At 50.5% G+C, this 144,179-nt stretch overlaps 1 protein-coding gene across 1 annotated transcript; it reads left to right on the plus strand.

The window, feature by feature from the left end:
* The first annotated feature begins 17,985 nt into the window (after positions 1–17,985).
* LOC122377949 (lachesin-like) lies at positions 17,986–102,054 on the plus strand. Its single transcript, XM_043358591.1, has 6 exons — positions 17,986–18,000; positions 18,220–18,337; positions 67,675–68,031; positions 86,171–86,298; positions 95,329–95,497; positions 100,870–102,054. The coding sequence occupies exons 1-6, from the start codon at positions 17,986–17,988 to the stop codon at positions 101,034–101,036; spliced, it is 954 nt and encodes a 317-aa protein (XP_043214526.1). The 3' UTR covers positions 101,037–102,054.
* The last annotated feature ends 42,125 nt before the right edge of the window (positions 102,055–144,179 follow it).

The raw sequence follows: 144,179 nt of genomic DNA on the forward strand, positions 1-144,179 counted from the left end.
CCCAAGGCAGTAGCAGATAAGTGATGCCAGTTTAGAAAATTTACGTCTAATATCCGTCTAATGTCCGGCATTTTTGTTGATTTTCCGTCCAAAAATGTTAAAGTCAACTATTTGTCCAAATATGTCCGAAAATTATGCAGCTATCAACACTCAAAACCGTCATTTATATTGCTTATCATGTAATTTTACCACTCCAGCCGAAAAGTGTTCATTATATTGAGAGCTTAACAAGCTGTCCTTTCGCCATTCAATGCTATGCACGATTACTTTATAAAAAGCGCTGAAGTGTAGCAAGCCATCGTCCAATGTTGTCCAGTCTGCTACCTTTGTCCAACCAATTCCGAATTGGACATTGGACAAAATCAGAACTCCAAATGTCCAGGTTTCCATTGGCACCACTTTAACAGATGCAGTACGGTTGGGAGAGTTTTTATCGAACAAAAATGATAGACGTTCTGTTAATTGAAGAGGGGCGAATTCTGTCAACTGACCGGTGTGCAGCGTGCAGATATTGATACTCTGCAACTGTCATTTTTGCTGTTGTGTTGATTTTTCAAGTGAATGTATGTTTAGAATTGTTCTGCCTATTTGTTTATGGGTCAAACAACATCGGTGCTGGCGAGACTATCGTTTTTATGACAGGTAAAGGCAGTATGTTCAAATTACCCCACGGTGGGGCAATTTGAACACACCGTGACTTGGTGGAGAAGTGAGGCTATGCTATTCAAGGTATGCTCGGCTCGTCCAAAAATGAGGCTTGCATGGTGAAAGCAAGTGACGCGCTACTGAAGCAGTTTTTCTTCATCCAGGGTTGAACTGGAATTTGGTACAACGGAGAAGACGTAAAAATATGTTCAAATTACCCCACACTACCCTATGATCTAGTACTATCTCCCAGAGGCCTCACAACTTGTATGTAGCTATCTCGTATTTTTCTTAAGAGTCACCTGAAGTCAGGTCGGTCACGTAGCCTCACGATTATTAATCAATTGGGAAATATGAAAACTGTTATTTTGGCGCCGGGAGCCATCTAAAGCTGTCTCAAGCGCATGAATTCGCGATTTTATACAATATTTGCAAGCCCCAGCATTTACTTTTCCATTCTTAAAGTTAGGCGACTTCATTTATGACGTCACTAAGATCACAGGAGATTTCACCAAAAAGTCCCGATCAAATTGAGCTAGCGAGTCGGGAAGCCACCAGTGGACTTGTAAGGACCTACTGAATCGAGGAAGCGATATGACTTCCTTGAGCCAGCCTCGTGGCCTGAGTGACTCTGCCCTGACATGACCTGAGGTAAACACCTTAAATTGACCTCAACAAAAACAAAGCGTATAGACGCGCTTTAGCATGCAAAACTCGATGGTACCATTGTCTTGGCTCTGTAACCACTTATGGTGAAGTTGTTTACCAAAAACCGATCCCGGACTTGGAGCACTTATACTGACCTCAGAGTTTATCGGTGGACCTGAGACATTCAACTCGGTTACCAGTTGCCATGGGCGTAGGAACGGCTGGAACATTGTGGGTGCATGGGTGCAGAAATCCAGCCATGGCCGCCGGCCGGTGAAGCAGGGGTCGGGGGGGATAGGGAGCGACACCCGAGCGAAGGCTCGTTACGAGCTTTGAGGGTGTACCATGTCGAAAAGGTACCGACCGATAAGTGCATTTGGATTTTGGAAACATTGACCCTCGCATGTGTAGGGGGGTCGGATGACCCCCCCCCCATGGTTGTTCGCAAATAACTCGCGCAAAAAGCGGCCGATCGCGACGAAACTTTTAGTACCCTCGAGTTCATCAGTTTTATACCTACTCTGAAAATTTCATGACCCTGACCCAAAAGACCTTTGACCTGTGACCGGATTCTCGAGACCATGTTCGGCCGGAATCGCGATTTGGCGTATGTCAGCTCACATTATCCGCGCGTTTCCAGTCTTTTTGTGATTGTAGACGTCCAAACATGTGAAATGATGTTCTTCCCATGCATCACGGTGGGGAAGGTGACCTTCACACCCACCGGTCAGGTCAGGTCATTGACCTTTGATGACCTCGGTTCACTTTTTCGAGTTTTACATGTTTCTAGGGTAGTTTATCGGGCTGATTTCGAATTTAGCATCCATTTGAACGTTTACGAAGTAGTTTTAGTGCCTTCGTAACATGCTACGACGCCGTCAGTGGTAGTTGACACCTACTATGGATAGCCGGTAGGACGCCTAATGGTTGACCTGACCTGACCTGACCCGATCTTGCCTAAATGCATGAAGAAATCATCTGTGACCAAAACTAACATCAGATATTCGTGATCAGCACCCCGAAAACCCGATAACAGCTTCACTTTACGCAGATCTAGCAGGTCCCGATTTTCCCGACTTTTGGAATATTGACCTGACCTGGAAGGTCAACCAATGACCTAGGACCTTAAAATTGGGTATCATCGGCTTCCTCTCGTCACGGGCAACACCCTCGTTTTTTCCACAAAGCTCTAGCTCGATCAGCGACCTACACATTAGAAGCTGGAAAACGCTGCACACATGCTAGGGCCAATATTGTCAATATTTACTACCGCAAAAAGTAAAAGCGGCCAACGTTGCCATTAGAAGATATCGGGCTAAAAATTTTGACAAGGGGTCGTCGGTTCGGTTCGGTATGTGTTCAATCACATGCTCCATTTCCCTTTTTTCAGCACAAATTTAAGTTTTGAAGACCATCACAGTAGCAAATGCTTCAAAAGATGGACAGTAGGCAACATATCCTGAATTTGCCGTGCTGCATGGGAAGTAGTGTTGATGAAAAAAGGGTTTTTGGTTCAGATTATTGTGGGTGCAGAATACGTTGTCTGCACCCACTGGAGAAATATTGTGGGTGCAGCTGCACCCTTGCACCCATGGTTCCTACGCTTATGCCAGTTGCTGCATCTCATACATACGACGCACGCGCTCAGTTTTATCCGCGAGGCGCTAGCTCAATTAGGGGCAAAAAGACGGAGAGGGGTCGTAATCGCCCCCCCCCCCTCGGCCGGGGTATATGCAGAAAACCCAAAATTTCGTTGAGGGTTAAGCACTGAAGTGATATATTATGATGCGAGAAGATATAGGTCAAAGCAAGTAAGCACTCGAGCGGATGTGAATAAAACTGTGTTTGAGGTATGCCTTTTTTATTATACATTCGATTTGCTTTAGTTATTGGTAAGAAAAGATACAATTAAGTAGAGCGCCCCTGAAGAAAAGGTGGCGCACTTGACGGGTGCGATTTTAAGGTCTAAGGTCCGTCGGGGACCTCTAAGTTCGGATCAAGCGCTGCATGTTAGGGTTAAGGTTAAAAAATGGGGGGGGGGGGCAAAAATGCATCTCGATTTTGGCAGCATCGTCATGCTTTGTCACGGCACTCATCCACTCCCTCGGCCGAAATATTAGCTCCTTTTTGTATGAGTTCTGGCATAATCCCGCACATTATGCTGCATGTTGTTTGCCATGAAAAAAGCATGTTCAGCTACGTTCTACGCAGTACGCACTAACCTAACCACCATCCCATCATCCACCACTAGCCACCATCCCGTTCTGTGATCCCTTCCACCCCACACGAATCAGCCGAGATACTAGTCAGTCGGGCTAGCGCTATCCTCCCCTCCCTTCCTGACTGCACAGCGCTAAAACCCAGAGCCGAGACTTCCCGAGCGCGACCTCTGACCCCACGCGGTCCGAAGGGTCGGCCGATGCCTAAGGGCGCGCCGCGCGCCGGCCACCCGGATAGCCTCTGCCGAGTCTCCTTTCCATACACCGTTTACTACGCGCTCGATTCATTCATGATTCTGTGTTTCCGCGTCCCTCTCGCTAGGTGACACCACGGATGTCATAGGCGATCCCAGGAGGCAGGAAGACTGCGGCCAGAATGCCCCAAACGGCAGAAAATGAGGTTTTTGCTAAATATCTCAGAAAGTATTTGTCTTACGACGATGCAATTTCACAGTGTCGTGGCAAATGTGCATACGCACAAATCGGGTTAATACTTATGCATTTGAACATTATATAGGACCAGATATGTCCGAAAAAGCAAAACCAACAAGACTTTTACTGGAGAACCGTACATGTCCCGGTCTCCCGCGCTCAGGTACGCCCGCCGCCGGACAATTAGCTCCTTCGTGGTTTCGGTGATTGGTGGCGCGGTGGGGTTACGCATTTTTATGCGTCTGATCGGGGCTAGGTGGTCCAAGATTGGCAGTGCCTTGCTCACAAAGTATCTCCACTGCGCCTCGGGGTCCGCGCTGTCAAACACGGGCGCCCAGTCCACACCACCCATACACCGGTTCACTTCGACGGCGTCAAGCTTACGCCAGCACCTGTCAGTGCGGCTACACTGAGCGAGACGGTGCCCAGGCACACTGACCAGGGCACGCAGCCATCTGTGCGGGCTGAAGTGACAGGGCAGTGTGCCGGCACGGGCGGAGTCAGTGGTGGAGCAGAGAACGTCTATCGATGATCCCGACGGCTGGAAGGTGGGGCCCCGGACGTGCTGCCGCAGCTCGTAGGTGGTGAGGAGCTCCCGCATCCGTCTGGCCGCCGTACTGTCGACGCTGGCTAAGTTGATGTTGACGTCGCCGGCCAGAACAACCGGCCCGTCGTGTCCGGCGAGCACGTGCTGTAGTTGACGCTCCAGCTCGTCCAGGTCAGCGGTGACACGAGCTACCGTTTGCACCGGGGGCCGGTATAGCGAGCACACGACGACTCGACGCGGACCACCGCTGATCCGGACCCAGAGCGACTCGAGTTTGGCGCCCTCCACCGAATCGCCTGGGATCCCGGTAACAGTCACATCCAGGCCATCCCGCACCAACACCGCGACACCGCCGTAACCCCGCCCTTCGGCCCGGTCACGTCTGTGCAGCTGGTATCCCGGCACGGGGATTAGTCTATTCGGGTTGGTTGGTTTGAGCCATGTTTCGACGAGAGCGACGATATCGTAATCGTGTTCGCCGATGTCGTGTCTCAGCTCCATCAGGTGCGGCTTCAGAGACTGCACGTTTATCGCAGCCACATAGAGTTGGTCCGGCCTCCTCCCCCTCCACACCCGACCGCCGGCTGAGCCGCGCCGCCGCGGCCGGCCCCGCTTCCCCCGCCTAGTGCGGTTGGACGCTCCCCCGTCACCGCATCCCGCAGCGGCCTGCTGGGTCAAGGTCACCGGTCCCACCGGCGCATGCCGCTCGACCGAGCCTGCCCTGAGGCGGGGAGGGCGTGCGACCACCGGCCGGCCAGTCAGCTGACCGTTAGCCGCCAGTGCGCCAAGGCGGGTACCGGCGCGCGAGAACGGTGCCGGGGACGGGATAGTCGCGAGTGACAGCAGCCGCACTGCGGCAAGCACCACAAGGCACCACTGCAGATCGGGGTGCATCCTGAGCAGAGCACCAGGCACGACTCGGTGAGTTTCTTCTCCTCTCCTCTCTCTCTCTCCTCGTCTCCTTCGGTGTCCAAGGTCTCTCTCACTCCGTCTCCTGGCCCACTCCGGTATAACCCGACCTGACCTAACCCGGTCGATCACGACGTAACTTTTAGTACCCTCGCGTTGATCAATTTTACACCTACCCTGAAAATTTCATGACCCTTACGCAAATAACCTTTGACATGTGACCTACTTTTCGAGACCATGTTTGGCCGGATTCGCGATTCAGCGTATGTCGGCTCGCATTAGCAGCGCGTTTGCAGTCTTTTCGTGGTTTCAAGCGTTCAAACATGTGATATGATGTTGCCCCCATGCATTAGGGTGGGTGTCAAGGTCACCTGAAGGTCAGGTCATTGACCTTTGGTGACCTCGGTTCACTTTTTCGAGTTTGACATGTTTCTAGGCCAGTTTTTCGAGCTGAATTCGAATTAAGCAACCACATGAACGTTTACAAAGTAGTTTTGGTGCCTTCGTAACATGTTACGAGGCTGTCAGAGGCGGTTGACACCTAGGTACTACAAATACCCGGCAGGACCTCTACTGGTTGACCTGACCTGACCTAACCCGACCTGGCCTAAATGAATGAAGACATCATCTGTGATCAAAACTAGCATGATATTCGTGATCAGCACCCCGAAAAACCCCATAGCAGCCACACTACGACGTTCTAACAGGTCCCAACTTACCCGCCTTTTGGGTCATTGACCTGACCTGAAAGGTCAACCGATGACCTAGGACCTTAAAATTGGATATCATCGGCTTCCTCTCGTCACTGGCAACACGCTCGTTTTTTCCGCGAGCTCTAGCTTGATCAGGAGCGAAACGGCAAACGGCGAAACCTTATGCGTTCGTGGCTGGAAAAACACCAATACGGGCGAGGGTCAAGTTGAAAGTATTAATTTGGTTCAAAACAATGATATAGATAAGTTAGTTATTTAAATCTAAATATCCTATGACGAGAGCGATGGACATTTTTCGTATGCAGTGTTATCCATTGAAAACAGGTTAAAGCTATTGAGCTTTTAATTTAGTGGTCGCCGCTTACTAATCATGCGGCATACACGCCGCACATAACCGCCAATGCCGCAACGCAGCTTAGATTTCGAAGTAAGCATTTAGTCTCACCCAAAAAATTAAGAAACTAATCTTCTTTGGATTCGTCGTCAAAGATAATGAAGCAGTCGTCTACATACCTTCGGAAATACTACTAGCTAGTATTTTCTTCATTATCTTTTATCCAGATGTGGTCCATATCACTTATTGAGTGTGCCTATTGAATTATATGAGTAAAATGCCCCATAAAACATGTGTGGCACATGCCCTTTTCTATAATTCGTTTTAGGTGACCTGACCTGACTTTGACCTTGACCTTTGCATGATATTGTATGCAACGAATATTGTTTTGATAGCCTAAGAACACGTTTTGGGCAATCAGCCTCAGCCCATTTTTCGGCAGCTACGGAGCAAGGCCGATTATACAGGGTGTCCCAAAAATAATGTCACACCTTTCCAGCCACAGTGTTTTCAGCGACAATTGCATGAAAATAACAAACAGAGGTGCACTTTTCTTACATATGTATCCCACCTTCTCACTGATCGAGCAAGCATACGGTCCAGGACATCAGACATCAACATGTCCAGCTTCTGTGGACTGGTCTTGGACCAGACATATCGAACGTTCCTGGTCAGCGTGCGTTCAGATAATCCTGGTGCCATTTTGTTCACCTCTTACAGGACGATCGCCCTAAGATTTTCTCTCGCCGACAGGTCAGGACTATTTCCCGGCCATTTGTCCAGGACGATGAGGAGGAGCAGGTGCTCTCTCCTGTAATTGGGAAATATATGCCCGTTGGAGAGAGGTCCGAACAAAACAGCGTGTGCACCGTTACGAGACGCAGGGATTGATACCCGATTTTAACCCGGCAGGCGGTGGGCCTACCAGCCACCTTCCACGCGGTGGGGGGGGGGCACTTTTTTGCCCCCCCCCCGTATCTCCGAAACTACTGGACGGATCCGAAAAATTCAAACGGCGTTCGATAGCCCTGTCAAATTTGTCGAGGGAAACCAAATTTCATTGACCTCGGGGTCACCGATGACGTCACAGGTCAGGTCAAAGATAAAATGTTTCACCGTTCACAGGGCTTCTAGGGAAAGCGCTATAACACCGAGTAAAACGCATTTTGTCGAAAATCAGCGATAAGGCGTCAGTTGTCTAGTACATATGTTGCTATTAGAGGTCACTGGTCATACCAGGTCAGGTCACAGGTCAGGTCACCAAAGGTCACCAAGGGTCACCACATGAGCCCAACTTTACTAAGGTTATGTGATGCATGTTTTATGGCCAGTTTTTCATTTCCAACTCAATGGTGTTGTTTATAAGAGCATCAGGTACGGTTTAGGTCACTTTCTGGTGGAGGTCAGGTCAAGGTCAGGTCAAAAAAGGTCAAATTTCAAAGTTGATATTTTTGCACAAAATGGGTATCGATTCGATGCAGCTCGTCACGGGGAGTCTAATGGTGGTCTTTGTTTTGCGCTACGAGGTCTAGAATTGCTAAAAATTGAGTTTGAAAATTTGACGTCATCAATTTTGAACAGTTTTTTCGCTATAACTTGGCCAAAAAACGAGGTATCGATCTCAAATTTGGTATGTAGATAGAAGGCGGTAGGGACTATCACATATATTCCGGTTTTTTCGAAATTCAAAAAACTTTTTGGATTTTTTGGCTATTATATTCAAAAAATCTATTTTTTGATTTTTGGGGGTCAAAATCCAAAAAATTTGAAAAACCGAAATAGCAGTTTTGTAGCCCTTTTGATTCCACACCTTTTATGTCTAAAACATTTTTCTGTATCTCTAAAGCTGTAGGCCTGACAGCTCTTCCCGCGAAACCTTTTTTTGGGTCGAAAATGGCAAAAATGACGTCACTCTTACGTCATTAGCGGCCAACCTATCATAGCCTTTGGAAAAATTTTTGGTCACCATGTGCGCTAGCTGCTCCCGGGAGGGTACTGAAAGTTTGGTGACGATCGGCGCAGCGGTTCTCGAGATATATCGAAAAAAGTAAAGGGGGGGCAAAAAATTGCCCCCCCCCCCCACCGCCTGGAAGGTTAAGGTCCTAGCTCAACCGGTGACCTCTGAGGTCAGGTCAAGTGCCCCGAGGTACGGTTCGGTTTTTGGTGAATAACTTCGCAAAAAAGGCCGCAGAGCCGCGATTTTGGCAGCATCGTGTTTGCCTCGCTCAGGCACGTCGAATGATATACTTTTTGCTTGGGTGAGGTCAACTTAGGTTGTTGACCTCGGGTCACGGTCAGGTCAGCGCCCCCAGGTCATGAACTTGGTCGAAGGAGGTCCTGTCGGATATCATTTGATTTGGCAGGCCTTCCTGAGTCCATTGGTGGCTTTCCCGACGCGCTACGTCATTTTGATCGGGAGTTATTGACAAAAAACTAATATGACCCTAATTTAACGTCATAAATGACGTCACGCAAGGTCAACATTGCAAAAGTGAGCATCGAACCTTGCAAGGAGTGCATGAAATCACGATTATGTGTGCCTGAGATAGTTGGAGTCTGGAGATGGTTCCCGGCGCCAGAATAGCAGTTTTCAATTTCCCCATTGACTTATACCTAATGGTGAGGTCACGAAAATGACCTAACCTCATATGACCTTAAAGGGATTATCAGGGTTTAAAAATTGAAAGGAATCGGCATAAATTTCCAATCAATGAACTCCCCAGACTCTGCCGATTCTAAAGATATGCATAAAATGTAAATCGGTACCAAAATTTGCGAGATATAGCCGTTTCAAAATTGACAAAATTGTACTTACTCACGCAAAACAAGTACTTGGGCGGCCAAGTTGGCCCATCGCTAAAATGTAAACAAAGAGCAGCCTTGGGAAATTTCGCCAAGGCCGCCGCACCGCACTGGCGATTTCCACAAGACTGTTTTGTTTTTGTCTGTTGTTTTTAGGGCCTTGCAACAAGATTTCAGTGCTTGGCATTGGATTTGGATATGAACAAATTGAAGATTTGCTTTTCAATAAGACAGCAAGAGTTATCAACATTGCCAAAATTATTATATGGGTGTGATTTGAATAGCTTGTTTGCTGATCATCAAAATCTTGATGTTAATATCATTTAAATGTCAACAATTTTCAAGGGTAAATTTGAGTGTTTTATTTCAATAAATTGAAATGTAAGTGCATCAGGCACAAAAGCTAAGTTTCAATCTGATTATTTTGTCAAGAGTGGTGAATCTAATGTAACGTCTTGCGAGAAAGCTTACCTAAGTGACTGAAGAAAGCGCTACAGTTTTTCAAAATCAATGTTGATCTGTTTTTTTCGAACAACAGGTTGTACAACATGATGTGACATGACCTCTGTGCCCTGTACGTCACCCCTGCTGCTGCAGCAGAGCCCCGGCTTCAACTATAGTTTGTTATGGGTGGGCTCTCCGTGAACGTCTTGGTGCGTTTCTACATATTGTTGCTGTGCAAGGACTGTACATGAAAAAAATATGTAACTTGTATGTTTTTTATTGCCCTGGTACCTACTTAATGTATATTTTTGTTGTTTATGAGTGATAAATGAATATATTTTGAGGAAAATTGAGTCATTTCAGTTTTAGTTTGTGGAACAGAACAGAAGAAGCTGCTGAGTGTGGATCATGCTTCAATTGAGAGAATCATCCTCAGTTATCTACATATAAGCATGCTTTGTAAGCTCCTTGCATTTTGCCAGCTTCTACTTGCTAGTCAAAGTTGTAAGAAGGGTTAGGGAGAACAATTGGTACACATGCCACCATGTGCAATCACCAAACGAATGAATGTGAGGGCCAAGTCCTTCACACAGCATGGATACTTATAGGTACTGCACTAATGTATAATGTTCATTATGTTCATATTAGCAACTCACCCAGGCAGCCTGCCTTGTGGTATTTCTGAGTTTAAGATTTTGCAAGACTCACACTAATCAATAAGGTAAATTATATTGATATGTATGGAAGAACAATGTGCAAAGGGGTCGCACGTGCCTGCTCAGTGCTCAGCCATGGATGCACGTGCCTTCCGTTACGGTCCAAGGCGGACATGAGGACAGGTGGCGCCGCCGCCACTCGCATAGCGGCGGGAATGTGAACTAACCTGTTTACCAAAAGGCCGCTGTGCTAACGGCCGCTGCGGGCGCCGTTTCGGGCTAGTTTTGACTTTGTACCGCAATTAATGGTTTATTTATAATAAAAAATGGACTAGCGAGAGTCGTGCCGGAATCAGAATTCAATGTTCTACAAAACTAAGCCATTTTCATTGTGATCACGTCATCGACTTCACCGCCCAACCCAATAAAGCAGAAATATGTCGTGTCACCGGTGATTACACGCAAAAATTCTTTGGCATATAGCATAAAAACCAGAACACCTTTGACTGCAGCGACTATGCGGTACTACAGAAAATTGTATGGCCTACCTAATGGTGCCCATTACTTAAAAATTAAGCTGAGTATTTCGTCGCCTAACTCTTGTAAAACCGTATGTCCGCTTGTCTATGGAGTTTGGACCGTAACGCTCAACAATGGTCGTGCTTGCAGACATCTCCATGGACGAACAATGTGCAAAGGGAGGGGGGGGCGGGGGGGGGGGGGCGGGCCTCCGCGGCCGCCTGTTGGCTCAGCCGCTGCTGCTGCTTGGCGCCGCTGCTGAGCGCTGCCGGAGACGCCGCTCGCTGCCGGAGCTGCCGGAACAGTCACCGTAGCTGCCGCCCGCTGCCGGAGCTGCGGGAGCCGGGCCCGCCGCCCATCTGTCAGGACCGCCGACGGCAGCACGCCCGTCTGTCAGGGTCTGTCAGTGCCGGCAGTGGACGCGCGCGGGTGCGGGCCGGGTACGGACGCGCGCGGGTGCGCGCCAGGTACGGGTGCGCGCCGGCTATGGACGCGCGCGCGCTTGCGTGCCGACGATGGGCGCGCGCGCGTGTATGCCGACCATGGCTGCCGCCCGCTGCCGGAGCTGCGGGAGCCGGGCCCGCCGCCCATCTGTCAGGACCGCCGACGGCAGCACGCCCGTCGGTCAGGGTCTGTCAGTGCCGGCTGTGGACGCGCGCGGGTGCGCGCCGGGTACGGACGCGGCGTTCTCGCCGGGTAAGGACGCGGCGCGCGCGCCGGCTATGGACGCGCGCGCGCTTGCGTGCCGACGATGGGCGCGCGCGCGTGCATGCCGGCCATGGCCGCGCGCGTGCGCCCTAGCCATGCACGCGCGCTAATGCGCGCCGGCGATGGGCACGCACGTGCCTGCTCGGCAATGGATGAGCGACGAGCGTGCCTTCTCGGAAATGAGTATAAATGCAGACATCTTCATGGATGGACGCTTTCAATATGTTCAATGTGTTGAGACGGATCTGAGTAAATTGGAGAGAAACTAGGATAGTTTTAGTCCTGCTCAACTGGTTCTGCCAATAAGTACAAACACCACCTTGCTGCCAACTGCTTACCAAATACCGCATCTGTTGTACCCTTGCATGATGCATATGTACATACAGAAACAATTACAGTCTGTTGAAATCTGAAAACATGCACTGCTGAGCACTGTGGATGAATCTGTATGAACCGTGTGGCCCAGCGAAACCTTCTGGACCAGGTTATAATTGACAGTGAATTAGTAATCAATCCTTGCGAAGAGAAAATAGATGATTGTGCCTTAGATGAGCATAATGAAGAAGCGTTCCTAAAGTTGAGTTAGTGGCTTTCCATCATCCATGCCAGATGGCCAAAACACACCATTTCAATACTGTCCCAAAAATATATTTCAAAACACTTATTGCATGGCTATACACACCAGCTTACTCGGTCACCACACTCAAACCAAGGCCATATAAGGGTAGTAGTATAGCAGGCGTCACACTTGTTTTTTTTTTTGCAACCATGAACGAACGAAGAGAGGCGCTGTAGGTTAGGTTGTAGGTAAGGTTAGGTTTGGTTGGGTAAGGTTGGATGACAAAGCAACTCTGGGTATAGCGCTTCTCCTTGGTTGCAAAAAGAAGTGTGACGCCTGCTTTATGACTACCCATATAAGTAGACTCAAACACAGTCTACTGATACAAACGTCACTGGTCTCAAGTCTGTGCTCAATGCACCAGCTGTACACTACTCACAATACGTAAGGACTCAACGTCAGCCACCAATTTTCTACATCAAATTCACATCAGGTTTTCAAAGTAACAATGTATGTGCCACTTCTGTACTTTGTGCTACAACCACAGAATAAATGATATCAGTCAGCAATGCATTGCTCATTGTCAGCCAGTCTGCAAAGTCAGTCCGCAGGCTTTGCAAGTAAGTGCAAAGTCTGCGGAGATCAGTTGCTTTACACCACACCACCAATATCATGCTGCAATGTGCTCAAAATATGCCCATACACCAACAACAAAGCACAACCATGAAGCACCACTGATAACACTTAACCTCAAAGCACACAACATGATAATTTATTTATTTTGAGTACCTACAGAAACAGAATGTCTCAAGGCCACTCGTGCTCACTCCGAAATCTGCCAGTCGCTCAGCCTTGAACATTGACATTATTTCATCTGAAATCTATTTTCTTCACTTGATCAAAGTTGATCTGCGTCATACATCTTACAACGGATGTCTCGAATTATTGGTAACGTTCAGCACTTAGCATTAACATTACAAATTATAGGTAACTTTGATTCAACGTTCCATCCAAGCTTCTTCATTGCTGGAGCTATATCACTTTCAAGTTACATTGCTTGAACTAAGACATTCTTGAATTACACTCGGGATGAGCTTAGTTTGAAAGCACACAACATAATTTTTTAATTATTTTGATAACCCACAGGATATCTAGAAGCTACACGCACTGGCTACAAAGCCCACAAGTCTTGAACATTCAAATATGAATAGGAACAGCTTTGTTTCGCACAGATTTCGCACATGGCGGGATGGCGCCATTCCGTCCAACTCATACAGCCTCAGAAATTACAACAACACACTCAACTTACGGAATATCCGTCAAACAAATCTTATTTACGACGACACGAGCCAATGCTAACAACGCTTGCCAGTTGCGCTAGAGATATTGGAGTGGAGACGTCAGAGAAAAAAAGTCTTTAGATTTCTCCCATTTCCCCACGTAACGTTGAACGGCCGTTGCGGCCTTATCTGGTATGCGACGGCCTTATCTGGCATAAAAAAATATCTCTAGAAGTCTCTAGCTAGTGTTAAGCCTATGGACTTATAGGGAAATGTATCCGAGTACTTGGTACTGCCTCCTCCAGGTACTGGCTGGCAGACGGATCAACTTTGGAGGCCCACCATTTGGAAATTAGGCAATTTTGAGACGAATGACTTCGGATTGGGGCCTCAGCCACCTTCTTCTACACGTTTCACTGAGTAACTCCGAAATTTCGGAAAAAACCCTGATAATACCTTTAAGGAAAAATCCGAGGTATACAAGTTATGAGACTTCTAATGGATACTAGGTCCTGCAAGTTTCATTTCCTTGTTAAAGCTCCTCTGGCAGTGAGGGCGTTGCGAAGTTGTGACACCTGTTTAGACCGTGCAGAGGTTCACTTATGACATCATAGGTCAGTTACCTGACCTGGCCCGAAAATGCGGTTGCTGTAAAAAAATCCGGCTTGAATCAAAAGTCAAGTATGCCAAGTTTCAGCTCTCTATCGCCGGCGTGTTCGGAGCTATCGCGAAAAAAAAACCTATGGGGGCGGCACCCGCCCCCTCCCCCCTCGGCCGGCGAGGGTTAACCCTATTAGTGGCAGGCTCCTGGCTAACCCGCGCCGCGTAGGGGGAAGGGCCGAAATGCCCCCCCCCCCATCCTCTTCCGTGGATATCTCCTAAACGACTGCATATATCGCCACCAAACTTTCAGGACCCCTGCGGGCATCCATTTCACACATATTGTGACAAAAACGTTTCCAAATGCTATAAGTTGGCCACAAATGACGTCAGAATGACGGCATGTTCTGCCATTTTCGACGCAACAAAAGGTTTCGCAGGAAGAGCTGGCACGCTTGCAGCTTTGGAGATACAGAAAAATGTACTCTAAATAAAAGGTGTAGAATCACCAGGGCCATACAACTCTTATCGCGGATTTGTAAAATTTTTGGATCTGGACTCCCCGAGATCAACATTTGTTTTTGTTGATATGATAGCCAAAAATCCCAGAAATTGGTCTGTGCTGCTGTCCCTTGGTCCTTGTTATTGTCTCTTGGTCCCTGTTATTGTTGTCCCACTGGTCTGGTCCGTGGCTTTGTTCCAGTCATTTTCATTGTCCCGCTGGTTCATTTCATTGCCCTGATCGTCTTATGGTATTATCCCACTGGTCCGTATTGCTATCCCAGTCGTCTTTTATTGTCTCATGGTTTATAATAACACGGAACAAAAATGATAGACGAACGCGTTTCGGCTAAATCACCGTCATCAGCGTCTAAAAAGGAGAGCAAGAGGCACACATCGAGCAAATATCACAGTTCAATCGTTTTGATTTTTACATACACTTTTAAACAAGCATGTGACAATGTGGTTACATTTCCTTTGATAAAGAGAAAATATCCTAAAAGAATCCTAAGAGAATAGCCACATTGTACAGTTTACACAGGTGTTGCACAATTCATATGTGGATGTTTAAAATGCCAAACAACGCCGCTGCTTTTGCCCACTTCATGAAACCCAAGATACCTAAAAGAAACAGGTAGGTCGGGTGTTTTGAGTAAAGCCCTGGTGACGTCACGGACATTTCTTATATGGAGAATTTCGCCTTTAAGGAAAATATTCTACAAACGAAAATTTGTATTTTATAAGCAAAAAATACAGTCTTTCAATTTCAATATGAAACTTACATAACTTAATTACAAAACTTGAAATCCTTTTGAGTGTTTGTCCCAACCCCCTGCTATACCCTTGGTCGCGTGACTGAAATGATAAACTTTGCGTTTTACAATGTTATGACTTAAACAGAAGTAATAAATATTCAAAATGTACTATTTATGATGTTTTAGGCAGAAATCGTGTAAATATATCCTTAAATTATATATAATCTGTTGAAAAGAAGTCACGTGATGTTACCAGATTGTGCTCGGACAGCATCTTCTTGAACTTCGATTTCGAGTACTTTGTACCTCCATAGAGGCCTAATAACGGACGTTTTCAGTTATAAAATGAAGCGCTGAATCTAATAAGGGCAAAATGTAATCATTTGTTGCCCTTCAGGCTTGGCTATCCAGGCATGAACTTTGGCCAGTTTGTGTGCAAAGCCTATGGTGAAGGGAAAACTTCACGCCCAGCTGACGTCACAGACCTCGGCTACCAAATCGTGTCCGGTGGGGGTCGATGAAACCAACCCTGACATTAATGGTATCACTCGTAGCTATAAACGCCGCTTCAGTAGCTTTTCTGTTGTCGCGATTACTGCATGACGTGAGTACCCTTGCCCCGTCCCAGTATGGGAGATGGTTTGAGTTCTGAGCATGTAGAACAAACGCACTGTGTTGCATGTTATTTCGTAGGTCACGTCTGTGTTCTTTTAATCTCGTTCCAATGCCCCTTCCCGTCTCCCCGATGTATTTCTTATTGCAAGACCCGCATGGAACCTGATATACAACGCTGTTGCCATTATCCTTTTTGTTACTTTCTCTATTTCTTGATAGCATGTCACCCACCTTTTTACCCGAAGTAAAGGACACTTAAAAACCTATAGTCTCGAGTTCTTTCGCAATCGTTGTGGCCGTGGTCGAGTTCGGCATCGTGATGTATCGTTCGTCTTTTTTCTTGGTTTTTGTTGTTGAGGATCGTTTTCGTATGTTAAGGGCCTTTCGCTTAAGATCCAATAAATATCCTTTCGGATATTTCAGCTTCATGAAGGAAAGCATGATATGCTCGATCTCGTCATCCACATATTCTTTACTACAAATTCGGAAAGCGCGTAGAAAAAATCCCAAGACAACACCACTCTTAACCCTATCACTATGTCCAGAATAGAAATGCACATATGACTCTTTGTTGGTTGGTTTTCGGTAAACTTTGAATTTCGCTCTATCATTACGTATAATCATCGTATCGAGGAACGCAATGGAACCCTGTTTTTCCTTCTCAAGAGTGAACTGAATCTTTTCATTCACCGAATTGAGTTCATGCAGCTTGACCTCCAGGTCGAGACTTTTTGGTGTCACCACGAGGACATCGTCGACGTAGCGAGTCCAAATCACTCCCTCTCCCATGATCCTTTGATAATGATTTTTCTCCAGCCACTCCATAAATAAACATGCTGCCACGGGGCTCAGCGGGGATCCCATCGCTAGTCCACTATGCTGTAAGTATTCGTCAGAGTTAAATTTGAACCCCCCGAAGTTCAAGCAAATATTAACTAGTTTAAAATAATGGCCTCCAAAGCAGCTTCTACAGATACATTTGTAAATAAAGATTTTACATCGAATGTAAAATCGATAAGTGTCTGGCCAGCTTCGATGTAAAATCTTTATTTACAAATGTATCTGTAAAGTCAAAATAAAATAGGTGTAGGACTAGGTGCTAGGTAGGTGGGTTGTATGCTTCGGAGCTTGTCGGTTGGCAGCAAGGCTAGTTCGCAGGTTTAAGGTAGGGAAGTTGTAACTTGTAGGTACAGGTAGGTAGAAGGTAGATAGGCTGTAGGCTGGTAGGTAATAGGTGGTAGGGTAGAAAGTAAGATTAGGTAAGGTAGGTAATGATAATGTTTTTCTTTCATTCAGACTTCTTAAACACTTTACGCAAGAGTAAGAGTAGAAGTCGGAATGAAGGAAAAACAATTAAGCCTGAACCAAACATTTTTTTCAGAGTCCTTGAACTGGTATACTTTTACCAGCTAATGAAAATTGAAATTCCTGCTCTTCTAGGGCTCAACAAATTAAAATCAAAATGAAAGTTGTGTCAATATTAACAGTAAAAACATCTATTCATTGACAACTTTGGCAAGTGTTTCAAAATCAGGCAACAAATCCACACAGCCTTGCTTTTGATGCCCACCGGGCTAGCGTTGTTATATCCAACTTACAAGTACCTAAACCAGCAAAATTAGACAACCCAAGATTCCTTACTTCCAGTGTTATGTCCTGACTCCTGCCTTGCTTAAAACAGAAAAAATCATAACCACAATACAGCAACTCAGCTTTCATCACGGCGCCAGTCCCTTTCTTGAAAGCATTCAAACTTGTTTGAAAATTGGACAAGCGCTAAGCGCTACTCGCGAGAGTCCACTCCTGTTTTGCTACGTGTTCATGATCACGGTGATACCTCTCATAGACGTGCGCCGAAAAGGCCCGCTCAAAATCTTTGATGCGTTGGCTCCTGGGGCCTACAAAATCCACAGTGAATGCTCCCTGGCGGCTGGGGCGTCAGCTCAGCGTTGTCCCCTCGTGTCACCAGCATCCGATTGGTTCGCTCAGGGTTATTCTCGCCGCGGATTGGCTGGTTAGTCTGTTCGCTAGCAGTGTGCGAAAACGCCGTCAACAAATGCGATGCAGTGCGTTCACCATTTTCGTGACTTTGTCACCAAATGTCTCTGGTGCCTGTCAGCTTCTGTCGCCTACAATGTAAGCGAGTAGGAAGTTTTTTTGACCTCTGGGCTCAGGTCCAGGTCAGCTTTTTGTCGCTCAGGTTACGAGCCTGGTCCAGGGAGGTATACGCGTAGCATATCAAAGACCGTGGCAGAATGACAGGCCGGCCGCCGGCCGGCCGGAGACTGAGCACCGTGGTCCCGTATCAGCATCCCCGCTGGTCGTGCCGGCAGGTGGTGCAGCGGCGCCGCGGCCGAGCGCTGACGGCGCTGCCACTGCTACTGTCGCTGCCGCTGCTGCTGCTGTCGCTGCTGCTGGCGGCCGGACGCGCCACCGGCTTCTCACCGTCAGGTGAGTGCACTGGGCTGGACTCGCACAGAGGTGAATCGCTGCCCGCAGCATCAGCACCTGAACTGGCGCCGCTGCCGATCTTGGGCGGCACTGGGTCGTCAGTCGCTGGAGGACGGCGGCCGGACAGTACCTATAGCACACACGTGTTTTCACCATGGGCCCCGACACCTGTCCACCGTCCACTGTCCGCCGTCCACCGTCCACCTATCCACCTGTCCACCGACGCCGTCCACCTTCCACTATCCGCCGTCCACTATCCGCCGTCCACTGCACTGTCCGCCCGCCGCAGCCTCTGTCGGCCTTCATATATATCCTGCAGCGACGATGATGGTGACACCCATTGATCCGCGGCCTATTCAGCGGCGCCGCTCATAGCGGGCGTTTACGGGTGACGGTGGTGATCATTACCCGGCGCGGCACTGTCGGCGGCACCGTGCCGCGCGGCGCACCAACTCAGTACGGCGCGGCACTGTCGGCGGCACCGTGCCGCGCGGCGCACCAACTCAGTACGGCGCGGCACTGTCGGCGGCACCGTGCCGCGCGGCCGGTCGGCACCAGCGGGGCACCAACTCCGTACGGCGCGGCGGGCCGCTTCTCAGCGGTACTGCAGACCTGACACGGCGCCCGGCCCGGTCAGCGTCCAGACGCCGTTGCACACTGGGCCGGGGGTCCGGAAAAGTGCTAGAAATTATTTGTGATTGAGTTGTTGATCTCAGTGACAAGTAAACATGCTAAAAACGAAGTGGGGCTGCTTAACCCTCGCCGGACCTATTGTCGGACCCCCCACCCCCTCGGCCGGCCGAGGGGGGAGGGTTGGTACGACCCCTTTTTGCCGTTTCGCCCCTAATAGAGCTAGAGCCTCGCGGAAAAAACAAGCGTGTGCGCCGTTTCAAGGCGGAACGATTGATACCCGATTTTAAGGTTCCAGGTCAACCGGTAACCTCTGAGGTGAAGTCAAAAAGCCCAAGGTAGGGTTTGGTTTTTGGCAAATAATTTCGCAAAAAATGGCCGCAGAGCAGCGATTTTGGCACCATCGTGTTCGCCTGGCTCAGGCGCGTCGAATGGTATACTTTTTGTTCGGGTGAGGTCAACTTAAGGTATTGACCTCGAGTCAAGGTCAGTTCAGAGCCCATCAGGCCACGAACTTAATCGAAGGAGGTCGTATCGCATATCATTCGATTCGGGAGGTCTTCCCGAGTCCATTGGTGGCTTTCCCGAGTCGCTGGCTCAATTTGATCATGAGTTATTGACGAGAAACTCCTATGACTGGTGTGACGTCATAAATGACGTCACGGAAGGTCAAAAAATGCAAAAGTAAAGCATCGGATCTTGCAAGGAGTGCACGAAATCACGATTCCGTGTGCTTGAGATAGTTTGAAATCATTCCATGCGCAAAAACAACAGATTCCTTATTTCCCCATTCACTTTTAATGGTGAGGTCACGTGACCTCAAAGAGTAGCAGGCATTAGCAAAAATTGCGAGTAGGGCATGACAGAAAGATGATTGGTGGTTTGTATGGCATGGCCATTTTTAACGGCTCGAAGTAACATTTCTCAAAAAGTCTAACTAAAGAGCAAGTTGTTGTTGATTATCACTGACTTGTGTTTAGGGGTTAATAATGACTGAATTTTTGAGTTTGGCCCAGAAATGTTGACAGCATTGTGTGCGTTGATCAATTGTGAGCTCAGGGACATATATTTCATTTAGATTATAAGCGTTTGTTTTTCACAACTTCCAGCGTTTTAACCCGCGCACCGACGGGGGGGGGGGCGGATATCCGCCCCCCCCTGAGGTTTTTCGCGGATAGCGGGAAAACCGCGGCGCGTAGCGCGAAATTTGGTATGACTATTCTCTTATTAATTTTACACATGGTGTGCAAGTTTGAACCTCCTAACTTTTAAGGTCAGGTCACCAGGTCACTTTGAATGACCCAACCTCAAGTCACTTTTTTGCAACTTTGTCACCGTGCCAGAGCTACAGTAGATGTCGGAGGCCTTTGAAAGTCGCAGGATGTTATTAGGTCATTAGTAGCTACAATTTGTATATCTCGGAATTTTGATGTCGGTGACCTAAGGTCAGGTCAATTTCGCGACCTCCCCATTATAAGTCAATGGGGGAAAATCAACTCCCTGTTTTTACCACTAAAACGGGTCGGAATGGCCCCATATACCATACATGACTTCACATACGATCAACCTTCACTACCTTGAGGTCTGTTTTGCTGTTGGGCAGCTGTAAGGTCATGTGACGTCATCAAAGGTCACCAAAGGTTTTTTGCCAATAACTCCTTACAGGAACAAGATACAGCCGCGCGGATGGTCTCATTGTGTTCAGCTCGTCAAGACGCATCGAATGATATACATGATGACCTCGAGGTCACGTGACCTGAGGTCAACCTTTGACCTTGACCTTTCGAGGTCAACATATATATCATTCGATGCGGATTGACGAGAGGATCACGATGATGCCCTTAGTTTGTTCCTATCTTGACTACTTCGAAAGTTATTTGAGAAAAATCCTCTCCATATCTAGCGCCGCCATTTTGACTTTTTCGACCCCTGTGACGTCATCTTTGACCTGACCTGAAAATGACCTTAGTAAAAATTGTAGACCTTGTCCGCGCGTATCCGATGCCGTTTACCGCTTGTCGCTATCTTGCTTCGTTCTCGAGATCTCAGGGGGGGGGGCGGTCATCCGCCCCCCCCCCCGTCGGTACTAAGTTGGCGCAGACCCCCGTCGGTGCGCGGGTTAAAGAGCGCCGGGCCTTCAGTAGAGCGGCGAGGTGACAATTGCCCCTACATTATGTGGTTTACTGGCGCATATCTCGAAAAGTAGCAGGGAAAAGCAGCAAAGCACCTATATGGAACAAAAGATGAGTAATCAGAGGCTAGTATGAAATGTTCATTTTTAGCCGCTCGAAATAACGTTTTTATAAAAGTCTAATTAAAAAATTGGATATGATTTTAAATTTCGTCTTGCAGCTGCTTGCAAACAGCTAGCTTATCTTGCAGAAAAGCGATGCAATATGTCAGAATGATGTTGGCACAGTGAACAACAGTGCCCTGAACTAGTCTGACAGGAAATTACGTTCAAAACGACGATTGGTCAACAAATAAATTACCACTTAAGTTCATCATTAAAATCGGTTAATGTGGTGGCCTATAGAGAGTCTAAATTGTCTTGTGTTTGGTGACATCTGACGACCTCAATTTTGACCTTAGGGAAAAACTAGCATCGGAATCGTATTCTTCGATCAATTTGGGATTAAATGATACCTATTTTGTTCATATTGCGGACAGTCAGTTTGGGGGAATTTCTAGCGCTTTTTCAGGCTGCCGGCCTACAGTGCGTTGGCGGGCTCGGGAGAAATGCAGCACCGTCTCCACATGCAGTGGCGTCTGGGTCAGACTCTTCAGGACTGTTGCGGCTGACTGTCTGCCGGCCGGGTCCTGGACAGGGCGGGGTTTGGGTCAGGTCGGGGTCTGAATGTCCGCCTCGCCACACTAGTGACGATGGGAAGTAAGGTTTGCTGATACTACCTAATGATGCCCACACTGAGCTGCTTCCGTCTGCTGTGTACTGTATGTACAGTAGGGTGTGTCATTTTGGGCACTTTTTTCGCAAAACATGGTGCTCCACTGATTTTATCGTGCCCCAGACACGTAGAAACCGTGTGACATTTTTTATTTCCCCCAAATATTAACACCCATGCGGCGCCGACCGCCGACACTTTGGCCTATCTCTCAGCATTAGCGACCTCAGCGCCCCTAGCGGCAATGTTTTGAACTAACACGCTCGCTATGCTTTGTGAGCTTACGATCATCATTAAATGCATTTTACCGAAATGACGCCTTGCTGTTGGCTTGTCTGGCACTCAGAATGTTGGTGAAAATGTGATGTTATGCATCTTAAAGCACGAAATAGTTCTGTGTTAATGTATATTGCATAATACTACCCCAGATCCCCGTCCTGGTCTGACGGGATACGTACGAGCGCATGTTTATAGTGCCTGCTATTAGGTGTCACATGTTTTTTTTGTAGCGTCGTTCACTGCATAGACCCCGGGGAACAGGAGGGGGGGGGGGGCAGTGGGGGCGCTTACCCCCCCCCCTCCAACTTGAGAGCCGAGTGGGCGCCGCCCCCTCAACATTGATGCAACGATGGAGGATCTCTGCTCCCTTTTATGGACCTACATGTCTGTTTTTATATAAACATCAGCACAAGGTATTTCTCTTGCATGTGAATGGTTTCTGCTGATTCGGCATCGATTTAAGAACACCTGCTATTGTCATCCCACTTTGATTTTATCTGAACTTGATCATAACTTTGGTAGGTCAGATTTTATACTGGACCATTTTGGTTCCGGATGGTATTTGATTTGGCGTGATGAGAACATTATGACGTACAACGGTGGTAAAGTCGTTGATTGATACAGGTTTACTCGCTCCGGTGGGAGGCAGTAGCGGCGGAACATCTTCAATTAAAGGGAGGGGGGGGGGACACTGCCGACTTTTGGTCCCATTCTTTCCATGCAACGCCCATAGGGCTAATGTTAAAATGCCCAAATCAGAGGGGGCACGGTGCCCCGGTGCCCTCCCCGTTCCGCCGCCTATGGTGGGAGGGCGTCGTGTGGGACTCAGAAGGAGACTTATGGCTTGTGTTGTGCCTTTGGTAGGACCCTCAGTATCACCGATGCAGGGCCTTCAGAGCCTCCAATTAGGGGCCTTTAGAGGCACTGGTGTGGGGTCCTCACAGACGCCCGTGTGGCCCCTCAGAGGTGCTAGTGTGAATCCCTCATAAGCGCCGGTGAGGGTCCTCACAGAATACAGACGCCGTTGTGGACCCTCAGAGACACTGGTGTGGGTCCATTACATGTGGGTGTGTGGCCCTTAGAGCTGCTGGTGCGGACCCTTTAAAAGTCGGCAGGGGGCCCTCAACGACCGGGGAGGGGGACCTCAGACCGGCAAGGGGCCCACAGAGGCCGGCGGCATTTTCAGAAGCCCTGTGGGGTCCTTAGATACCGACAAGGTACTCTGAGACGCCAGTGCGGCCCTCAGTCTCTGGTGTAGGGCCCTCAGAGTTGCAGGTAGGTGGCCGTCAGATATGCTTTTGCCGAACCCTCACAGGCGCAGGTGTGGGTACCTCAGAGCCACCAATATAGGGTTGCATAAATGGTGTGGCACTGGCTTGGGGGACCCTCAGTGGTGTCCTTATGGGCCCTTAGAACCACTGGTGTGGGTCTCTCAGAGGTGCTGGTTGTGAACCCTCAGAGGCCCTGCTGAGGGCCCTCACGGTCTCCGTTATGGGATCCTCAGAAGCCGGCGTAGACCCTGACTGAGATCTTAGTGTGGCTACTTAGGGGCTCATGAGGTGCTCTTACGAGACCTGTGAGGTCTTTCTCAGCTGAAATATAGTCAGCGTGGACCCTCAGAGGTCAGTTGGTACCGCAGGGGTCTTAACCCGCGCCCCAGTGGCGGTCTCCGCCAACTTCGCCCTAGTGAGGGGGGGCATATGTTACCACCCACCTCTAACTCAAAAACTAAGAGGGCTAGAAAGACGCGGTGAAAAGCAGTCGATAGCTCTTGATGCGTACGTTTGAAAGTATTTCGGTCATTTTTCATCTTAGAGCAATATTGGGGTCACCAGAGGTCATCAAAGGTCAAAATTTGCGAATTGTCATTATTTTTTTCAGAAAACATGCCATTATCTCAGGAACTATGATAGCTAGAAAAACGCTGGGAAAAGCAATCGATAGCTTTTGAACTCTTCTTTTGATAAGGTCATTATCAAAAATGACCTCAGGTCAACGGTTTAGCCTCCAGAGGGCAAAAACTCCAAAAATAGCTGTTTTTAAGAAAAGTGTTTTTCGACAATAACTTTTGACTAAAAAAAGCTAGGTCATTTCTAATGCCAGAATCGTGTTCCTCTCGCCGAGACGCGTCGAATGAACTATAATTTGACCTTGAAAGGTCAACTTCAAAATTTGACCTCAGGTCAAGGTCATGACCTGACCGAAAAAGGTCATGTTGCGTATCAGTCGATGCGTCTCGGCAAGACAAACACAATGAGGCCAACCCCAGCGTTCTATCTTTTTCCAATCGAGAGTTATTGGCAAAAAACTGTTTGTAGCCTCGAATGACCTCGGATGACCTTTCAAGAGGCTATCAGCAAAAAAGACACCTTGGTCGTCACGGGTGGTCCAAATTATTGTTATTCTGAAATATTTGGACTGTTCCTATGCGTACACACGGATCTAGAGGCATTTTTGTTTTTCTCCATTGACTTATAATGGAAAGGTCACGCCACTGACCTGACCTTAGGTCACGCATATAAAAAATCCGAGATATACAAATTGTAGGCACCCATAACATCATGTAATCCACCAAGTTTGAAACCTCTCTGACAAACACTGCAGGCTGGACATGATTGCAAACTTTTTTTAGGCTTGGTCAGTTAACTTGACCTAGTGACCTGACCTGACATGACCTGGGGTCAAAAATTTCACACATTGTTAAAAATTGATGTACCAAAAGCTACCCCAAGCGGCGCGGCGCTACGCGCCGCGGTTTTTTATTTATACGAAAAAAACGCGAAAAGGTGGTAACATATGCCCCCCCCCACTGGGGCGAAGGTTAACCCGCGCCCCGCTGGGGGGGGCAGAATCTGCCCCCCTCCCGTTTTTCGCCAATAACTTCTAAACGCGTTACGCCAGCGACGTCAAACTTTCAGTACCTTATCATACATCAATTTGACACGTTCCCTGAAAATTTGAGCGAAATCCGTCGGAAAATTTTTGAGAAATTGACGTTTTAGTGACGTCATGTTCGCCATTTTCGCCTAAAAAACGGCAAAATTTCAAACGCCGCTAACTTCTTCATTTTTAAAGGAATCAAGACGTAACAAAAAAGGTTATACGTGATTCTACTTTGTCTATCAAATGGCTATCTCGGTTTTTTGAAAATTTTGGATTTTGGCCAAATTTTTTCCAAAAAACTGACTTTTTTGGGAAAATATTTATCAAATCCAAAATTTTGAGTTTATCGAAAAAACCGGAATATATGTCAAAGAAGTGGTCTATGTGCACGTACATACCAATTTTTAGAAGAATCGGTTCAAAAATGTGGGAGTTATTCAAAATTTTAGGACGTCACGACACACAAAAATTTTGAAAAATGTTTTTTTTTTTGGAAATTCTAGACCTTGTACGGAAATAAAAATAGCACCATTCGATTTTCCGTGAAAAACTGCATCGGATAGACACCTTTTTAGGCCTTAACAACCAACTTCAAAATTTGACCTCACTTGACCTGACCTTGACCTGACCTCGACCTGAAATTCATCCAGAGGTGGTCCATATCACTTATTGAGTGTGCCTATTGAATTCCATGAGTAAAATGACCCATAAAACATGTGTCGCACATGCCCTTTTCTATATTTTGTTTTTGGTGACCTGACCTGACCTGACCTGACCTTGACCTTGACCTTTGAATGACATTGTGTGCAACGAATATTGTCTTGGTAGTCTAAGAACACGTTTTGGGCAATCAGTCTCAGTCCATTCTTCGGCAACTACGGTGCAAGGCCGATACTGTAGAAACTTGCATTTTGTACCCTTGACCTGACCTTGACCTGACCTCTGACCTACTTAAGCAAAAAAAAATTGGGCTCTTAAGATCCGCCTTGTTGAGAGCTTTCGATTGCCGTTTTCCCCGTCTTTCTACGACCATCGGTTCGGAAGTTAGACAGGGGGGGCAGAATCTGCCCCCCCCCCCAGCAGGGCGCGTATGGCTGAATAGCCCAGCGGGGCGCGGGTTAATGGCCGGATGGGCTCTCAGAAGCACCAGTGAGGGCCCTCAGTCTCACAGTAGTCGTAATAGGGCCGTCAGAGACATTGGTGTGAGGCCATTACTGATTACAGGTTGGCGTAAGGCCCTAGATATGGCCCCTCTTGGGCTGGCAAGGACTCTCAGAGGCACGCTAGCGGCCATAAGAGGCCGGTAAAGGGCCCTCAGAGGCCGCCAGTAGCCTTCAGAAGCCGGCGTGTAACCCTCATGGACAATTAAGTGAGGCTTCTTTGGACTCACGGGGTGCTGTTACGAGCCCTATTCTTTCTGAATCGAAATATGGCCAGCATAGACCCTGAGCGGTAAACTGGTGCCACAGAGCCCCTCCGACCCGAGGGGTCCTCTGAATGCGATAGGGGGGGGGGGACTAGATGGCACGTGCCTCCTGGGACCCCCTGACTACGCTACTATTTCATATGCGTCATGTCAGGTATTTTGGGCTTGCACCCCAACTTGAAGAATGTTCCTGGGCCCCTCTGACAATATATTGTATTCATTATAGGTATTCGTCATTAGCTTGCACTCTCTGCAATCTGCCCATACTATTATTTGTCCCTAGACGCGCTTACAGAGAGCAGGGATAAGCCCATACAGACAACGGCCTGTTAGTTTCGCAAACAGCCGCCAGGGGCGCTAGGGTCGCCTATGTTGTGAGATAGGGCAAACTTCTCTCGCTCGGCGCCGCCTGGAGGTTAAAATTTGCGGGAAATTAACAATGCTACGCCCTTTCCACATGAGTGGAGCACAATAAAATCGATGGAGCACCTTGCATAGCGATTAGTGACACACCCTAATGTACAGTCCACAGCAGAAGTAATGTGGGGTTTCAGTCATGGGTATGTTCTGCTTCTGAAGCTTAGGAACGATTAGCCAGACTACAATGAAACTTTGAATGTAGCTTATATGTATCGTCACCTTTGCAGCTGCAATTTTAGCTATTCACATCTTCTTTTCGATCAATCCGCATTAAACAATCGCCAGTCAAAGCCAATCGTTGAGATTAGTAAAACCCTACATTACTTTAGCGGTGGGCTGTACAGTCTGTCTTAAAGTGACCATACCACCTTAACATTAGTTTTGAGTTGAGATAGCCAAATTGGTGGCCATGGCCTGCAAATACCGGTTTGGGCACTCACAACATCGAAAAATGCTTTAATTCGGAGATATGGAATTTCCAAGGCCCTATATAGAAGGTATGCTCATTAGGCCGAAGCAGCGATTTCCGTGACGTCACAGGTACGAAGGGTCGGACGGCTGTAATGCAATCATATGGAAAATGACCCAACTTTAGGGCTCTCCCACATAGCTGCCAGACTCGATACTCGGGTAAAAATTATATCACATGAAAGCTCGAATCAAGACGAACAAGAAACTTATGTGACGTTTTTACGTATTACTAACGGCTTAGACTCTATTCAAGTATATTCAGAGCTCTGCATTAGCTCACTTTTTCTGCCGTCAATGCCTCTACAAATGCCTAGTCGGCGCACGTGCGCTTGTCGAGCGGGGACCACCAGTCGGGCGATTCGGAGCTACCGCCCAATCAGAACGCCACATTGCCGTGACGTCATTGGTCGCACACGACACGTTACGGAGATAGGGATGAGACAGCCCTGTGGAATTTCAAACTTGCAGTTTTCGGATTCTAAGGGGCTAATGCATTGAGATGCCCCCTTAGAATTTGTGACGTCAGCGGTGATCAACGATTTTAAAACCTTATACTAACATCTATGTAAAGCAGTGGTGGTATATGCTATTTGCGCGCAACATCTGCCGCGAACGCCGCACTTCCAAAATGAAGTCGCTAGAAACAGCGGATATCCCAAAAAAGTAAACAAAAGTAAAAGTCTATGTCGCCGACCTTGTCGTGCCTCTGGTGGAGGCCGGGACATTTATTGTAGCGGAGGAAAACGTAGATGAATTTTGAAGAATATATTGAAGAATTCCGGACGATAGATGATGATGAACGGTAGAGGAGGGTGAAATTGAAGAACGCAGAGTAGACAGGTAGACCAGAAAACGCAGTAGCACTGTCGATGAAGTTCACTGTTCAGAGTTCAGATGACACATCGGCGCCACCGCGGACGGGGCGCCGTCAGAGCCGTTCACTGCACTGCAATACGCCGGCGCTCGTCGGGGCGCCGGCGAATTCGCGCACTGCCACTGAGCTGGGCTCAGTGGCGTTCACTGGGCACACGAACGGGGGTGCCCTCGGAATCGTGCTCGGTGGCACGACTCCGTCACTGTTCACGTTGGCAACCCGCGGGGGGTGCCGTCGGAATGGTGCGCGGTGCACGATTCCGTCACGGGTTCACTACACCGGCGCACATCGGGGCGCCGGCGGAGCCGCGCACCGCCACCGAGGACTGTACCCGGTGGCGTTCAAGTGGTGACTGCCCGCAGCGACTCGAGGAGCCGCCGCGGGCACAAAGAGAACAATTAGGTAGTACATCTAAAAGCACTCAGAAAGCGACACTGGAAACTGGTGAGAAAGGTCCGAACAGACTCGCGCGGCACGTTCGGTTATACGATACGGAGCGCGGCGAGCACGAACAGTCGACAAGTGTGAAGCGATAGCGCGAGTGACAAATTGTAGGCAATTAGAACTTGAGACGAGAAACTAACACAAGAGCTGGTCCAGGCTCACGGGGCACGACCCGTACTGCGATAGATCACGCGTGGCTGTCAAATATAAAACGAAAGAGAAGAACAGGGCAGTTCATTTCGTCGGTGACACACTCCTCCCCTGTGATCGACTTAAGACGGGAGATCACACAATCACTGAACACCGACGGAACATTCTGTACATTCACGAGATTCACGACTTCGCTACGCAGGTTCTCGCGAGTTCTTCCTAAAACTACACGAGCACCTATACAGATTCATGGTACACTACCTATATCACTTAGTACTAAATCATAACGAATGCAAACGCTTTCGGCACCTTCACGATTGTTCATTGTGCTAGACCTCGTCCCTGGTCAGCTGCACATTAGTCCACTGGTCGCGTCACTTCGTCACCTCTGACGCCAGTCTCCGGTGCGCAGCGTTCGGCTACACCAGAAACGCAACGCGAGTGTTCACACGGCTGTTGCCGGTTTCGGTTGTTGTTCACCAGAGCAGCTGATGTGTTGTCCTTCCAGCAGTCAGCTGATCGGTCGCTGCTCTCAGTAGGTCAGCAGGGTCCTTCGCCGCCTCAGTTTCCCTCGGTACTCAAGGTCAGTGTCAACCGGCGGCGCGGCACGCGCCACTCAGCTGAGCTCCCCCACCTCCAGATGTCACGCGCGCCTAATGGCCGGCTGCGCGGACGGGGGAGGGGAAAGCGGTCCATGTGGCGAGCCGGGCTAGAGGGGGACACAGGAAAAGACATAAATCTCGGCGAGTTTGGTGTCTGCTCCACGGGACGGAGGGCGAGATGAAGCTTCAGAAATGGTCTAAAGGCCAGGCTCAGTGGGTCAGTGGGAGTACGGTCGAAGTACAGCTGACAGGATGTGGGAATGATGTGGCGACAAACCCGTTCACTACAGCTGAGCTGCTTCTTCTAGGACAGCGACCACGGTGACCGGCCGTGTGTGGGTCGCTCCATTCGCAGTGACGAGTCGTACAGCGCGCACTCGTCCGTCCGGTCCTGGCAGGAGCTCTGTTCTCGAACCAGGGACCAGAGTCCTTTCGATGTGCCAGGTTTTGGGATTTTTTTCTTTCTTCCATCGGCTCCGGATGTGTCGTAGCATCCAGAGTTTCTCCTTGAGGATCTGCACCGTGATCCGATACGGAGCGGCGATCCTCACGGGGTCGAAGATAACCGCAGTTCTCCTGAGCGCTCCTCGTCTGGTCGTCTGCTTCTTACTGTCTCGGAACTGGGCACTCGGCGAGTCTCGCTCTTCGTCCCAGACAGCACCCAGAGCTCCTTCGGCAGGGAGATAGGTGTCATCGTAGTCCGCATCGGGGTGTGCTTGTCTCACATATGGTGTGCTGCTTTGCACTTCACTCGTGTTGTTCATCTGGTTTTCGTGCCGGAAGTCTTCCTTTGTGAGCAGATCGGGACAATCTCTTCTTACTGCTCTGGCGGCCTCCGACACGGTTCGTTCTGGTTGATGGGCGTCGTCCATACAGACACTGCCGTGTCGCGCTTCTGTGGTCTCTGTCTTCAGTTTGACTTCTGCATCTGCATCATGATCGGTGACTGTTTTCTGCGGCACAAGGTCAGCGGACGCCAGCCACGATTCGGTTTTGAAGACGTTTTCTTCCTTCTCGTTCTGGTCTGATTTTTGTCCGTCGTTCAGGTCAGGCGAGAGGCGGTTTTGAGCCGTTCTTTCTTGTCGGATGAACTGTTTCTGATCACACGTCTCCTGGATATCCGCTACTGAGGCCACAGCCTGTTCACGGAATCGCAGCAGGACGGCGGTTCCGTTTTTCTGCAGGTCTGGCTTAGCGGGTAGCTCCTTGTTGAATGAGATGCCAAGGATCTGGGCAGTAGCGACAGAGATCACTCTGGTTGCTACTTCCTCGTTGTCCGGGAGTTTCAGCTTCGGAGCACTTTCCTGCGCTCCTCCCCGTTCTGGCTCGCTTTCTTGTTTGTTTTCTTTTCGGGTTTCCCGACTGGTGCCGGCAGCCGGCGAGGGCGCCTGGGCCGCGGCGTTCACACGCGGCGCGCCGTGAAGAAGGCGGTTATGGCGCTGCCGACAGCCGTACACACCGCAGGCCCTGGTGCGTGTGCATTGACGCATGATGTGTCCCCTGTCTAGGCACGTTATGCAAAGACCTTTGGAGAGCACAAACGTCAGTCTTTCACTGTTCCTGAGCGACTTGAATCTGCTGCAGTGGTGGAGAATGTGCTCCCCTCCACATTTCACGCATGATAGTTTTTGCGGCACGGCGGCCGACGCTCTGTTGGCGTGGGCGGCTCGCCTCGCTGCTGGTTCCTTTCTGTGTGAGCTCGTCACGTCTGCTGGAGTGCAGAGGAGAGCCACTTTCACCTGTTCTTCAAGCCATGCGTCGAAATCCATTAAGCTGGGCTCCTTGGGCTGCATCTGGAGTGTCACCTTTGCCCATTCTCTGCGCAGATACAGAGGCAGCTTTGCGACAACGCGGCGGAGATTCTGGGTGCAGATGAGGTCTGCTTCATAGCCGTGAGACCGTAGTATCTGCACGGCGCAATGCACAGCGGCTTGGTAGTTCTCCAGAGATGGCGCATCGTCCTCTGACGCGTCATCTGCGCTGAAGATGGCATCAAAATGGGCATTGATAACCTCGCTACTTTGACCAAAGCGGTCTCGTAGAGTTCTGAGGGCTTGGTTGTACAAGGCCCCGTCATATAGCATTCCTGCAATCGCCTGTCGCGCCTTTCCCGTCACAGCTGCCTGTAGATGGACCATTCGCTCTGCATCGCTCAGCGATGGTTGATCGTGGACCAGCGCGCGGAACAGACCAATCCATCTAGGCCATTCTAATGAGTCTCCTGAGAAAACCGGCAGTTTCAGTTTCGGGATGCTTTCTGGCGCCGGTATCTTATCGTTGAGTAATTCATCGCTCCAAGATGGTCTGCTTCGCTGAGGGCTAGCTGGGACGGAGCTAGCAGGGAGAGGGCAGTGGAATGATATTTGAGGCTGCGGGAGTCTCGTAGTCACAGTTCGCTGTCTCTCCCGTTCATCTTTCATATTCTGTGAATCAACTTTTTCTTCCAAGAAGTCGTCCCTTTTGCCGGCGTTGCGTGGATCATTCATCTGCTGTCGCCATTGTAACTCTAGCGCAGCTTGTTCTGCTTCATCTTTGACGCTTTGAAGTTCAAGTTGTCTTCTTAACTCCGCTTCTTGGCGCTCCATCTCCAAACGTCGTTCCAACTGTTTCACACGCAGAGCCTTCAAGCGCGCTGTGATCTGAGCCTCAGCAGCGGCGCGGGAGACAGACTCACTGCAGCTCACCTGAGGCGCCGCGCGGCGGGCTGAGCCGTGACTCCGCCACGAGTCAGGGCGCGGCCGCTGCAGCGTCGAAGTCTCCATGATTTCTTCTGTTTCTTTCATTTTCCGAACTTCGCCGATACCGCCTTCACTGTGAGTTTTCTGTTCTTGTTTTCCATTTTCAGAGAGTTTTCATCCGCTTCCTATTTCTTCTGGCCTATCCGGCCCGGAGGACCATTAAATGTCGCCGACCTTGTCGTGCCTCTGGTGGAGGCCGGGACATTTATTGTAGCGGAGGAAAACGTAGATGAATTTTGAAGAATATATTGAAGAATTCCGGACGATAGATGATGATGAACGGTAGAGGAGGGTGAAATTGAAGAACGCAGAGTAGACAGGTAGACCAGAAAACGCAGTAGCACTGTCGATGAAGTTCACTGTTCAGAGTTCAGATGACACATCGGCGCCACCGCGGACGGGGCGCCGTCAGAGCCGTTCACTGCACTGCAATACGCCGGCGCTCGTCGGGGCGCCGGCGAATTCGCGCACTGCCACTGAGCTGGGCTCAGTGGCGTTCACTGGGCACACGAACGGGGGTGCCCTCGGAATCGTGCTCGGTGGCACGACTCCGTCACTGTTCACGTTGGCAACCCGCGGGGGGTGCCGTCGGAATGGTGCGCGGTGCACGATTCCGTCACGGGTTCACTACACCGGCGCACATCGGGGCGCCGGCGGAGCCGCGCACCGCCACCGAGGACTGTACCCGGTGGCGTTCAAGTGGTGACTGCCCGCAGCGACTCGAGGAGCCGCCGCGGGCACAAAGAGAACAATTAGGTAGTACATCTAAAAGCACTCAGAAAGCGACACTGGAAACTGGTGAGAAAGGTCCGAACAGACTCGCGCGGCACGTTCGGTTATACGATACGGAGCGCGGCGAGCACGAACAGTCGACAAGTGTGAAGCGATAGCGCGAGTGACAAATTGTAGGCAATTAGAACTTGAGACGAGAAACTAACACAAGAGCTGGTCCAGGCTCACGGGGCACGACCCGTACTGCGATAGATCACGCGTGGCTGTCAAATATAAAACGAAAGAGAAGAACAGGGCAGTTCATTTCGTCGGTGACAGTCTAATATCTTGAAAACCGGTCAATATTTTTCGATGAAATTTGGTAGATATTCATTTTTGCTCTTTCTGAACCGAGCGACATCACTTTCATGCCAATTCATTAACTTTTTTGAAGGTGGGAGGGTCCCTTTAAAGTACAGGTGCAGGACAAACTGTACAGTCTGTCTAAAAGTACCGCGAGAAGTAATTCGGTGGATCCATCAAGCCTGACCGAGGAAGGACCTGCTAAATTTGAGTCACCGAAGCAATCGACCGATAGGCGTTATCACAAGTGTATTCGCGGCCATTGGGGCGACGTAAGAAAAGAAGAAAACAACTGGCCCCAAGAACTAAATTATCAGTTAGCATGCACCTTTTCCTTGGTGTTCAGAGAATTTACCATAAATTGTTAGAGAAAATTGCATTTAACACGCGCACTGCAGCGGGTCTGAGCCGAACACGAACTGCAGGGGGGGGGGGTTGAAAACAACCCCCCCTGAGATCTCGAAAACGGCGCAACGTAGCGACAAGCGGTAAACGGCGTTGGATAGGTTGAGATGAGATCTACAAGAAATACTAAGATCATTTTTGGGTCAGGTCAAAAACGAGGTCACCAGAGGTCACCGAAGACAAAATGTTACGATTTTCACAACAGGAATTTCGCGGTAGTTTTTCTTGAATAACTTGTCTTGCACACAAGACAGAGGATCGATTCGAACGCCATCGTTCTTAGCTCGTCAAGGCGCATCGAATGATATATGATATGACCTCGAAAGGTCAAGTTGAAAAAATTGACCTCAGGTCAAGGTCATGACCTTACCGAAATAGGTCATGTTGCATATCATTCGATCCGCATTGACGAGAAAAACACGATAAACGTCGAACGGAGTCTCTATCTCTATTCAATCTCAAGTTATTGAAGAAAAACCGCTGGTGACCTCAGGTGACCTAAGATGACCTGGAGATCACCTTCCAAAGGTCATAAGTGATATGTTTCGGTGAAATCACCAACAGGGACCTGTAATACTATGATCCTGAGCGTATTGAAGTCATAGGATGGCATTCAGAGTAAGTTGAAATTTCTCCCATTGACTTATAATGGGCCGGTCGCAAAAATGACCTGACCTTAGGTCATCGATATAAAAATTCCGAGATATACAAGTTGTAGCTCGTGATGACTTTACTATTTCCTGTGGGTTTCAAGATCATATCTCAACAACTGTGGGCTTGGTGGGATTGCAAACTTCGAAATTTACGTTTCGAGGTAGGGTCACTTGACCTGACCTGGTGACCTGACCATAGGTCACCTGGGGTCAAAATTTTTACTCAAGGTGTGCAAAAGTTGGGAGAACAGGTATGCAAAATTTGGCGGCGCTACGCGCCGCCGTTTTCTCGCGATTTGCGAAAAACCACAGGGGGGGGGGGGTTGAAAACAACCCCCCCCTGCAGTGCGCGTGTTAATATCTTCCATTTATGCTTTTTTCATCGTTTACACAATGTGTTTTTTTACTTAGCTAGAAACACTAATTAGAAATAGTTCCCGCATCCGTCAAGAATAATAGGGAAGGCTTGAAGTTAATACAATAATCTAAACGGTTTTGTAATCTATGTGAAGACACTTCTAAAATTGCCTGTAGAAATATTGAAGGCAAAAAGTCAACTTCTTCACAAGACTGATGTCTATAAACCTATTCAACGTGTGACAACTCAGCCGGTATTTCGTCGCCTACAGCCCAGCTTTCCCTAGTGACCGATAGAGGCGCTGCTATCGATGTCCGCCCGTGCCGCCTAACGCATCCTCGTCCATTCCCCAGCAGTGTTCGCCACGGGCCGGGCTGTCCCAACGGGCCATGGGCCGGGCTGGGCTACGGGCTGGGCCGGGCCAATAATTTGGAGAAACCAACGGGCCTTCAGCGGGCCGGGCCAACAGTTCATGAAGATGCTCACGCAATAGAGTAATCAGTAAAAGCACATGCAGCTGTAACCTGAATAAGGCATAGTTGTGTTTATGTGCAAAGATAGGAAGGTTGGACTTAGAATTGATAAATATTTCATCTTCATTTCATATGTACTCATCTGTTAACTCAGGGTATCCACATATAATGTAATATTTTGACTAAAGCAATTACAAATGTTACAGTCAATCTTGGTTAACTAACATATACAACCACCCAGGATTGATTATTTGATTCTCCTTGTTAGATAAGTCAGAAAAAAAGACATGTGACAATGCATATCCATCAATGATGCAACTGTACATGAAGAACAATTGACATTTGACAACTGGGCCAATCATTGTCATCTTGGTTTCAGTCCCTACATGAACAAGTGAGGAAGGAAGGTGGAGATTTGTTCACTCTGGTAGCTTAAGTTTTTTGAGAGTGACAATTTGAGTATGTTATGTTCCAAAACATGTCAATATACCACATAATGTAAAAAGTTAGCATTACTGCACCAAATATCAACAGTGGTTGATGCTGTTCCATGAAGTTAAGTATAGTCATAGTGTAATAAATAACAAGTGAAGACACTTCACCAATTTATAATGCAAACTCGTGTAACAACTTTTCTTCAGCTGGGAGTGGGCTACGTAGCTACTCACGCTGTAGTATGACGTAATAAAACGTCATAAAACGTCACTTCCTAAATCATTGAACGCTATCCTCGGCCTACATCATCGTCTTCCATGCCCCGTCATGATGGATTTTTTAATTGACTTAGACATGAAAATCCACGTTTTTTATTCCACTAAATGAAGGTAAATAATCCCCGTTTCTTACAGAATGCCTTGGTAGACACAAAATCAGAGGACATCGATGTGCCACAGCCCAATGAAAGTCCTACTCGATCTAAGTGCGCTCCAACATGTTGAACATCGTATCAGCATTCACTCTAACGTTACTCTCGAGAACCCACTGTTTTTATTGCATGTATGGTCGATTACTGAATGCATTGTGACAGAACTGGTGTGAAAATATTCCAAAACAGAGGACATCATAACACCACCGGCTGCTAAAAAGTGTAGGGTATTTTGACAACGTCCCTAAAACATGACTCATTTTGATCGGACCTTTGACTGACATGGACTCGAGAACCCATGTTTTTTATTGCATTAAATGAAAGAAAATAATCGCATTTTCTTATAAAATGCGTGGAAATATTCAAAATCAGAGGACATCGATGTGACATAGCCCGATGAAAATCCTACTCGATCAAACTGCGCTCCAACATGATGAACATCGTATCAGCATGCAGTCTGTTCCGTAACGTTACTCTCGAGAACCCACTGTTTTTATTGCATGTATGGTCGTTTACTGAATGCAATGTGACAGAACCGGTATGAAAATAGTGAAAAACAGAGGACATCATAACACCACCGGCTCCTAAAAGTGTAGGGTATTTTGACAACGTCCCTAAAACATGACCCATTTTGATCGGACCTTTGATTGACAAAGACTCGAGAACCCATGTTTTTTATTGCATTTATTGAAAGAAAATAATCGCATTTCCTTATAAAATGCGTGAAAATATTTAAAATCAGAGGACATCGATGTGACATAGCCCGATGAAAGTCCTGCTGGATCTAACTGCGCTCCAACATGATGAACATCGTATCAGCATGCAGTCTATTCCGTAACGTTACTCTCGAGAACCCACTGTTTTTATTGCATGTATGGTCGCTTACTGAATGCAATGTGACAGAACGCGTATGAAAATAGTCAAAAACAGAGGACATCATAAGACCACCGGCTCCTAGAAGTGTAGGGTATTTTGACAACGTCCCTAAATCATGGCCCATTTTGATCGGACCTTTGATTGACAAAGACTCGAGAACCCATGTTTTTTATTGCATATATTGAAAGAAAATAATCGCATTTCCTTATAAAATGCGTGAAAATATTTAAAATCAGAGGACATCGATGTGACATAGCCCGATGAAAGTCCTACTCGATCTAACTGCGCTCCAGCATGATGAAAATCGTATCAGCATGCAGTCTATTCCGTAACGTTACTCTCGAGAACCCACTGTTTTTATTGGATGTATGGTCGCTTACTGCATGCAATGTGACAGAACCGGTATGAAGTGTTCATACGCTATACCAATTGTTGCATAAATAAGACATCTTTAGCTTATAAAGATATGTAGTAAAAATAGGTTTTTGGTCTTCTCATTATGTTTAAGTGGTATTGCATTTCAAGTTGCGTGTAGAGGGATTCATTTTCCGTGTTTTGTCGTAAATAAAAGTAAATTAGCTGTTAAAACCAACACTTATATAACTACAAGCTTGGATAGTAGTTTCTTGGATTAGAAGTTTTCACTACAGGGATGAAACTTTTGCACTACAATGACGAAAACGTCATCAATCGTCATCAGATATCGTTGATTTTCTGAAAGAGCACTTCCGGCAGAAGAAAACGCATTACACAAAATAATCGAAGTGTCTTCACTTGTTATTTATTACACTATGGTATAGTTAAGCATTAAGCAACCATTCCTCATGTAACTTACCACAGAAAAGCATGACTTCATTCTTCTGTTTTGGATATTTTCCTCAATTCGCTACAAAATAGTAAAATTAAACGTAAATAACATTTGTAATCTCCTTGAATCCTTAATTCTGCGAAATTCAATCGAAATATGCAACTCAAAACAATTGTCTCCACTCTCTCCCCCGGGCCTTGTTAAGAACTGGATGCAATCAGCTGGCTGGCCAGCTGGCGACGTACGATAGCCTTGCGATAGCCTTTAATAAGGCGACAATGATGATTAATATATAGTTATAAGCAAGGTAGTAGGATGGACATAAACATTTAAAATGGCTTTAAAAGATAAATTGTTAGGTGGATATTTATTCTTTTATATCTACCATTGATACGTAGCAAGCTCTACTAGCACCACCATGCGTCGCCAGCTGGCGAATAATCCAGTTAATAATACCACGGCCCTCTCCTTCCATGCTTCACTTGTGGTGGCGAGGGTGGCGCGCTTGTAAAGCGGCGACAACTCCAACGCAGCCATCGAAAACAGATTTGTTGTATGCAAAAATGACGTCAAATAAGAATGGTATATGATATGTTATTTACATCATAGACCCGGGAACAGGGGGGGCAGCGGGGGCGCTTGCCCCCCCAACTTGAGAGCCGAGGGGGCGGCGCCCCCTCAACATTGAGGCGGCGAGAAAGGATCTTTCCTCACTTTTCCATACTTCTTTCCTTCTTGTTTCCTTTATGCATCTAAACATCAACACACGGCATTTTCCTTGCCATCTGAGTTGTTTCTGTTGATACAGTATCGATTTGACAACATCTGCTATTGTCATCCCGCTTTGGTTTGGGCCTGACCTTGGCCATAAGTTTGGCAGACCATATTTTATGCTGGACCATTTTGAGTCAACTTTGAGAAATATGCACGTAACGTACAACGGTGGTAAAATCGTTGCTATAGGCATAACACAGTTTACACGCTCCGGGTGTGAGGGAGGGGTGTGGGGCAATGAGTGCACTTAGGTGGTGCCCTCGGAAGGCCGGTATGGGATAAAAGCTCAGCGACACTAAGTACTGGTGTGGTGCCTTCGGTTATCGGTAGCACCCTCAGAATCACCGGCGTAGTGCCCTCAGAGCCGCCGGTAAGGGGCCTTTAGAGGCACTGGGCCGTCATGCAGGTGCCAGTGTGGGCGCTCAGAGGTGCTATTGGGATTCTCTCAGAGGCGCCGGTGAGGGTCCTTACAGGCGTTGCTGTGGGCCCTCATAGACGCTGGTGTGGAGCCATTACAGACGGGAGTGGGGCCTTTAGAGCCGCTGACGCGAACCCTCTACAAGCCGGCAGGGGGTTCTCAGTGACCGGCAAGGGGCCCTTAGGCCGGCAGAAGAAGTTTTGTGGGGTCCTTACTTAGAGACCGGCATGGTACTGTCAGACGCCGGTGGGGCCCTCAAAAGTCATCAATGGGTGGCCTATAGATGCGCAGGTGTTGGCCGTTGGGTCCTCAGAGCCACCGATATAGGACTTTAATAGGCACTGGTGTAGGCACTCAGAGTTGGGCGTGTGAAACCCTTAGAGACACCGGCACCGCTGTGGGCCCTCACAGGCACCGATGAGTTGCCGTTATTCCCCAAAGTTACCGTTATTCGGCCCTCAGAAAAATAAGTGTGGGACCATCACATGTGGGAAATGCCACTAGAACTGGCCCCTCATAGGCCGATAAGAACTCTCAGAGGCCAGTAACGGCCTTTGGAGACCACCGAAGGACCCTTAAAGCCGTAAGAGGTCCTCAGAAGCGGGAGTGGGCCCTTATGGAGATCTTAGTGTGGCTATTTAGGGCCCATGAGGTGTTCTAACGAGCCCCATGGGGCCCTTCTGAGTCGAAATATGGTCATCGTTAACCTTCAGCGGTCAAATGGCGCCGGTCAAGAGCCCCTCGGACCCGAGGGTCCCTTTGAACCCAATGGGGGGGGGGGGGGAGGTACGTGTCCCCTAAGAGCCCCAGCTACGCCACTGTTTCATATGCATCATGTCAGGTATTTTAGGCTCGCCCTCCCAACTTGAAAATCGTTCCCGGGCCCCTGATTTACATACAATGCTATATTCATGGTGACAAATGAAATGATAATAGCAAATAATGATGTATAATATATATTTATAATCGAACACTAGTTATCAGGTGATGAGCACGACACAAGAGTGGAAGCTATGCATCATAAGAATGTCATCATTACAACAAAAGGTAAAAATATCCTCATCCTTGGTAGTACTACGCTCGGAGGTCGGAAGACAAATCCGATAGTAAGTGAACGTCATTGATTTTGCGCTGGTTCTGATTGATACAGAACCAAGAGTGGCAGGGTTTCTGTATTCACGGCGTACGCCACAAACCCGGTGTGTTGTGGTAAGCCTGCCAGTTCGATATGGAGGATTCTCGGGCTCTCTGCGAGCGTCTACTGAAGGAAGGTAGTCCCAGAATCACCCTAAAAGAGCACTCAAGTAGCGAAAAGCGCAGAGTGTCTAGTGCCTGGGATGACTTCGACCATGTTGGACTGGATGGGCACGAGGATTATGTGGCGTGCAAGAAGTGCCGTACGCCGTACTGTCCTGCGCCACAACCCCGCCAATGGTACTTCAAGGATGACACGGCATATGAAAACACACAATGCTGGTGCTACCAGCAGTGCATCAGCAACGGGCCCTGTCCAGATGACACTCACGGGGATGCCGACTGTTCGTGGCAGTAACGTGCCTGATGGCGAGTTGCTGAAGGTCAAGGCTGACCTGGCAACTGCCGTCAGCAAATGTTGTTATATGGACATCCGCCCATTTCACGTGGTTGAAGGAGACGGCTTCCGTCATCTGGCACAGGCCTTGATTAAAGGGACAGTATCACCATTTTGATGAAATTTGACATTGCATAGGCCCCACCTTTCTGGTCCGGGAACTGAAGACCGATCCTCGAAGCTCCACACCGTTATCCCGCTATCGCCGCTCAAAGTACGAAAGGTGTACCACACTTTGAATCGTGCTTCACTATCTTCACTGTTTAAATGTTTGCGCCGTTTTGAATTGACCGCCAGTAATAAAACTTTTACCCTGGTCATTTCATCAAATTTTATAAAGCCAAAACGTTTTTCGCACTTATTCATCACCGTTAAATTCATTAAATAGTCGTAGGCAATTTCCGCTGTTTCCTTCGGATTCTAGCGGCTCAACAAAGGAATTCCTCCAGCTTGAATCACAATCTCCCTCCAATGTATGACGTTTATCACGTGATTGTCACGTGATATTTTCTCCCATTGTCAATTGTCACGTCCAATTGTCACTCCCTCCAATTGTCACGCTATATTTTTATAGGCAATACCTAAGGCTACCTCTCCCTAAGGACAACTCAATCAGAAGAACGACCGCGTAAGCGTAGCGTCAATAATGTATTAGCTGCGCCAGTTCTGTAGTAATTTTGCATGCTTCCAAACTGGCGGCCATGCTTGTATAGTGGTGGTTCGCTCATGAAAATGAATCATGAAAATGAAATGTGGTTGCAATATTTTTCACCGAGTTCGGTCCTCAAACTATGTTTTTCTGATTCAGAAAAATAAGAAATGCTAGTAAAAAAAAAATCAGCTCCATACATGGATTTTTTTTTCGATGATACTGTCCCTTTAACACAGGAGCAAAGCTCGGCAGTGTCCGCGCCGAAGATGTGCTCCCATCTGGAGTCACAGTCGGTCGATACACCAAAGAGGCTGCCGAGAAACTTCGAAACGAACTGAGGTCTCAGTTCATGAAGGTATGATAAAAGTGTTGATATACAGTATTTCGTCCATGATCAGTTAGGTACTGTTATTAACCCGGCACCGCCTGGGCTATTTCCGTACCCACGACAGCCTGGGGGGAGGGTCGGATCCGACCCCCCCCCCCCCTGTTATCTCGAGAACCAATGGTCGTATCGAGCCCCGCGAGGCGGCGTTCGAAAGGTCTCTACGAGACCCTCCCAAAGCACTCTTAAGATTTTAAGATTGAGGTCAACTTTCGGGTCAAGGTCAGGTCAAAGGTCAAATTCAGGGGTTTTGCATGATTAGGCTTACGGACAGCGAAATCGATAGCTGGGGCATTCCACGATAGATCGTACCACTTTTTTCCAATTTGACACCCTCATCTCTCGGATTTTAACGATAATTGGTCTAAGGGGTAATCAGGGGCTCTGAATCCTCCTGTAACAATTTCAGGCTTATCAGATGAGTGGTTTTTGAGTTATAGTGTATAACATGTTTTGGATCTTGCGTTGCAGCCCCAAGTTTGGCGGGCTGTAACTCTAAGACGGATAATCCAAATGCCAAATACTATACGGCATTGAACTTGCATTGAAACAAAGAATAATATGCATTTTTAAAATTTTGAAATATATACTATTTTTTATATATAACACCCCGAGTTTCCATTCATTTGCATTTTTATGCCTTTGGGACCAAATTTTTTTGAATTTTTATTTGCTTAAAAACATTTTTGGATCATTTTTAAGTAGTATGCAAAAAATTAGGAAGGTGTTCTTTCTATAAATGTACTTATTTTGCGTCACCGTAATGGTCTCGAATTGTGATTTCGGAAGAGAGCCTACAAATGGTGTGGTAAAGCTGCCTAGTGACATCACTGGTTACGGAAAGTTCAATTGAAGTCATTTTTGCCTCACTTTTGCATTGTTGACCTTGCGTGACGTCATTCGTACATCACTAGGTTCATAAGAGTTTTTCGTTAATAACTCTCGATCAAATTGAGCTAGAGAGACGGGAAGGCTACCAATGGACTCGGGAAGACCTTGCGAATCGAATGATGTGCAAAATGATCTCAGGCACCCAGCTTCGTGGCCTGACCCGACTGTTAACCATCTCTGTAGCGGCGCTGTTTGTCCAGCGCCGCGCTGGTTGGCTTTGCCGCGGACTCGGGGCGGTCACGTGATGCCCGGGGGCTGGCTGCCGGCTGGGCCGCCCGGTCGGGGCGCGGAGCCAAATACACGGCAGTGTGCTTACCCGAGGTCAGCGACTTAAGCTGACTTCACCAGAACAAACAGTATATCATTCGACGCGCCGGAGCGAGGCAAACACAAAGATGCTAAAATCGCGGCTCTGCGACCATTTGTTGCGAAGTTATCTATCAAAAACCGGACCCGTAATTTTGGGTCACTTGAAATGACCTCAGGGGTCACCAATGAACCCGAGACCTTAAAATTTGGTATCATTCGATGCATCTTGTAACGGCGCACATGCTCGTTTTTTCCGCAAGGTTCTAGCTCCATTAGAGGCGAAACGGCGCGCTGGGGTCGTACCGACCCCCCGGAAACCCATTTTGTATACATTTAAATGAGGAACTTATAGAAAGAACACCTTTCTAATTTTTTGCATGTCGATTTTGAAGGACCTGAGGTTTATTTTGAAGAAATAAAAATGGCAAAAATTTTGGTCCCAAGGGCCCTTATAGACAATTTAAGAAAATACTACGACTTTTTTCAATATGTAAAGCTTTTCTTTCCAATTTTAAAAATACTGTATTTATCTTTGATTCATCGTTAGTTCAAAGCTGTTTACCGTTTGTTGCTTGCTTAGCTCGTTTTTGAGTTAAAGCTCATCAAACTCACCCTTACAATCTGACGTTAAGAAAATATTATGCAATGTAACTCAAAAAGTTTTCATCTGAGAAGTCTGATATTTTGGCAGGTGTTTTTGGAGCCTATGATTACCCCTTGTACCAATTTTCATTCAAATCTGAGAGATGAGGGTGAAGGGCCTGGTACGATCTATCGTGGAATGCCCCAGCTGCTGCTCGAAACTCACCAAAAATGACCTCAAAGGCCTAGTGAAGGTACCATGTGCGTATAGGGGTCATACTAAGTACGGGTCAAGGTCAGGTCAGGTCACGAAAGGTCACGGTTTTCACTTTCTGCTACATGGGCGTGCGACACATGTTTTATGGCTTATTTTTCACGCCGAATCCGATGGTAATGGTTATATGTGACCCCAAGTCACTGTGCTGGTGATAAGTGTGCATTGAAAGCAGAAAAAATCGTTTATACCATACATAACTAAACGAGGGCTAAGAAAAAAGTCAATTTTTAGACTTTTTATATTTGACATAAAAATGCACTTTTCTAGACGGGCTTTGTCCCAGGAATCTAGTGGTGCCATTTGTTTTCACATGCGATGTTCAGAAGTGCCTCTAATTCACGAAAATGCTTATGACGTCACCATGCCCTATGCATGTTGGAGCTATTTTTTACAATTTGGGGGTCAAAAATCAAGATAGAAAGTTGAAATTTGGGGCATCTAATGTTCTAATAGAGCTCTACAACATATATTCCGTTTTTTTTTTTAATTTCCCAAAATTTTGGATTTTATTAGCTGTTTAAAAAAAAATATAGTTTTTTGAATTTTTAGGGTTGAAAAACGCATTTTATGGAAAATTCGAGATAGCCATTTTGAAGAACTCGTTGAGCTGCGTCTTTTCCAGTCCTCAATTTGCAATTTGCTTAAAATCCTGATTTTTGGCGATTTTTTTAAACATTTACCACTTTTTGACTAAAAATGCCATGTAGTTACATCACTTAAATCGATATATCTCAAAAAATTTGGAAATTTTTTTCTAAAAATTGCACAGGGGACGTCAAATTGATGGGGAGAAGGTATGCCAAGTTTCAAGTAGGTAGATAGCGAAAGTGGTTCATGAGTTATTCAAGAAAAACGGAGGGGGGTCGGATCCGACCCCCCCCCCAGGCGGTCGCGGGTTAATTAAACAGATATTCCTATATGCTGCATATCCCGCAAAGTTGTTTCTCTGCACGATCATTTTAAACGTTCATTAGTTGTCAGTCATATTGGAAATTATATAATTCGGTCACTGCATTTTTATGTGTGGTTATTTAGCGAGGCCAAGGGCATATGATTATGAGAACGTTCAACGTCTTACCATGCAATTACACAAACATCATACTTTATCTACAACAGATCAAGACGACAATCGGAGTCACCACCGATTGGTGGAAACAAAAGGACACCGGTGACTACTACGCAATGCAACGGTCACAGCGCAGTACGTGGACGATCAATTCACGCTGCACTCGGGAGTGCTGGCTACAAAGAGGTTCGACGAGAAGCACACCGGTGTCAACATCAGAGAATTTACAACGGACATCCTTGAGAGCTTTGGCATCGATGTGGACAAGTGCAAGTTCACGACGGACAGCGCATCAAACAACATCAGCGCTTTCCGTGCGATGGGCCTCCTCAGTTGTGCGGCGCATAACATAAACCTGGTCCTGGCACATGTTGTATTATGGTCCAACCCCCGCACGGCTGCTGGCCGCGCCTGCGCGCGCCCCTGCCGCCGCCACCGCTGGCCGCCCCGGCTCCGTGCCTGTGAGCGCCTCTGCCGCCGCCAGCTGACTGTGCGCGCCGAGCGGCATGACTGCCGCGGGCGACTAGGCGCGGCGCTCTCCATACTTGTTATCTTCTCGGACACTTTTTCGGCCTGTACGTATCGCAGTAAATAAATCGCGTTTTCATTGATTGTGTGCTCTTTCACTCGAAACGAACCAAAATATAACATGGCGCGGTCGGTTTTGTAATTACGTGACTGAGCAGCTTACAGCGCGATGAAGAAAATTTTGATTCAAGAACTGACGGCGCTGCTGGAGAGGCAGGCGGAGAGAGCCGCTGAGGCCGACAAGCGCCTGGAGCGTTTGGAGAGGCTGCTGTACAGAGAGGAGAGCCCTCCGCGGGGACCGGGACGGACACGACGGCCGGAGTGTCAGAGTCGGGGGCTGAGCGAGGCGCTGAGGGATCCGTTGGACCAGCTGCCGCCACCCGCCGGACTGTCTGCCTGCCGGCGTCGGCGACTCCGACCCCGCACCTGAAGTAGGCCTCGACGTGCAAAGCCCGTGTCGAGTGCAGTGTGCGCGACAGTGAGACAGGAGCGGTGAGCAGGCTGGAGGACTCTGAGCCGACGCTCAGACACGCCGTAACAGTGGGGGAAACGTGGAGTGCCCATGTCACGTGCCAAGACCTCTGTGGCACTAAGGGACATTTCGTGGCCCACCTGTCGGCCTACAAGAGGGACCGCAGTCGGCCGAGTGTCGCCCATGCCGCCGCCGCCACCAATCGTCAGTTTCTTGAGCGTTGCCCTACCTGTGGCCGTCGCCAGCACGCCGACGGAGACACATGTCGCGCCGCTGGCGCCATCTGTCGTGCGTGTGGGGAACGGGGACATTTTGAGGTGGTGTGCCACCAGAGGGCCACCGCCACGGCCGATCGTCCAGTGGCGCCATCTGCAGTGACAACAGTATGCGACTCTCCGGGGGTGGCGCTAGTAGCGGTAGCCGCCGGCACCGCCGTGTCACCGCCGCCGGCGGACACGGGCCAAGCCGGGCACACTGCGCTGCAGCCCACGGAGCTGAGTGACGCTGCTGACGTCCACGGAGCCTCGCCGCCGCCGGCGGGGGGCTGGCCAACGCAGACCACGGACAGTAATGAAGCCCCGGACAACGCCGTGTCACCGCCGCCGGCGGACACGGGCCGAATCGGGTGTGCTGCGGCGCAGCCCACAGAGCCGGACGGAGCTACGGACGCCTACGGAGCCTCGCCGCCGCCGGCGGGAGGCCCATCGGTAGCCACCGGCGCCGCCGTGTCGTTGCCGCCGGCAGACACGGGCCGAGGAGCCTGTGATCGTCTTGGGGGGGGGGGGGGAGGTGTTGTATTATGGTCCAACCCCCGCACGGCTGCTGGCCGCGCCTGCGCGCGCCCCTGCCGCCGCCACCGCTGGCCGCCCCGGCTCCGTGCCTGTGAGCGCCTCTGCCGCCGCCAGCTGACTGTGCGCGCCGAGCGGCATGACTGGCGCGGGCGACTAGGCGCGGCGCTCGCCATACTTGTTATCTTCTTGGACATTCTTTCGGCCTGAACGTATCGCAGTATAATAAATCGCGTTTTCCATTGATTGTATGCTCTTTCACTCAAACGAACCAAAACATAACAGCACATACCTTCGACGAGATGCCAAAAGACTTCGTATACTAGACGATCGACGAGACTATAAAGAACAGCTCAGAACTCGTAACATTCATGAAGAGGAGCGGGCTTAACGCCAAACTGAACAAGAAGCTGGTGCAGCAGGTGGAGACAAGATGGAACAGCAAGCTGGCCATGCTGCGGTCCGGCGCGGAGGCACACTCCGAACTCCTCGAAGAGTTCTCCGGTAAAAAAGAAGTGAGGGATCGCCTTCTAAAGGTGGATCTTGATCTCCTCCAGGGGATCGTTAAGATCCTGGAGCCATTCAGGGAGGCCTCCGAAATCCTCCAGGCGGAGAGTTCCCACACTACACCTGGTCGTGAAGTGTGCAAACAAGCTCCGTCGTGGCCTCCGGCAGTGTCCAGACGATTCCCTGGACATTCAGCTTGTAAAGAAACGGCTTACTGACAACATCCATCGTCTGCGGATAGAGCCACTCTATCTGGCTGCCCATGCTCTCCAGCCCGACTGGCGCCAGAAGAGCTATGGGGACTGGGCAGACGTCCGCGAGGGCCACCGCCTGCTCCTTGCCAAAGCAACGGAGGAAGCTGCATGCTTTACTGCTGGAGAAGAAGTTCAGGAGCCTCGCCAGCGTGAAGCTCGCGCCAAGACGAAAACGTTCCTGGACAGCGATAGCGACTCTTCTGATGTGGAGTCGGTGAAAAACGGCCCGCCATCAACGCCATCCGCAGCTGTGCGCGCCAACAGCTACCTTCTGGCCCCAGGTAGTGAGGGACAGGATATTCTTAGCTACTGGCGAGGAAAGGAAGACGAGCTGCCTCTACTCGCCAAGGTGGCTAGAAGCATCCTGGCTATCCCAGCATCCAACACGTCTTCAGAAAGGAGCTTCTCTGTGGCTGGCCGTGTCATTGAGGAACGACGGACGCGGCTCGCCCCCGACTCCGTCGACGCACTCCTGTTCCTCAACAGTCAAGCCAAACGAGAGCTGTAGACGTTAAGGTCCAGAGGACCAAACTTGGCGTCTATGACAAAACAGAGCTGTTCAAGTTCCTTCATTGTGTCAGCATTTAGTTTGTCCTAGTTAATATTCACCATGTGTTGTTGAATGCCACGTTTGGGTCTGACAGGGTTACAACGAGCTTTTTCATTATCTGAAAACGAGCTTTCATTTCTCAGATGTAGTGGACTCGATTGTTCTTGTGTTTGGGTATTCAGCCGACAGGTGTGGAACATGTTTTCGATGTAGGCACAGGGAAGAAGATTGAGTCATTTTTCGCAAACATGATCTGAAAACGAGCTTCCATTTCTTAGATGTAGTTACTACTGTTTTTGTGTTTGTTATCCAGCGACACCTGCGTGGAGCACGTTTTCTATGTACTTATATAGGGCATGCAGGCTGTGTCGTTCATCCGCAAAGAAATACATTGTTTTATCAAACTTCAAATACATATTTTGTGCTGCCAAGCCAATTGATGCATATCATTAGGGATATTATTACTAAGAAACAGCACATTGAGAAGCCGAGGCCCTCCCTTTGAGCCAGAAACAGTACAAGTTCACGACAATTAGTTCTGAATGATCAAAATTTTATTGCAAGGTGTCGAAGTCAAATTTACGGATGGGTTCGGCATGGAGAAAGAGAGAGATATAGATGACAAACTAAGGGCAATAAAGTGCATTTCCAGTACGGCTCCCAAACGGGAGCCGTATATCCCTCCCAGTGTTCGAGGGACGTCCACCTTTCATCATCAGAAGCGTTCCGACAAAAATATCAGAAACGTTCATCATCAGAAGCGTTGAGAAAACTTGCAGCTCTATCCGATCCAGCGACCCATTCATGAAAACGCGAGTCCGCCTGCCGTCGTCCATCATACGGTCCCGAGCCCGAGCCCCAGCGGGGCCATATTGCGCAGCAACTGCGTAAACCGCGCCGTTACTGTAATGCTACGAAATTCACACCGCCATAAATGTGCATGTTCTCGTACATATTACGTCAATGCAAATATCATTTTACTTGTATTTAATATCTGGATAAAATAGACAATTGTAGTATTATTTTGCATTCCTTTTGCTTCACTGTAATCAATAAATGGTAAAAATAGGTTCTTTTGTAATGTTTTGTAGATATTACGTCATTTATTTAACCCGCGCACCGACGGGGGGGGGCGGATATCCGCCCCCCCCCCTGAGGTTTTTCGCGGATAGCGGGAAAACCGCGACGCGTAGCGCCGCGAAATTTGGTATGACTATTCTCTCATCAATTTTACACATGGTGTGCAAGTTTGAACCTCCTAACTTTTAAGGTCAGGTCACCAGGTCACTTTGAATGACCCAACCTCAAGTCACTTTTTTGCAACTTTGTCACCGTGCCAGAGCTACAGTAGATGTCGGAGGCCTTTGAAAGTCGCAGGATGTTATTAGGTCATTAGTAGCTACAATTTGTATATCTCGGAATTTTGATGTCGGTGACCTAAGGTCAGGTCAATTTCGCGACCTCCCCATTATAAGTCAATGGGGGAAAAATCAACTCCCTGTTTTTACCACTAAAACGGGTGGAAATGGCCCCATATACCATACATGACTTCACATACGATCAACCTTCACTACCTTGAGGTCTGTTTTGCTGTTGGGCAGCTGTAAGGTCATGTGACGTCATCAAAGGTCACCAAAGGTTTTTTGCCAATAACTCCTTACAGGAACAAGATACAGCCGCGCGGATGGTCTCATTGTGTTCAGCTCGTCAAGACGCATCGAATGATATACATGATGACCTCGAGGTCACGTGACCTGAGGTCAACCTTTGACCTTGACCTTTCGAGGTCAACATATACAGGGTGACACAAAAAAAACGGTCATCACCAAATTTCGAATAACTTCGGAAGTTTTATTCAAATCATCACCAAACTTCGGCCACTTAAGGTCACACCTATGTAGCATACATCCACTAAGTTTCAAGTCTTCAATACGAATACTTTTAGTACAGTGTGTGTTTTACTGACGCTCCACAATGTGCTCCAGGTGAGCGCCACGGCGCTGCAGGGCGTAGGCACACTTGCATCCGGCGGGCAAAGTTGTCGATAACCCGATGGCTGTGCACTTTACAGAGTGCAATGGCCTCTGGAGACAGTGCTCAGGGGGTGTGCTACCCCTGAAACGTTATTCTTATCGGGTTATCGACAACTTTGCCCGCCGGATGCAGGTGTGCCTACGCCCTGCAGCGCCGTGGCGCTCACCTGGAGCACATTGTGGAGCGTCAGTAAAACACACACTGTACTAAAAGTATTCGTATTGAAGACTTGAAACTTGGTGGATGTCTGCTACATAGGTGTGACCTAAAGTGGCCGAAGTTTGGTGATGATCTGAATAAAGCTTCCGAAGTTATTCGCATTTTGGTGATGACCGTTTTTTTTTTGTGTCACCCTGTATATCATTCGATGCGGATTGACGAGAGGATCACGATGATGCCCTTAGTTTGTTCCTATCTTGACTACTTCGAAAGTTATTCGAGAAAAACCCTCTCCATATCTAGCGCCGCCATTTTGACTTTTTCGACCCCTGTGACGTCATCTTTGACCTGACCTGAAAATGACCTTAGTAAAAATTGTAGACCTTGTCCGTGCGTATCCGATGCCGTTTACCGCTTGTCGCTATCTTGCTTCGTTCTCGAGATCTCAGGGGGGGGCGGTCATCCGCCCCCCCCCGTCGGTACTAAGTTGGCGCAGACCCCCGTCGGTGCGCGGGTTAAAACAGTTTCTTGTTTTGGTATCCCTCATTTTCTGAAGTCGTTGTATCGTGCATTTCCTATATTTTTCTCTTCAAAGACTGAGCTGTGAGCGTATTTATTGAATGCACAAATCAACCTATCAGGATTACAAGCTTAATTTCCATGGCCATTGAAAAACCTATGGGTCAGCATCTTGCACTTTATATTTTGTTTATTATAACTTTGGTTGTCATTATGTTGAGACAGTTGAGGTATGACACCTAATTGCTAATTGGGACATGGATTTACGCTGAGTGGTAAGTCACTGCATAGTGCATAATATATTATCATGTGCGAATTTGTGTTGTACTCTCTTCTCTACTTAAGTTTTCCTGCTGCATTTCTGGCAATGTAATGGAGACAGAAAGAGACCCCAACCTTGCCTGCATGGTGGAGATCTGGTTCATGCTGTTCTCAAACTTCTGTATTAGATGACTGTTTGATCAGTCACTGGTGCTTAGCAGTATTTTGTGTTTGTTATTTTCACTATAGGCTATAGCTAATATTGAATTTTGAGTTCACTTTTGCACCCTTTTGTTTTTGTCACTGCTATCCAGAATGAGTCACTGACATTCTAGGGATAGGTACCTGTATTACCAACTCTGCTGTTGGTATTACGTTCATTGTGATGCTTCATAGAGTCATCTATATCTAACGGGCCGGGCCGGGCCACAATATTTTGAACATGACTGGATACGGGCCGGGCCGGGCCATGGGCTCATGGGCCTGGACCGGGCCGGGCTGGTGTATGGTGGGCCCGTGGCGAACACTGTTCCCCAGGTCTATTGGTTCGGTGACTTTCAAATTATAGAAGGCCCTTCCTCGGTCAGGATTGATGGATCCATCGTTATTTTGCACAGTACTTTTAAGTCAGACTGTAGGTACATTGTACAGTAGGTCCACTAAAAGGTTCCCCGCTACAGAGGCGCCCGGCCGAAACCCCTGATTCCTGCCCCGATTCCAGCCCCGATTCTATTGCGCAGGTTACGGCAGCGACACTGGGTCAGGTCGGGCCACCCGGCGAGTGGGTCAGTTGGCGGCGGCCGGCCCTTAGTGAGGACGCCGTGTGTGGGGCGCAGAGATGCTGCAGTGCAGAGAAGGGGAAGATAGTTAGTAACCTACCTTGCATGATGCCGGAAATGATGCCTTGGTGAGCTAAATTAAACACGTGCAGTGCACATCCTCCCTTGCCCCATTCCTATTATATCATAGCAGTACAATAACATGTAATGGTCATTCCAAGGCCATGATCATTCAACATAAGTAAGGAAACAACCCGTTTAGCGGCGATGATCATCTCGGATAAAAAAGCGACAGTGATGAATGGGATAGACGTAGCGCGAGAGCAAATCGAGGGGTACCTATGTATGTTTTACATACCTATGGGTATTTTATTCCCATCTAGCGAACCCGCGACTCGCTGGGCTATTCAGCCATACACGCCGTGCTGGGGGGGGGGGCAGATTCTGCCCCACCCTGTCTAATTTCCGAACCGATGGTCGTAGAAAGACGGGGAAAATGGCAATCGAAAGCTCTCAGCAAGGCGGATCTTAAGAGCCCAAGTTTTTTTGCTTAAGTAGGTCGGAGGTCAGGTCAAGGTCAGGTCAAGGGTACAAAATGCAAGTTTCTACAGTATCGGCCTTGCACCGTAGTTGCCAAAGAATGGACGGAGACTGATTGCCCAAAACGTGTTCTTAGGCTACCAAGACAATATTCGTTGCATAAAATATCATTCAAAGGTCAAGGTCAAGGTCAGGTCAGGTCAAGTCACCAAAAACAAAATATAGAAAAGGGGCATGTACGACACATGTTTTATAGGTCATTTTATTCATAGAATTCAATAGGCACACTACACTCAATAAGTGATATGGACCACATCTGGATGAATTTCAGGTCGAGGTCAGGTCAAGGTCAGGTCAAGTGAGGTCAAATTTTGAAGTTGGTTGTTAAGGCCTAAAAAGGTGTCTATATGATGCAGTTTTTCACGGCGAATCGAATGGTGCTATTTTTGTTTCCTTATGAGGTCTAAAACTTCAAAAAAAATTCATTTTCAAAAAATTGTGTGTCGTGACGTCATACAATATTGAATAACTCCCACGTTTTTGAACCGATTTTTAGAAAAATTGGTATGTAGGTGCACATACATCACTTCTATGACGTATATTCCGTTTTTTCGATACACTTAATTTTTGATTTTATAAATATTTTCCCAAAAAAAGTCAGTTTTTCTTTTTAAACATATCGGGTCAAAATCCAAAATTTAAAAACCGAGATAGCCATTTGATAGACATCACGTATAACCTTTTTTGTTACGTCTTGATTCCTTTAAAAATGAAGATGTTAGCGGCGTTTGAAATTTTGCCGTTTTGAGGCGAAATGGCGAACATGACGTCACTAAAACGTCATTTTCTAAAAAAAAATCCGACGGATTTCGCTCAATGTTTCAGGGAACGTGTCAAAATGATGTATAATAAGGTACTGAAAGTTTAACGTCGCTGGCGTAACGCGTTTAGAAGTTATTGGCGAAAAACGGGAGGGGGCAGATTCTGCCCCCCCCCCCCCAGCGGGGCGCGGGTTAAAATGGGGAATATTGTCCAACAAGTCAGCGGCCGTTATAGATACAGATAATTGCTTTGTTTCCGGTCGCATCATTATTTGCAAAAATTCGAAGCTGACAGGTTAAATCCTCGCCCGTATAGAGGGGGGGGGGCAACGGACCCCCCTCTCTAGGTTTTTCGCAAATAACTCGCATAAAAGCGGCCGATCGCGACGATGAAGCCGTTGTCTAGGGGGTAGAAACCGTTCTCACGTTTCTTCCATTTATTCGCAACACTCACACAGTTCCATTAAACCGCGTTCGTTCACCATCCCTGCCGCGTCCGCCCCGCGCCGACCTGCCAGCCGCTCTCTCGAGCCCAGCGGCCGGCGCACCTCAGCAGTGGCGGCACCAGCCCGGCGGCCGCGCGGCCCGCCCCTCGGGGCAGCACCTCAGCAGTGGCGGCACCAGCCCGGCGGCCGCGGCCCGCGAGACTCGCGCGGCCCTGACGCCGCCCGCGACAGGCGGGGAGAAGCGAGATGCAAACACATACAACTCGTCCACATCTCCCCACTTTAGCATCTCGCCATATGCGACACAGTAGCCCCTGACACCGACGCATACAGCAAAACACAGATTCAAAAAAAAAAAATAGAATCGCTCACATCTCCCAGCCGCTGTCTAAGCATCTCGCCAGGCAGCTAAGCGAGCAACACAAACGGCTATCTCGCCGACGTGCTGTAGGGGCCATTGACACAAACAAATCGAACATATACAGCATCATAAACATAACCATCATAACCCTCGCCCGTATAGGGGGGAGGGGGTCGAACGGACCACCCCCTCGGTTTTCCGCGAATAACTCGCGTAAAAAGCGGTTGATCGCGACGAAACTTTCAGTACCCTCGAGTTGATCAATTTGACACCTACCCTTAAAATTTCATGACTAACCCAAATAACCTTTGACCTGTGACCTACTTTTCCAGACCATGTTTGGCCGGAATCGCGATTCGGCGTATGTCGGCTCACATTAGCCTTGCGTTTGCAGTCTTTTCGTGGTTTCAAGCGTTCAAACATGTGAAATGATGTTGGTCCCATGCATTAGGGTGGGTGTCAAGGTCCCCTGAAGGTCAGGTCAGGTCATTGACCTTTGATGACCTCGGTTCACTTTTCGAGTTTTACATGTTTCTAGGCTAGTTTTTGGAGCTGAATTCGAATTAGGCAGCCATATGAACATTTACGAAGTAGTTTTGGTGCCTTCGTAACATGTTACGAAGCTGTCAGAGGCGGTTGACACCTACTACGAATACCCGGCAGGACCCCTACTGGATGACCTGACCTGACCTCACCTGACCCGACCTGGCCTAAATGCATGAAGACCTCATCTGTGATCAAAACCAACACGCTATTCGAGATCAGTACCCCGGAAAACCTTACAGCAGCCACAATTTACGACTTTCTAACAGGTCCCGATTTTCCGACTTTTTGATTATTGATCTGACCTGGAAGGTCAACCAATGACCTAGGACCTTAAAATTGGGTATCATCGGCTTCCTCTCATCACGGGCAACACGCTCGTTTTTCCTGAGAAACTCTAGCTTGTTCAGGGGCGAAACGGCAAGGGGGGGGGGTCCAACGGACTCCCCTCTTATACGTTCTAACTGGAAAACACCAATACGGGCGAGGGTTAACTATTGCTTCCCCCCCCCCCTGTCCGGTGGCCGTCGAACGGCGCAGCAGCTCACGTCCAATCGCGTTGAAACGCACCACTTTCGCGCGCGGCCGGCTCGGCTTTCGGGACCTGTCAGTCGGACGAGAAGCGGCTGCCCGCGGCGCGTCACCGTCCGCACGCAGAGTGCGGGTCGCGGTGCACGCCGCTCCGTCGTCCGCACGGACGGGTGCAGTCCGCGCCCGTCCGTGGCCGTTCCTCAGTATGCCCGGAAGACACTGCACGGTCTGCGAGCCAGCGGCGGCCAGAAGAACGCCACCGGCGGGAAGGAGAGGCTGGGCGTCGGTTCGCCTGGGAGACTGCGGCTGCGCGGCTGCCTGCGTCGCTTCCCCTCCTCCTTGCTGTTCCACCAGATGGCGCAGATACTCAGGCGGAGTCCTCCACGGTCGGAGCTGGGCATGATGAGCCCTGAGCTCGTCACCGGCGTCCGTCTAGGTGACGCCGTTACTGTGTCGGGACTTCACCGTGAAGGGCCCGTCGAACCGCGGCCCGAAGTTGCCCGTCAGCTGATGGCCAGGTCGCTCAGTTTCTCGCTTCACAAGATTACCCACCCACCTCGAAGGGTGCAAAGTTCGGGTGTCCACTGTCCAGGACGCCAGCAGTTCTGACGATCGACTGGGAGCAGTGGCACGCTCCCAGCCAGCCATGCTTCTGCTTCAGCAGGAAGTCCGCTGGAGATTCGCCTAGCTGAGAGTGCATGGTCCCGTTGTAGGTTGCCATGGCCTTCGGCAGGTACAGGTCCCAGTTTCCAGGCTTGTCGGTCAGCAGCCGCAGTTCCTGGCTCAGGGTGCGGTTCAGGCGCTCCACTACACCGTTGCTCTGTGGCCGGTAGGGGGTCGAGAACGTCTGCCTGATCCCCCACCTCTTCAGCACCTCCTGGAACTCGGGGCCCACGAACTCGCCACCGTTGTCCGTCAGGAGTCGTGCTGGCCTGCGCAGGAGAGCCGGCAGGGCTCGCTGCTGGAACGCGATGGCGACTGCACCTGACGTCTTCCTCCCGGCGTATGTCGGCTTGTATCAGCAGGGGCGCGGAAACTACTTTCAGACTGGGGGGGGGGGGGGGGGGGCACACCATAATAGAGATCAACCTAGGGTACCCCCAGATCTAGCTTTTTTCATCGGTTTTAGGCCACTTATTTTTAATCCCTTGGCTTTTTCAACAAAAAAGAAAACATTTGCATGAAAAGTGCGGTATTCTATCTCAAAGTTGTTGGGGCACCATGGGTGGAGCTTTTCCAGGGAAGTTGGTGGGGCAAAAAGTCGTCAAGCCCATACTGTCCGATTATAAAGTTGAATAAAATGCCACACTGAATCAATTCCTATCATAACAGATATAATGTTTTGTATTAAACAGACATTCAATAGCTCTTCCATGCGAAAAAGATTTATTTGCAAAGCAACAAAGTCTTATAAATTAGCTAAAGTTGGTGGGGCAAAATGCTTTTTGATGGGGCAAAATACCAAGTTGGTGTGGCAGCCGCCCCACCAGCTGTAGGTATAGGAAGCTTCGCCCCTGGGGGGCAACGCCCCCACGGCCCCAGAGTTGTGTGGGCCCCACTGCTCCCCCCCCCCGGTTTTCGCGCCTATGTGCATCAGCTGCGCTTTGCAGTCTTTTCGTGGTTTCAAGCGCTCAAACATGTGATATGATGTTGCTACCATGCACTAGGATGGGTGTCAAGGTCACCTGAAGGTCAGGTCAGTTCACTGACCTTGGGTGATTGGCTCCCACGCCCCCCCCCCCCCAAAAGGAGTAAGAGAGAGACTGCAGGCCTTTATTCTGAGCAATGAGCCTTCACTCAGAACAGGGTAGGTTAAAAGATAGTTTTGCCCACCCTGAGATTTTTAGGGTGTCCCCCGGAATCCGCCGCCCAGAGCCGAACCTCTTCGGACGGAACCCGCGCGTGACAACCCCCTTATGTTGTCGTCAGTCGATCATTTATTTAATGACTGGCATCGAGCCGGTGAACTCCACCCAATCATTAAATCAGAGCCAATCGGAGCGGAAACCATACCTCACCCGGTACAACCGCCGTCACCAACACATCGTCACGCCTCCCCCCCCCCCTGTGGGGGCGGGGCGAGTCGCGTCGATCCCACCGAGGGACGGCCGTCGGTGCTGGGGCCGCGGCTGTCTGGTCGCAGAGCACCGCGGACCGGACCGGACCGTGGACCGGACCGCACTGGATGAGTCAGTGCATCGCTCCATGCTGGTTTTGGAGGTGGGCGTACTCGCAATCCCTCGGCTCCGAGCCGGCCCGCCGGCGAAACCGGCCGCGCCCGGGCAACGAGAGAGAGAGAGAGAGAGAGAGAGAGAGAGAGAGAGAGAGAGAGAGAGAGAGAGAGAGAGAGAGAGAGAGCGAGAGCGAGAGCGAGCGAGAGAGAGAGAGCGAGAGCGAGAGCGAGAGCGAGAGCGAGAGCGAGAGCGAGAGCGAGAGCGAGAGCGAGAGCGAGAGCGAGAGCGAGAGCGAGAGCGAGAGCGAGAGCGAGAGGGAGAGAGGGAGAGAGGGAGAGAGAGAGAGAGAGAGAGAGAGAGAGAGAGAGAGAGAGAGAGAGGGAGAGAAGGAAGCTATTGTTTTATGTAGGTATGTAGTCCATGCTTCTGCGACACAACTTGACACCAGCAAGATGCTCTGCGTTGATCACTGTTTATTTCAGTTGAACAGTGGATTATTGTGTTTTGCTTTTGGCATAGGTACATTTGCTTGATTTGGTGTATGAGCCGGTTTGGACAAACAAGAAATGAACTGTGCCAGGCATTAGCCTATGTTTTCTGTGACTGTGCTTTCTGTGCCTTTTTTAGCATGCTCTTGGGTTGCATCAGTTGCTACCACCGGTGACCAAAACAGCCAGTTTTTCACACAGTGGAGACTGGAGATCCGCCTTCACGCTCCATCAGGTCCTGGCTGCTTGTTATTGGCACATTTCGACAACTTGACCGTTATTGGACGACTTATTGGATCAAGTTTCACGCGAGCGAACCAAAGCCGCCTTTAGAAACATCAACAGCCGAGTTTTGAATAAAACAGCGCACCACTCAAGGCCGTCCGACTGCAGCATCCAGCAGGTTGTGTGGGGCGTCCCGGGGCGGAGGGACGGCGAGCACCGCGCCAGTGCAGCCCCGGCTCCGCTCCGGCGGCCGGCAGATCGTGGGCTGACCGGTCAGCGCAACCGTGTCCCCGGGGTGGGCCCGCTCTCCGGATGGGCGGTGGCCCTCGCGGCCCGGCGGCCGGCCGGCTGATCACGTTACCGTAACCTGCTTACCGGGCGCGGCACGTCGCCGGCCGCTGCCCGCTGTGACCGGCTGCTGCCTGCTGTCCGCGGCCAGTGTCCGCGGTCCCCGGGCAGTGTCCGCTGTGTCTGCTGTGCCCAGCCAGTTTCCGCGGTGCCCGGCCGGTGTCCTCTGTGTCTGTCCCCGAGCAGTGTCCGCTGTGCCCAGCCAGTTTCCGCGGTGCCCGGCCGGTGTCCGTGGTCCCGTGTCCACTGTCCCCGGGCAGTGGCGGCGGTCCCCGGTCGGCGCGCAGAGCAGAGCGATCCTGACTGCGGCCCGCCATCGGCTGACCGCCAACCGCCGCACTGACCGGATCCCCCCTCCCACCGCGGCCACCACCCCACTGACCGGATCCCCCATCCCAACGCGCCGACCGCCGCGCCGCACTGACCGGATCCCCCCTCCCACCGCCCACCCCAGCCAGCGTCCAGCGTCAGCTCCCCAGACCGCTCGCCGCTGACCTCTGACCTCTGACCGGTGACCTCTGACTGACCGCTGACCTCTGACCGGTGACCTCTGACTGACCGCAGACCTCTGACTGACCGCTGACCTCTGACCGGTGACCGGTGGCCGCTGACTGACCGCTGACCTCTGACTGACCGCTGACCTCTGACCGGTGACCGGTGGCCGCTGACTGACCGCTGACCTCTGACCGGTGACCGGTGGCCGCTGACCTGACCCGCAGGTGACGGTCGATAAGGTGCGGCGGCGGTGCGTGTTTATGGCGCCATCGATTTCAGCTGCGAGCCAAGTGGAGTGGCTTCAGCTGAAACTGGCTCGTCCTGACCGAGACGGCGTCCTGGCATGCAGCACGGACACTGTCACAATTAAATCAGATAGATACTGGATCACTGTTGATCTGGCGGGTTACTCGGGGTCGGCTTAAGGACTGCGAAGGTTACCATGCAGCATGTGATTGCCTAAGGAGAGTATGCTAAAAGAAAAGATGAGCGTAACTAACCGTCGTCATGGTGGGGAGGAGCCTTTTCACCACTCTTCTCGACTTTGTGTGCTTGTGTCCGCTGACTGTGCAGCTGCACCGGACAGGGTGTGTGTCTCGTGACTGTACCGGACAGGGCCCGTGTGTCCGCTGGCCGCCGGACAGGGTCTGCGGGCGTCCTCTACCTGTGCCGAACACATCGAACCCCTGCGGCGGTGTCGATTGTCCGGCGCGCCGTGAGTGCGGTGGCGCCGGCCGTCCAATGAAGCCAATTGGGCGCGCCAGGCAGCACTCATTAGTCGAGCTCCTTGTTCCCGGCTGCACCATTGTAGTAGCGCGCTGGGAGCTATTGTGGTGCGCTCGTGGGTCCAAATCATTAGGGCGTGAGGCGCGCACCTCCCTGCAGACAGCTGTTTGGCGATCAGCCCCACGGACAGACAATCGCACCGCGATCAGCCCCACGGACAGACAGTCGCACCGCGATCAGCCCCACGGACAGACAGTCGCACCGCGATCAGCCCCATGGACAGACAGTCGCACCACGATCAGCCCCACGGACAGACACCGCGATCAGCCCCACGGACAGACAGTCGCACCGCGATCAGCCCCACGGACAGACAGTCGCACCGCGATCAGCCCCACGGACAGACAGTCGCACTGCGATCAGCCCCACGGACAGACAGTCGCACCGCGATCAGCCCCACGGATAGACAGTCGCACCGCGATCAGCACCACGGACAGACAGTCGCACCGCGATCAGCCCCACGGACAGACAGTCGCACCGCGATCAGCCCCACGGACAGACAGTCGCACCGCGATCAGCCCCACGGACAGACACCGCGATCAGCCCCACGGACAGACAGTCGCACCGCGATCAGCCTGCAGTCAGCTGAACAGCGACCTCTCAGACTCGATATATATGTACGGCTTGAGAAGCTACTGGAGCCCACGGTCTACCCAAGAAACAGGAGCAATTTTCCTCGATTGGAAACGGACGAGCTGCCGGTGAGGGGGGGGGGGGAAGAGGAGAGCGGTCCGACGCTGAGCGAGCGTCCTGCCCGGCCCCGAGCGGCTCGCGTCAAGCCTGATACAGACTCTTTCCGCAATCAGAAAATCGCATGCGAGAGCCTATTCAAATGCATGGAAGCACGCTCGCATCAATCGCGCGCACCTCCCGCATGTGATTGCGGGAGGAGTTATAATGTATTTGAATAGTCCTTTAGTCCGGTGGCCGTCCAGAGCCGGCCGTGCCCAGTGACCGAGCTGCCGAGCTGCCGGAGCTCAGACGGCGTCCGCCTGCGGCCGGCGCGGTGCGCCACGACCAATGGGTGTGGGTGCCAGCGCTGGACCGAGGCGGACCGCTGGGTGTACCGCTGAGCCGTCCAGCGCTGCTGGGCCGCTGGGTGCACCGCTGAGCCGTCCCAGCGCTGGGCCGCTGGGTGCGCCGCTGAGCCGTCCCAGCGCTGGGCCGCTGAGCCGTCGGGCGCGGTCAATGGCCGGCGCTCTGTTACCGCCGGGATTGGACTGTCTGTCCGCTGTCCGGCAGCCTATTAACGCCCGCCGGCCACCAGTACCGCCCGGACTGGGCCGGCGCGGCGGGCGGCCAGACGGCGCCCTCTCAGGCCGGCGGCCACTCTCACCAACAGAAACAGCGCCGGCCGCCGTTATGTTTAGCCTAAAATTGTCACTAAAACTTAGTAGCCTAAAATTTATGCCACGGGTTACGTTTTACTTTAGCTTGTGGGAGTCCTTTCAAACTAAAAAACAGCACCAGTCGGTTTTTTAAACTGGCCTCAGGTCAAACATTGTGTGCGGTGGAAGGGGCTAAGGTCAGGTCAGTTCCGACACTGTGTACGGTGGAAGGGGCTGAGGTGCGGTCAGACACTGTACGCGGTGGCTGAGGTCATGACAGACACTGTGCGCGGTGGGTGGGGCCAAGGTCAGGTCAGACACTCTCTGCTGTGTCAAGTCAAGCGGGTAGCTGAGGTCAGTCAGGACCGTTATGCGGCCCCCGCCGCCGCCGCCAGGCCGGGTGTGCGTGTTGCGGTCCGATGGTCGCCGCGGTCCGTCGCTCCCCGCCGGCAGTGGCCATTGAGAGCCCGTTGCCGTGGTGCCGGTCGTCAATGACCACCCCTCCCCCTACCGCCCACTAGTGCGCGTCCAAAGCGCGCCACGCAAAGCACGCACCGCCCGCCACGCTGCCCCTGTCCGGAAACCAGGGGGCGCGAGGGACTCCTTCCGGGCGCGCTCCATCGAGTGATGGGGGAAGGGCAGCTCCACAGACCAGCGGAGCAGCTGCGACTGAGCCCGACCGACGACACGACGGAGGAGCCTTTTCATCGGGTCTCCACCAGGTCTGGTGACGCGGCAGTGACTTCACCGGGTCTGGGGAGGGGGCAGTGGCTCTCACCGGGTCTGGGGAGGGCCGGCAGTGGCTCTCACCGGGTCTGGGGAGGGGGCAATGGATCTCACCGGGTCTGGGGAGGGGGCAGTGGCTCTCACCGGGTCTGGGGAGGGCCGGCAGTGGCTCTCACCGGGTCTGGGGAGAGGGCAGTGGCTCTCACCGGGTCTGGGGACGCAGCAGTGGCTCTCACCGGGTCTGGGGAGGGGGCAGTGGCTCTCACCGGGTCTGGAGAGGGGGCAGTGACTCTCACCGGGTCTGGGGAGGGGGCAGTGACTCTCACCGGGTCTGGGGAGGGGGCAGCGGCTCTCACCGGGTCTGGGGAGGGGGCAGTGACTCTCACCGGGTCTGGGGAGGGGGCAGTGACTCTCACCGGGTCTGGGGAGGGGGCAGCGGCTCTCACCGGGTCTGGGGAGGGGGCAGTGACTCTCACCGGGTCTGGGGAGGGGGCAGTGACTCTCACCGGGTCTGGGGAGGGGGCAGTGACTCTCACCGGGTCTGGGGAGGGGGCAGCGGCTCTCACCGGGTCTGGGGAGGGGGCAGTGACTCTCACCGGGTCTGGGGAGGGGGCAGTGACTCTCACCGGGTCTGGGGAGGGGGCAGTGGCTCTCACCGGGTCTGCGTCCGGACGACGGCAGCAGATCGGCGCGATGTCACCTATCGATCGGAGCTACTTTCTGTGCCCGCTGACGCCGCTCGGGCTGCGGAGCTGGCAGGTGCTCCAGCCGATAAAAACAGGGCTCAACAAACGAGGCACGTGCCTGACCTGCAGCGCGGCCCGTGGTGCCGTGGATGCGCCTTTGGGGTGGGCCACGATCGACAGACTCGTACACTGAGCCGGACATTTACTGGGAACATTCAACTGGGACATTTCACTGCGTCGGCAATAATGACCAGGGCCGGTGACAATGGCCACTTTAGACCTTATCGGAGGGGACATCCTGATTTTCAATGACCAAAGACCAGTGGTGGAGGCGCATTTATCATTTGCACGCACAGCGGCGTTATGTATGTATGCATACAGGTATATGTATGTATGTGTAGTACGTATTAGTCTTAAATCCGTACACTGGTTGGCTTTTCATGAAACTAAATAGCTCGGCTTAAACTCCCGGCAGATCATTCCAAATTTCCAGGTGACAGCGGCGCGATGCCTCTTAACATACGCTGGGTAGATGTCAGTCTGCACGGCGCGGCGGCAGCTCGAGCCGGCCGGCGTCCGTGGAGCGAGTTTAGCGGCTCGAGATCGCCGATCTGCTACAAACATGGAACGAATGGTGGCTGATCCAATTTTCCTGCACCACAAATTCATGAATTTTGATGGCGTCCTTCATCTTGACCAGTGGCTCCACCCGCTCCCACCTCTGGGCCCCTTCGTGTCGGGCCGATCCTCCATTTAGAGCTTAGAGGTTTTATCCTCCCATCCAAAGTTTTTGATTGTACAATCGGTGTTCTCCAGCTTTGGTACCTCTTATGTGCCATGCGCTTTCCACACATTTTGGAAACACTTTGACCTTATTTTTGCCTGAGTGGTCAAGTCACCAGGTAGCGGTCAGTGGCCTTACCAAAAACGTGAATGTCGCTCACCACCGTAATGGCTGCTTTGGAACATTTACACTGGAAATATAATCTGTTTTATACAAGTAAAAAAAGGTCGGCACATTTTATAATATATTTCTCTATTTTGATCAGTCCAAATGTTTAAGTCAAATATTTTGGACGAATTCCAGCAAATTATTTGTATTTAGGCAAATGGAAAAGAAAAGAAAACAGAGTCACCGCATTTCCACTGGGGCACTGTTTCCAAAGTATTTTCACTGCAGCTTAGACGTTTTAATTGTGGTAACAGCAATCCTATGGAGGGTCTGATAATATATCACACATTTCTGCTCAGCTGTGAGACGACTGGTCCAGACAAGGGTCTGACCTAGTCATCCGGCGACTAACAACCATAAACATAATTAGATACCATCGGATTCCTCTCATGACGAGCAATACGCTCGTTTTAACGAAGCTCCACCTCATTCAGGGGCTGAACTGTAGGGAGGGGGGGGGGGTAGGGGTAGGTCGATCTCTCCCGTTAGCCGCTGTGGAAGCTCCATTGCCGGCGAGGGCTGGTCGATACCAGCGTTTTCACCACCGGTTATCTGGCAAATGCACCAGACAAATGGAATTGCAAGCTCGACTAAATCTGCACCCAATCCCAATCGCATAATATTTACGCGTAAGTATTCAAAATTGTGTATTTTACCATAAATAAAGTTAGGAAGGATGTAAAAATTAGCCAGCGTCATGCTGGGGCTGTTTGAACACCCCCGATGTGGTTATTCGGGAATGTCTCAAAAAATGGTGTCGCAGAACGCCACCTTTTTTGGGAACACCTTGTATGCATCTTTTCTGCATATGTTGTGAAAATTTCAGACCAAGGTCACTTAAGGTCAGGTCACCAGGTCAACTGAAGCGATCTCACCTCATAAAAAAGCTTCAATGTCTGGCATATCTACACCGGGTGACCGATCGCTTTGAAACTTTCAGCGATTGATGAGCGATATGGTGTGTAAAAAATGTGTATCTCGGAATTTTGATATCAGTAACCCAAGGTCAGGTCAATTTTGCGACCTCCCAATACCTAGTAAGTCAATGGGAGAAAATGGAAAGGCGTCTTTTTTTGGGCGAACGAGATTCTAAGCACACTCAAACACTGAATTGCATGTAACTATGACACACGGCGATTATTCCCCCCAGTATCCCTATGGGTGTCAACTTGGTGACACCGTTATAAGCGTTGTGACACCTTTAAATTACACCCGTGGGTATGCAGTTTAACACACACCCAAGCGATTATTCCCCCCAGTATCCCTACGGGTGTTATCTTGGTGACACCATTATAAGTGTAAATAGGGTGTCTGAGGGGAGTCGAAACGCACCCTTGTCTGGGGTGTATGACACCACAGTACAGAAACTGGACACCCTTAGGGATAGTACAATGGTGTATCTTGACGCTCATATAAGTGTTATCTGACACCTGGGGCATTCCACGATAGATCGTACCAGGCCCGTCACCTTCATCTCTCAGATTTTAATGAAAATCGGTCCTAGGGGTAATCATAGGCCCCAAAGACGCCTGGCAAAATATCAGACTTCTCAGATCAAAACTTTTTGAGTTATATTGCATTACATTTTTTTAACTTCGGTATGTAACGGTGAGTTTGATGGCCTATAACTCAAGAACGGGTTAAGCAACCAACCCAAAATAAACAACACTAAGCTTGCGATGAATCAAAAATTAATATTACTATTTAAAAATTCCAAAGAAAAAATTTCATTGTTGAGCAAAATCCTTAATCTTTTTTCATTTGCCTCTAATGACTTTTGGGACCAAAATTTTTCACATTTTTATTTTTCAAAATAATCTTCATGTCATTGCAAATCGACATGCAAAAAATTAGAAAGGTGTTCTTTCTATAAGTTCCTCATTTTCCCGCAAACAAAATGGGTTTCGGAGGGGTTGATACGACCCCAGCACGCCGTTTCGCTTCTAATAGAGCTAGAGCCTCGCGGAAGAAACGAGCGTGTGTGCCGTTACAGGTCGCAGCGATTGGTACCCGATTTTAAGGTCTCAGGTTAACCGGTAGCGTCTGAGGTCAGGTCACGTGACTGAAGTTACGGGTTCGGTTTTTAGTAAATAACTTCGCAAAAAAAAAAATGGCCGCAGAGCCGCGATTTTGGCATCATTGTGTTCGCCTAGCTCAGGTGCATCGAATGGTATACTTTTTGCTAGGGTGAAGTCAACTTAAGTAGTTGACCTCGGGTCAAGGTCAGGTCAGAGCCCCTCAGGTCACGAAGCTGGGCAAAGAGTATCATATGGCATATCATTCGATTCGGAAGGTCTTCCCGAGTCCATTGGTGGCTTTCCCGACTCTCTAGCTCCATTTGATCGGGAGTTATTGACGAAAAACTCGTACGACCCTAGTGACGTCATAAATGACGTCACGCAAGGTTAACAATGCAAAAGTAAAGCATTGGACTTTGCAAGGAGTGCATGAAATCACGATACCATGTACGTGGGATAGTTTGAGATCATTCTCGGCGCCAAAATAACAGTTTTTATATTTCCCCATTGATTTATAACAGTTGTGTCACGTGACCGACCTGACCTCATGTAACCTTGAAAAATTCCCAGATATACAAGTTGTGAGACCTCTGGAGGACACCATGTATGCGTCCTGTAACTTTCATCTCGGACAGCTATGGTCATTGGCGTCCAAAACAATGTCAGAACCAAACAGCCTTTTTCACCCTCGCGCTTATAGGAAAGAGGGCTGAATGAACCCTCTTTTCACTTTTTTCAGATGACTCAGACTTGAATTGAAATTTCAGTAACCCGTGATGTCACCAGGCAGCTTTACCACGCCATTTGTAAGCTCCCCTCCCGAAATCACTATTCGAAACCGTTATCGTGACGTAAAATAAATACATTTATAGAAAGAACACCTTCCTAATTTTTTGCATACTTCTTAACAATGAGCCAAATATTTTTTTTAAAGAAATAAAAATTCAAAAAAATTTGGTCCCAAAGTCCAAAAAATACAAATGAAAGAAAACTCGATATGTCATATATCAAAAATAGCGTATTTTTCGAAATTTCAAAAATACATATTAATCTCTGTTTCATTGCAAGTTCAATGTTATATAACATTTGGCATTTGAATAATCCGTCTTAGAGTTACAGCCCGCCAAACTTAGCGCTGCAAAGCAAGATCCAAAAAATGTTATACACCATAACTCAAAAAATACTTATCTGATAAGCCTGAAATTGTTACAGGTGGATTCAGAGCCCCTGATTACCCCTGAGACCAATTCTCGTCAAATTCCGAGAGAAAAGGGTGTCAAATTGGAAAAAAGTGGTACGATCTATCGTGGAATGCCCCACCTTTCAAAAACACCCGTGGGTATGCAGTTTAACCACTTACACCGTTAGCAGTGTTTTAAATTTTCTCCGTGTGAGCTGGAAAACGGCACCCGTGACACCCTGTTTATGCCCCTGAGGTCATCTCAGGTCATGAATGGTATCTAACAGTTTTTTTGCGAATAACTTCTGATAGAGACATGCTAGAGCCATGGAAGCGCCTTAGATGTAATCAGCTCGACGATACGGATCGCCTAATATCCCGCTAGTTCGAATAATTAAATTCAAGAAGCGAGTTCTCCAAGTTCGATGAAACTCCTATGCTACGTAACATAAGCTTTTTCGGCCACGGTCCGGTGGCGGTCCGGTGGCGGCCCGGTGGCAGTCTGGTCGGATCCTGTAGAGCGCCGCTGAGTGGTGGCAGCGGACCCGCTCTCCACCGTCCGCTGAGTGGTGGCCGCGGACCCGCTCTCCACCGTCCGCCGATGTCGTTTGGCTGCCTGGTGGCGGTCGGTCGCCAGCCGTCCGCGGCTCTCCTGTATCGGCCACCGAACCGTCCCGAACCCCACCTCTCGCCGTAGGCAGAGTCCGGCTATGGCGACCCAATGAGGCCTGCAGCGCGGACGACCACAACAGCACGCGTTGCTTCTGGTTAACAGCTGGGACGCACTGCTGTGTCGCCGACCTGTGACCCGGCCCGAGGGCTCCTCTGGGACACGACGTCCAGAGAAGTGCACTCCAGTGCCGCAGAATAGACGACAGACATGGAGTGGTGCTCCAAACATGGGAGCAGCGTCACGGGGGAACACTGCAGTCATATGCGCGTAGACACCGGACACCAATGCACTAGTATGCACAATGTATATACGTACCTATGTTCTGTCATGTCGTCGTGGACCGATGACGATGGCGGAACAAAGCGCGCTTTTCCAGATACCTGTCTGTCGGTATTTTTAGACCTCTCGGCCCTCATAATTCAGAAAATGGCTCAGAGTGTGTCCTCGTTTTGGGCAAATGCTTCTCGATGTCAATGGAAGTGCCTCCCATACGTGTCTGGTGTATTATATTTATAGACATTCCGTTATGCTCCATAGCTCTACCGGTTCCCCTTCTCACAGTCAACTGCCGAGTGTAACCCGCCCCCTGTCCCTCTGCGCGCAGGGCTGGCGGGGCTGCGGCTCAGGGGTGGGCCGCTGTCCGCCGAGTGTGACCCGCTCCCCGTCCCTCTGCGCGCAGAGATGGCGGGGCTGCGCTGCAGGGGTGGGCCGCTGTCCGCGGAGTGTGACTCGCCCCCTGTCCCTCTGCTCGCAGGGATGGCGAGGCTGCGCTGCAGGGGTGGGCCGCTGTCCGTCGAGTGTGACCCGCCCCCTGTCCCTCTGCGCGCAGGGCTGGCGCGGCTGGGGGTGGATCCGCCGAGTGTGACCCGCCCCCTGTCCCTCTGCGCGCAGGGCTGGCGCGGCTGGGGGTGGACCCGCCGGTGGCCCCCGCCGGCGGCCGGCCATGGTTCGACCGGCCTCAGATCCGAAACGTGACGGCGCTGCTGGGCCGTACCGCCTACCTGAGCTGCACGGTCCGCGCGCTGGGCAACCGCACCGTCAGCTGGGTGCGCCACCGCGACATCCACCTGCTCACCGTCGGCGAGTTCACATTCACCAACGACCAGCGCTTCCGGGCGCTGCACTCGCCCGCCAGCCGCCTGTGGACGCTGCAGATCAAGTTCGTGCAGCACCGCGACGCCGGCATGTACGCGTGCCAAGTGAGCTCGTCGCCGCCGGTCTCGTACCCCGTCTACCTGAGCGTGGTCGGTGAGTGCCGCTCCGTCTGCCCGGCCTCCGCCGGCGGGCCCCGACCCAGCCTCCACCTCCCGGCCCCGACCTGTACCTCCGGGGCCCCGACCTCGACCCAACCTCCACCTCCCGGGCCCCGACCCGACCTCTGCCTCCCGGGCCCCGGCCCCGCCCCAACCTCTGCCTGCCGGGCCCCAACCCCGACCCAGCCTCCACCTCCCGGGCCCCGGCCTCCACCTCCCGGCCCCGACCCCGACCTCCCGGCCCCGACCTCCGCTCCGCTGCCGGCCGGCCCGCGGCGGCTCGTTCAGGTGGCGGTGGCGGGCGGGTCCGCAGGCGATGCGGGCGCCACTCGACAGCACGCTTGTTTGCTCAACACTATTTGCACCACGCAACATCGGCCCGACTGCTTCTGACGTCGAGTGAGGTTTGCAACGAAAGCTCTGAAGTCATGCTGGATGAGAAGAATCCTGGGCTTTGAGAAACTGCATTGCAATATAGTTGGAAATGACGTTGCCACCCCACTGATATTTAAGTTTCACAAGTTTCGACAGCCTGTTTGCGTCGGCACGACACATTCAAACTTGTGTACGAGCATGGCGTGAGCCAGCCGTGGTGGTAAACACGCGTATTGACGTTAATAACTCCCGGGTAAGTTCGGAGGGGGGGGGGAGAAGGAGGGCCGTCTGGATGGGTCCCGCCTTCTGGAGGTGGACGGTGTGGGGGAGCCCCCCCCCCCCCTCCCCCCCGCCCCGGGCGTGGAGAGCGCCCGGGGAAACCAAACGGGACCCGGACCGCCTCCTCGGGGGCCGGTCGCCGGTGGCCGACGCGCCACCACGTCGCCGCGCAGCATCATCACCACGGCCCTGGTCCCCGGACCACGCGGTCCCGGTCCATCAGACGGTCCCGGTCCGCACCACGGAGATGGCGCCGGCCTCCGCTGAGTGTAGTTCATTGACGCGGCCCTGTGGAATTCTACAAAGAGGTTTGAATTATATAATTAGCTCAATTTGGCAGCAAACCATGGACCAACACATCATGACGGTGTGTCAGCCTGCCGGTTAGCTTGTTCTGGAAAGGACTCGTCTCGTTGGCGTTTACTTACACTTTGCACAGCGTCCAGTCGACAGAAGTGAAGCGGCCCATTCCAGGCCAGGCCCATTGGCCCACTCATGTGGCCTGGCTGCCGGGCTGGCTGCTGTATGTATCTGCACCGTCACAGCAACCGAAGCCGATCCTCCAGCAGAGCACCCACGGCTCGTGCTGCATGGCGGCTCTGCGGGGCCTCACATTGGCCCCATGTAGCCGTCGGTATGGTGCCGGCGGTGGATTCTCGGCCGCGCCGCCGGCCGCCGGCTGCGGTCGGAACAGAGCCGTACCGGCTGCGGTCGGAACAGAGCCGTACCGGCTGCGGTCGGAACAGAGCCGTGTGGACCCCTCCCCGCCGGCCTCCGGCTGCGGTCGGAACAGAGCCGTACCGGCTGCGGTCGGAACAGAGCCGTACCGGCTGCGGTCGGAACAGAGCCGTGTGGACCCCTCCCCGCCGGCCTCCGGCTGCGGTCGGAACAGAGCCGTACCGGCTGCGGTCGGAACAGAGCCGTGTGGACCCCTCCCCGCCGGCCTCCGGCTGCGGTCGGAACAGAGCCGTACCGGCTGCGGTCGGAACAGAGCCGTCTGATTGTGGGGCCCCCGGCTGCGGTCGGAACAGAGCCGTACCGGCTGCGGTCGGAACAGAGCCGTACCGGCTGCGGTCGGAACAGAGCCGTGTGGACCCCTCCCCGCCGGCCTCCGGCTGCGGTCGGAACAGAGCCGTACCGGCTGCGGTCGGAACAGAGCCGTCTGATTGTGGGGCCCCCGGCTGCGGTCGGAACAGAGCCGTACCGGCTGCGGTCGGAACAGAGTCGTACCGGCTGCGGTCGGACCAGAGCCGTACCGGCTGCGGTCGGAACAGAGCCGTACCGGCTGCGGTCGGACCAGAGCCGTACCGGCTGCGGTCGGAACAGAGCCGTACCGGCTGCGGTCGGACCAGAGCCGTACCGGCTGCGGTCGGAACAGAGTCGTACCGGCTGCGGTCGGAACAGAGCCGTACCGGCTGCGGTCGGAACAGAGCCGTACCGGCTGCGGTCGGAACAGAGCCGTGTGGACCCCTCCCCGCCGGCCTCCGGCTGCGGTCGGAACAGAGCCGTACCGGCTGCGGTCGGAACAGAGCCGTCTGATTGTGGGGCCCCCGGCTGCGGTCGGAACAGAGCCGTCTGATTGTGGCCGGGAGCCGTTGGGTCCCTCCCCGCGGACCCCTCCCCGCCGACCCGGGCCGGCTATCGGTGCCGAATAGCCGGGCCGGCCTCAGTGGACCTGGACGCGCCCGTAAAACCTCGGCCGCCCACCGGACACAATGGCCAGCCAGATATGAAAGGCCGACATCCACTCCAGTATAAAGCAGCTGCCTCCCTTTGAGCAGGAGGGAGGGATTCTGTAGTCTCTGTCATAGATTATCCGGTAGGGAAGTTACTCTTATCAGGCAGGGTTGGATAGTTTTGGTGATTATGTGATACCTTATTTTAATGAGTAATTAATATGATAGAGTATCGCCGACAATGCCGAGAAGCCACCTCAGAGATGAGCTAATATGTATTGTGCATAATCACCCGTAATGTATCAATCTGGCAAAGTGGAGTTTGCATCTCACTCTACTGATCTTGGTTGTGTTTCAGATGGAGTTCGAAATCACATGAAGCGTATATAATATATGAACATAAATTTTGCTGAGACATGCAGTGAGGTCCTTGATCCTAAAATCCTTTTTCAATCAATGCCTGTTTATTCTGTTCTGTATAAAAAACATTATTTCAATGGATAACGGCTCGACGGCCACACGTCAGTGGCGTAAGGCCGCGCTCAGGCGGAACAGGTGCTTTGTTTTGTACTCTATAACCTCATCGATTATAAATTGAAAAAGGCCTCGACAAGAAAGGTGTCATTTTTTCTTTTTTTTCTCTCTCTCTCTCTCTCTCTCTCGCTCTCTCTCTCTCGCTCTCTCTCTTTTTTCTCTCTCTCTCTCACCCTCTCTCCCGAAAGTGATGGAAAGCACCATTAAAAAGTGTTGCAAGTCAGCTCAGTCACATGACCGAAACGTGTTGTGAATGTATAGCATTAATATAAGAACTGTTGGAAATCTTGCACTGCATGTCGGCTTGTTGCGAGCACGGCCGTGTCTGTGGGTGGCCGCTGACAGGCGGCGCTGCTGGGGCTGGGGCTGCTGGGGCGGCGCTGCTGGGGCTGGGGCTGCTGGGGCGGCGCTGCTGGGGCTGGGGCTGCTGGGGCGGCGCTGCTGGGGCTGGGGCTGCTGGGGCGGCGCTGCTGGGGCTGGGGCTGCTGGGGCGGCGCTGCTGGGGCTGGGGCTGCTGGGGCGGCGCTGCTGGGGCTGGGGGCTGCTGGGGCGGCGCTGCTGGGGCTGACAGGTGGCCGCTGACAGGCGGCGCTGCTGGGGCTGACAGGTGGCCGCTGACAGGCGGCGCTGCTAAGGCTGGGGCGCTGCTGGGGCGTGGGGAGGGGGGGTGCGGGGCGCTGCTGGGGCTGACAGGCGGCCGCTGACAGGCGGCGCTGCTGGGGCGTGCCGTTTTTAGCAGGTGTGCGCTGAGATCAGTATTAAGAGATTAGCTACGCCTTCCTACATCATCAGCTGACTGGTCAGTGCCGCGGACGCTGGTGTCTATACACCGTCGGTCAGTCCGTGTCGGTCCGTCGGTCCGTCGGTCCGTCAGTCCGTCTCGGTCCGTCTCCCGTCCGTCTCGGTCCGTCTCTGTCCGTCAGTCCGTCTCGGTCCGTCTCTCCGTCTCTCCGTCTCTGGTCCGTCTCAGTCCGTCTCTGTCCGTCTCAGTCCGTCTCTGTCGGTCAGTCCGTCGATCCGTCGGTCCGTCTCGGTCCGTCAGTCCGTCTCGGTCCGTCTCGGTCCGTCTCTCCGTCTCCGTCCGTCAGTCTGTGGTCCGTGGTCGGTCGGCCCGTCGTCCGTGGTCTGTGGTCCGTGGCCCGTGGTCCGTGGTCCTTTGGTCTGTGGTCCGTGGTCCGTGGTCCGTGGTCCGTGGTCCGTGGTCTGTGGTCCGCTCCTGGCCAGGTGAGTCCAGTCGGCCGGTGGCGGTGGTCCCGGCCAAATCGATGGTCGGCGCGCTGCTAGTGCCGCCGAGAGCGGCAGTAACTCAGTCCGTATTGCCAGCCAGGCGCCAAGTTGGACGTGTCGCGCTGGACGGACAGCTGGCGCGCCTGAGCGGAGGGTGTCGGCTCCGACTCACTGACCAGCTCCGACTCACTGACCAGCTGTCGGCTCCGACTCACTGACCAGCTGTCGGCTCCGACTCACTGACCAGCTGTCGGCTCCGACTCACTGACCAGCTGTCGGCTCCGACTCACTGACCAGTTGTCGGCTCCGACTCACTGACCAGCTGTCGGCTCCGACTCACTGACCAGCTGTCGGCTCCGACTCACTGACCAGCTGTCGGCTCCGACTCACTGACCAGCTCCGACTCACTGACCAGCTGTCGGCTCCGACTCACTGACCAGCTGTCGGCTCCGACTCACTGACCAGCTGTCGGCTCCGACTCACTGACCAGCTGTCAGCTCCCACTCACTGACCAGCTGTCAGCTCCGACTCACTGACCAGCTGGCAGGCGTCGATGACAGGCGCAGTGGGTGGGCGCGGGTATCGGCTTGCCCTCCCCCCGCAGTACTGTTCACCTGATGACGTTCCACCGCGCCAGCTCCGGCTCCAGGGGAAGATGGACAAGGTTGGTGTTGTGCATTTAAAAGCGTTTAAGACATCACAGTAGTTCATTTCTTATGGCACCTAAGGTACAAAACGCCCTGTTCTACAGTGGGTCAATCAGAGGGTTTTGGGTATTATATAACTGCAGTTTTCCTCGGTACTTTGCGAGAACAGTAACCCCGACGTCATTACCCTGGCAACTATTTCTGCCGGAACTGCACAGCTCGAGTATGCTAATGTACTATTATAGTGTGTACGCACTGGTGGTGTAATTTTCACGGCCACTGGGGGAGCGCTGCACATCCGGCCGTGTTCTGCACTGCCCTCTCCCGTGGCTGAGCGGCCGGCCACCCCGTGTCCTATCTGGGACGGGCAGCGATGCGCCGCGCGGCTGCCGCATGCCAAGTGGTCTGTCAGCTCAGCGAGCTCAGCGTCGCCGGCTCGTGTCAGCGCTGCGGTGTCCGCCGGCGGACACCGGCCCGTGCTCAGTGCTTCCCCCCCCCCCCTCCCGCGCAGTGCGCCGCCGAGCACCCACCCCGAGCCGAGCGGTGGCTCAAACTTACCTAACCAGCTTGGATAAGGGGCGTTGTGTAGGAGGAAAAAGTCTTGGCCATTTCATACGCAGCAGTGCTACGATATGCCTTTGTAGTAGTGTGCTGACAGCTGCTTCTTTCGCACGCTGGGCTGCAGCTTTCCCGGAAATTCGGCAGAGGCCAGGTCCAGAGTCAGCTGAAGTCCGGGTGTCCCTCGAGCAGTCAGATGTGAATTGTGAACGGGGACTAGTCTGATCGGACCGCACTGGTCCGCGCGGTCCGTGTTTTACCCGCCCTGTGCTGGGGTGCGGCTCAGAGCTGAGCCGGCTGCGCCGCAACACTCGGAGGTCGTGCGGCACAGTCTACCTACCCACTGGCGTCTGGCGCGCCGTAGCGCTGCGGCGCGCCGGCCTGCAGTGTGGGTGTGCAACTGCGCGCCGTGCAGTGCCGAGCCCCACCGGATACAGCAGAGCTGGCCCGCGCCGTGCAGTGCCGAGCCCCACCGGGTACAGCAGAGCTGGCCGCTGGCAATCCTCGCGGCAATCTTCGCGGCAATCCTCGCACCCGAGATTGATCACACTAAAGTACCCTTTTGATTGCTCAGTAGTTTAGCTGGTTTTGCAGAACAACTACATCCTCTGAGTTGAGATTTTTGTCGTGCGAATTTGAAATGCGATATTTGTGAAGCTCTGTTTTCAAGAAGTCGAAGGAAAAATATGTTTATGTTTTGAGTGCTACAAATAAACAGCGGAGACTGAAAGAGGGCATGTCGGCCCGCTCATTGCGTCAGTAACGTCAAGGCCCAGCACAGTAAAAGATGGGAATGGGCATTGGGCACCCATCAGGCTCCAAGCGAGTCAAGCGGAGCCGGTCTCCAGCCCGAGACCCAGGACAGGGATATTGCTGGGAACCAGTACCCAGTCACCCCAGTGTACCTACACCGCTGCAGTGATGTCCACGGACTGGCGCTAAGGGCCACTTGTATTTCGAACAGGTGTCGGTACAGGCTCAGTTGAGCTGCAGCGGCATGAATCATTAATCTTAACCCCGGACGAACAACGGAGGGCTGACTGAACTTCATGAAAATACAATTACAAAAGAGTTCATAAAAGAAATAAGAATGCTCATTAACTTTTCCAACATCAATCGACGAGCACGTAATTGATCTGAAAATGCAGCATTTTCAAGTTTTGAATGGTCTGCCTGCCAAGTACCTAATGCATCCTTTTGGGACCTACATTCAATACCAGCAGTAAACATGTCTGTGTTCCTGCAATACATGAACTGAACCACCGATACACGACATCGTTCGTAATGCCGATTGTCCACACTATCCGCGCGATGTGTCACGCACCGCTGAGCCAACTGCGCGGCTGACAGCCGACGCGGCCCGTCGGACGCTCCTCTCCGTTTATGCAGAATTGACGTGTGCCGCCGCCAGAACGAGCTCTCCCGAGAGCGATTCGGAGCAGAGGCTGTGCGTCAGCACGGGCCATCACTCAGCGGGCGCCGCGCCGGCCGGGGCGCCCAGCCGAGCCGGTTCCGCGGCGGCAGCGGGGGCGCGGCGCCAGGGGTCCGCCGCCCGACCCGGCCCGCGGGGACGGCTGGCCGCGCTGGAAGGCGCTGCCGGTGACTCCGGCGCCGCTCCGTCGGCCCGGTCCAGCGCCGGCCGGCGGAGCTCGGTCCGGTCCAGCGCCGGCCAGCGGAGCTCGGTCCGGGCCGCTGCCGGCCGGCGGAGCTCGGTCCGGGCCGCTGTCGGCCGGCGGCTGACTCGTCATGACGGACGTCCCCCGGAGACGGCGCTGTCGGCCCTTCCGGCCCGGCCGCCGGCTCCGAAGGACTGGGGTCCGCTCCGCGTGAGCCGGCTCGTTTGCGTGACGGAGATCCCTGCCCGCGACGACCGTTTTTCCGTCTCCATTTGTGCCGGCGCCGCCGTGTGGCGGATATCGGAGAGCGAGCGCAGGAGTGCAGGGCCGCCTGCCGCCGCGGTGGCGCTACATCATCGACCCGGGAGACGGGAACAGACCCCGGCCCCGCGGCCCGGCTCGGCCCGACCGGCTGCTGGCGCGGGGAACATACCCCGTCCCGCGGCCCGGCTTGGCTGCTGGCGCGGGGAACAGACCCCGCCCCGCGGCCCGGCTCGGCCCGACCGGCTGCTGGCGCGGGGAACAGACCCCGGCCCCGCGGCCCGGCTCGGCCCGACCGGCTGCTGGCGCGGGGAACATACCCCGTCCCGCGGTCCGGCTCGGTCCGACCGGCTGCTGGCGCGAGGAACAGACCCCGTCCCGCGGCCCGGCTCGGCACGACCCGCTGCTGGCGCGCCGGCTCCACTTGCTGGCGGATAACGGCGGCCAATTGGTGCCCAGAGAGCTGTAATGGATTCCACCGGCCGGCGCCGGTGGCTGTGCGGCGCGGACGCCTGTGCGGAGCAGAACGGAGCAGCCTGGAAGCATTATGGAGCAGCACCGGAACAATTCGTAAGCTGTATGGAGCGGAATAAGATCAGTTTGGGAGCTGTATGAACCGGTAGGGGAGCGATTTCGGGTGGCGTGGGGGTGTATGGAGCAGTGGGGGTACGGTTTGGGAGCTGTATGGAACTGACAGAAGCAGCAACAATATGTGATAGCTGCATTTGCACTGTGCAGTGGGCGGTAGGCACGGCGGAGGCATGGGGTACATACGTAGGCGACGAAACACGACACTATGTATGTATGTACATTGTACATACTACCTAAGTTCCAGGAAATCCAAAAAATGAACTGTTTTTTCCCTAAAAAATGTCTTAGAACTATGATATCAAGAACCTTTTTCAACCCGCGCCCCAAAGGTGGGGGGGGGGGGGGGGTGAAGCGGCCCCCTGTCCTTTTCCGTAAATATCTCCTCAACCAGGGCTGCGGAGTCGGAGTCGGAGTCGGAGTTGGAGTCGGTCGGAGTCGACAGTTCTGCCCGGAGTCGGAGTCGGAGTCGGTGTCGCCAAAATCCTACCGACTCCGACTCCGGAGTCGGAGTTAACGCTGCATGGCTCAGCGTCATGCACTGCACCTGTTTAATTGGCGATACTGCGCTCGAAATTATATTTTGTCGTAAAAAGGTCATTTTGCTGTTTTGGACGAACGTTTACAGCGAAGGAAGCAGAAGACGGTGAATTCCCCAGAACCTGCTTTTTAATTATGCGAGTTATTTTTAATGCAAATTTGCAACGCAACCCCTTGGAAAGCACAAGAGATCGTTTCAGGCAAGATAAAACATCTCCATTATGAACTTCAATTTCATGATATGTATTTTAATAGAACCGTCCGGAGTCGGAGTCGGAGTCGGAGTCGGAGTCGATTTTGGAAGCCGGAGTCGGAGTCGGAGTCGGAGTCACCCTAAAATCCATCGACTCCGCAGCCCTGTCTTCAACGACTGCAGACATCGTCACCAAACTTTCAGAAACCCTCTGAGCATCAATTTTACAACTTGTGACTATTAATTTGTCCAGAGGCTATGATAAGTTGGCCGCAAATGACGTCAGAATGACGTCATGTTCTGCCATTTTTGACAAAAAAGTTTCGCGGGAAGAGCTGTCAGGCCAACAGCTTTGAAGATAGAGAAAAATGGTCAAGTTATAAAAGGTGTGGAATTTACAGGGATATACCTAAATCTGCTAGCTCGGATTTTTGAACTTTTGGATTTTCACCCCAAAAATGTAAAAGTAATGTTTTGGATATAATAGCAAAAAAAATCCGATCTGTGACGTCATCGGTTGGGCCGAGGCCAATGAAGCTGGGTCACGAGATAGTTACGCATTGGGGCTATCCAACGCCGTTTGATTTTTGAAAATCGGCTGGTAACTTTCCGAGATCTTAGGGGGGGGGGCCGAAACGCCCCACTCCCCTACGGGCGGTAGGGTCCGCCGATAGCCCTACGGGGTGCAGGTTAATTAACTGAAAGCCTGTGCGTTTTTATTTTGTTTGATGCCAGCTTTGCTTACTTTAGATAATAAAGCCATATAAAAAAGACGTACAACCAAGGTATTATATTTGTACTTCAAGGCAACAGATGTGATGGCCGACAAGAAATTTGAAGAGGTTTTTAGCTGGTAAAAAGTACCACCAATAATTGTAGTTTTGGACTGGCCTAGCCATTTTTATGAAAGGGAAGCGTCACAACCCTGTACAAGGCAAATACGTAGTGGTCGACATCGAGCCCAGAGGACACCTGGGTTTCCTGGGACACCTGGGATACCCGAGAGGGCCCGAGATTTCGATCATTCTGGTTTGAGAAGAAGGTGGGCGGGAGTCAGGGACCAAAGTCGGTGTCCACAGGACACGGGCCGTGGCTGGGACGGTAGTCGTGCTGGGAGCAGCGCCGAGATCAATGCGTAGCATTGTATGGATTCTCAAGGTGTCTAATCTATCATTGGCTAACTTGTTTCTTATCCGAAAATTTTGACGCTGATGCATTTGCACATTTTTTTGTAAACAATACTTCTACAAACATGTTCAAGAACGGGCTAGACCAACACAGGGCTGCCGAACCTGCTTCCTCACACCACAACTGATAACATTTCCTAGTCCGGCTCGATGTGAGCACTGAATAGACCTTGTCGACTGCGGCTCACTACCATTCAACTTCAACTTCAACTTGGCAAATACTTATTGCTTTTTCAACGTGTTAAGACGTAGTGTTCTGTTTCCTTCTAGGCGTAACAAACCTTGTGTCCGCTCCTTGTTATGCCGCCTGCGGCACGGACATGGCATTGCATCTGGTCGTCCATGCAGCCGCCATAAATTCGGCCCGCTCTGCTGACGGGTCGGCCGCGCGCCGGACGATAAGGCGCCGACTCCCCCCCCCTCCCCCGCCCGCCGCGCCGCCGCAGTGGCCCGCGCTAGAAGTGGCGCGGCCGGCGGCGGCGGCGCACGGCCATAGCGCCGCGGCGGGTCGGGGCGGCCAGTCCAGTCCAGTCCGGGGTCCGCGGCGACCTCCGACCGGTCCACAGCGACCTCTGACCGGTCCACAGTTACCTCCAACCGGTCCACAGTTACCTCCGCCCGGTCCACAGCCGCCCCCAATCGGTCCACAGCCGCCCCCGCCCGGTCCACAGCGACCTCCAACCGGTCCACCGCCGCCCCCGCCCGGTCCACAGTTACCTCCGACCGGTCCACAGCGACCTCCGACCGGTCCTGTTGCAGCATAATAAACGTTGAGCACCCAGCGGGCAATGCATTTCCATGTGTCACGTTTGGGTTGCTAGTGAACGTGCGCACGCGCAGGGTGTTGCTTCTTCATCTCAAGAACGACTGAGCCAATTGGGCTCGACTTTGGTACACCGTTAGAAACCGGTTTGAAAGGTAATCCGTACAAGGCAGTTGGAGGAACCACTTAACACTTCTGCACTTCTACAAGCTCGCACGCCCGCGCTCCATCTAACCTGGCAAGGCATGGTTACTCTCCGCCAACTAATCAGAGACATATCCTGAGTGACGTCACCCCTGACTCACGCAAGGGGTACTCACTACTCCCCTTAGCAAAGTAAGATCTAGCAAAGTAAGATTGACGAATTTTATTGAGAGTTTTGATAACATACTACGTACATATGCTGTAGAAACTATACAGATATCAGTAGAAACTGACCAACGTACTCTCCGCCGAAAAAAAAGAGCTCCGAATCGCTAAGAAATGGATAGTTTTTAAAATAGATACCTATGACAATTTAAAGCTCCCAGCAGCAGCAGTAAATCAATGTGTCACAGAGCACCTAGCTTCAATATTTCTTTTAAGAAAAAATTTGAAATTGTAACGAAATTCGTTCCTACCCCGTCCTCCACCTCCCTCTGTACCTACTTACTGCCCAGCCCCCTCGCCCACTTACAATACCCTTATATGGTCCTCACTCCTCACCTGCGACGCCTGTCCCCGCCCGCTTCTGATTGGTGCTATGATATGACGTACATCTATATGTATGACGTGTGTGTATGACGTTTGAATATAGCGGCCGACGCCGAACGCCGAGCAGGAGCTGTGAGAGGATTCATTCGAAAGCCAACCGCCGTAGTGGCCTGACGTATCGTTATTCAAAGTCTCGGCCGACTGTTTATTACTTTTGGATTCTGTCGTCAAATTTGCAATACATACTTGAAGAAAAGAAAAACCGTGTTGGTTATACGGCTGAAACAAGAGGTCCCAAAACAGACTATCACAGAAGAAGAAATTGTTTATTTACTTTTTACATTTGTTACAGAAATCAATTATAATTAGATAAATTTTATGATTTATTATCGATTTTATCAACAAACCATATTTCATTTCAAACATATCCCACGCACCGACGGGGGTCTGCGCCAACTTAGAACCGACAGGGGGATGACCCCCCCCCCCGAGATCTCGAGAACGAAGCAAGAAAGCGACAAGCGGTAAACGGCATGGGATACGCGCGGACAAGGTCTACAATTTTTACAAAGGTTCAGGTCAGGTCAAATATGACGCCGCAGGGGAAAAAAGTCAAAAAGGCTGCGCAGGATATGAGGAGTTTTTTCTCGAATACTTTTCGAAGAAGCCAAGCTAGGAACAAACTAATGGCACAATCGTGATCATCTAGACAATCCGCATCGAACCATATAACTATGTGTTGCCCTCGAAAGGTCAAGGTCAAAGGTTGACAAGCTTCGCTTAGCGGGACTCTGTCCTTGTGAATCCTTCCAATCAAAAGGTTCGGACTAAATTGATAAAAATGTCCCTGCAGTCGTCGGGGTTAATACCGGCCCTTTGCGTTATGGGAACAGTGCTAGCCCGGTGGAGAGTTAATGTTTGTCTTTAGGCCACCCGCTGTTCGCCCAGCCGCTCGAATTTCACTCTGCACCAACGCGTTCTGATCGATACAACGCTGCAGCGTGCGGCTTCATGCCTCCTCTGTTCCTTACTGAATATTTATCTACCCATTTCAGCTCGCTTGTATGCCCAAGTGCCGCCGCTGAGAGTCGGCGCCGCGGCCGGCGGGGCGCTCCGCGTCAGGCCGGCGGAGGAGGCTCCAGGCCGCCGCGCCGCCGGGAGTCCGCAGCGCTCCGCTCCAGTCCGGCGCCGGGAGCCCACAGCGTTCCGTTTCGGGCCGCCGCCGGGAGTCCGCAGCGCTCCGCTCCGGGCCGCCGCCGGGAGTCCGCAGCGCTCCGCTCCGGGCCGGCAGAGCGCTCCGCTCTGCAGGCCGGCGGTGGAGGCTCCGGCCCGCCGCCGGGAGTCCGCTCCGCTCTCCGGCCCGCCGCCGGGAGTCCGCTCCGCTCTCCGGGCCGCCGCCGGGAGTCCGCAGAGTCCGCAGCGCTCCGCTCCGGGGGCCGCCGCCGGGAGAGCCGCTCCGCTCCGGGCGGAGGATGCCCACTCACCGCGGCGTCTCGTTACAGATCCGCGGCTGCTGGGCGGCACGACGCGCCCCAGCGCTCTGTCGCCACCGCACCGCTGTGCCCAGCAAAGGTCACTGCATGACCCCAGGTCACCGGTACTGACCAGACCGGGAACCACAGGTCGGCCCGTGGAGTGTTATCCCCCTTCCCCCTGCCCTTTCAGCCAGACTTGTGCGACAGTTCTGGTTCACTAAATACACCGCACCAAGTGTCCCGAGTCACTGGCGCGTCCAGACTAGTGGTTTTGGACCCTGCAGGGGTGGCATGCAACGCTCTTATGTAATTCTCAAAAAGGCTCCCGAATTTTCAATAGAAATCGTCATTTTTCACTACTGAGCAAGCTTTTTCAAATAAAATGTGTTTTTTATGGAAAAATGACAAAACTTCGCCAATTTTGACGAAACAGGCGTTTTGGGCATATGCCCCTAATGCCCCCCTTGGGTCCTTCAGTGTGCCAAATTAGTACTCCCACTAACTCGTTATACTTTGACTGCAGTGTGCCTAACCTGCACCTTCAATTTAGTTATGTACTGACATGCAGTCAAGCTTCAACAATATCCCACGAGCCGCGGGGGGGGGGGGCATAAAGCTGCCCCCCGTTATGCTTTGCGTGATATCTCCGAAACCTGATAAGATGTGAACTTAGGCCATATTTGAAATTTGTTGCTTGCAGCAATTGAGATAACGTCACAGTGACGTCATTAACCCGCGCGCCGACGGGGGTTCGCGCCAACTTTCAACCGGCGGGTGGATAATATATCCCCCCCCCCCCCCGAGATCTCAAGAACGAAGCAAGATAGCGACAAGCGGTAAACGGAATGGGGCACACACGGACAAGGTCTATACAATTTTTATTGAGGTCATTTTCAGCTCAGATCAAAGATGACGTCGCAGAGGTCTAAAAAGTCAAAATAGCAGCGCTACATGAATTGTTTTTTTTTTTTTTAATTCGACTCGGCTGCTCAAGAGGAACGGAATGATACCATTTTGAAAGATTTATCTTTATTATGTGATAAGTTATTGGCACAAACCAGACATGTGCATGGATCCGAGAGCTGGATCTATGATCTCAGTGGATCTCTCGACAAAATAGAGGGGTTGGATCTATGATCCGAGTGGATCTCTCGACAAAATTCAGGGGTTGGATCTATGATCCGAATGGATCTCTCGACAAAATTTAGGGGTCGGATCTATGATCTCTGTGGATCCAGCGGGCAAAAATTTGTGGAGGACCTATGATCTGTATGGATCTCACGACAACATGTAGCCAATGAAACCCTTATCCTACATAATTGTACACCTTACAGTGCAATACAATTGAGAATTGTCACATGTGGACATGGTTAAGACCAGTTGTAATAATTAATTAGGTATCATCATTAAATTTGAATTTAAATCAACAACATTTGTACTACATTTAAAATAAACCAAGAACATGCACATTGCTACTTTTTGTGACCAATTGTAACTTTTTTCATGACAGCACTGATGACAATCTTATCAACAAGCTACAGCCACTTTAGTTCAATGAACAAACAGTACAGACAGATGCAGTGGCAGCGGGGCACTGAAGATTTTCATTTTGGTCCCATTCTTTCCATGCAACGCCAGTAGGGCTAATGTTAAAATGCCAAAATCTATGGGGGGCACTGTACCCTGGTGCCACCCCCCACCCCCCACGCCTGTTCCGCCGCCTATGGACAGATGTTAGGAAATCAAACCTGGAAGCCAAATAGGTCAGTTTTGTTCAAAATAATCCAGCAATCCACTTCTACCAGGTATGAAAACCCAATGCAGAATGTTCGTATGAGCTATTAGTATGTGCAACACAATTTCGATTTAGTAAGAATAGCAACCAACCTCTAATACTGTCCTAATAAAATAACAAGTTCAAAAATGGCATCAACTTCTTCAGATTACCTACTTTTGGCATCGTGCCACGTGTGGTGCCATGCTGTGCTGTCGTTAGGAGAGAGCCTTCCAAAAAAAGACAAACGAAATTCACAGCTCACGTTTTGGTAATATAGTTTTATTACGTCATTATCGTTTGACCAATGAAAAATCTTAATTTGACTAAAACCGTAATGATTCCAAAAGATTCCCCGTAATAGCCCTTCAAACTAATGACGTAAGATATTGTGATTCTTTTGAAAAGTGAATAAAATAAAGATGCAAGGCGCTCACTCGCGTATAGCACTAATTGATTGTCTTACGTTTACGTCATTAAATTCAACGCTACAAAGATGATATTCACAAACAATCGTATCGTAAAATTATGTGAGGCAGAAAAAAATGAACATTCTTTTGAGAAAAAAGTCCAGGCTTTTGAATTTACAGTTTAATTTTTTATTTATTTTCATTATACTCGAAGGTAGAACGCTTAGCTCATTTCTTTTTTGAAATGACGTCACGAGTTCTATTTAGATACTGAATAATCATTTTACGATAAATATCCAAGGCCATTACAATTGATATTTCGCTTCCCATCGCTTCCACAGGCTGTTGAATATTTTTATACTTTTGTTTATATCTCAGTTTCCTTTATCAAATATTTCTTTCAATAGATTAAAATACCTGTCCTTTACCTAACCAAGCCACATGTGTCAGTATCATGTTTTATTGTTTATCAATCAATTGTGTAGCTGGAAACTGGAAAGCCTCATGGTGTCTAATGCAAGATTGTCTTATCATTATGTAGATTCTAACATGAATTGTGATGTGATAGGTATCTAATAATGTATTGTTCATTTGTCATTACTTTGACTTACCTCTATGTTAATTGTTAATGCAAACTTTTCTGTTGGTATGTGAACAATCTTCATGTCACTCAATTCTCTCAAGTTGTGACCGTCATGAGCCTCCTTTATTTTGTATTCTGTATAATGTAACTGGATGCCTTCACTAATATGGCCTTTGCATAAGATTGTTTGTTTCTAACCATACTTTGGTATTCATAACTTCTTATGAAAGAAAGTTGTTAACATTTTGAGCACCTATGAGCTATGATCCCAATGGATCTCACGACAAAATTGGGGAGCCAGATCTATGATCCGAGTGGATCTAGCGACAAAATTGAAGGGTCAGATCTATGATCCCAGTAGATCTCTCGACAAAATTGAGGGGTTGGATCTATGATCTGAATGGATCTCGGATCGGGATCCATGGGATCGGATCTCAGATCCATTTTTCCGGATCCAAGCACATGTCTGGCACAAACATCACTTGACCTCATTTGACCTTATTCGACCTGACCCTTGCCATATGTGGAAGGCTTTTGGTGTCAATACATACAATACATACATACATACATACATACATACATACATACAAGTACAGTCTGTCCTAAAAGTACCGCGCAAAGTAGCCTGCGCCTGAGTCAAAGAAGCATTTAGTCATTAAAAGCCCATGTTATTACCGAAAACATTTTTTTCGTGAAAAGGGGCTATTATAGGTTTTTTTTTTGCCTTCTGAAAGCTAAACTGCTGATCTGATGTCAAATCTTAACCCTCGCATGTGTGCGGCGTTTGCCAGCTTCTAATGTGTAGGGGGGGGTCGGTTGGACCCCCCCCTTGCCGTTTCGCCCCTGATCGAGCTAGAGCTTCGCGGAAAAAACGAGCGTGTTGCCCGTGACGAGAGGAAGCCGATGATACCCAATTTTAAGGTCCTAGGTCATTGGTTGACCTTCCAGGTCAGGTCAATGACCCAAAGTCGGGAAAATCGGGACCTGTTAGAAAGTCGTAAAGTGTGGGTGCTAAGGGGTTTTTCGGGGTGCTGATCACGAATATCGTGTTAGTTTTGATCACAGATGATGTCTTGAAGCATTTAGACCAGGTCGGGTCAGGTCAGGTCAGGTCAACCAGTAGGCGTCGTGACGGGTATTCGTAGTACGTGTCAACCGCCTCTGACAGCTTCGTAACATGTTACGAAGTCACCAAAACTACTTCGTAAATGTTTAAATGGTTGCTAAATTCGAATTCAGCTCCAAAAACTAGCCTAGAAACATGTAAAACTCGAAAAAGTGACCCGAGGTCACCCGAGGTCACCAAAGGTCAATGACCTGACCTGACCCTCAGGTGACCTTGACACAGACGGGAGTAACATCAAATCACATGTTTGAACGTTTGAAACCACGAAAAGCTTGCAAACACGCGGCTAGTGCGAGCCGACATACGCGAAATCGCGATTCCGGCCAAACATGGTCTCGGAAAAGAGGTCACAGGTCAAAGGTCATTTGGGTCAGGGTCATGAAATTTTCAGGGTAGGTGTCAAATTGATCAATGCGAGGGTACTGAAAGTTTCGTCGCGATCGGCCGCTTTTTACGCGAGTTATTCGCGAAAAACCATGGGGGGGGGGGTCCATCCGACCCCCCCCCCCTACACATGCGAGGGTTAAGACACTCAAACGAAAGAACTAAAAGACCTATCGAATGCGCTTTTCCGCGATGCTGTAGCTCTATTGGTTCCTGAGTTAGCCGTCGGGTGTCTCAAAATTGTTGAAATCGGCAAAATTTGACCTTTGATGACCTCTGGTGACCTGACATTTGACCTCACCTTAATAATCACTGAAGTGTCTTCTTCCTTATTTTTGACTATCTTTCGATTGCCGCCTACCGCGTGTCACTACGTGGCCCAGGAGCCGAGTTAGATGGGGAGGTGGGGGGCGTGAAAACGCCCCCCCCCCCCAAGCACTCGGCGGAAAGTTCAGGCCACCAGCACGACGCGGAATAATGTGGCTAAAAGGAGTGAAGTTAGGTATATAAAAAGTGCTATATGGCTCACCAATAAATAACTAATTCAGCTACCGATCTACTCAACAAACGCCACTTAGCGCTTCCTTCCTATTTAACCTTTTAATTTCTTCACTGCTCGTGCAGTGCTCATTTTACTCGTGCGTATTCAATTGACTCATCCCCACATAAACACTGCACGGAAATCCATTTTCCGCGTCATTCAGCTTCTTTTGGAAGGACAGGCATATTCCCGATGGTTTGCTTGCAGGCAGCTTCATTGGAAGCACCTATACCAGGTGCAATGTCGCGTAAGAAACTGTAACATGCTTCAATTTTATGGAAATCAAACGGTGTGTTTTTGTCAGTCAGCTCCGCCCGGCGGATGTCGCTTTGATGGAGGTGCGGCTCTCCCGGTAGTCTGGGCCGGTAGTCCGGCGGCGAGGGCGCGCTCACACGCAGACGAGCCCAGACTCGCCCGCTTTCATCCTCAGAACGTAACAAGTACCGACACCAATCTGACCGCTGAGTATAACAGACACTTATACCGACACCATTCTAGACCTAGTGTAACAGATAACTAGCGACACCAATTTGACTCCTGACTCCTGAGTGTAACGTATGCTGACAACATTTCTAACCGAGTTCTCGGCGTTTTGATACTGAATGCATTTGTGACTGAGTGTAACAGACACCGACTGAGTTCCTACTACGTGTATGTAGTCGATAATGACCCCACTGACCCTATGTCGGACCGGCTGCCGTCAGAGCCCGTGACGGACCTGCTGGGCGGCCCGGAGCTCTTCATTGACGCCCGGAGCACCATCAACCTGACCTGCCTGGTGCGCAACTCGCCCCAGCCGCCGGCATTCATCTTTTGGAAGCACAACGGCAAGGTGAGCCGCGGCCGCACACTGCACTGACCGCACACACTGCACTGACCGTACAAACACAGACCGACATGTTGGCGATGCCCTACGGCCACACTCGTGCTTCTCGGCGGGTTTTAAAGCTGACCGCTGGCCGTTGGTCTCTTGTGTATTAAGTTGCGTCCACGTGGGAGAAATGGTGATCGCATGAACGAAACCGGAGCGATCTCCCTGTGCGCGTAGACGTAACACGGGGCGTCGCCAGATGTAATGACCCCCGGCTCCAGACTGGCTTTAGGCTGGCGGAGCAAAAAAAAATATATATATCACGCGAAATTTTGGCAGCCACCATTGCCCTTTGTATCAGACCCGGAGTCGGAGTCGGAGTCGGAGTCCGTCAGGAGCCCGGAGTCGGAGTCGGAGTCGGAACAGCACTACCACGACTCCGAAACCCTGGTGTGAATGTTGTGAATGTTTAGGTTAGTACCGCGGATACGGATTACTAACCTAAATCACCACGCAGTAATCGCAGTAATGCCCACGCAGTAATGAGCAGTAATCGCCACGCAATTTGAAAATGTGGAGCACTCATGATTGTTCAATACAATACAATACAATACAGCATGTATGCATACGCCATCGTAAGCGAGCCTGGATCACCCATTGTTACCTAAGCGCGTTGAAATAGAACAGCTCGACGTCACTTGAAAGCGGACAGAGGGACGGCCTTTCAGACTGTGACTGTTAGCTGCCAGATCAAATCAGCAGCGGAGTCGACAATGGACCAGTTGAGGACAAGCGCACTCTGGGGAGGCAACCTCTCGGATTTTCACATCCTACTTCCTCTCCAATCATTAAGGTGATATTCAATAGCAAATGATCGTGTGATAGCAGTACACATTCCTTTATCATTACATAGGAACCTTTATTTAACTTGTACTTTGGGTGGCCCAGAAAAAACGCACACAACTTTAAGTCAATATTCCTCAGAAACTGATAAAGATACAACTTTGAAACATCGAAGAGTCAATGCGGCACATATGTCCAGTAAATGGTGTGATTTTCATGCTATTCGGTAAATTACTTTTTGAACGGTTCGTGTTTTAAGCATGCCATGTAAAAATTACTTTTTTGCTCCGATGTTTACTAAAAAATGTGAGTGAACGGGTTGCTTCGAGCAGGAAACTTTCACCTTCGCACTTTCACCCCGGCACCGCGGCCTACAGCCAGGACTGCCACTGGCAGCTAGTCTCATTGATGGTTCGGGTCTCAGGATGACACATTCCCTCAGGCAACCACGATGGCTCTGTGCCAGCGGCAACATTATCGGAAGAAGTTTCCAGTGTTCTAACCATCTTGTGGCTCAAATGCTTTCCTGGCTGACATCCCTGGGAAAAGGTAGCTTTTCAACCAGTTTTTTTTTTGTCATCTGCTGGCTTTGTTGTTTTTCATGAGCTATTCTGTGGTCTTCTGGTACAGGAACCAGTCTGCTTTAGTTTGTTATCCTTATCCGGTCGATTTACTGTTTGATCTACTGAAAGGAGGGTAATCAGCAGCAGTCCATGTACATACCACGCCACTCCTGCTCGAAACATGCTTTGGTGTTGAAACGAATGGCATCCATGAGCACCATTTTGGCTCAGTATTTGAAGATTTGACACATAATTGATACAAAAATATTTAAAATAAGAAGATACGTGCTGGTTTCATTCACGTGCTCTAATTTTCTATTCTTTTTTTATAACATGGAACGTCTAACCCAATCATCACTATCGTTCGACATCGGCAAAAAAAGCAAAAACGTCTTGCTTAATTGAACTCAAGATCGTCAGCTTGAAAATCATGGTAAAGTGTTATAATTTGGCATTTCAATGCGCAAAGAAATGACGCAAACTTGATGAAAATTTTGGCTCGTTATTTGCACTCGAATTTGAGATATAAGCCTCCAAAGTTCGGAACGTTTTTTCTGGGCCACCCGGTATAGTCTTAAGTAAACTTTTTCACACTCATTATTTGATTAGCAGTTTGTTCAGCATTTCCGTTCCCTTCTCCACCGCTGAATACTACATGTATATAAGCCCATCTTGATATCATTTAGGTAAATAATATACCTGTAAGACCTGGTCCAGGTAAGCGTTCAATTTATGTTAATCTGCGCCCCGTAGGGCTGTCGGCGGACCATACCACCCGTAGGGGGGGGGGGGCACCCCAATGGGGCGCGGGTCAAGATTGTAAAGAATGGCCTTCGTCAATTTTTTGTATTTTTTTTCCATTAAGTAATGATGTGGAGGCCGCAAAATTGAGCTGACCTCATTTCATTGGCATTGAAAATCAAATATGTATAACTTGCACATTGTGTCACTATTGTCAACCGTTGAAACTTCAAAGCGACCAGTCAGTGTATCGCTCTGACGAGCACATGGATACCTTCTTTGCTTAGGTTACCTGACCTAACCTGGTGACCAAATCTCGAGGAGTTGATCTGAAATTTTCGGTGCAGAAAAACAAAATGCGTAAAAGGGTGTGCCCAAAGCCATGTCGCTCCATGCTGGAGTTTGTGTTTATGATATTCGTGTAAAAAGGCATGGAGGGTGTGCGAGAAGCCACCCTCGAGATACTTGCGGTCTACGGAATCCGCGTGTGGGGTCCGAACACTGCCCTCCAGCCAGGCACTCGATATACTGCACGGGCATTTCACAGGATCCTCTGCGCGGGACCACACGGCGGTTTGGAATGCTCTGCGGCGGCCGGCACCATCTTTGAAGCTGGGCTGGTGCCTTTTTGCGCGCTCCGCACCCGAGAGTGTGCCCGTGTGAACTGAGTCGGGTGCGGTCGGCCGGCGGGACTGGAGTGGCGTGCCGTCCGCCCGTCTGACAGGTGAGGGCCGGCCGGGGACAGAGCGGAGGCTGCCAGCTGCGCCGGCTCGGGTCGGCCGCTAATAGCGGAAACTGGAGCGGCGGACCGACCGACGCGTCGGTCGGGGACTGATCCACCCACTGACAGACTGATCCACCCACTGACAGAATGATCCACCCATGGACAGACTGATCCACCCACTGACAGACTGATCCACCCACTGACAGACTGATCCCCCCACTGATAGACTGATCCACCCACGGACAGACTGATCCACCCACGGACAGACTGATCCACCCACTGACAGACTGATCCACCCACTGACGACTGATCCACCCACTGACAGACTGATCCACCCACTGATAGACTGATCCACCCACTGACAGACTGATCCACCCACTGATAGACTGATCCACCCACTGACAGACTGATCCACCCACTGACAGACTGATCCACCACTGACAGACTGACCCACCCACTGACAGACTGACCCACCCACTGACAGACTGATCCACCCACTGACAGACTGATCCACCCACTGACAGACTGATCCACCCACTGACAGACTGATCCACCCACTGACAGACTGATCCACCCACTGATAGACTGATCCACCCACTGACAGACTGCTCCACCCACCGACAGACTGATCCACCCACTGACAGACTGATCCACCCACTGACAGACTGATCCACCCACTGATAGACTGATCCACCCACTGACAGACTGATCCACCCACTGATAGACTGATCCACCCACTGACAGACTGATCCACCCACTGACAGACTGATCCACCCACTGATAGACTGATCCACCCACTGACAGACTGATCCACCCACTGATAGACTGATCCACCCACTGACAGACTGACCCACTGACAGACTGATCCACCCTCTGACAGACTGACCCACTGACAGACTGACCCACCCACTGACAGACTGACCCACTAATTGACACACTGACCCACTGACGACTGACCCACTGACAGACTGATCCACCCACCGACAAATTGACTGATCCACCGTCTGATAGACTGTCGAGTGTCGACTGATCCACCCGCCGACAGAGTGACTGATCCATCGTCGGCCGGAGGGATCTTCCGACCGTCTGGCAGACCAGTCCATGCGGAGTGGAATTGCGAGGCAAAAGGACCGGACGCCGAGCCGCTCTGTCAGAAAACTGTCACTAACATCGTGACACCTGCCCGCATACGGCCCTGCGCCGGGACGGTGGCGGTCAATGCAGTCATCCAATGAGCACAAATACGTGCTCGGAGCGTATCCCTATCCCTAAAACCTAAAACCTTGCCATCCCTAAAACCGAATACAAAAAAGCATCCTTATCGTATCACGGTTGTAAGATATGGAATGGGTTACCTCCACATTTACGACAATGCTCTATCGCCGAGTTTAGCAAATACCTTAAAAGTAAAGCGGATGCTGGCGAATTAAGCGGTTAGGAATGTAGCACTGCGATGCGTCTTATTCGAATGTGTATACCTATTGTGAAGTTGTGCATAAGTGTGAATTGCAAATGTTAACAATCTTGTATGATATGTGCGAGCGGTGCGAGGCTGCGTTATCTGTGCTTTTGCCAGTTCCCGTCGTAATGCCCACTTGTTTGTGGTTGTCGGGTGAACCGAAAAATAAATAAATAATAAATAAATCTATAGCGCCGTCAGCGGTGCTCCGCGCTCACTGTTGCTTCAGTGCAGGGGCGGCGGCTGTCCGAGCTCATTGGCGGCTGTGTCGGTGGGCGCGGGTGCTGATGTGCCGCGTCTGATTGTGTGTCAGCGGAGCCGTGTGGTCGATGGAGGAACAGTGACACTGGCTCAGTCCGCCGGCCGCGGCGATAGCGCCGACCCTTTGTGCGCGTCGCGGCGCCGGCCGCCGGAGTGGCCCCCGAGTGGCGGAGTGGCCTCCGGAGTGGCCCCCGAGTGGCGGAGTGGCGGCCTGTGATGCCGGCCGCCGGGACGGGCCGGCCGCCGGAGTGGCCCCAGTGGCGGCCGCCGGTCCGGGCCGGCCGCACAGCACGGGGCTGACCTCTGGGGACCTGGTACACACCGTCCGACGGAGCCTCTGGAGCCGGGCGCCGTCACTGAACCTTCTCTGACCGGGCCGTCCACTGAACCTTCTCTGACCGGGCGCCGTCACTGAACCTTCTCTGACCGGGTCGTTATTGAACCTTCTCTGACTGGGCCGTCCGCGCCCGAGCAAACTGTGTGAGAATAATATCACCTACAAGATAAATCAAATTTCTGCGTGCACCGCAGCTGCGGTTACAAAGAATTTCAGAGATGCATATGAAATTGAATGAATCGTGTCGGTGCGTAGCAGCCGCGTCGTGGGCGTAACAGCATGTATCCTGCGCAGTTCAGCAATGTCTGTCCCACGCGTCAGTGCCTGGCTACATACAGCGCCGTGTCACGGCGGCCAGTCCGGCGATATGGAGGCGAGGCGAGCCGGCTTCATGAAAGCCGCAGCCACGCGCAGAGGCAGGAACTTTTTTAATCCGCGCCGTGCTGGGGGGCGGGAGCGGGGGGCGGTGTTTTTACCCCCCCCCCCCTCCTCAGTTTTTTTCACGAATATCTCTAAAACGGTATACCTGTTTATACATCTGTTCCACACATGTGAAACATTTCAGACCCGGGTCGTTCAAGGTCAGGTCACCAGGTCAGGTCAAGTGACCTTACCTAGATCTGCTCGGCCTCTGCCACTGGTCCTGGCCTTACTCGGACGGTCCGTCCCGTCCCGTGCCGTCCCGTCCCGCGGCGCTGCGCTGCTATTTGTCTCTGTTGCGCAGCAGTTGAAATGTCGGCTGGTCTGCTGGCCGGACGGGGCCGCCGTGGCGTCGCCATGAATTTCTATGGTCGGCGGCGGCGGGTGCTCCGCTGCGCTGGCCGCAATGAATCAACGAGCTCTGCCGGCCGGCCAAAATGTGCCGCTTCGGCCGCCTGTCCTGTCCTGACCGGCCCTACCCCGACCCTGTCCCTGCCCAACGACCCTGCTCTACCCTGACCGATCCTGCCCTGCCCCTGCCCTGACCGATCCTGCCCTGCCCCTGCCCTGTCCTGTCCTAACCGATCCTGCCCCTGCCCTGACCGGCCCTGCCCTGCCCTGACCTGACCGACCCTGTCCTGTCCTGCCCTGACCGACCCTGTCCTGCCCTGACCTGACCGACCCTGCCCTGCCCCTGCCCTAACCGGCCCTGCCCCTGACCGTCCCTGCCCTGACTGACCCTGCCCCTGTCCTGTCCCTGCTGTCCCGTCCCTGCCCGGCCAGGGTTCGGCGGCTGGCGGCCCCCGCTGCCGCGCGCTCGGCCGTCTGCGAGGCGCACTAGCACAGCTCCCTGCAGTGTTTTATTTATTTATTTATTTCACGTCGCGACAGACCCATCCATTCGAGAACGGCTATTCCGGGCGTCATGTTATTTGGAAGATGTGATGGATAAAACATTCGCTCTTAGCACACGCATACAAAACACACTCACGGGTCCTCATCGCCATACTGCTCTCGGAGTAGCAGTGCTCGGTACTGGGCTTTGAACTGCCGCGGCCCCAGGCCTCGCACGGCTGGTGGCAGTGAGTTGTATGTTGTCACGGCTGAATAAAGAAACCGTCGGCGGCCTGACTCTGTGCGGATCGCTGGGGTCTCGAAAAAGTCAGCTTGGCGGGTCTCCCTACCATGAACACTACGGCGGGTAACAATGCCTTCACGCAGCGACTCAGGCTGTCCCGTAGCTAGCATTCTCTTGAGCAGAGTCACCGAATGAAACCGCCACAAGTTCTCAGCAGAGAGCCACTTCAGGGTCTTCATGACATCGCTGACATGGTCATACCTACGTCGGCCAGACACCACCCGAGCACCGAAGTTCAGTAGCTTCTGAACTCTGGACAGCTGGGTCACACCGCAGCAGCCATAGACTACCGGACAATAGACACAGCCAGAGCCTGCACCAGTATTGTCAGTGTGTCCCTGGGCAGCGAGTGTCTACTGTGGCTGTGGCAGTGGTATGTAGGAGTTTGACAAGCATCTATTATAGGGCCGGTTGAAAACACTGCCTTACCACAGGGAATGTCGCGAAGCGTATGTTTTGTGCGCGCCAACGAACCGCGCTGGCCAGGTCTTTAACTGTGCCAGTTGGCGTGCGGCCACTGTTCTCAGCGGGGGTGGAGCACCGCCCGCGCGGTCCGGTAGAGGTGAGCCGCCGCCGCCGCATTCATAGCTCATCTGTCGGAGGTGGCGGCGCCGCGCCTCAGCCGGCGTCGATTTATGATCGCGTGAAATATCACCACGGCGCCATTACGTTCGCTAATGAGCTGCGGCCGGGCTCAGATCGGCCGGCCAGCAGGTGATAATCACATGCTCGTTACTGGCGGGCGGCGCGGTCGGACCGGCTGGGGCCGCAGGGGGTTCGACCCGCCACCGCCTGCCGCCGCTCGTGCAAAGGTCGCTGCAGAGCGAGCACTGCGGTTGGCGCGGCGGCAGCGCGCCAGCACCGGCGGACCTTCTGAGGCGGCCAGCGAGCGCCCTAAGGTCAGCCGGCGCCCCGTCAACTGCTCACAGCGGTACTGTGACGCTGTGGCAGACAGTGTGTGCCGGTGGCGGCGGCGCGGCCGGTCCGGGACGCAACTCCTTCACCCAACCATCGACCGACGGCCGGCGCCGCCCGGCGTCCGTACGGGCGGCGCCGCCCGGCGTCCGTACGGCCGGCGCCGCCCGGCGTCCGTACGGCCGGCGCCACCCGGCGTCCGTACGGCCGGCGCTGCTCGGCGTCAGTGCCGTGACCGGCGGCCGGCCAGACCCGGCGGTCTGCGCCCGGGGCTGTGCCGGGACCGGCGGTCGGCGAGACCCGGCGGTCTGCGCCGCCCGGCGCCGCCGGTGCCGGGACCGGCGGCCGGCCAGACCCGGCGGTCTGCGCCGGGAGCCACCATTACCCAGCAGACAGGCCGCCAATAGTGCAACGGAAACGGCCACTTTGCGCCACGAGCTTCATTCTGCTGATACCCTCTACTTGACTGACGATTTGGTCATTCACAAACGGTTTCACTGACAGTGCAGTACTTTGTCAGTCAGAAATGTTCCTCCAGTGCATTATGGCGATACTCAGTGCTTTTTTCGGCGATGACTGTCCATCAGCCCACACAACGTCGCCGGCTTCCCGGTACTGTATCAGTTTGAGGCACTGTACCGGGAACGATTGTTGGCCGCACTGCGCTGTAGTATACATGAAGTTGTGAATGGCTTGGGCAGCAAATGTAACTAATGGAATCAGACACACTGGCCGCGCGGCTCGTATGGTTTTGGTTAGCACAGAGTGATTCCTGGTCGCCGCCGTCTGTGGCATGATCCGAGCAGTCGCGCCGCGGCGCACATCGTGCACCCCAGCCGAGCGGGGCCCAGCGGGGCCCAGTGGAGTCCAGCGGGACCCGAGCGGGGCCGAGCGGGGCCCAGTGGAGTCCAGCGGGGCCGTACGGGGCTCAGTTGTGGGGGCCCAAAGTTGTGGGGGCGGTGCCCCCACAACTTTGAGACGAAACACCGCACTTTTTATGCAAATGTTTTCTCTTTTTTTTGAAAAAGTCAAGGGATGAAAAATAAGTCGCCTAAAACCGGTGAGAAAATTAGATTTGGGGTTGATCTCTATTATGGTGTGCTCCCCCCAGTCTGAAAGTAGTTCCCGCGCCCCTGTAAACGCCATTAATATCCAGTAAGCTGGGCTCACAAGTTCGCAGCACATTCAGCAATCGCTCTCACAAGGTACTCCTTTTTTCAATTAATTGAACTGTAAAGGCATTGCTTTGGAATGCTCGATATCATACAAATGTGTAAAAACGGCCCAGCTTTGCCTGACGCGTGCCTGCTGAGTGCCATAATGTGAATGCGCCGCCCACTGCCGCCAGCTCAGGTCGGGTCAGGTCAATGCAGCTGTTGTGAACTATAAGTAGGTATGCACCGCCCTCGGGTGAGCTGGGTGCCGGAATATGCTGCACCGCTCAGCGCGTGAGCCGGTGCCCGGCGCCCTCAGGTAGTGTGTGTGGTGTGACCGGTGCCCGGCGCCCTTAGGTAGAGGGTGTGAGTCGGTGCCCGGTGCCCTCAGGTAGTGTGTGACCGGTGCCCGGTGCCCTCAGGTAGTGTGTGACCGGTGCCCGGTGCCCTCAGGTAGTGTGTGTGTGTGTGTGTGACCGGTGCCCGGCGCCCTCAGGTGATCACGTACGACTCGCCGCGCGGAGGCGTCTCCGTGGTCACCATCCAGGGAGAGGTGACGTCCAGCCAGCTGCTGATCCGGGCGGCGCGTGCCACCGACTCGGGCCTCTACTCGTGCCAGCCGGCCGGCGCCGCCCAGAAGAGCCTCCGGGTGCACGTGCTTCAGGGTGAGTTCCTTCTGAGTAGCCACTGCACTGGGGGGCGCCGGCGCGGCGGTCGGTGGGGGCGGGTAAAAACCAGCCGTGCCGGTCATGTGACAGCCTGTCAGGGCTAGTCGCTACCAGTGATGTCAGTTACAGAAAATTGGGATGCCGGTACCAAAATAAATGCCAACCAAAAACATGAGAAAATAACAAAAAGTCGCACCGGCTTGAAAAAAATTGAGAGAGATGCCAACGTTTTACCAAATACACTTTTTTACCAAATACGCTAACACAAACACCAATTCTTCAGTTCTGTATTGAGAAACGTGATCATCGATCAAACACATATCGAAGCGCACACAGTGCAGACATGACTGCGCTGCGCCCCGGTTTTCTTATCTTCCGCCTCCGATCTCAGGACTTCAGGAGCGAGCTGATGTACACAAACAACGCTAGTGACACTTCTGATGGAATGCTGCAAACATACTGCAAACAATACTGCAAACAATGCTGCAACCAGGCAGCCGAGAGGAGCCCCTGTTTCATAGAGTGAGAATCGCCTCTCGCTGAAAGCCGACTCGACGATGCCCCCCCCCCCCCCCGGTGTTGGCGGCCATGCACCACGCCGCCGACCGACCGCCCGCCCACCGCGACACCCGTCCGCCCGCCCACCGGCATCTGACCACCCGCCCACCGCGACACCCGACCATGCCGGACAAACGCTTCTGTAGCGCCGGTCAGCCCTGTGCTAGGCGCTACTAAATTCTTCCCCGAAATGATTTCTTGGTCCAGAAATGATTAGGGAGGGCTCAGCTATGGTGGACTAAAGGACACACGCTGTGCGAGCTGCTGTAGGCCTAACAATATCAAGTATTTCTAACAATAAAGAACTGTGATTGCAATATGATGACAAATAGTTGCATCACTCCGCCAAACCAAAAGAGATACGGCTTTTTGTGACCCGGCATGAGAAGCAGAAGGCTTTGGGGATCATTTTCATGTACTTCGGTGACGAGGACTTCGCACCAGCAGATGTCACTGATCAGCCTGGGCCGCGCCCAGCCTCTCGGAGCAGCCTGGGCAGCACCCAGCTGGGTCAGAGGCCTCGGAGCAGCCGGCCCCGGCTGCTCAGCCGGGGCGGAGGTCTCGAAGCAGCCTGGGCAGCACCCAGCCGGGTCAGAGGCCTCGGGGCAGCCTGGGCCGCGCCCAGCTGGGACGGAGGTCTCGGGGCAGCCTGGGCCGCACCGAGCTGGGACGGAGGTCCGAGAGCAGACTGAGCCGCTCTCGACTCCACGTAGAAGCTCTCCCCTGGCCATTCCTGGCCCATCGGGTCTGGTGGTTTCGCCAGATCAAATCATGCCGATCCCAGAACTCACTATTAAGGCTCCAGGGAGGTCGGAGAGGGGAACAAGGAAAGGAAAATGTATGATTATAACAAGTTCGCCGTACATACAAGAGAGAGCTTCATGATGAGGAAGAGCAAAAGAAGAGGAAGACCCAGTTGAGGTAGCCCAAAAAAAGAGGAGCTGAGAAGGCTACCGAGTAGACTAAAAATCCGACGAAGAAAAGGTCACAGAAGGCGCGCAACTCATATACCGATAGCGCTGCCGTTTGTGGTGCCAAGCCAGCTAGAGCAGCTCTTTGTCACACTATCCGAGTAGGTTTTTACTGGCTGTGGTCATTTCAGGTCAAGCTAGGTCAAAGTCAATGATATGTGTTTGTATGTCTGTGTGCGTCTGTGTGTATACTGATGTGTGCACCGATCGGTCTGTGTATCCCTATTAATCATGAGATCATGATCTGAAAAGCTTTCAACAAAAATGCAGTCAAAAAACTTCACGGAAAGTAAATTCAGCAAGCCAAAATGCAATGTTTATAGATGACCTAAGTTGACCATGACTCTGACCCTGACATCTGCACATCGTCGAATAACATGTTCCATGACAGGTGGGAGGTAAGACTAGCAAAAACATACCAAAATCAAGGTGACAAAAGCTCACAAGACCCATAGCCAATGCCAGATATTGAGTACCTATTGGTCATTTGGGTCATGACATGACCTGGAAAACGAGGTCATATCTCCGAAACCAAATACCTACCACTGAAACTTGAAAATTTCAGCCCTCAATGTTGTGTGCGTTTTGTTTTTACTGTTGGAAGTTGGAACCATGGCCCAATCTTTCCAAATGCCGTAAATGCGCATTCACGGCATTTGGTAACATTCAGAACTATTCCACATTCACCTACTCATTCGTTCAGGCAACATTCATAATCATTCACACTATCAAAATCATTTGACAAGCAGTATCTGGATGTAAATAAAAAGGATGTCTTTGATATCAGTGCCGTAAACTCCTCCCAGTGCTGCCAGATCCTATTTACGGCATTAATAAGATTGGGCCATGGTTTCAGAAACCGATTAATTTTTTTTTTTTGCCACCTTTTTCACGCAATGTCGTGATCGCAACTTAAGTCACAGCCATCAGAACCACACTGTTCTTGAGTCAATGAGGAGCAACCATTGTAACTAATTGATGAAGGTGAAGTCGCCAAACATGTAGGTCCCCGTGTCATATTGACATAGGCACCGGTCCCCGGACCATTAGCGCGAGTCTGCGCGGCGCAGCTGTCACAGTGCGTCGCCCCAAGACTCGTTGGACGCGGCTCGTCGCCGGCGGGGTCGGCTGTCAGTCCCCCCCCCCCCCCGTCACGTCGCCGGTGGTCCTCCTCGGGCATCCGTGACCGTCTGTCGGCCGTCGGCGGCGGCCACTGACACCTCCTCAATAGTGGCGGCTGTGCGCGTGCCAAATCGGTGCGCCGGGCCGTGTCGGCCTCGGCCGGCGCACGGCAGCGACTGTGCCAAATTTGTCGGCGCTAGCTATTTTCGAAAAAAAAAACTTTAGGGGGTGGGTCGCATCGACCCCTTCCCTGCCAGGGCGAGGGTTAATCCACGGTTTAGCGATTATTTTTCAGTGAATCCGCGAATACGGATTCTTTTTTAGAGAAACTGCGAAAAATAATATTTAGTGCTTATTAATGCTGTTATATTTGTACAGGCTCAAAGATTTTTAGCCAGTGACATGCTTTCCGATCGCCGAGCCTTTTGGCGCAACATCAGGGACTTCGCTTTCCGTCCTTCCCGTGGTGGAGCTGGTGCTGGCGAGGGGGTACCACCGGGTCAAGAGGACACTTTTAACGCCCATTTCGCAGCTGTTGGGCCGCGAATCGCTGCTGAGCTGTCCGCCAGTGACCCCTCCCCACTCCCGCCGCGGCCGCCGTGTGTTACGTCGGCGGGGCTGCGTCTGCAGCCTGCCACGCTGCCGGAGCTGTCGCTGGCTCTGAGTCGGTTGTCTTCGTCCCGCGCAGTCGGGCATGATGGTGTACCGCTGCAGGCTATAAGATCGTGTTTTACTGTCATAGGCTCTCATATTTTACACATTGTGAACGCGTCCATCATTTCTTGTACTTTTCCCGACACAAGGAAGCTCGCTACAGTCGTGCCTTTGCACAAGTCCGGTGCCAAAGATCTACCAGGCAATTTTAGGCCAATCTCTATTTAACCTGTGTTATCAAAAGTGTGTGACAAAAATTGTTTGTACTCAGCTGTCATCTTATCTCGCTCGCTGTCACCTTTTAGCTCCGTCACAGTATGCTTACCGATCTAGACACTCAACGGAGGACGCGCTGATCGACGCGGTGGAGTGGATGACGCGGCGTGTCGACGATGGTGATGTTGTCGCCGTCACGTCCATCGACTTGAGCCGGGCGTTTGACAGTGTTGACCATGACGTTAGAAAGCTGTGCTGGTATGGTATTGATCCTAGATGGTTTCGTAGCTACCTGACTGGTCGACGGCAGGTGGTGAGAGGTGGTTCCTTGTCCTTGCCTCTTTCCCATGGGGTTCCGCAAGGTTCCCTAGTCGGTCACATCCTCTTCAGCATCTTCACAAATGACCTTCCATCCTATCTTCCTCACGTTCGCCTCATCTACGCCGACGACACCCAATTACTTGACTCGGCCCGTCCTAAAGATCTATCCATCCTTAAATCCCGACAGGAGGATACCCTCCGTGCTGTCCTCTCCTACTTCACATCCAACTCCTTAAAAATGAACCCATCCAAGACCACTCTGCTCCTTGTCGGCAGTGCCCAAAACCTTAAGAAAACCTCATCCTTCCACCTTAGCCTGCCAGACTACTTACTAACACCCTCGCCATTCGTGAAGATGCTGGGAGTGACCCTAGACCCCACCTTATCCTGGGAAAAGCACATCTCCAACGTTGTCAAAAAGTGCAATTCCATCCTTATATGTCTGTATAAAATTCGCCATCATCTTAGTCCCGACATCCTTAAGCTCCTTATCCAGTGTCATACCTTTCCTCACATCCTGTACTGCCTCTCTGTCTGGGGTGGCGCCGCTGCATGCCACCTTCACCGTGTGCAGAAGGCGATGAATTTTGGTGCGAGGGTTGTCTCTGGCGTGCGCAGGCATGACCATATATCGCCGATCCTAGCTGCGCTGGGCTGGTGTGACGTGCGCGAGCTGGTTGAGCGCCGCGACTGCCTCGGCGTCTACAGGGCGCTGAGGGACCCGCACGCTCCCGCGGCGATCCGCTCCCTGTTCTTCCCTCGTACAGCGGTTTCCCGGCGCAGCACCCGGTCGACTGAGGCAGGCGCTCTCGAGCTGCCTCCATACCGCCTGTCCGCGTCGCGCCGCGCGTTTTCTTACTGAGCGGCCGCGGCGTGAAACCGCCTGTCGCCGGCTGTCACCAGCTCTGTAACCCGCGCCGAGTTTCTGCGCCGGCTGTCGAACTAGTCGAGGGTCTGGTTTGTCCGACTTTGGACCGTGTTTTTATATACCTATCTCTTGATTGTGATTTACTGTGATATTGACTGTGTCATGTTTTTATCTATGTACTCTGACTCGGACTAAATATTAAGCCACTATGTGGAAATATCCTCAATACACCGAACTTGAACTTGAACTTGATACTTGAGTGGAAACCGAATCCTGTTGCCGATGGGAAGCTGCACGTGAAGTAAAAAAATGACTCATTTGCCGACATGACAATAACAACCAGAGTACCGGAATGGAAAACTAGCGGACAAAACTAGTGTTCCCCAGCCTGTCTAGGTGTGTGTGTGGGGGGGGGGGGGGGGAGCGGCATTTTCTGTTCTCCGTACTGTCGGGGTGGGGTAAGGCTGGTCTGTGCTCTATTTATGCACTGTCGGGGGTGGGGTGGGGGCTGGTGAGCAGTCTGTTTTCTGACCTGTGGGGACAGTCTCTGTTCCCGTCCTGCTGAGGACAGGGAGCGGAGTCGGAGTGGGGTGGGGGTGGTAAGAAGTCTCTGTTTTCCGGCGCCCTCTCATCGCCTCTCTCGGCTCTCTGTGCTTCAGGGGAGAAGCCGGCAGCGATGCAGACCGGCGGCGGCGGTGCGTTGCGCCCGGCCGCCCCGCTGCTGACGCTGCTGACGCTGCTGATGCTGCTGATGCTGCTGAAACTGCCGCTGCACACAGCGCTCGGCACGGCGGCGGTGGGCGGCGCGGCGCCCCGACTGGACTGACCCCCAACGTCCCTCCCTCGGCTGGCTCAGCGGCCCTCGGCTGGCCCCCAGCGGCCCTCGGCTGGCCCCCAGCGGCCCTCCCTCGGTGGGCGGCGCGGCGCCCCGAATGGACTGACCCCCAGCGGCCCCCGGCTGACACCAGCGGCCCTCGGCTGGCCTCAGCGGCCAGTGCCTCCCGGAGTGACCGCCTTCCGGCCAATGGCACAACGCAGCGCGAGAGGACACGATAACGCTCCTCCGGTGACCCATACACGGTCCCGCAGCTTTTAGAAGCTTCTGTTGGTCTGTGCCCCTTCCCGTTCGTTCCACCGCCATTGGTATATTTATTTGGAACGGTTAAGCAATCAAACGGTTCAGCGCTATAGATCGTTTTCCTCAAAAGTGTTTTGGCTCCAAGTATAGATACTTTCACGCGCTCTTGAAGCCTTTCGACTTCTTCTTTTGACTTATCGCTCTTTTCACTGGCTAAAGCCAGTGAAAAAAGCAAAAACTGAGCCTGAGAAAATTGAACATTGCTTGATTAAAATATGTGCTCTATTCTCGATTGTTTCTATCGCGGCGCCTTTTGGAACTAAATATGAGAACAGCAATGAGGCAAAACTTGCATTGCGATGTTGAACGCTACGGTGGACAGAACCGCTTGGGTACTCGATTCTGACATCGCTGATACTGAAAAACAGTGTGTTCCTGAAGCTTATGACACTTTTTGCCGTCAAATTGCCGTTGAGAGCTAGTTTTATCCAGTGACATCATAGCCTGCGCCAACTAATCTACCGAGCACAAATAAAGAAAACAGTTAAAATATATTGGCGGCTGGAATTTCTTGGGTCAACCTCCGTTAGGTCAAGTTTTCGAAACTCAGGCAACAGCTTCGGTAATGAACTTGGAGCCAAACCTCTCTGGCAAAGAGCGAGCTTAGAGGGACCCTCCCACCTTCAAAAAAGTTATAGAATTGGCACGAAAGTGATGTCGCTCGGTTCAGAAAGGGCGAAAACGAATATCTACCAAATTTCATCGAACAATATTCATCGGTTTTCAAGATATTAGACTTTTACTTTTGTTTACTTTTTTGGGATCTCCGCTGTTCCTAGCGACTTTATTTGAAAGTGCGGCACTTGTTGCGCGCAAAGCAGCATATACCACCGCGTGCTACCAAACATTTTAGTAAAAGATTTAAAATCGTTACATCTACGCTGACGTCACACATTCAGAGGGGGCATTCTAATGCATTAGCCCCTCTGAATGCAACTTTGAAATTAGTTATTTTCTATTTGAGGCATTTCTCGATCTTGTGAGTGCTCAAACCGGTAAGTGCAAGCCAGGGACCCCATTTTGGCTGTCTCAACTCAAAACTAATGGTGGGATGGTCACTTTAAAGGAAATAGTTCACTTTCACGAAATTATTTTTTTTGCAATGGATTTATGATTTTTTATGTTCAAAATGATCAGCAAAGAAAATAAAACCTATTTATGACAAAAGATTATTTTCTATATTTTGATATAGGAAGAACTTTTCAGTTTCTGTAAGGCACAGGCGATCCAGTATGAAAAGAGCATGGGTCCCGAAAATTCTTCAGAAACTAGAGAAATTATCGCGGCCACCGGCATTTGGGCGATCTGCTGCTGCTGAATGTCCTTATTGACCAGTACGAGAATTTCTCTAGAGTTCTCGTAGATAATTTCTCTACTTTCTGAAGAATTTTCGGTACCCATGCTCTTTTCATACTGGATATGAATATATGCAAGGCACCTTTTTCGGGACGAGAAATAGAATATCTTTGCCTAGGGTGATCGTTGGGCTGTAAAAGCTCCTGATTTATGCTCGTCTCAGCCCAGGCTACGGAACTGCTATTCCAGTTCAAAACCCATGTTAAAAAGTGAACTATTTCCTTTAAGTCAGCATGATTTGCTGTCGTCAAATGCAGTCAAATGCAGTGACATTTCGTCTTTAATTCGACATTTCTGGTGGAGCCCTTCATTTTAGTTCTGTGAACTTCATGCGCCAAATACCGAGAAACAGTGCACACTGCACAGCGCTCGGGGACTACCTCCGTGACACCGAGTGGTCACCTGTAGTAGTCCCCGAGTACCAATGCACCAGCTGCTGAGGCCGCCCGCCACTACACCAGTCCCCCGAGTACCAATACACCAGCTGCTGAGGCCGCCCGCCACCACACCAGTCCCCCGAGTACCAATACACCAGCTGCTGAGACCGCCCGCCACTACACCGAGTGGTCGCCGGCATCGGGTGAGCCGCCATTGTGTCGTGGTGAGCTGAGCAGAGCAAGGCACGGCATGAGCAGTGGTGCCTCAGTAACGAGCAGAGCGGTGGTGACGAGCAGCGGTGGTGTTATAGTGACGAACAACGGCGCACTGGTGACGAGCAGCGGCGCCCCATGGTGATGAGCAGTGGCCCCTGCAGGTGACCTCTCGCCAGTGGTGCCCGGGTGACGAGCAGTGGCCCCTGCAGGTGACCTATCGCCAGTGGTGCCCGGGTGACGAGCAGTGGCACCGTGTTGCCGCGCGGCGGCGCGATAGGCATGGACTGCGCTGCGGTGTCCGGCATATCCGGCCGGTTCCTGTGTGTGTTTGTGTGTTGTGTGTGGGTATGTGTGACAGTGAGTTCAATGAACACACGGACCGGGCCTCTACAGTGGACAGGGCAGCGAATCGTGTGCGTGTGTGTGTGTGTGTGTGTGTGCGTGTGTGCGTGTGTGTGTCAATGAGGTAATGCTGCAATCAGAGAGAAAGGGAAAACCGTCGTTAGAAGGTATATGGTACATACGAGTAGCAACTTTTTTGTTTGCTGATCTCATTCAAGAGATTCGACATCTGTTCCCCGTTTGCGTGATACTGGATTATCAGAAACAGTATACCTACTTATTTGTTATCTGTTTATCGAGGTACTTATAAACATTATTAACATGATCCATATAGGTGTGTACCTACATATGTCTTAGATGTATTCGAGGAGCAAAGCTGACCACAGATTTCCTGAAGCAACCAGGTTAATCCTATAGACTAATTATGAATGTGTTATGATTACTTTGTTGTCATCTTTGTTCGAATGCATTTAATCAATCATATCTGATATTGCACACATTGGGTTTAGATCACTACAAACGAGATGAGTTTGGGAGGGGCACGTGTCAAAACATGTCATATCGTCGTTCATCATATGGTCATGTGGCTGCTTAATTAAGGATCTTGGTTATAACTTATGAATGATACCTGCCAGGACCAGCGTCAGGTTTCAGCCAGTCAACATTATCTGCATGTAAGCAGTGTGTGTGCGTGCGTGCGTGCGTGCGTGCGTGTGTGTGTGTGTGGGGGGGTGCGTGTGTGTGTGTGTGTGGGGGGGGGGGTGCGTGTGTGTGTGAGTGTGTAAGTGTGTGTAGGACGTAGGTATCTGGGGGTATCCACTTCCAGGTGCATCCATTTGCGTAGCTGGCGCCGGCTAGGGGCTGTTGTGGATCGAGTCTGAGGGCCGCTCTGGACCGAGTCTGAGGGCTGTTGTGGACCGAGTCTGAGGGCTGTGCCCGGTCTGGCTCTGGGGTGGCGGCCACGGCTGATTTCGTTCCGCGCGACTGGTCCGTCAGCTCAGATTAGTGCCCGTGCCGATGTGGCCGGCAGAGGTGGTCTGTCATCTCGCGGGGACTAGAGCGGGACCCCCCCCCCTTCTCCCCGACCTACTGTGAGCCCGTGCCGTGCCCCCGCCGCCCGCGCCGCGGCGGATGCCCAAGCTGTCGGCGGGCCGAGCGCGGAATTGTAGTCGAACTCATATTGCCCCAAGTGTCAGACATGATGCCGAAACTTCGCTACCCACCGACAGACGCACGGAGCGACGAATATATAGGTATCAGTTTTTGTAAACTGTGTGGCGGCCGGCGGAAGTTTGCGCCGAGACTGGCTCGTTGCCGTGCAGGAGGCGACGGTAGCGGTCGGCCTGTCGTCTGGAGAGCGCTCGCACCGACCACCGTTCCGCGTCCCCGGGAGGGCGGGCTCGGGACCGCTCAGCGTCCCCGGGAGGGCGGTCTCGGGACCGCTCAGCGGAGGGCGGGCTCGGGAACGCTCAGCGGAGGGCGGGCTCGGGACCGCTCAGCGGAGGGCGGGCTCGGGACCGTTCCACGTCCCCGGGAGGGCGGGCTCGGGACCGTTCCACGTCCCCGGGAGGGCGGGCTCGGGACCGCTCAGCGGAGGGCGGGCTCGGGCTCACTGAGGGTGCTTCAGCGGCCAGGGTAACTGTTGGTATAGCTGGATGAATGCCTGCGGAGTTCTGTTCCTTCAACTTCCCGTTCAGGCGTGGGATGGGCTCGATGCCATTCCGATACCATCTAAACATTAGCAGAATAACAGAATACTGATGCATGCATAATACCTATACGCGCAAGACTGGGGCATTTTCCATGACGCGGTTGACGGGGGGGGGGGGGAGGGGCGGGGGCTCAACAGAGCCAACCCCCGTCCTTTCTCGGACACTACTCGGCAGATTATCAAAATTCAAGCGACCTGCTGTATATGACGTCACTACCATAAATTATGTCATCATTTTAACCCTCGCCGGCCGAGGGGGTTAAACCTAAGGTGCTGCCCCCATAGGTTTTTTTTTTTCGCGATAACTCCGAACACGCCGGCGATATAGAGCTAAAACTTGGCATACCTGGCCTTTGATTAATTTTGACACCAACTGCATTTTCAGGTCAGGTCAGGTCACTGATCTATGACGTCATAAGTGAACCTCGGCACGGTCTTCAGATGTCGCAACTTCGCAATGCCCTCACTGCCAGAGGAGCTTTCACAGGGAAATGAAACTTGCAGGCTCTAGTATCCATTACGAGTATCACAACTTGTATATCTCGGATTTTTCTAACAAATCATATGAGGTCAGTTCATCTTCTTGACCTCACCATTATAAGTCAATGGGGAAAAATGAAAACTGCTATTCTGGCGCCGGGAACGATCTCTATCTACTATCTCAAGCACACATAATCGTGATTTGATGCACTCCTTGCAAGGTTAGGTAGGTCACTTTTGTAATGTTGATCTTGCGTGACGCCATTTATGACGTCATCAAGGTCATATTAGTTTTTCGTCAATAACTCCCGATCAAATTGAGCTAGCGAGTTGGGAAAGCCACCAATAGACTCCGAAAGACCTGCCGCATCATCCGCAAGAGAAATTCATCTGCCTTTTTTTAGAACCCCGGTAGAACCGGGGCGCGTCCGGCCATTAGCAGCGGATCGCCGAGCACCAGAAACTGACCCCGGCCTGCCGGCGGGCGCGGTCCAAACAACGCCAGGTTAATGCAGGGATGCGCACCAGCTTAGACATTATATCACTAAGATGGACTCAGTCACGCGCACGTTGTTTTCGCAAGCCGTTCGCGTCACATCAGATTCGAATTTGCTCTATGCTGAGTTTCCAGTGAGAGCGCGATTTAATTCAGGACAGCCGAGAAAAACAGCAGCCGGCGGCGCGCGCGCGCAGAGGGCCGGGTACGAGTGGCGCCCGGTCCGCCGCTGACGCCGCTAGGAGCCACTGTCTCCGGTACCGTCCACTACACGCACATCGAAACGATGAAATGATGCAAAAATGCATGTTCATTTGGATCCTATACTAACAAGCGGACAGTTCCCTCACTCGCCCTGGATGAGTGCCGCGGTAGCACCCACCGCTCTGCCCCGTGCAGTGTGTTGAGGGATCTGGTGTCCGGGCCGCTCTTTGTGGGGTGTGGTTGTCCTGGACGGGTTGCGTTCCAGTACGGGAGCAGCATCGGGCGGGAGGGGGGTGAAAATCTGCCCGCCACAGTTGGGTATCGTCGCAAATTTAGCCTGCCGGCCCATCCGTCAGCAGGCGTGGCATGATGGAGCTCTAATTCTTCCTCAACTTTGTCGAGCGCTGCCCGTATTTCGTAGTGTAAATTATGGTCCGATAAATTGTCCTGTGCATTGCCACACCACTTATCTTTTTCCAAAAACTTCGCGACATTCTTCGAAGCTCTTGATGGTACCAAATATAATTTATCCGCTGAGCTATTTCGACGAATATCTTCCGTCCATGTCTGTTTTGCCTGCGCCGACTGATAATTTCGGGTCAGACGGGTCAGGGTAATGCTAGGGGGCTATCCCGTGCCTTGGAGGCCTCAGCCAACCTCTCCACAGTGAGGGAGCGTATTTGGCCACATGAAGTTCGCCCGCACCCTGGTGGGGTCCGTTTATAACGCGACCTGGTTGGGGGGGGGGGGCTATTTTTTATTCCATGACAAAATATCGAAACGCAAAATATCGAATCGCAAAATATCGAACGCTAATTATCGAAAGCAAAACATCGAAGTCGCAAAATATCGAAACCGCAAAGTATCAATCACACAATATCGAGTCGCATAATATCGAAATAGCATAATACCGAATAGCAAAGTATCGAAAAGGCAAAATATCGAACGCCAAATATCGTTAAAGGGACTATCCCACCTTTAACATGGGGTTTGAGTTGAGATAGCCAAGTTTGCGGCGAGGTTCAGAAACCACTATCTATCTAGGTTGCAACCCCCGCGGCCTCTTGGTGTTGAAGAAATTCGTTCCCTTCATTTGAAAATGGGCCTTGTACAAGGCCCTATCTTCAACATGGAGCGACCGTTAGTGTGACGTCACCTCGTTTAGTCATTCTGATTTAAATGGGTTTGTTCGTTGAAAAATCGCTTAAAACTTGGTCTGAACTTTGTTGTGGTGCCTACAGAGTAAAAAGAATCAGCTTTATGACAGTAATGTGGCCTGGGGAAGGAGGTAATTTTGGGCTGTGACGTCACATATTTGAAAGTTTGTGTTTGGAATATGGGAAGCCTAAGATGTTTAATGAAAAATGAATGCCAGAACCGTGTTCCTGGTCATCCAATCTATAAAGTCGGGCACAATTTAACTGGTTTTAACAACATTTTAGAAGGTGGGATAGTCCCTTTAAGACAAAATATTGAGTGCAAAATATCGAAAGACAAAATATCGAAAGCAGAATATGGAAAAGGCAAAATATCGAATGCATAATATCGAAAAGACAAAATGTTGACATAAGAATATCGAAAAGACAAAATATCGAAAGCATAATATCGGAAGGACAAAGTATCGAGTGCAGAATATCGAACAGACAAAATATGGGAAAAGCGAAATATCAAAAAGACGAAGGCATATGCGGCACCAGGTTGTGATAATTGACGAGGCACTAAAACTTGATTCCATGACAACTGAACCAGTGACAGCTTAACCAGTCAAAGCTGAACCGATGACAATTTAACCAGTGAACAGCTGAACCAGTGGACAGCTGAACTAGTGGATAGTTGAACCAGTGGACAACTGAACCATTATTTCAGGGGCGTAGGCAGGGGGGGCCACTGGGCCATGGCCCCCCCCCCCCCCCTTGGGCGCCGAAGGCGCCCTTTGCGATTGTGATATAATCGAATCGAAAAACAATCGCGACTGGAGGGCGCCCTCCAATCGCGAATGTGTTTACAGGGAAAATACGGATGGAGGGCGCCCTCGGAGGACGCCCATTCCAAATACGCCCTCCAAATACGGTTGGAGGGCTCCCTCGGGCGCCCTCTAACCACATTTGTAGGCTGTAGCTCTCTAAGCGTAACGGTGGTCGCCTATGTAAGCCGCTGTCCCGTAAATAAGCGCCCTCTCACCCGAAGGCGCCCTCCTGTAGGTCGCCACCCTGCTACATATTGCCGCCCTTCTGCTGATCGGCGTCCTCATAATTATTGGCGCTCTCCTACCTATTGCGCCCTCATGTGAAATTTTCAAGGCCGCCTTTCTCCTTTTTGGCACCCTATTGTTCAGTGCCGCCCTCCTACCTATTGGTTCCCTAGTCCTTCCTGTTGAATGTTAATCGGGGCCCTTCTCTTATTGGCGCACTCGTGTTGATCGCCGCCCTCCTAACCACTGGCACCCTCCTGTTGATCACCGCCCTCCTATCCACTGGTACCTTCCTGTTGATCAGCGCCCTCCGCACAGACGCCCTCCTGTTCGTGTCATCCTCTTGAGCAAAGGCGCCCTCCTCACCATTGCCACCCCCATTTTAATCGTCACCCTTCCGCTCATTAACGACTTCCAGTTGATGACCGCCCTCCCACCTATTGGCGACCTCTTGTTGATCGCCACCCTCCTATTGGTGCTCTCCTGTTCCTCGCCACCCTCTTACCTGGTGGCGCCCTCCTGTTGATTGTTGATCGGGGCCCTCCTACCTATTGGTGCCCTCCTGTTGATCGCTGCCCTTCTATCCATTGGCGCCCTCCTGCTGCTCGCCAACTTCCTACCTATCGGTGCCCTACTATCGAAACTCGGGATGTTGATCGGGGCTCTCCTACCTATTAGCGCCCTCCTGTGGATCGCAGCCCTTCTACCTATTGGCAACATCCGTTGATCGCTGCCCTCTTATCATTTATTTACTCCTTTGGCATGTTTTTCAACTTAGTCGTTCTATTGCACATAGTTGATGTCTTGCCTGTGAAAACTGCCACAAATGAACGTGCATTCAGCACAATGAATGAAGTACCTATACCTACCAAAACTATCTACGCTCTACGATGCATAAAACACGTCTTTGGTCTTAACGGATTGATCCTACTTTACGTGCATCATGGCATCTATATGGATTACGATTAAGTATTGTCAACAGGTTCGGCCGCAACAGCAGGCATCTGAAGTTTCGGTGATTGAAACTGGTTATGTGGGTACACTGTATGCATCTGTGAGAAGGCTATGAAGGCTGGTCTGAGGTAATTTGGATGATGTTTACGCATCTCGCGCTCCGGTATCAATCCGATACGGTGATCTGGTGCGTAGATATGCCACCGCCAATAAACTTTTATACATCGACACCCATGAGCCAAGCTTTCTATACAGTTTGTGTGGCAGCGGCCCGACCAAACCTTTGGTATTTTTTACACCTTCAAATTTGGTAAAAGAGCGAGAGGAGCTTTGAACGGTGATCGTATAAAAGGCGTGCCTAAAAAGCGGAGGAAAAGGTTGTTTTCAAAAATTTCGCGCGCCTTCGGCGCAGCATTTCAAGAACACTTGACCTTTTGTGACCTGGAGTATAAAGAATACACACGATGCAAAATCAATGCATCACGACCTATACGAGGTTACGCAAAAAAAAAACTGGTGGCATGGTAAAGAACGCCTCCCAACCCGAACTGTTCGAACTGTTCACCAGCAGCGTCCAGTACCTCGGTCACCGGATCAGCGGTCAAGGAATTCAACCACTTCTTGACAAGGTAAAGGCCATATCGGCTGCGCCTGCTCCGACGAACGCCACAGAGTTAAAGGCTTTTGTGGGGCTAGTTACTTACTACTCGAGGTTCATTGCGCACAGAGCTGAAATAATGTCCCCACTGTATGATCTGCTTAGAAAAGACGCCGATTGGGTGTGGGGTCCTGAACATGACGCCAGTTTCAAGTCAGTCAAGAAACAACTTACGGACTCTGCCCTGCTGGTTCACTACGATCCACGCAAGCAGTTGGTTCTCACTTGTGACGCTTCAAGTAAGGGGATTTCTGCTATTTTGGCTCACCTGGAAGACGACGGGGTGGAAAGGCCGATTTCGTTCGCATCACGCAGACTATCACCGTCTGAAGCAAAGTACAGTCAAATAGAGCGAGAGGGTTTGGCTGTAATATTGGGCGTAACTCGACATCATCAGTATCTCTGTGGGCTTGCTAAGCCTTTCTTATTAGTCACGGATCACAAGCCACTCATTAAGCTGTTCGGCGAGCACGAGTCGTTACCTGAAATGGCGTCCGCCCGAATTCGTCGCTGGGCTCTGAAGCTATCCAACTACAACTATCGTATTCAGTTTAAAGGCACGCATGAAATCGCTAATGCCGACTGTCTGAGTCGACTACCGTGTCCTGACGAGACTGTTCCCCGCCAGGAGGAGCTGGTTCTGCTGACCGAGCAGTGCATCCTGAACGCTGAGGCGGTGGCTGCGGAGACACGCAGAGATCCGGTCCTGTCGCAGGTTCTGCGCCTGGTGCAGCACGGCGGCTGGCCGGTGGAGTCTCCCGACTGGCTGAAGCCGTACGCAGCGCGTCGTCATGAGTTGTCCCAGACGGCGGGGGTACTTTTATGGGGGCATCGTGTTGTTATTCCCACAGTCGCCAGGAAGCGAGTTCTTGGAGAGCTCCATGTCGGCCACCCCGGCATCGTGAAGACGAAGGCTCTGGCTCGCAGCATAGTGTGGTGGCCGAAGATTGACGAGGACATCTCGACGGTCGTCCGCAGCTGTGCTCCGTGCCAGGAGAGTAGAGGAGCGCCGCCTCACTGTGAGTTGCACCAGTGGCCGTGGACCGGCAGGCCGTGGTCGAGAATTCACATCGATTTTGCAGAGCCGAAAAAAGGCAAATACGTTCTCGTGGTTATCGATAGTATGTCTAAATGGATTGAGGCTGAGGTAATGTACAGCACAGCCGCTCAGCCCACAATAGCGAAACTGCGCGCATTGTTCGCGAGGCACGGCCTGCCCGATGTTTGCTGTTCGGACAACCAGTCTACGTTTACTGGTGCCGACTTCCAAGATTTCATGAGAGAAAATGGCATTGTTCACATGACCATTGCTCCCCGTCACAGCAGAGGAAATGGGCTGGCGGAGAGGGCCGTCAAAGAGGTGAAACTGGCGCTGCAAAGGGAGGAAAAAGGGGGCAAATCATGGGAACATTGTCTAAGTCAATGGCTGTTTCGCTATCGCACAACGCCCCATTCAACTACATCAGTGACGCCAGCTGAGTTAATGGTTGGACGCAAATTAAAGACCAGGCTTGACCTGCTGTACCCAAATCTCCACATGCTGCGGTGAGAAATGTTCTCTGAGTTTCTCTGTTATCTCTGATAATGAGGCAGCCTGCACCGATACAGGATGTAGTAGATCACGGAGCTTATCGTACGTTTCATGGCCAATGATCGACAGAAAAACAGCTTTCCTCTGCTCCTCTCCCGTTACTCCGTTGGCCACACAGTAAAATCCAAATCTGTCCAAGTAACTTACGATTGGCTCCTTATCAACTGAGAACGTTCCCAGATCACCATGCACCATACTTGCTGAGGCCGAGTCCGAAGCCTCGTCGCCAATGTGATGTTCCGCTTCGCTCCCGCTCGCACTCCACACGCTGGCTCGGCTCAGGCCCGACAATAACAGAACGCTACAACGAATCAATGAGAAGTGCCTGAAATATTGAAATGGCGACAAAATATATAAATTGTAAAAGTTTCGGCAGGTCTTGAAACGGCCATGTCCTGAGCTTGGTTGACATTCTTCCACGCATTTAAAAATAATCGCGAAAAATTAGGGTCTCAAGGGGTCTGGCGTTAACAGTAACCCATCCCAACCCAACCTAACCTAACGCAACCTTTTCTGACCTGGTGACCTGACCCAAGGTCACCCAGACCTGACATTTTTAGGTCATATGTAAAAAGGTTACCCCATAGGCTGTGCCAAATTTGGCGGCGCTGCGCGCCGTCGTTTTTACGCTATCTTCGAAAACCCTTAGGGGGGGGGGTCGCATCTACCCCCTCCCCCTGCCAGGGCGAGGGTTTCCATTGTTGTTCTGCAACCTTCAGCCCCCCCATAATACTACCGAAATTTTCACAATTGAGGTAGACTTAACGACTAACACCTCTGGACAATCCACGGGACGAAGCACAGGGTGAAACACAGGCCGATCGGATATGGACGCCTGTGGCCATAATGTCAATTCACAATGGTTTCTTCTTGTGCTCGTTTCAAGACCTTACCTCCTTTGCAGACCATGGGTAGCCAGACAAATCATTGCATTACAATCATTTCTTCAATCATTGCATACATGTGAACTTTATTAATATACTTATCGCTTATCAGTAAAATCAACAAGATGCTGCTTGTGGCTCGGTAAAACAAAATGTAGCAAATCAAGCAATCGTGTTTTATCACAATATCATTCTCTTCTGAATCTTTGGAGTTTGTCACTTGACAATATTGCTGTGAATATCTTTAATTCATGTAAATGGGCACTTCGAAACTGTTATTGCCATACAGGATCTAAATGGCGTTGCGTTCGATACGAATCAAACACCAAACACATTTCAACTCTAAATTTATACTGGCGATCATCTCACAAAATATACATAGAATTCCTCTGAAGTCTGAGGGCTGTTCGGTTCGGGTCCCTGCAGCATATATCTGTGCTGCGTGCGTCATACTTGGGTGACGTCAGCCGCCTGGCTCCGCCCACTCTCCGCCGGCACGCTACGGCGAACCCTCTGGGCGAACGCCACGCGCGGCTAACGCGCGGCCATCGTTGCTGTGTATTGTTGCGAGAAATGGCTGGCTTGGGTGGGTTTGTGGATGTTTTAAATGAAATTGGGGCCTATCCAAGCAGTGAGGATGAAGTTGAGCCAGAAGATGGAGTTGAAGGACCTGTCAGGTAAGTTTGAATCTTTTTAATTGCAACAAATTAATACTAATAATGAAATGAATTTCATCGGGGTACGCGGCAGGGAGCAATATTATATCCAATGTTCACGAACATTTTCTTGTGTCCTCTTCTGCAAGCGTTAGACAGTAGCGGATGTGGTGCCACGCTGTATAGTAGGTCTAAAAAGAATGCCCCCTCGCCACCAAGCGGCGCTAGTGTCGCGAGCCGGTAGTTGGCTGAATCCGGACCAAACCACGCATTCCCATGCGCTGGGCGACAGCCACGCATTGGCTGATAGTAGCGTAAGCCCGAACCCTCGTGACACGACCTCGGGAAGGAGGGAGGGATGTGGGCGGGGAGCGCGTGGTGCGCTCCCCCGCCCGCTAAGGAGGGGTGCGCCGCGCGGTATAGGCTGGCGGCTGTCTCGGCCAATTAATCCTCGCCCGCACATGCCATTTTCCCATCCTAGAACGCACATGGGGGGGGGGGGGGTTGCCACCCCCGCGCCTCCCTTCCCCTCTCCGACCCTCCCAACCTCGGTGGCGGATTCCGCCAAGTTACCGATTCGCCTACGGTGGGAGAGCCAAACCAGGGGACATACTTTTTAGACATACGGCATGTTCCTGCAGTATGCTATGCAGATGACCTACTTTTATCCACCAATGTCAAGCACCTCCAAAGTCTTCGGCATCTAGTTGAATGTTACGCGAGCATGTGGCGTCTAGAGTTTGTTCATCACCAGCCGTCTAAAACTAAGAGCCATTGCATCGTATTCGGCAGCGAGCTCTTAGCTCAGGTACCCAAATGGACATTATCTGGTCAGATACTTCAGGTGCGTCCTCAATCGGAGCACCTCGGAATCATCCTTGATTCGAAGCTATCTGCTGCGCCACATGTAACACAGCGTATCAAGCGGGCACGAGGTGCATTCTTCGGCCTAACGCCAGTAGGAATGCTTACAGTCTCTCGCCGCGAGATAAGATTTACCTATGGAAAACTATATGCCGAGGCCGACATTGACCTTCGGATGTGAAATGTCACCTCTTGGCTCTTACGTCTTCTGAGGTAGAGCGCCTTGACTCGTTCCAGGCAGCTAGCATCACAGGCCGATACTTCTAAAAACGGAGAACTAAATAGAGCTAAGGCTCAAACAGAGACAAGAACTGACAATGTGGGACAGGCGCTCAACGAAACTCAAGAACTCGACTCTGACGATGATGACCAGGATGTGGAAGGACAAGGTGGAAGTAGAGTAAAGCGGCTAGACTCTAATGTAGGAAGCAAGAAGAAGTGTGGACTCAAGGTTGAAGACAATCAAGATGGAGTATGTTGTGATGGATGCAAGTTCTGGTTCCATCTGGATTGCCAGAAGGTGCAGTCGGAAACCTACAAAGCCCTCCAGGAGACAAAGGGAGTGTTCTGGTTATGTTCGGAGTGCCGTGCTATCCTCCCAGAGCTTGCAAGAAGGGCCATCACAATGGGAGAAGAGAAGGAGGAATCACAACCAAAGGCTGACAAGAAAGAAAATGTGCAGGAAGACAACCAGGCAATAATCTCTGCCATCAAGGCCCAAAAACAAGAAATCCTGGCAGCCATGAAGCAGCAAGAGAAAGTGATCATCACAAGCATCAAAGAAACACAACCAGCAAAAACATATGCTGAAGCTGCAAAGAAGATAGAAGATCAAGTTGGCAAACTGCAGTCTGCGATGAAGGGAACAGCGGAAATGTCTGAAGCAGTCAATGTTATCAAACAGAAAAGTGAAGAGCAGAGTGATAAACTCAAAGGGATGGAAGAAAGTGTGGTGAGGCAGATGGCCCAACAAAGTCAAGTCCTGGAGAGTAACACAACCAACATAGAGAAAGTCGTGAGATTGAAAGAGAAGGAGAATAGAGCACAAAACCTGATCTTCCACAACATAGACGAGTCAAAGTCTGCCAATGTTGAAGAAAGAAAAGACCATGATGAACAACAATTCAAGGAAATGATGAAAAAGCTTATGGGAGAAAACAGGAGCTTCAAGACAGAAAAAATTATCAGGCTCGGAAAGAAAGATGAGACGACAAAGAAGAACAGGCTGATGCTGGTGAGACTGTCCAGCAGGGAAGAGGCAGAAGAAATCTACAAGAACCGCATGAGGATGAGAGAGGTAAATATAGAAAACAAATACATATCCCTGGATAGAACGCCAGAAGAGAGGAAGAAGTTCCATGAGCTGAAAAAGGAACTCGAGGAAAAGGGGACTGCCACACACAGGATCTTTCGAGGAAGGGTCATCAGAAACCAATGAACTACCAAGAAAGAAGAAAAGGGGAAATCAGCTGATAAAGAGTAAAACTGTTACAGTCAACATGGTGAATGTGCAGGGCCTCACAAGAAATAAACTTCTTGAGCTTGAAGAACTTTTGAAAACAAGCTGTGATATACTGTGTCTTACAGAAACACAACAAAAATTTGAAAAGTATGAAGTTTCTGTAGGTGTTACAATGATTGAGAGTATGAGAGAGATGAGGGATAAGAAGGGAGGGGGACTCCGGATAATGTTCCAAACTAAGCAAGGGACAAGTGTTGCAAAACAAAGAACGTGTAGCACAGACATTTTGCATGCAGTCATGGAATTAGGGTGTTTTAAGTTGCACATCATCCTTGTATATCTGTCTGTAAGGAAATCTGCTGAAGACTGTGAGAGGAATAAAAACATGAAAGCTGAAATTGATAACATAATTGAAACAATTATGGCAAAAGATGAGGCTCTATTGTTGTTCGGAGACATGAACGGACACATTGGACAGCTTGGCTATCAAAGAGAAGATGAAAATGGGAGAATTGTCTTAGACTGGACAAATAAATCATCACTGATACTGCTAAACCTAGAAGAATTTTGCCAAGGTACATATACATGGTCAAGGCAGGACCAAAATAGTGCAATCGACTATGTCCTCGCAAATAAGAGGTGCTATCAGCGTATTGAGAGCATGACAATTGATGAAGAGAGGGAGCTTTTTGACCTCTCAGATCACCATATGATCTCGGTCAGAATGGAAATACCCACAAGAAACCAAAGCTTTAATAAGGGAACGACAAGTGTCAGAGAATTCTGGAAGGTAGATGCTGGCTCATTGGAACTCTTCGGAGAAGAGATGCAGAGAAGGCTCCGAAATGAGAACATAACAAACATAGAGGAGCTCAATGGCCTGATGACAGAAGTGGCCAACAGCAAGTTAAAAGCAACATACCGCAAGAAAAGCCTGATAGGGCAACAGGTGAAAGAAAAGCCATGGGTCACAGATAAAATCAGGGAAGCTATCAAGAAACGCAGGGCCATAAACCGGGAAAAACGAAACACCAAAGACAAAGATCAAGAGAAGCTGCTCAATGAACAGTATAAAATACAGAAAAAGAAGGTCCAGGAAATGGTGAAAGAGGCTGTGACAAAATCAGAAAAGAAGACAACTGAAGAAATCAGGAACAGTGCTAACAAGAGCAAGTCAATGTTTGAAAACATTGACAAACTAAGGAAGAAGGAGAGAAACCAAGAAGACATCCAACTGTATGACAATGAAGGCAAGAAACTGGAACCAGAAGTGGAAGAAGAGGAGTTGGTGAAATTCTGGAAAACCGTGTACCAGCAGCACTCAAACGAGATCAGTAAAATATGGAACAGTGATGTGAAGAAGGAATATGAAGAAGGTATGAGGAGAACTGTGCACGAGGGACCCCACTTCCCGAGACACATGAGAGAGTTGATGGATATGGCTCTCCCTGTGAGACAGGAAATATCACAGATGAACCCCACACAGATTGAAGTAGAAGATGTGAAAAAAGCAGTATCCGGACTGAAGAACAAAACTGCACCAGGACCAGACTTGCTCAAACCGGAACTATACAAAGCACTCGTAATGACGAAGGAAGGCCTAGATACCCTAACAAGCTGTCTACAACAGCAACTGGATGCCGACTCGAAGCAAGCCAGATTCGTGGAAGACGTCGAAGACTAAAATGATCCCCAAGATCAAGAAACCCACTGCAAAAGACTTGCGTCCCATAGCGTTGACAAACATATCATACAAGCTGTTCATGAGTATTCTGAAGGATAAAATTGAGAGTCACTTAAAGTATAATGATGAAATGCTAGAGATACAAGCAGGTTTCATGTGGGGGGAAGGTTGAAGACAATTTATTCCTATTGCGTTACTGCGTTGAAGACAGCTTTCGCAGGAAAAAGCCATTGTTTGTGACAGCCATTGACTATTCGAAGGCCTTCGATTCGGTTAATAGAGCTGAAATGGTAGAAGCCCTGAAGTTCTACAAGATCGACTCCAAAATCATTGATGCTACGACGCAAATCTACCAGGGAGACTCAACGAAAATCAAGCTCAATGACAGGACTGAAGCAGTCATCGACGTCACATCAGGAATACGACAAGGATGCAATGGGTCAACGACAAGCTTCAAGATTGTAACATACCTTATCGCCAAAGCTCTGACAGATACGGGACTGGGCTTCAAAAATGATATTGTCCGAATCCCAGTGTTGTTCTTTGCTGACGACGGACTCGTCCTAACTGAGACTTTACAGGAGACAGAGCACCTAGTGACAACGCTGGCGGACATCAGTGGCAAGTTCGGTTTGAAGATAAACAAAGACAAGAGCGCGGTCATCATCTACAATTGTCAGGAGCAACCCAAGGTCATCGCAGACATCCCTGTGGTTCAACAGATCAAGTACCTGGGAGTTTGTGTCACAAACAAGAAAAGGCTCTTCAAGGAACACATCAACGTAATGCACCAGAAGTCCCAAAAGCTGGCCAACATGACCTACGGAATAACGCAAAAATGCTGCAACAAGCTGATGATTGGCAAGTGCTATTGGAAATGTCTGTCGCTCCCTTCGTTTCTTCATGGGGCGAGCATCCTGAGCCTTACGGACGCAGACATCAAGAAGCTCCAAGTATGTGAGAATGGAGTGTTCAGACAAATTCTGGGAGCACCGAGATACACGCCGATCTGTACGCTCAGAGGTGAGGTGGGAACCTCCCTGATGAAGACCAGGATCATGGAAGGGCACTTGCGCACTTGCAGTTCCTGAGAGGCGCGATGCAAGGAAGCAACGACCTCATCAGAAGGATCGCCAGAGCAGAGCTAGAAGTGCGGAAAAGTACATGGGCGAAGACAACGAAACGGTACCTGGAAGCTGTGGGATTAAATGCTGCAGAACTGGAGAGGATGAACAAGTCTACCTTGAAGAAACGCCTGAAAGAGTGGGATGACAAACAGTGGAAAGAAGAGCTCGAGGCCAAGTCCAGTATAATGGTATACCGATCTGCCAAAACAGCCATTAAAGAAGATCCGATCTACGATAACACAGCATCGTCAATCATACTCTTCCAGGCCAGATCCAACACGCTCCCGCTGGAGACTAGGAAGAGACACACTGGCGAAGAAACCACGTGTCTCCTGTGTGGAGATGGGGAGGAAGACCAGCACCACTTCCTGCTTGAGTGCACCAAACTCGCAGAAGAACGGCTCAAGATGACTTCACTCCAACGCCCACACCAAGAAGACCAACTAGAAGTCCTGAAGACATTCCTCTTCAATGAAAGCACGGAAGAGATGGAGAAGAACAAGGAGGGACTCTACAAGCTCTGGAGACTGAGGAAGAGGAAACTGGTGACCGTGACGGATGGTGAGCAGAGGACTGGAGCGGACAGAAGCTGACTTGTCTAATTCTGTCCAGGTTACATCCTAACCATATCCCAGAAACCTCCCACCACCCGACGCGCGTTTATAGGGCTACCGATGCAACCGGTGACAGCCCGACCACATCATCAGCAAGGCTTCTGTGGGACTTCCTAAAACTTCACATCATACAGCGCTGCTAATTGGATTGCAAGTCCCTCCCAGGGCACTAAAGAGTCGGGTACTCCAAAGTTTTTCCTAGTATATACTAGAATCATACTATATCATCTAGAAAAACAACTAGAACTGAGAGGTTACAACTATATACCGAAAAATATCCCAGGATATGGCTGCGCTCAAGCGCGGCGCAGCTGGCGCTCGCGTTTCGATACATTGCGCGTAATTATTTATACACAATGCGGCCTATGGTTTCGCACGGGGTGTTCATTGGTGTTCTCTCTTCATGTAAAGACTTTAGAATTGTGCTAACTAAGTATCAATAACTATCGTATGCATAAAAATCAGCTCTTCATCATGCATGGCAAAGTCTGAAAGGGCTTTCTGGGCAGTCGTGTGCAAATCTGCAAACTGCTGATTGCTGGGCTTGAATTTTGATTTGGATGATGGGCCTCATGCTTTGTCATTCTCTCACTGTTACTTAACAATGTGCTTAAAAAAAAGGTTCAGTGAATTTTATCAAAGGACACCTGAAGACATCTTTCGATTTAACTTGAGCACAGTTAGTATAATTGTATTGCAAGGAGTGTTTACGCCAGCTTTATCTTGCTCTACTTGCAATGGTAGCTTACGAACAATATTTGTGTATTTGTCTTTTCTATTTTGGTCGTTTGTATGCATTTTTAGAGCTCTGACAGGCTGACGAAGGAAGACTGAAGTCTTCCAAAAGCTATCATTACTAAGAAATAAAGCTGGTCTTTTGAACAAACTTAATATCTGTCAACAATAACTGTCTTTTTTTTTAGACCGTCCCGCAGTTTTTTTTTTCACTTTATTTACACATGCGAAGCACAGCACATCACTAAAACATATCTTGATATTACATGTGTCGCCTGCCTGCAACACATTACACAACCCATAATCATATGTTGATCGAACCAGTCGACCGTAAGCGTTATATCGCTATACCATTTTCAACATAAATACATCGCCATTTGGCAGCAAAATGTTTCATTCGATTTTCTCTCAAAGCGATTATTCTCTCTGCCTCATAAAACTGTTCTACCTGTGATTTCAACTGCGCCATCACGAGTGTCCTACCATCCCTACGCTGGACATGTATGTAACGCTTCGTTAACAGAATGATGACATTAATGACACATGGCACCTGCGTTGCACCGAACAACACGGAACGAGCATCGCACGGAACATGTGCAGGTCGTATTCTCGAGTTCATATTACGAAATAGCCTAATCCAAAGGGCGTGCACAGGTGGACAATTGTATAAATGATGTACGAGAGTATCGGATTCTCCACAATAGTCACAACTCTGCGTGTCTATGACTCGTCTGACGTGCAAAAAGCGTTTAGTTGGCAAATATCTGTGCAACACCTGAAACTGAAAGGACTGAAGTTGGGTGGAAGCGCAACACGTGTATGGAATCTTAAGGTATGTGGCCCAAGCTTCTGGGGCTAGATGCTCGGCTTCCCACTTTATTAGAGACTTTGGTTTTTGACTTGTCAAACCTAAAAGATATAACTCTTTTGTCCTTAAATTTACGATCCGCTTTACTTTTGATCCTATCCGGCAGCAAATAGCAGCCCCTCTCATCTGTCCTACATCAAGAAAGTCTCCAGGTCGCCGTAAATATAACTTCCAATCAGAAGGGATAGCCCTTATTAAAGGAAATAGTTCACTTTCACGAAATTATTTTTTTTGCAATGGATTTGTGATTTTTTATGTTCAAAATGATCAGCAAAGAAAATAAAACCTTTTTACAACAAAAGATTATTTTCTATATTTTTGATATAGGAAGAACTTTTCAGTTTCTGTAAGGCACACGCGATCCAGTATGAAAAGAGCATGGGTCCCGAAAATTCTTCAGAAACTGAAAATTATCGCGGCCACCGGCATTTGGGCGATCTGCTCGTGCTTTTGTTACTGGAGCGCCTCACTGGAGCGAATTTCTCTAGAGTTCTCGTAGATAATTACTCTAGTTTCTTAAGAATTTTCGGGACCCATGCTCGTTTCATACTGGATGCGAATATATGCAAGGCACACATCCTCAACGCAAGACACATTTTTCGGGACGAGAAATAGAATATCTTTGCCTAGGGTGATCGTTGGGCTGTAAAAGCTCCTGATTTATGCTCATCTCAGCCCAAGCTACGGAACTGCTATTCCAGTTCAAAACCCATGTTAAAATGTGAACTATTTCCTTTAATCCTTGATACAGAAGGCTGTTCACTCTAAAGTTGTATTTCTCGCAAAATTCCGCGTATGTCATTAACTGTCCCTGGGTTGCAAGCAAGTCGTTAATGAATATTATTCCTTTCTGATACATTCGAGGGAAGAACACAGGACTGTTATCCATCAATATTTTTTCATTATACCACAAAATCTCTTCTCGAACTGTTTCGTTAGAACCGGGGCAGGGTTTGTGGAACAACTTCTTGAATTTCCGGAGCAAATCTTTGTGAAAGTCGCTGAGTCTACATCTTTCCAAGACCTGTTCATTGAATCTAGTTCTGAAAAAAGTGTTGACCGTAAACGGGGCAATGCGAGATCGGAATATATCACCAGATCTCGATTCATGTCCCAGTAAGCGCACCACCCAACTTAATCTAAGCGCGTTGTGTAAATGATGTTGCACCCAGTCCACCTTCTTCCACCGTTTGGTAGAGCACATCTCGAGAGACTTTCGGCGGACGGCCGCGCCAGATGAATTTCATGATGAGGCTCTGAATCCTGCACAATGTCTGTTGCGGAATTACCAAAGATGCCAACACATAGTTCAGTTTTGATACCGCAAGGCTCTTGGCAACGGTTATTCTCCCTTTTATGCTCAAATGCCTTTCAGACCACATATTTAGCACTATCCTAATGCTATTCAATATAGGTTCGAGATTGTCATCTAAGCACTGCCGGCTCGCGGAAAACCAGACACCTAAAATCTTAATACTCTCTGATGGCACTATACCACACACTGGCTGCATCAAATCCTGACAAGGTCCAAGACGCATAATTTTAGTCTTGTTTAGGTTCAATTCTAACCCAGAAACTTCCGAGAACTCTCGCACGATCCGTATCAGCTCGTGAACTGATTCCTCATCCCTTGCGAAAATCGTAGTATCGTCTGCGTACTGGGTCAACTTCAATTCCACTCCAGATACGGAAATGCCTCTAATTCTATTTGAAGCTCTTATTTTTAAGGCCAACATTTCCACAGCTAGCGCAAAAAGCATTCCAGAGAGGGGACATCCCTGCATGATGCCCCGCTTAGGCGAAAACCAGTCCGAGGTAAATCCATTGTTAATAATGGCAAGCTCAGATTGATTATATAGTAATCGCACCCATCTCATAAAATTGGGCCCAAAATTGAATCGCTCGAGCGTATTGAACATGAAATCATGTTCAAGAGAATTGAACGCTGCCTTGAAATCAAGGGCACATAAAATTCCAGAACGTCTATCCACTGCTGTGTAGTCGATAACGTCTTGTATAATTCTCAGACTGTCGCGAATATTCCTGCCTTTAATAAACCCATTTTGATCACGATTCACCAGGACATGAATAACCCTTGCTAGTCGCACTGCAAGCACTTTGGCAATGATTTTATACACTACGTCCAGGAGACAAATTGGCCTTTTATTTTTTAACTGCTTTTGGTCTCCTTTTTTGGGAATCAGTGTAATTAATCCCCTGCGTTGCGTGACAAATAATAATCCCGTTTCAAATGAATGATTTATATAATCAGTCACCAGATCTCCTAACTCATCCCAAAAGCAATGGAAGAACTCTTTGGTAAATCCGGAAACTGATGGGGCTTTATTTCCTGACATTAAATTTAATGCATTCTTGCATTCTTCCTTTGTCATCATTCCCTCGCATGTTTCTCTATCTAGGTCTGACAGCTGAGGAATGCGGTCTGCAAACTCCAGGTTTCTGTTTGCTGTTTTACAGGAGGAGTGCAAATCTTCAAAGTAAGTTTTGCAGGCGTTCAGGATCCTCCTATCCCCCGTCACAGTTGAACCATGTTCATCATCTAACACGTATATTGCTCTCTCCGTCGCTTGCTTTTTGCACAGACGCAAGAAATATTTTGATGGTTTTTCTCCTTTCTCTATCCAATTTGCCTTTGAGAAAAGCATAGCTTTTTTCCCCGCATCCTCTTTTATCGTTTCTAATTCAGATTTGACTCGTTGATATCTCTGTAACGTATCCTGCCCGCTTGAACCCAGTTTTTGTTCCAGATTGGATACTACCTCCTCCAACTCCCTCTCCTTAGCTCGCCTGACCTTCGCAAGCTCTTTTCCTTGTTTAATACAAAGTGCCCTTATATTGCTCAACATTACTTCCAATAGCAATCCCGGGATATTGCAATCCGAATATAGCCCTACTCTATTCTTAGCCTTCCCTATCTCCTCCTTTATTGCCTCCTTTAAGCAGTCACTCTCCAATAAGCTATTATTTAGTTTCCAGAACCCAGGACCTCGTTTACCATTAGCTAACTTCATCTGTAATAGTACGACGCTGTGGTCACTCATGATCCCTGGATCTATTGAACATTTTTCAATTTGTTGCGAGCGGTGTATTCCAGCACTTATTATGAAGTAATCAATTCTCGATTGCTGAAGCGGATTTAGTCGCCTCCACGTAAAGCCTGTATTTTTAGGGTTAAGTTGCCTCCATATATCAAGCAAATCAAATTCCTCCATAATCTCTTTTAAAACTTCTACCGGACGGTGTGTTCTTCTCTGATTTTTGTCAACATCCAACTCACTTAAATGCACATTTAAATCTCCGGCTATAATAAGGTTTGACAAGTCATCTTGGTTATCCAAAACATCATCGACATTTGAGAAAAACTCAACCTGCGCTGGCGTTGAATGGGTAGGCGCATAAAGGCCAACTAATTTAATAACAGTGTTGGCAAGCTTGATTTGTGCGAAAAGAATCCTCCCCTCCTCGAAGCGTGTGCCACAATCTACCCTTTCTAAAGGATTTGTACAGCGCCGGGGCGTGAGAATGCATACACCCCTGGAAATGTTGCTACCATGCGAGAATAGTACCTCGCTGCCCCATTCACTTCTCCAAGTTTGCTCGCAATCAGGGGTAGAATGTGTTTCCTGAAGCACAGCAAAATAATCTGGGTACCTAACATGAATATGTCTGAAAACTGAACGTCTTTTCTTTCTCTCTCGTAATCCCCTTACGTTCCAACATATTATTCCGAATGTAGACACTTAGAGCAAATGTGTGGGTAACTCTAGAGGCAGAGTAGAACGGAAAACACGTTTCCGTCGATGTCGACTCAACATGATAATGATACAGCACGGTTTACTGCTATTTAACGATGGAGCGTCAAGTAAACAAATATTGAACTTCCTGTCATACTGGCACACTAAACACAACCACACATACACTGTATGAAACTCAAACAAAACAACACATTCACACAAGAAAACACGTACACACATGACCTAGACATAGCCATGGGCACACGGCACCATAATGTTAAAGACCACATTTGTCTCAAACAATGAATCAGCCGTTTGAATGAATCAATGAAACACTTACTCACCCACCGTGAGTTCTGATCGGCAAATCATACCTACACCGACAAGAGCCGACAAAGAAAACATCCCCCTCCCTCCAGCCAAGTAAAGCAAAATCAAATAAAGGATCTGCCACGTCACGGCCAATCTCACCATCCGTAGGCTTTCCGCCGCGGCGACACGCGCAGCCCGCCGGGAAGCCGGCGCGCACCCTGACGCCTCGGAACCAGAGGACATCAGCGCACCGCGCTCAGCGGGCCGGCGAACGACGAACCGCAGCCGTCTCCACGGAGCCGACGGCGCCGACAGGATCCACCAGCGCACCATGACGCTCGTCCGTCACCATTACACCCGCCGAAGTCAACGAACCACCAACCGCGGCCGCGCCGGCAGCCGCCACAGAACCGGCGGCCGCGGGCCACCGGCCGCCGCGCGCCGGTCAGCGCCGGCCACGGCAGGCGGGCCGGACAGCGCCGGGCCAGGAGGAGCACGCCGACCCGCCGCCGGGACCAGCTTCCTCCGCAGCTCCGCGATCTGCTCAGGCGACGTGACCCGAACAGGACTGGACAGCTGCTGCAGCTTGTAGAAAGGCAGACCGTTTCTAGTGAAGACAGTCCACAGCCGCTTTTCCTTCTTCATGGCCAACAGCTCGCTGAACAGCTCCCTTTTGGCGCGGGTGAGCGACTCGTTGATAAACAACCGGTGTTCAGCAGGGGTAGAAGAGGAGCTAAGTTTAAGCCTTCCTTCGTACAGCTTATTACGCAAATCCTTGCTGTAGAAAGAGCAAATGACCGAGTTATCCTTAGCCAAGCGGTGGGTGACAGACAGATCTTCCGCTTTCAGGGGAATGTGTGGAAAGCCGGACCTGAGGATATCGAGAGCCTTACCCTGGATGTCCTCTCCTTCACGCCTCGTTCCGAACCGGCGGCTCCACAGGACCAGACTCTTTCCCCGCTCGTTACGTTCGTTGTCATCCACCTGTTCCGTTAAACCTTCCACTTTCCTTCGGAGAGCTGCCAGTTCATCTTCTTGTTTCTCAATGATTTTGGCCTGTTCAAACATTTCGCTCTCTATTTTGTTGATAATTTTCTCTTGTGACTCGATCTTTTTTTCAAGGTGCTTTGTCAATGTCGCAAACTGCTTTTCCAAAGCTGATTCAATTGTCTTTTCAATCACCTCCCTCATATATTGCATCATCTCAGGGCTCAGGGAGGACTTGGACTTGGGAGACTTACGTGTCCTTTGCTTTTTCTCGGTCGCAGGCAGCATATCCGAAATGGACTGCTGTCTGTGTCGCTTCCCTTGGGCACGGGTCCTCTCTTCTGCCGAACCCGTCTCCGCATCACTGAACATCGAGTCCGTCAGCTCGTCACCGGTAACGAGCGACATCTTCCAAGTCCGACAACTTCGAACTTGCCGCTGAAATCGCAAGGTTCACTCGGGGACCTGACTGAGCTCACTTTTCACCGCACTTCACCTGAGCCCACCGTTCACTACTGCCATGCGCCCCGGCCACACCGTCCCTCAGCCGCACATTCGGACAAACAACCCGAGCGAGGGTAGCCGGGAGGCGACCCGGACCGTGCGGCGGTCAAGGTCAGACTGAGAAAATTGATTGAAAACGCTGATCAATCGCTATGAAACCTACATATTCGGAAAGAACATTCTTTTCTGACCAATATCCATCCAAAATATTATCGAAAAGTCAATACACTTTTGTGAAAATGACTCAAACAACCGACCGTGTTTTGTTAACGTTACAGGTATTTTTCGACAAAATCCGATCAACAATAACTGTCCTAGATGAATACCTACCATCAACGTGTAACATCATACTTTGTGTAAGTATCTCGTACAACTGTGTTGGTGCGATAATGAAATCATAACACATGCATTCTATATCCGGGTGAAAGTGGATAGTATGTAAAAAGTAGCATTTGTTGCCACTTGTTAGTGATAATCATGCAACATCTTGTAATTTTAAATTAAGTGAAATAATGTAAAATTTAGTTGATTGAAACTAAACATGGAAGATAATTTTTAGGTCAATTTTTAGTTCTCTTGCCATTCTTGATATTCCACTTAACTCGTGTACCAGTTTAAAAGTTATTTCAGGGCTTTCACAATAGCCATGTCTTTGTGGTCAATCATCCTCAGAGCAGCCTGAATCAATTTCATCATCATTACTTCCCTAGCTAAATACCTCTGATCCTTTTTCAGGATAAGACCTGCACCTCGAACCTCGAGTGAATGCTTCCTCAAACAAAGCTAACCAAAGGTGCCATCAGCTGTATAAATCAGAACAGGAAGGAAGCTGAGCTTTCAACATAGGCGCCAGCTTGTGTGAACTTGTGGCTTTCAGGGTTTGCACCGCCCACCCAGTGCTCATTTCCGTAAACATCAAAAATGTGTGACCACAAAGGGAAACCCTTATGAAGGTAACATCTCTCGACCTTATAGATTCTAAGATCCCCTTAACATTCAACTACCCAAGATTAACTGGTCACTTAAATAACCGTGCATTACTCCTCTGATAATGTTTGTCATGTTTTCAGATAGGTACACGTTCTTTCATCCTGATTTTTGAAACATAAGTACCACCTGAATTTGTTTTTATTGCAAGTGTGATTCATGTAATTTCATCTTAATGTGTTCCCAGATGGAAGATCCTGCTCGCAGCTATGCCTCATTGCCTACCATGGCTAAAACTTTTTTGAGAGGGTTACCATAGTGTTCTCCGTCTTATGTGTTGAGGATGAGCTGTATCTTGTGATCAATGTTTAACTTTAGTGTAACACCGTGACATCTTTCAATGCCAAAGTTTATTTGTAAAGAGCCAAAGTTAATTTGCATTGGAACGAGCGGTAATGTGATGTGTGGAACATGTAATTTGCACGATTGGGAACCACTTACTCTGTAACCCAAAGTTAGATGTTTACATATATGAGAATGTTCAGTGTTCATCGTCGATAGATAATAAAAGCATTAGCATACCAGTATATGGATTGTCGGTGGTCGTCCAACATAGTATCAGAGCTGCAATTTTGACACCATCGTGTTCGTCGTGCTCAGCCACGTCGAATGATATGCTTTTTGTATGGGTGAGGTCAATTTAGGATGTTCCAAGGTCAAGTCAGGTCATGACCTCATGATTAGGTCAAGTTGCACATGATTCAATTCGGCAGGTCTTTCTGAGTCCATTCATGTCTTTTCCGTCTAAGATCACTGTCAGCGCCAAAACAACTCTTTATTCCCCCTTTGGCTTATAGGTAATGGTCAGATCACCTGACCGACCTGACCTTACGTGACCCTTAGGGGAAATCCGAAGCTAACAACTTTTGAAAATTAGGGAGTTTGATCAGTTCTGCAAGTTTCATCTACCTGTGATAGATCTCCTTGCATTGATGGAGTTACGATGTTGCGACGTCTTTGAGACGGTGCAGAGGTTAACTTATGACGCCATAGGTCAGTGACCTGACCTGACCTGAAAATGAGGTTGGTGCCACAAAATCCGGCTTGAATCAAAGGTCAGGTATACCAGCTTACAACTCTCCATCACCAGCGCGCTTACCCCTACTTTGCATTGCAGCCATGGTTTGCCGCACATTTACGATAAAAGTTTTGATCTGTCCGAGATTCGAACACAGGACCTTCGGATGTGTCAAAAACATGGGGTCATATATGGACGAATATCTCGAAAACGGTTGGATGGGCTTGAACTTTTCGTCCCAAAAATGGAAATAAAAATGTTGTAGCTATCCTTTAACATACCTTATACGTGGCTGCCCACATTACGAGACCTTGAAAACCGAGCGCAAAAAAGTCTCATTTTAACACGCAACCCTATGGGCTAGTAGGAAAAGTCACGCCCATGCTGCCATATGACTGGAGCATGGGCGTAACCACCGCGCTGGAACGCTGGAAATTCCAGCCCATTTTTTGGGATGCTGAAATGCCGCCCCCGGTAGAGGAAGTCTGCAATTGGGGGGTTTAGGGACTTCAAAACGAAGCAAAAGAAACGGCACTGCTCGGTCCACTACATACGCCTGGCCTCAACGTGCCGTTCCTCACTAAAATACCTAGGTAACCTCTATACATGCCTCCCCTCCCAGATGCCCTGCCGCCCCTCCGCACCGACTCTCCCTCAACTTCCTCAGAGCTGTCTATGTGCCGCCCCTCACAGAACCCCACCGCCCTCAATGTGCCGCCCTTCCGTATAATGCTCTATCGCCGTCTGTGCCGCCCTCTCCAGATGACTTGCCGCCCCTCCCCAGAGTACATCGGCGCTCTCTATGTGCTGCCCTCGCCACAGCTTCCCGCCGCCCTCAATAAGCCGCCCCTCCCCACAATGCTCTATCCAGCAGTCGGCGTCGCCCTCCCAAGGCACCTTGCCACCGCTACGTGCCGCCCCTGTTTTATGATTCGCCCCTCCCTATAACGCTGTATTATTTCACGCATCTATTATCCAGGGGCGTAGGCAGGGGGGCCACTGGACCATGCCCACCCCCCCTTTGCGATTGGAGGGCGCCGAAGACGCCCTCCAATCGCGAATATGTTTACAGGAAAATGCGGTTGGAAGGCGCCCTCCGGCGCCCTCCAACCGCTGTGTAGGGTGTAGCGCTCTTATCGTAATGGTAGTCGCCAATTTAAGCCTGTTGACCGCAGCCGTCCTACCCACTGGCGCCCTCATTCTGATCAGAATACTCCTACCTATTGGCGCCCTCCTATAAATCGGCGCCCTTACCCAAAAGCGCCCTCCTGTAGGTCGCCGCCCCGCTATCCGTTGGCGCCTTTCGACTGGTCGGCGCCCTCCTACCAACTGCGCCCTCCTGTAGAATTTTGATTGCCGCCGTCCTCCGTTCTGGCATCCTCTTGTTGATCGCCGCCCTCCTACCCATTGGCGCCCTCCATGGCTCCCTCTTGTTGAATGTTGATCGGAACCCTCCTACCTTTTGGCACTCTCGTGTTCCCTCCCACCCACTGGCGCCCTTCTGTTGATCGCCGCCATCCTACCCACTGGTACCTTCCTGTTGATCGCAGCCCTACTCATGCAGGCGCCCTCCTGTTCAATGTCACCCTCTTGGGCAAAGGCGCCCTCCTCACCATTGCCGCCCTCCTTTTGATCGTCAACCTTGCGCCCATCGGCGACTTCCTGTTGATGATCGCCTTCCTACCTATTGACGACCTGCTGTTGATTGCATGGTCATTCTGCCTATTGGCGACCTCTTGTTGATTGCCACCTTCCTATCTATTGGCGCCCTCCTGTTCCTCGCCGCCCTCTTACCTGGTGGCACCCACCTGTTGATTGTCGATCGGGCCCCTCCGTCCTATTGGAGCCCTCCTGTTGATCGCCGCCCTTCTACTTATTGGTGAACTCCTGTTAATCGCCGCCCTCCTACCTTTTGGCGTCCTCCTGTTGATCGCCGCCCTTCTACCTATTGGCGACCTTTTGTTGATTGCCATCCTCCTACTCATTGGCGCCCTCTTGCTAATCACCGCCCTCCAGATAATTAACATTCTTCTGTTTTTCGGTGCTCCCCCACCTACTGGCGCCTTCCAGGTGAATGTTGGCCGGGGCCCTCCTTCCTATTGGCACCCTCCTGTTAATTGCCGCCCTTCTACCCATTGGCGCCCTGCTGCTGCTTGCCACTAGCCTACCTATTGATGCTCTCCTGTCGAATGTCGATCGGGGCTCTCCTATCTTTTGGCGCCCTCCTGTTTTATGCTGATCGGGGGTCCTCCTATTTGGCGCTCTCCTGATGATCGCCGCCCTCTCAGCCATTGGCGCCTTCCTGTCGATCGCAGCCCTTCTACTCATTGGCGACCGCTGTTGATCGCTGCCCTTCATTTATCTACGTTTCCCAGCGTAGCGGCTCTCTTTCACATATATTTGATGCCTTGCCTGTCGAAACTGCCACAAATGAGCGTGCATTCAGCACAATGAATGAAGTAAACCAAAACTCCACGCTCTATGCATGAAACCCGTCTTGGTCAGATTGATCTTACAATAATGACATTTGGGTACAGGGATCACGATAAAGAAGTCAATGGGCACGGCCGCAACAACAAGCGTTTGAAATTTCGGCGATTGAAATTGGATATGTGTTATCTGCTAAACACTGGATGGATCTGTGAGAAGGCTATAGGGGCTGGTCTGAGGCAATTTAGGTGAGAAGCCCGAAGAGGCTAACCCGCTGTAATGAGGAGCAGTCCCGTTTCGGTTTATGTTTCTGATGCTTGTTGCTGCGCTGCTGCTTCTTGTTGTGAGCTTGTATTTACGCATCTCGTGCTCCGGTATCAATCCGATACGGTGATCTGGTGTGGATGCCGCCACCAATTAGCTTTTTCTACACCGTCACCCATGGGCGGAGCTTCCTGTACAGTTGGTGTGGCAGTGGCCCCACCAACCTTTATTTTTGCCCCACCAACTTTGCTAAAAGAGTGAGAAGAGCTTTGAACAGAGAACAAATCAGGTGTGCTTAAAAAGCGGAGAAAGGGTTTCTTTTCGAAAATTTCGCGCGCCTTCGGCGCAGCATTTCAAGAACACTTTGTCAATTGGAACTCAGTACTTATGCCAATCACTTGCAACCTTTTTGCCACTGTGAGATTAACCCCCTACCTACCAAGTTTTGCAGCACTGCGCGTCGCGGCTTTCCTTACACACGCGAAGAAAAACTGGTGGCGTGGTAAAAAAAAACGCCTCCCCTCCCCCTCCTGAGCGATCGTGACGGATTTTTATCTCGTGACCGTATGGCGCCCTCCTTGGGTGAGGTGGCGCTCTCCTAACCCTTGGCCCCCCTTCGCAATTTTCTAAATACGCCGCTGTCTATTATGTAAGCTTTTAACTAGGATAGCTAACTTCCTGTGGCTGCCCTAGAATTGTCAGCTGGGTTTGACGCCAACCAGTCAGAACTCAGATCCCATTGCAATTAAACTACCCTGAATGAAGTGAACTATTTAAGAGTGTACCTATCATTTATCAATCCGGTGCGTAGTAGCAAAGTCAAACTGCTAGCAACGGGCTGACCGCCCATCTTACGCATGCATATCTACCGCATAAAGTATCAATATCTCAAACACCAGAGCCGTGGCGGAGTGGCGGGTTATCTACGTCTGCGCCTCATAACGTGTAGTCAGTTGACTGCTGATTATTGCTCTTATTTCCCAAAGCGAAAGTTCTTAACCCTTTCCCGTATTGGTGTTTTTATTTCAGCCGCGAACGTGTAGGGGGGGGGGGCCTTGCCGTTTCGCCCCTGATCGAGCTAGAGCTTCGCGGAAAAAAACGACCGTGTTGCCCGTGACGAGAACAAGCCGATGCTACCAAATTTTAAGGTCTTAGGTCATCGGTAGACCTTGTCACCTTCCAGGTCAGGTCAATGACCCAAATGTCGGGAAAATCGGGACCTGTTAGAACGTCGTAAAGGGTGGCTGCTATGGAGTTTTCGGGGTACTGATCACGCATATCATGTTAGTTATAATCATAGATGATGTCTATCATGCATTTAGGCCAGGTCGGGTCAGGTCAGGTCAGGTCAAACAGTAAGGGTTTTGTCGGGTATTCGTAGTAGGTGGCAACCGCCTCTGACAGCTTCGTAGCATGTTACGAAGGCACCAAAACTACTAAGAAGTACAGAATTTTGATAGGCCACTTGGCCTTTACGTCCGTTCCAGTCGAGCTACTTAGTGTGGGTTTTACTGGTCTGTGTAAGGTATCGCGTGTACGAGGTCTGCCCAGTGGGTGTCTAGGTGGGTCTTGAACTGGTTGAGTGTACTGGCGTCGACAACTTCTGGCGGCAGAACTACTTCGTAAATGTTCAAATGGTTGCTAAATTCGAATTTAGCTCCAAAAACTAACCTAGAAACATGTAAAACTCGAAAAAGTGAACCGATGTCATCAAAGGTCAATGACCTGACCTGATCTTCCGGTGACCTTGACACCCACCCTAATGCATGGGAGCAACATCATATCCCATGTTTGAACGCATGAAACCACGGAAAGACTGCAAACGCGCGGCTAATGCGAGCCGACATACGCCGAATCGCAATTCCGGCCAAACATGGTCTCGAAAAGTAGGTCAAAGGTCATTAGGGTCAGGGTCATGAAATTTTCAGGGCATGTGTAAACTTGATTAACGCGAGGGTACTGAAAGTTTCGTCGTGATCGGCCGCTTTTTACGCGAGTTATTCGCGAAAAACCGAGGGGTGGTCTGTTCGACCCCCCCCCCCATACGGGCGAGGGTTAATACACAAACACGACGGCATTCAAACACTCACCTCTGGCTCCCAAAATATATGTAAGTGCCGCCCTTCCCTTCGCATTTGATGCCGCCCCCAGGGAGTTATTTCCAGCCCATTTTTTAAGGAGTGATTACGCCCCTGCTTTGGAGGGGGCCCTGGATCGTCCCTCCCATTCACGAGATGCTCCGAGGCTCGACCTTGTGTTTCGGTGCGGCCTTTCGCTCGTCCCACCGGCTACGTCAGGCGTACATAGCGGCACTGGCACAACTTGCCATTGATCCGAGCGTTGTCGCTGGTTCATTCTTGTACCATGTTTATGCGTTGTGGAATGCCGAATTTGACGCAATTATGCATTGTGCTGGTGGCGTATTTGAAACAGAGCGTGTCCATGCACCTGTCCCTCAGAGCGGACTGGTTGACTGCATCAGCTCGATTCTGGCTGTGCCTCCATGTCAGGCCACCAGTGTTAGCCGTCCCTGGGACGGCGCTGTGTTTGTCCGCCACGCTGGTTGACCTTGCCCCTTGGGACGATCACGTGATGCCCGGGGGCTGGCTGGGCCGTCCGGCCGGGGCGCGGTGCCGGTGCTCAATACACGGCAGTGTGCTGCGAGACTCAGACAAGGGCGTTTGTGCTGGGATGTTACGGAAGCGCTGATGGGAGACTGTGACAACCAGGCGCCTCATCCGGCTGCTAAGTGCTAACCACTTTGTAAGCCAAGCATGACATCGCGGAACAGATCCACATTCCACAGCCTCCTCCAAGCTCATCGAACCACTGCGCATCTGCATGGCATTTGCTGTGGCCGTAAATTCTTGGGCCAGCATCACGAGTTTTTGATACGATGCCACTTTCTCGGTTTTCGTCGCATTTCTAAAAACATTCCACCAAACTGACGATAGCTTCGGTGCGTTTTGTATCATTTTGTACTTTTTGGTTTTCGAGCACACTTTTTCCAGCACGTATTGTGCGTAGGTCATCCCATCCCGGACTTTTCCTGCTTTTGTGCGTGCGCTTTCTTTTTGCATGGTGGCCCCTCTGGTGTCTTATCGGCGCGACTGGGACCTGAAGGGCTCTGTGATGTACGGGTTTCAGTGATAGTGGGCGCACAGTTTTCGTCACCAAAGTTCGGATCCCTGTTCGTTGTCCTGGGCGTGCCAGCACGTTTCCAGCTGTGCTGATGTCCGAGCTGTCTGCCGGACGTTCTCTGACGACTTCAGGACTATTTGCTCCACCTCACTCTTTAGAGGCGTGGAGCCGGTTGCCTCATTCGTTGCGAGAACATATGATGGCTCAGTGGAGGGACTATCGCGCAGAATCTCGTCCATGATATCAAAGTGTTGCCATGGTTTCACAGCCCCCCGCCCGCTGTTCCGGGGGCCGGCAAGATCCCGTCTACGCCGGTACGTTGTGCACGCACTACGTACTCCACTTTTTGCGCACCTCATACCACCGAGACTCGCCTAACCCTAAAGGTTCTGCCATGTTTTCCTCCCAAAAACGACGCTTCAGCTTGTTTGTAGCCAGACCAACATACATTTGGTAGTTGGCCTGCATGTGCTGCATGAGCTCACTTTCCAGCTCTGTTGGCCTGTGTATTGTGTAATTGCTTTAACCACTTGAATGAGAAGCACACGCCACACTTAAAGTCTAAAGGCCGCCGTCCACTGTGCGGAACGCTTGCGGTCCGTACGGAATTTAACACAGAGCCCTATGGGCGCATCCGGTTCGTACGGAAATGTGTGCGCTCCGTGCGGACCGCATCCGAATGGCAATCAGCTGTTGATTTTCCGTCAGCTCTCCGCAAGCGTTTCGGAAGCGGTTGCTACGGAAACGAAATAACAAAGTCCGACATGTTGAACTTTTCTGCGGAGAACGCAGGTGGAACGGACGCGGACAGGTACAGTCTTCCGTCTTCGAGTTTTCAATTGCAAATTTAAGAAATAATTTTAACTCTTTCAAGATGAAGTAAGTAGACATAATTTCCTTGACATGGCAGCACTATGCTATGTCAAGGAAATTATTTTCTAGTAGTAAATTGCTAGTAAATTGCTATATTTTCTTTTGTAATAACTGATAACTGCTCTTCACAAAGTGTTCGCAAGTGTTCGTCAGCTTTCCGTCTGCGGTCCGGATGCGGTCAGCGTGCGGCGACATTCCTGACGGACTCCGGACGGAATTCCGTCACAGTGGACGGCGGCCTTAAATATGTTCAACAGTGGTCAGATTTTTTTTTATATTATCTCAGCATACCCGACAACCACAGAGTAGTGGTTATTAGGCATGTTGGTTAGTGGTGCAATCTTCAATGATACACATTACACAATACACGTACAACACACACACACACACACACACACACACACATATATACATATATATATATATATATATATATATATATATATATATATATATATATATATATATATATATATATATATATATATATATATATATATATATATATATATATATATATATATATATTAGGGTGACACTTATTTTTGAACTTTTGATTTTTCAGGAGCGAAGGCCTGGATATGGTGTGAAACCATGCGAAAATACCTCCTGTGAATTTTCACATCGATCGAACATATTTAAGAGGTGCCCCAAAGACAATTTCCAAAAACAAATAGCGCATTTTAATCCAATTTTTGATAAAGTAGGTACACATGCAATTTGGCTTTAAACAAATCGTTGGGGGTGTAAAACGTCGATAAAAAAATTCCACCCCTCCAACAACCGATAGCAATTTGTTAAAAAGATACACCTGGCACGCGCTGTCATGAAGGCACACCACCCTGACCGGCGTGTATTAGCCTCTGGCTGGGGGTTTCATGGGAGCCTAAATCCCACTCATTGCTGCTCAGCTAACGTCGAATAGCGCACGTCTGGGAAGCGCCGATGTTCCCCGACAAAAAGTCAAAAAGACACACTGACACACAAAAAGGCACACCACGCTGACCTGCGTGTATTAGACCGTCGATGGGGGTCTCGACAAAAAGTAAAAAAGGCACACCTGGCACACAAAAAAGCACACCATGCTGACCTGCGTACATTCGACCCTCGCTGGGGGGTCTCATAGGAACCAAAATCCCAATCACATGTACTCATCTAGTGTCGACTTGCGGACGTCGGGGAAACGACGTCGATGTTCCTCGACGACCTGGAGAAGGAAGAGTCTTTGTTCCTCATCCTTCGTGAGGATGGCGCTGTAGCTCTAAATCAGAGCCACGCCCCGTTCGGCAAAATCGTTGACAACCTTGAGGGACTCGGCTCGGCGGCGTTCCGGCCACTCGGCCGGGTTCACCTCAAGGAAGTCCGACGGGCCAAGGACGTCCACGAGAAACTTGGAGCTTGACGAAGCAAAGTCCGGCAGCGTCTTCCTCGTCAGTACAGTCAGATCAGGCTCCAGTGAAATCCGCTTGGGCGGATCTTCTGCGCCGTTGCGGCCAAAGGCAGCCACGATCAGCTTCTTTTCCTCCAGCGTGGTCCTCAAGTCGAACAGAGCGAGCGACACCAGCTTCTCGGAGATGTACCAGAGATGTCGCCCAAATGCCTTCGATGCTTCCCTTGCGATTTCCTCGTCCTCGTAGGATAAGAATGAGCGGTATAGAAAGCTAGGTCCTGGGCCGGAGCAAGGACTGCCAGCGGGGCTTCGTATGTACCACGCCGGTACATACAGCGTCGCGAAGAAGAGGACGAAGCGGGCCAAGTTCTTCTCCACCGCCTTGGTGAGCTTGAACTGTCCGCGGAATAAGAAGATCTTCAATGCGTATATCAGTTTGCCCATCCATCCAGCGCGGTGGTAGGCTCCGGGCTTGGACATCCTGATTCCTCCAGGGGGAACGCCACCTAAGACAACGATCGTCAAGCTGAGGAATTCTCCATAGTCATCCCGAGGCTGCGCACTTTGAAGTTTCTCCTTGCAGAACATAATGACTTTGTCACTGGTGGACAAGATCGGCTCGATAGGCTCGAACATCGCCTGGTCGATGGATTCCCATTCGGCTTTGAAGCGTTTAAATAGTTGGATATCCGGCCCAGACGACGGTGCGAGACAGGCGCCGAACGATTTGTTGGCCACGATCTCAAGAATATGGTGCCGGCAGGCCAGGTGGAGGAGACTCCGCCCGAGTCGCTGTTGGACGTAAGTACCTACAAGCTCCGCCGCGCACGCCGGTGTTGGAAGCGGTAGTGTCGAAAGACATTCCCACAACGCGTTCGGCGACGCCCCAATCCTCCAGGCAGCTGACAACCGCGGTGGCAACATCGTCACCCTTCCCGCTGGGCAAGCGTGGGACTCCCCTGAGCTTGTTAACGCCATCCCCAGAAACGAGGATGGGAAGGCGCTCAGATGCCTTTGTGTTGGTGATATCGGCGACAATCTTTCCGTCCCAATAGACGACGAGGGGTACGCCCGGAGCAAACGTCTTCCGGATCTCCCTCGCCACATCCTCCCTGACGCGCCTCCGGTGTCGTCGGATCGACTCCCGGTTGACTAGTTACTAGGTTCTGGGGGATTGGGTTGTACGCCTCAGCAGCAGCGTGGATGATGTGTACAGCACTCCGGTCAGATGTTCTTGTTCGATCGAGCGCAGCTGCAATCTGCGGGGTCACCGCCGAGGCTCGAGCTATGCGACGTGTGGGGGGGGGGGAGCAGAAGAGGGCATCAGGCGCCATAATGGCTTTGGGGCACCTCTTAAATATGCCCGATTGACCTGAAACTTCACAGGAGGTGTTTTTTCATGGTTTTACACCATGTGCAGGCTTTCGCGCGTTGCAATTTTCATTTTGGGATTTCCCCCTACAAATAAGTGTCACCCTAATATATATATATATATATATATATATATATATATATATATATATATATATATATATATATATATATATATATATATATATATATATATATATTTGTAAAGGCAGGAAGCAGATTATTTTTATCACAATGCTGGTTAAATGACACCGCAGCTTTGGCACTGATTAGTTTCTTTTCAAGTGACTCGATTGATCTAATAAGCTTTCTATTAGTTGCCTCGTGTTCGTATAAGATAGTACCCAGGTTCATCGCAAATAGAACAATGTAAAGTTTCCATGACATGACCCTATTTATCGACGCGTTTCGTTTATTCCTTAAACATTTTCAAGAATAAGGTCACAGAGAAGAAAATTGGCAATCAATACACTGAGAAAGATGTGCTAAATCTCGCGCGTTTAGCAGTAAACATTTCCTACTTAGCTGTACCAATAAGAGACACATTTAGATGAATAGGGTGTTTCACCTACACTTAAAATGAACAAAAGAACACTATTCACAGTTCACTTAACAATCGACCACCGTACTGATCTCGCTAAGTCAAACGGGGCCCCTCATATAAATGAAGGGTGCCCCTGGCATTCATTTGGCGATTGATGGCAGGGTCACGCTCACGAATGAGAACAGCCTCGAAGGCGACCAGACGTCGAAAATCAGGGGCGCTGGTCAGGATCGTGGTGTTGGCTACGAGGTCTTGTCTGGTAAGTCGGGTGCCGTGCTGACGCTCCGTGTGCTGCTGAGGTCCTCCATTTTGCAGGTGCATCGTGAGGCGCCTTGACAGAGTCGTGGTGGTATAGCCGATGTAGCCACTGGTTGAGAGGAGTGCGCAGTCTCCTTTTATGCAGTTGTAGTGGTACACGACGTTACTCTGTTTCAGCTTTGATGTGTCACGGGTCATGTTGTTTGTCATAATCAGGGATGTTGTAGTAGGGCTTCGGTAGTAGATATGTAGTCGAATCCGGTCAGTAGGGCTGGTTGGCTTGCAGTTGCGTTTTATGATGTTTTTCAACGCTACCTCATCAGCACGATGACTCGGTGTCATTTGGCTCTTGTAAAATAGGTTGATGGTAGTATCATGCTCAACTGCCTTGTCGCGGTGTAGGTGATATCGTTCGATGGCAGCTTTGATTTCTTCGTCGATGGACTTGATTGCATAGTTGTTATCAGTGAGGACTTGTTTAATGCGCTGTAGCTCTTGATGTAGCAGCGGCCACGTTGAGCAGTGTTTCAAGGCTCGATGTACGTATGCTTTGATGACGCTGTTCTTGTAGCGTTCCGGGCATGCGCTGTCGCCATTGAGACATTTTCCTTCGTCAGTTGGTTTGCGAAAGACAGAGGTGATGAAATGACCGTCTTCAGCATCAACAGATACGTCAAGGAAGTTGATTTTGTTGGATTGACCTCGCTCGACAGTGAAGTTCAGTCCTGAAACCTCCTCCAAGCGGGACTTCAACTTTTCCAACATGGTCAGATCTTGAACTTCCACCAAGATATCGTCCACGTAGCGACAGTACAGCGGGGGCCTGATGGTCTCATCGGCAAGTACTTCATCTTCGACAGCAGCCATGAAGGCCTGTGCGAAAAGAACGCCCAATGGTGACCCCATTGCGATGCCGTCCGTTTGGTAGTACAGGTTCCCCTGAGGGCACCGGAATGGTGCCTTGGTTGTGCACAGTCGAAGCATGGCGCTGATGATGGTTCCTGGAATGTCCGGTGGCGGTAGGGTGTCGTGGTGGTAGACGTATTGGATGATGATGTCGATGGTACGTTCAACTGGCACGTTTGTGAAGAGGCTGCTGACATCCAAGGATGCCAGGGTCCCATGTCTTGTTCTGGTCTTGACAAGATCGATGAACTCACTAGCAGACTTTAGCGAATATTTTGCTGGTATGTATGGACTGATGATGTCATTTAGTGCCTTAGCTAACTTGTAAGTCGGCAGAGGAATTTGTGAAATGATCGGGCGCAGCGGGTTTCCGGGCTTATGGGTCTTGACGTTCCCGTAGAAGTAACCAGGCTGGTATTCACCGGTGACCTTATCCAGCTTTCGCTCTTTGCTGGCCTTGTTTGCAGCGCTAATGAGGTCATTTGCGCTCCTCTTCAGTTCTTCCACTGGGTTCCTTGTTATTCTTTTGAACTTCGACTGATCCCCCAAAATCTCAGACGTTTTTTGCAGGTAGTCATTTCTGTTCAAAATCACGAATAGCTGGGACTTATCAGCGCGTCTTACAACTATGTCTGTGTTGTTACGCAGTTCGGTGGCAGCGCGCCGCAGACGTGGTTCTAGACATGATTTCTTCTGTCCAAATCGGTTTTTGGTACTCTCTGCTCGCAGCTGATCTTGGAGATCTGGATTCACGATAATCTTGTTCTGAGTCCTGAGCTTGCAAATATCTTGGAAAAGGAGCTCGAGTTCCACTTTTTTGGTTTCGGGTGAGTAGTTGGGCATCTTATACGAACACGAGGCAACTAATAGAAAGCTTATTAGATCAATCGAGTCACTTGAAAAGAAACTAATCAGTGCCAAAGCTGCGGTGTCATTTAACCAGCATTGTGATAAAAATAATCTGCTTCCTGCCTTTACAAATATTCATCTTAACAATGAAGCAGTGCAGCAAAGGCGGTTCACACTAGAGTTCAGACGTGGCCTAGTAAAGAACCAGATAGAAGAAAAGACTCGACGATTAGGGGAGTTAGCTAAAGAGCTACAAGAGAAGTCTCTGCAATATCTTAACTTAAACATCGAAGCCGACTTGCGGAAAAGAACAGATGAAGCTTTGTCCAACCAACTGTCTCATTATTCAGAAATACAAGACAGTCGCATACAAAAGAAACTGTGTAACTTGTACAGGGTGTTCGCAAAAATATGTCATGATTTCGTTACGCCATTATCGCCAGCTCAAATAAGCAAGGATCAAATGTCTTGCTGAAATGTGTTGCCCGGATCTTCAAGTTTTGTTATACACATGTATCAGTGCCTCATGTCAAACCGGGCGCACCCCACACGCTGTTTTCAATATGAACCCCTTTTCGGCGGATGCACGTGTCACCTAGAGATTACACATAAGGGTTCATTCGCACGCACGTGTTAGAAGTGATAACACGGACGGCCTTTGCAATCACTATCATCAGCCGAGACAGATTCTTGGCTGTCTTCCTGTAGTCTTTGGACTTCAGATATCCCACAGGTAACGGCCGATGGGGTTGACACCAAGTGAATGGGTCGACCAGGGGGTAAGGGTCCTCCTGCTCAAGAAACGGGCCCTAGCATTTCGTTTAGGCACCGGAGTGCAATTTTCGAAGTGTGGACTTGAACCCATCCTACCTGTGCGCATGTCTGCAGCGTTTTGACCATTGTCTTGCCCCGAGTTGCCCTACATTTCTCGCTTAAACTTCTAGAGCACTCCCACGCAGCAGTTTTCAGCGGCAATGTTGGTGTTTCAATTTGAAGTCTTAAGAAGAAGGCCTCGCGGCACCATGAGCGTCTATCGCAAATCAAGCAATGACCTTCGGACTGTGGAGCTGGTGTTTTTACCTAGCCTTTGAGGATGGCACATCTACCCAAACCGTTTGTTCTGGCCGTCGGCGCCTCCATGAAGGCGGATGTGTGCTTCACTGGTTGACCGGGCATGGCTTGTGAACGGTGCTCAGAATTGATTTGGGTTTTTTATCCTCGAAGCAAAGTAAATTCTTAGCCCTTTTCTACCCTAAATAGCACCTATTGATTCCTGACCTTGTAGGGTATAATCCCCATGTCATTATCAATAATATAATGAGACATGTTGGACCGCACCCCGCATCTTGCGCGAGCTTGCAGATGGTCAGGGAAGGCATCTCGTTGACCAAATGGGTGATCTCTTTGTAGTTTAAATGACTATAAATAATTCTTTTTCTCGGACTTTCAAGTATTCATTCGATTTTTAACGATCACTTTGGTAGTAAGTTGCATGTGCAGTAAAAAAAATCGCCTTGCAAGGGGTGCAGCGGAGGCATCAAAGCATGCACCGAACTGTTGTAGCACGGAAACTACGGGCATCGAATCCAAGTGCTTTTTGGCGATATTTGTTTTTCGCTCTGTGCAAGGCAAGATTTTTAATATTATAAATTAAAATGCATATGAAAGAAAACTTGAAAATGTCCTCTGTCAAATGGGCATAAATACGTGCACGTGCGTTCAAGCAATTTTTCCTACAAAGCGATTAGAATCATGACATATTTTCGCGAACACCCTGTATGGCGGATGGGTACCTTTGGCTAAGCCTAAAGATGGTTATATCAATCTGTCTGATACTGTTCTGACAGACGACCAGAAGGATCTTCTAAATCTCGGCACAAATTACGTGTTTATGCCCAACTACTCACCCGAAACCAAAAAAGTGGAACTCGAGCTCCTTTTCCAAGATATTTGCAAGCTCAGGACTCAGAACAAGATTATCGTGAATCCAGATCTCCAAGATCAGCTGCGAGCAGAGAGTACCAAAAACCGATTTGGACAGAAGAAATCATGTCTAGAACCACGTCTGCGGCGCGCTGCCACCGAACTGCGTAACAACACAGACATAGTTGTAAGACGCGCTGATAAGTCCCAGCTATTCGTGATTTTGAACAGAAATGACTACCTGCAAAAAACGTCTGAGATTTTGGGGGATCAGTCGAAGTTCAAAAGAATAACAAGGAACCCAGTGGAAGAACTGAAGAGGAGCGCAAATGACCTCATTAGCGCTGCAAACAAGGCCAGCAAAGAGCGAAAGCTGGATAAGGTCACCGGTGAATACCAGCCTGGTTACTTCTACGGGAACGTCAAGACCCATAAGCCCGGAAACCCGCTGCGCCCGATCATTTCACAAATTCCTCTGCCGACTTACAAGTTAGCTAAGGCACTAAATGACATCATCAGTCCATACATACCAGCAAAATATTCGCTAAAGTCTGCTAGTGAGTTCATCGATCTTGTCAAGACCAGAACAAGACATGGGACCCTGGCATCCTTGGATGTCAGCAGCCTCTTCACAAACGTGCCAGTTGAACGTACCATCGACATCATCATCCAATACGTCTACCACCACGACACCCTACCGCCACCGGACATTCCAGGAACCATCATCAGCGCCATGCTTCGACTGTGCACAACCAAGGCACCATTCCGGTGCCCTCAGGGGAACCTGTACTACCAAACGGACGGCATCGCAATGGGGTCACCATTGGGCGTTCTTTTCGCACAGGCCTTCATGGCTGCTGTCGAAGATGAAGTACTTGCCGATGAGACCATCAGGCCCCCGCTGTACTGTCGCTACGTGGACGATATCTTGGTGGAAGTTCAAGATCTGACCATGTTGGAAAAGTTGAAGTCCCGCTTGGAGGAGGTTTCAGGACTGAACTTCACTGTCGAGCGAGGTCAATCCAACAAAATCAACTTCCTTGACGTATCTGTTGATGCTGAAGACGGTCATTTCATCACCTCTGTCTTTCGCAAACCAACTGACGAAGGAAAATGTCTCAATGGCGACAGCGCATGCCCGGAACGCTACAAGAACAGCGTCATCAAAGCATACGTACATCGAGCCTTGAAACACTGCTCAACGTGGCCGCTGCTACATCAAGAGCTACAGCGCATTAAACAAGTCCTCACTGATAACAACTATGCAATCAAGTCCATCGACGAAGAAATCAAAGCTGCCATCGAACGATATCACCTACACCGCGACAAGGCAGTTGAGCATGATACTACCATCAACCTATTTTATAAGAGCCAAATGACACCGAGTCATCGTGCTGATGAGGTAGCGTTGAAAAACATCATAAAACGCAACTGCAAGCCAACCAGCCCTACTGACCGGATTCGACTACATATCTACTACCGAAGCCCTACTACAACATCCCTGATTATGACAAACAACATGACCCGTGACACATCAAAGCTGAAACAGAGTAACGTCGTGTACCACTACAACTGCATAAAAGGAGACTGCGCACTCCTCTCAACCAGTGGCTACATCGGCTATACCACCACGACTCTGTCAAGGCGCCTCACGATGCACCTGCAAAATGGAGGACCTCAGCAGCACACGGAGCGTCAGCACGGCACCCGACTTACCAGACAAGACCTCGTAGCCAACACCACGATCCTGACCAGCGCCCCTGATTTTCGACGTCTGGTCGCCTTCGAGGCTGTTCTCATTCGTGAGCGTGACCCTGCCATCAATCGCCAAATGAATGCCAGGGGCACC

The sequence above is a fragment of the Amphibalanus amphitrite genome, unplaced genomic scaffold (assembly GCF_019059575.1).
Source record: "Amphibalanus amphitrite isolate SeventyFive unplaced genomic scaffold, NRLGWU_Aamphi_draft 000006F_arrow, whole genome shotgun sequence".
NCBI classification, from domain to species: Eukaryota; Metazoa; Arthropoda; class Thecostraca; order Balanomorpha; family Balanidae; genus Amphibalanus; species Amphibalanus amphitrite.

Coding starts and splice junctions, on each gene's coding strand:
- LOC122377949 (XM_043358591.1), top strand. Junction 18,338..67,674: donor CACCGGCTTCTCACCGTCAG/GTGAGTGCACTG, acceptor CTCTGCGCGCAG/GGCTGGCGCGGCTGGGGGTG. Junction 95,498..100,869: donor CCGGGTGCACGTGCTTCAGG/GTGAGTTCCTTC, acceptor TCTGTGCTTCAG/GGGAGAAGCCGGCAGCGATG.